At 55.3% G+C, this 134,219-nt stretch overlaps 9 protein-coding genes across 24 annotated transcripts; 3 read left to right on the top strand and 6 right to left on the bottom strand.

Moving 5' to 3' along the window:
* Positions 1-16,785: 16,785 nt before the first annotated feature.
* LOC137447888 (small ribosomal subunit protein eS4) lies at positions 16,786-22,333 on the bottom strand. The gene is made up of 7 exons (XM_068151848.1): positions 22,022-22,333; positions 21,720-21,797; positions 21,321-21,501; positions 20,792-20,889; positions 19,522-19,693; positions 17,549-17,706; positions 16,786-16,943 (listed from the first exon to the last, which is right to left on the bottom strand). The coding sequence occupies exons 1-7, from the start codon at positions 22,022-22,024 to the stop codon at positions 16,842-16,844; spliced, it is 792 nt and encodes a 263-aa protein (XP_068007949.1). The 5' UTR covers positions 22,025-22,333; the 3' UTR covers positions 16,786-16,841.
* Positions 22,334-23,185: 852 nt separating this feature from the next.
* On the bottom strand, positions 23,186-41,751 carry HDAC8 (histone deacetylase 8). 2 transcript variants are annotated; one of them, XM_068151847.1, is made up of 11 exons: positions 41,716-41,751; positions 37,771-37,823; positions 36,507-36,637; positions 34,670-34,811; positions 31,237-31,349; positions 30,145-30,222; positions 29,615-29,723; positions 27,812-27,984; positions 26,591-26,685; positions 23,995-24,100; positions 23,186-23,708 (listed from the first exon to the last, which is right to left on the bottom strand). In XM_068151847.1, exons 1-11 carry the CDS (start codon positions 41,722-41,724, stop codon positions 23,686-23,688), a joined length of 1,032 nt encoding a protein of 343 aa, XP_068007948.1. In that variant the 5' UTR covers positions 41,725-41,751; the 3' UTR covers positions 23,186-23,685. The 2 variants fall into 2 exon arrangements, with proteins under 2 accessions (XP_068007948.1, XP_068007947.1); XM_068151846.1 differs by lacking the exon at positions 41,716-41,751 and adding an exon at positions 38,407-38,490.
* PHKA1 (phosphorylase kinase regulatory subunit alpha 1) lies at positions 37,789-60,752 on the bottom strand. Of its 4 annotated transcripts, XM_068151842.1 has the most exons (34): positions 60,489-60,752; positions 60,172-60,330; positions 59,598-59,645; positions 58,912-59,080; positions 58,464-58,546; positions 58,186-58,266; positions 57,716-57,814; positions 57,458-57,604; positions 57,103-57,156; positions 55,511-55,633; positions 55,331-55,426; positions 54,561-54,668; positions 54,277-54,355; positions 53,752-53,886; positions 52,572-52,681; positions 51,812-51,956; positions 50,754-50,832; positions 50,137-50,312; positions 48,122-48,295; positions 47,637-47,731; positions 47,293-47,432; positions 47,005-47,161; positions 46,764-46,843; positions 46,505-46,583; positions 46,290-46,419; positions 45,804-45,905; positions 45,276-45,391; positions 44,940-44,969; positions 43,864-43,908; positions 43,473-43,625; positions 42,944-42,997; positions 42,609-42,809; positions 41,716-41,929; positions 37,789-37,823 (listed from the first exon to the last, which is right to left on the bottom strand). In XM_068151842.1, the coding sequence occupies exons 1-33, from the start codon at positions 60,564-60,566 to the stop codon at positions 41,756-41,758; spliced, it is 3,699 nt and encodes a 1,232-aa protein (XP_068007943.1). In that variant the 5' UTR covers positions 60,567-60,752; the 3' UTR covers positions 37,789-37,823; positions 41,716-41,755. The 4 variants fall into 4 exon arrangements, with proteins under 4 accessions (XP_068007943.1, XP_068007945.1, XP_068007942.1 ...); XM_068151844.1 differs by lacking the exon at positions 37,789-37,823 and having other exon boundaries at positions 38,685-41,929; positions 50,233-50,312; XM_068151841.1 differs by lacking the exon at positions 37,789-37,823 and having other exon boundaries at positions 38,685-41,929.
* Positions 60,753-64,498: 3,746 nt separating this feature from the next.
* On the bottom strand, positions 64,499-68,574 carry BMP15 (bone morphogenetic protein 15). Its single transcript, XM_068152216.1, has 2 exons — positions 66,577-68,574; positions 64,499-66,053 (listed from the first exon to the last, which is right to left on the bottom strand). The coding sequence occupies exons 1-2, from the start codon at positions 66,893-66,895 to the stop codon at positions 65,278-65,280; spliced, it is 1,095 nt and encodes a 364-aa protein (XP_068008317.1). The 5' UTR covers positions 66,896-68,574; the 3' UTR covers positions 64,499-65,277.
* A 1,483-nt stretch (positions 68,575-70,057) lies between these two features.
* SHROOM4 (shroom family member 4) lies at positions 70,058-81,941 on the top strand. Of its 6 annotated transcripts, none has more exons than XM_068151849.1 (10): positions 70,058-70,224; positions 73,250-73,401; positions 74,577-74,708; positions 75,236-77,210; positions 77,380-77,441; positions 77,819-78,412; positions 78,677-79,081; positions 79,164-79,353; positions 79,910-80,182; positions 80,261-81,941. In XM_068151849.1, the coding sequence occupies exons 1-10, from the start codon at positions 70,099-70,101 to the stop codon at positions 80,528-80,530; spliced, it is 4,179 nt and encodes a 1,392-aa protein (XP_068007950.1). In that variant the 5' UTR covers positions 70,058-70,098; the 3' UTR covers positions 80,531-81,941. The 6 variants fall into 6 exon arrangements, with proteins under 6 accessions (XP_068007950.1, XP_068007951.1, XP_068007953.1 ...); XM_068151850.1 differs by having other exon boundaries at positions 75,278-77,210; XM_068151852.1 differs by lacking the exon at positions 78,677-79,081 and having other exon boundaries at positions 77,819-78,416; positions 79,168-79,353.
* A 3,002-nt stretch (positions 81,942-84,943) lies between these two features.
* On the top strand, positions 84,944-106,504 carry DGKK (diacylglycerol kinase kappa). 5 transcript variants are annotated; one of them, XM_068151857.1, is made up of 30 exons: positions 84,944-85,019; positions 85,974-86,256; positions 94,959-95,069; positions 95,181-95,261; positions 95,471-95,575; positions 95,788-95,920; positions 96,117-96,223; positions 96,669-96,794; positions 97,166-97,268; positions 99,089-99,251; positions 99,348-99,456; positions 99,628-99,767; positions 99,911-99,992; positions 100,464-100,555; positions 100,799-100,898; positions 101,191-101,431; positions 101,672-101,773; positions 101,876-101,975; positions 102,346-102,453; positions 102,968-103,064; positions 103,145-103,252; positions 103,427-103,540; positions 103,730-103,864; positions 103,959-104,125; positions 104,237-104,354; positions 104,441-104,527; positions 104,639-104,755; positions 104,828-104,951; positions 105,501-105,631; positions 106,061-106,504. In XM_068151857.1, exons 2-30 carry the CDS (start codon positions 86,059-86,061, stop codon positions 106,133-106,135), a joined length of 3,474 nt encoding a protein of 1,157 aa, XP_068007958.1. In that variant the 5' UTR covers positions 84,944-85,019; positions 85,974-86,058; the 3' UTR covers positions 106,136-106,504. The 5 variants fall into 5 exon arrangements, with proteins under 5 accessions (XP_068007958.1, XP_068007959.1, XP_068007956.1 ...); XM_068151858.1 differs by having other exon boundaries at positions 104,843-104,951; XM_068151855.1 differs by having other exon boundaries at positions 104,441-104,755; positions 104,843-104,951.
* Positions 106,505-106,793: 289 nt separating this feature from the next.
* CCNB3 (cyclin B3) lies at positions 106,794-111,563 on the bottom strand. Of its 2 annotated transcripts, none has more exons than XM_068152218.1 (12): positions 111,473-111,563; positions 110,596-110,714; positions 110,429-110,512; positions 110,146-110,264; positions 109,557-109,638; positions 109,116-109,214; positions 108,847-108,939; positions 108,451-108,588; positions 107,842-107,997; positions 107,425-107,574; positions 107,136-107,266; positions 106,794-106,971 (listed from the first exon to the last, which is right to left on the bottom strand). In XM_068152218.1, the coding sequence occupies exons 2-12, from the start codon at positions 110,686-110,688 to the stop codon at positions 106,899-106,901; spliced, it is 1,218 nt and encodes a 405-aa protein (XP_068008319.1). In that variant the 5' UTR covers positions 110,689-110,714; positions 111,473-111,563; the 3' UTR covers positions 106,794-106,898. The 2 variants fall into 2 exon arrangements, with proteins under 2 accessions (XP_068008319.1, XP_068008318.1); XM_068152217.1 differs by having other exon boundaries at positions 109,116-109,217.
* A 2,741-nt stretch (positions 111,564-114,304) lies between these two features.
* On the bottom strand, positions 114,305-121,585 carry LOC137448064 (protein eva-1 homolog C-like). 2 transcript variants are annotated; one of them, XM_068152219.1, is made up of 8 exons: positions 121,063-121,585; positions 119,586-119,785; positions 117,552-117,675; positions 117,200-117,352; positions 116,878-117,021; positions 116,647-116,718; positions 116,215-116,304; positions 114,305-115,527 (listed from the first exon to the last, which is right to left on the bottom strand). In XM_068152219.1, exons 1-8 carry the CDS (start codon positions 121,529-121,531, stop codon positions 115,142-115,144), a joined length of 1,638 nt encoding a protein of 545 aa, XP_068008320.1. In that variant the 5' UTR covers positions 121,532-121,585; the 3' UTR covers positions 114,305-115,141. The 2 variants fall into 2 exon arrangements, with proteins under 2 accessions (XP_068008320.1, XP_068008321.1); XM_068152220.1 differs by lacking the exon at positions 116,215-116,304 and having other exon boundaries at positions 114,306-115,527.
* Positions 121,586-122,798: 1,213 nt separating this feature from the next.
* LOC137447892 (chloride intracellular channel protein 2-like) lies at positions 122,799-132,186 on the top strand. Its single transcript, XM_068151862.1, has 7 exons — positions 122,799-123,035; positions 123,228-123,663; positions 128,063-128,172; positions 128,606-128,731; positions 129,698-129,804; positions 130,226-130,407; positions 130,585-132,186. Exons 2-7 carry the CDS (start codon positions 123,610-123,612, stop codon positions 130,744-130,746), a joined length of 741 nt encoding a protein of 246 aa, XP_068007963.1. The 5' UTR covers positions 122,799-123,035; positions 123,228-123,609; the 3' UTR covers positions 130,747-132,186.
* Positions 132,187-134,219: the final 2,033 nt, after the last annotated feature.

Raw genomic sequence — 134,219 nt, forward strand, 5'->3', positions numbered from 1 at the left:
TTTGTTTTTCCATTGGTTGGTTGGATAATTCTTCTAAATAAATTTGTTCTAAGGCAGGCAGTAAATTGTAAGCCTACAGAGAATAACAAGTGATATTGCTAACCCCAAAGGGGCAGTATGCAATACACAGCCTTGAGCTATTTAGCTATTGGAATCATACCACATCACCCTCAAAGCAACAGATTTGAAACAAGCTGCTGCTGAGTTTTACAGGAGATTCCCTTAAGATTGGCACATTCTCCCTACTTTTGCAGTGCCAAAATTGGAATATTTTTTAACTTGACTTCATTGCAAACAGTGTTGAGAAATAATAATGAGATTTACCTGCTTAGACAGTCTATTTGCTCATATTTCACCTAATGGTAATGAAAAATGAGTGCTATTTTCCTTACTTGTCAAACCCAAGTTATTTAACCCTGATGAATGGGGAGTATGATAATGCAGGTAATATTTTTACAGCTGATGATACAGACTTGTAGAAACTCTTAATTTACTGTGCAACTCCAGGACACAAATACGGCAAGGGACACCTTTTCTTTAAAAGAAAAATTCTCTTTCACTCTGCAAGAGCAACTTAGTTTGACATCTGTATGTAAATCCTGAAGCTATTAAGTTAGCATGAGTTTTGAAACTCAGTTGAAGGTGTGGTTTGACCCTGCTCATAGACAGTACAACAAATCCTCTTTTGTTGTAGAACTGAGCTCCTATTTCATGGGAGCCAGCTGTAAATGAGCAGTGCCTGCCATGCTGTGGGTTGTCTGTTTGAGCTCAGCGGCTGTTCTCAGATGGCCAGCTTTAAGACCTAGTCACAACTACTTGCATGGACTTATTTTCAACCAAAGACATGTTTATGCATTGTTTTCCTAATGGTACTGCCATGTAATATGAAGGTGCAAGCTATGTTAGTGAGTTAGTGTAGATGTAATCCATGACTTCTGTAGTCTTTTATTCTTGGTCTCTTCTCTCTAGCAACCAGCACCAGAACAAGAGGACACAGTCTCAAGCTGCACCAGGGGAAGTTTAGGCTTGAGGTGAGGAGAAAGTTCTTCACTCTGAGAGTCATTTGTCATTGAAATGTGCTGCCCAGGGAGGTGGTGGAGTCACTGTCCCTGGAAGTGTCCAAGAGGGGACTGGACGTGGCACTTGGTGCCATGGTCTAGTCATGAGGTCTGTGATGATGGGTTGGACTCAATAATCTTTGAGGTCTCTTCCAACCTTGGTGATACTGTGATACTGTGAAATGAATCTGCCTTCAAGCTTTCTGCACCTACTGAAAATATCCTCATGCTATTTGCACAGTTTCCAAATAAATGTGATGAAATCTGTCACAACTGGCAAACCTCCTAAGGATGGATGATGATGATAGTCATGATATTTAGGTATATAAGTAGCCCTAGATGCACAACTTACTTGATGTCCTTCTCTAGCTAGGTTGTTTTGTTGGCTTTGTGTTGGAGTTTATTTTGAACTACCAGCCAGGGTTAAACTTTACAAATGCAGACTGCTGATTTGTTAATATAGAATTATGAGCTGCTTGGGCAGTTTTAATAAGGGACATTTTGAGGGAGACTGTAATGATTCTGTTGAGAGAACACCAAAACTTTTCTCTAAGCAAGTTTTCTATTTAGTGAATTCCTGGAAAACCTGAAGGAGAAAAAGATGAGAGAAGCCTACCTCCAGTGCAAATCTCTGGCAGATACAGAGGGGGGGAAAAAAAGGAATTAAATATAAGAAAGATTAAAACTGCAAATGACTTTTAAAAATATCTGAAGTAATAATGCAGATTTAGGAATAAAAGTGGTACAAAATTACAAGAAAGGGCAATTGAAGAACAATAAAATCAGTGGAAACTGACAGGGGAAGGAAAAAGGCTGCAAGGAAAGAGAAAACCTGGGAATAAAGATGCACTAAATTGAGGAGGAAAAGGATGTCCAAGATCCATTCACAAATAAAAGCACCAGGGCTGAAAGAGATACTTGTGGATGTGATGTTGTTTTCATAAGCAATTAGTTTTGCGTCTTGCATAGTATTTAAGTTTTCTTTGCCTATTAAATAAAAGTAGCCCTAAGGAAAGTATACTCCCATTTTTGTGGCAATCAAAATTGGCAGCCTAGTAGGCACTGAAGTGATGATAATTGAAGCTTGATGTGTGCCCCCTCGGTCACAATCCATATTAGATGAATCAAACTGAGCCCATGTTGTCTGTTACTGTTGTATGGCTTCCCTGGGCAAAAAAAAAGTTTCACAAAACATGAGATGAAGCAGTCTGGCTACAGCTTGTTTTCATGGATGTTATTAATATCCAGCTCCTTCTAGGTAAATATTTCTCAGCTGGCAAGTATAATAATAAATATCTGCCTGGATGTAAACATTATCCTTGTTGTCTCTCCTCCTGGTGGTGCTGCTGGTAGTAATAGTAGTGGTATGGCCAGGCTCTGGAACTAGAATCACAGAATGTTAGGGGCCAGAAGGGAACTCGAAAGATCATCCAGTCCAACCCTCCTGCCAGAGCAGGGTCACCTCTACCAGATCATACAGGAACACATCCAGGCAGGTCTTGAATATCTCCAGGGAGGGAGACTCCACAACCCCCTGGGCATCCTGTTCCAGTGTTCTGTCACCCTCACTGTGAAAACAAATTTTCTCATGTTTCTGTGGAACTTTTTATGCCTCAGCTCCCACCATTGCCCCTTGTGCTGTCATTGGGCATCACCCAGCAGAGCTTGGCTCCAGCCTCTGGGCACTCACCCTGCACATATTTATAAACATGAATGAGATCACCCTCAGGAGCCTCTTCTCCAAGCTAAAGAGACCTCAGCTCCCTCAGTCTCTCCTCCACTCTCTTTATCGTTTTTGTAACTCCACTGGGCTCTTTCAAGTGGTTCCCTGAGGTCCTTCCTGAAATGAGTGGCCCAGAAATGGACACAATATTTGCAATGCAAGCCTGACCAGGGCAGAGTAGAGGAGGAGGAGAACCTCTCTCAACCTATAAGGTCAAGAAGGTCCTTTCCAACTGAAGTATTCTACTGAACATCCCTGCACAGAGTAGATGAGTTACGGTCAGGACCTCTAAAATCTCCCCCGCCTTCTGTTCTTCCCCCCTCTTGCTGCTGTTTCTGATACTTTCCTGTTCTTGGTCACCTTATATCTGCCTTATATCTGGTTTGTGAATCTTGCTGCACCTGTTTTAATTAACCTGATTGTTTTTATAATGGCAGGACATTAATTAATCTCTTGATTTTTTTCCTAGGTGTTGGGGGGGGGGGGGCGGGATTTATATAGGGCATCTTATCTAATTAATTGTTAAGGATTTTGTGAGGATTAGTTATGTGTAGCTACATGCCTGTTAGTTTTTAATTAAAATAGCGTAGCACTGATGTGTTACCGTGAGGTAATAAAACATCAACAGGTAGCAAGATGGATAACGTGGTTCTGCAGTTTACCAACGCGCAGTACAAAGCTGCTGCTCTTTGGAGCTGCTGGGTAAGTAACCATGAATGTCAGGTTTCAGCCAGCCGGGAGGCAGTGGCCTTGCGTTTGTTTACAGCGGAAGGCACGTATCTGCCAAATGGAAGAACCCCTACCATGCACAGCGGGTGGGTTTTGACTGAACAAATTGATGTCCTTTCAGCCGCCGGCACCACTTAAAAAAAAAAAGTGTTATAGCTGCTGAAGAATGACAAAGAAAACGAAAAAAGGAAGCTGCAGTAGCTTAGTGTTCCAGGCAATTAAGTGTTCTCTGAGATGCTTTAGTCATGGCCGTAGCATACATTTGTTTACACTTGTGCTGGGCTTTGATCAGAGATGCTGGCAAGATTAATGAGTTTCTGAGTACTCAGTAATGTCACAACTGTGGCTTGTAATGGTGAAAGGTTTTTAATATGCTGTTAAGTTCTTTTAAATTGATTTCTCTTTAGAACTAACTATGCCCATTTAAGTTGTCTCGGCGTCGAAGTATTGTGACTTTGAGCTTATCAAGATGGTAGGAGTCTTTTCTACTGGCTGTTATGTTGCACAGGCTCAGAATTCTGACCTTTAAGTGTTTCCAGAGCATATTTGCATGATGCTGGTGATAATGTCAGGACAGTAAAAGCTACACAAAGCTATTTAAAACTTCACATATATATAACTGATCAGGGAACTCACAGGGGAGGCTGTGGTTTCATTAATGTGGCTTTTAAGAAGACGACAGCAACCTTATTAGGAGCATCAGGAATCTTGTGTTACTATAAAAAAAAAGCATTAATAGTTTGCTATTTTCCACACCCATTCAAAATATTGTCCAAACTGGAATGCAATTAGAAATAAGTGTGGAGAGAAAAGCCTAGGAAGATTGAGATTGTGTTGTTCAGAGTGAGCTATTACCAAAAGAGGACCAAAAAAAATCATGTATAGGTAACAGAAGTTCAGCTTGCACATGAAAATGGCAACAATCAGAGAACTGTGAGATTTTGCTCTGTGCTCATAAAGATGCTAACTGAAATAAATGGCTCGGTGTGTATCCATGAGGAAGCAATTGCTGGATGGAAATGGCTCTTGGTTACAATAGACCTGAGTACATGAACCAAACAATTGGCTCCTTACAGTAGCGGCTATCATTGGCATGCAATACAGCCATCATCAGGAGTGGGGCAAAGCTTCTGGTGATCTGCAGGCTTTTTAAGAGACTCTTGAACAGTTAAGAAAACCTTCTGAAAGATGTTGACTTGTTGGAACGTGTCCAGAGAAGGGCAACAAAGCTGGTGAGGGCTTTGGAGCACAAGCCCTATGAGGAACAGCTGGGGGAGCTGGAGTTGCTTAGCCTGGAGAAGAGGAGGCTCAGGGGAGACCTTCTTGTGGCCTACAACTACCTGAAGGGAGGTTGTAGCCAGGTGGGGTTTGGTCTCTTCTGCCAGGCAACCAGAACAAGAGGACATAGTCTCAAGCCACACCAGGGGAGGTTTAGGTTGGATGTTAGGAAGAAGTTCTTCATAGAAAAAGAGATTGGCCATTGGAATGTGCTGCCCAGGGAGGTGGTGGAGTCACCATCACTGGAGGTGTTTAGGAAGAGGCTGGATGGGGTGCTTGGTGCCATGGTTTAGTTGATTAGATGGTGTTGGATGATAGGTTGGACTGGATGATCGCAAAGGTGTTTTCCAACCTGGTCTGGTCTGGTCTATTCTATTCTATTCTCACTTCATACAAACCTCGAATCAGTTACTCACAGCTCACACCAGCAGCTGAAGCATGTATTGCATGTGGTTTTGGTTGTTTTGCTTTTTTCTTCAATAGGTAGAATGAGCTCCAAGTCCTAACTTCTAGTAAGAGTTTTCTCTAAACAAGCATTTCAGACATTTTTAAGATGCCTCTTCCATCATGCTGCTGTTGCTTTACCTGTTTGCTGCGTTTATTTTCCATATTGTGTTTGTTAACATGCAGTTTTTTCCCCCATTTGCTCTTTGTTCTGCTTGTGGTGGTTACCTTTTGCATTAATTGCCCTTTGCTCCATCTATTCTTTATTGGACTCATGCTTACAAAACTAGGATCTTGTGGAGAGGGACATGACAGTTACCAAAAGGCACTCATGATTCTCCTCTTCTTCACTTCTAGCTGCAAAAAAACTCTCAGTATCCTGGCTTCTACTCAAGCTCCTTTGTCTGTGGACAGTTGCTTCTCCAGAGGGTGTGCACATTCCAAGTTCTCCATCTCTTTCTGGCAGATTATTTGAATGGTCTCTGCAAAGTGGGGAGGGCATTGCCTATACAAACTCTACGTGGCTAAGTAATTTTGTTGTTTGGTTGGGGTTGGTTTGTTTGTGTTTTCTCCATTTCACACACACTTGCATGTGAGTGTATGCACAAGATCTTTATTTCATTAGGTTATGTGTCATGGTAGAAATAATGGGGATCTGGATTTCTGACCATGACTCAGAGAAGCAGATGTGGGATAATCTCTCTGGCCTGGTGCAGAAAAGCTGATTGTGGCAGTTGCTCTGGAAGATTAAAACACCACAGAAAGGGGCGTTCTTCTGAGCTGTTAGCTCATGGCACAGGATGTGTCCCAAGTGATCTAGCAGCCTCAAAGAAGTTCAAGCACATAGCTTAATTACCTGATTTCTGTGACTGAATTGCTAAGAGAGAAAAGCTTCATATTATTATTACTTTGTACCTTTTGTGAAAGAAAACCAAGATGAAACACATTTTCAGCAAGCAAAATACCTTGGAAGAAGAAACTGGGGACTTAAAGCAAGAGAAATGGTTGGAATCCTGGGAAGTAATCTCATGGGTGGCTCTGTAAGAGCTGTGTCACTGCTGTCATGGTGGATTGGCACTACAATATTTTTCTCTCTCTCCACACAATCACTTAGGAAGTCAGTTCAGAGAAAATTATTCCTAATTACACAGACAGAGATATAAAATTTTGGAGTGGGGCACTGGGATTTAGCCATGTGACACCCATTAATGTTAATGGAACTCATGCAGCTAAATCACTCTTCACTTTTATGAAAAAGGTGTCCTAGAGAGCTTGACATAAAGGCAGAGTTGTCTGTCACACAGCTGGACCATAAATCATTGCTACTATGTGTACAAGTAACATAGCAGGAGAGATGAACAATTTTGCATAGTGACTTCTCTTTTTTTCCCCCCAATTTTGGTGGAAAGCCACATTTTATGTACTTGAAGGCTGTAATTTTTCTAATGGTTTTTGGTAATTAGCAATTTGAGTATATTATTCATTTGGAGTAGTCCTGCTGTTGTTCCTCATGATGGCAGTGTATGTACTCATTCAGCATCTCTGTAGTAGTTGTGATTCTAAGGTAAACTGTAAGGTTAAACAGGATTCTGCTTGATACAGAGACTTTCAGCTCCTTGCCTAACATGATTCCCCTGTTCACATTACTTGCCTTAGTGGCTTGGTGGAGAGTTTAAAGCTCAGTAGCTGCTGCAGCGTAAAGTAGGGTAGATCTCAGATACCCCATATCACAGTACTTAGAAATATCTTAACTTGTGAGTGCATAGTGCAAATATTAGCTCAGTGCCTCAGAAAATGTCTCAAAATGAGTTGCTGGGTTTTGTCAGCTTGCTGTGTTTCCAACTGGCTAAAGCATTAGGTTTTAGAAAGCTTTGCTAAGTAAATTACTGCTGCATTAAAGCACATCTGGAGAGTGAAGGGGCTAATTCCAACAGAAAATGTGATTAGAAGATCAGTCATCTGCCTCTGAGGTACTCCTGTTGTGCAGAGTTGTGCAAGGAAATGCTCAGACCATGAGTCTGTGGTCTGTGAGCTTAGTCATGTTCTTTGTCAAAGAATACCTATTGTGTCACATGTATCTACTGTGTCTTCCAACTTCCTGGCCCATTTATTTCATAAATTCCAAGAGATCCATTTGTTGGATGGCCAAAGCTTCCTCAGTGATAAGTTGCAGGTATACACACTGTCTAGAGTGAAGCATAGCTCCATGCAGCTTCAACAAGAATTGGGTCAGGCTTTGTACAACTGCTACGCAGAGTGCAGAACAACTGCCAACTGGAGAGCACCAGAACAAGAGGACACAGTCTCAAGCTGTGCCAGGATAGGTTTAGGTTGGATGTTAGGAAGAAATTCTTCATAGAGAGAGTGATTGCCCATTGGAATGGGCTGCCTGGGGAGGTGGTGGAGTCACCATCACTGGAGGTGTTTAGGAAGAGGCTGGATGGGGTGCTTGGTGCCATGGTTTAGTTGATTAGATGGTGTTGGATGATAGGTTGGCCACAATGATCTCAAAGGTCTTTCCCAGCCTGGTCTGGTCTATTCCATTCTATGACCACATAATCAGCTGCTGCTCTCTCTTGAAGGAAGCTTTCCAAAAGAAACTTCTGCTGGACAAGTTTTGGGGGGTTGTCCTCATACTCTTTGTGAAAAAGAAAAGTAACTGAAAATCTAGGAAAAACACAACCAGCTCTGGATAGCAACTCCTGAATAATGGATAAAGTTTACACTTTGGTGTGTCTGCCTGCAAACACAAAAAACCACGCTCACACACAAAAAAATCAACCCCCCAGAGAAACCAAACCACTAGAAGAGCCTTAACCCAGATGAGAGTTCATATCTTTTGGGACTCATTGGGTGCCAGTAGCTTAAAACTGTTAGCCTAAGTATGAAGACTTCTGAGTGGTTTTCTGGTGTGCTGTTTGCAAGAGTTAGGAGGATAGTACCATTAATCACATCCTCTGGTGGGTGTAAAAACAGCAATTTACATCATGTGATTTCATCTTTGTGAAAACAAGACTTAACAGAGCTTCACAGGAATTCATTTAACAGAAATAATACTGATAGCATATTAGCTCTGCTGGCTTTAAGGGATATAAAGTCAGCAAGGATTTGTCATCTGGTGATTTGGTAAGCCCTAAGCCTTTTCCAGTCTGTGTATAGTATGCTGTAAGCCTTAGTTCTGCTATATGCTATGGTGAGGCACTGGAGTGCACTGGAAGTGTTTGCATTCCACTTGAAATCTTTAACTACTGTGTATTTCTATTATTCAGTGTACTGCAGCATATGTGCTTGGGAATGAGACCCTCCACTGCACAGGATTATTCTGTCAATGCTTTGTTGAGAAGTGTTTTCCTTTTCCGGACTCTAATGTCTACTTAAATGTATTATAAATACTGTTTAAAGTTACTTTCACAATTGGTGTCAAAGTAGATTTCACACTGAAAGTACTACTCTTGCCTCACCTGTTTAGCAAGCTGACAACTCACTGGTAGGTGGGGTTTATTATCCCAGTTCCATTCTTCTCTTCAGATTTTTCACAGAATGTTAGGAGCTGGAAGGAATTTCGAGAAATCATCCACTCCAACCCCCCTGCCAGAGCAGGATCACCTATACCAGATCACACTGGAACTCATCCAGACAGGTCTTGAATATCTCCAGAGAAGGAGAGTCCACAACCCACTCTTGTAGGTTTGGGGTTGTTTGGTTGTTTCATAGATTCATAGAATGGTTTGGGTTGTAAGGGACCTTAAAGATCATCTAATTTCAACCCCCACCCCAACATGAGCAGGGACACCTTCCACTAGACCAGGTTTCTCAAGGCTTCACCCCCAACCTGGCCTTGAGCACCTCCAGGGAGAGAGCATCCACAGCCTCCCTGGCCAATTGGTTTGTTGGTGTTTTTAATTGTTAGTATTACTTAAATATATATCTTGTCATTAGACTGAAAACATTGTGGAAGTGAATTATGTAGCTCCTGGAAGTGAAGGGGAATTAAACAGAAGTGTTGAATTTTTCACTTCACAACCAGCATCCATCACTGACTCTTACTGAACACTCTCAGGTGTCCAAGAGGGGATTGGAGGTGTCCAAGAGGGGAGTGGAGGTGTTCAAGAGGGGATTGGACGTGGCACTTGGTGCCATGGTTTGGTCATGAGGTCTGTGGTGACAGCTTGGACTTGATGATCTTTGAGGTCTCTTCCAAGCTCGGTGATTCTGTGATACTGCAGCAGATCACACAAACAACCCCAAAGTTCATTTCATGTATGACATGCAGCAGACTTAAACTGCTAAGTACTTCTTTAGTCTAAGAGGAGATTAAAAATATAAATATCAATAGAACAAAACCTCTTTCTTCAGGAGAGAATTCATTGCACAAAGCAGATGAAAGTAGTGCTTTAACATCTCATTAGAATTCTCCCTGTTCATGTTAAGTCTGAGTACCTAAAATCATTATTTTTAATGCCTTTTGCTTTTTATTCCTTTCTCTTTTACTGTTACTTTATTGCTGCCATGTTATTACTATTATTCCTTTTTCCTTGTTTTATTATTTATAATTACAGAGGAGCAGTTTCCTGATTTATTTATTTTTTTAAAAAGGAAGTCAGATTTTTCTTTTGCTCTCTGACTACAGCCAGCCAGATACAGAAAATCAGAGGGGGGGGTGAAGAAATAGGCGATTAAAGCAATATATAAACTCTACAGGCTGCTTTTTTTTTTCCCCCACCTTGGATCAAAGCCAAGATGCCAGTGGTTGTATTCATCCTTGACTGAGCAAGCTGCAAGAGGAGAGCCCATGCTGAGAACAGTGGTGTACACAGAACAAGCAATACTGCAGAAACACAGCTAATTAGAATTCCTGCAGGCTTGATCAACAGGTCTGCAAAATACAATAATTAAGAGTTGACTGTGAAAACATGTCACTTTGATGTGTTTGAGATGAGACAAAGTAGCTTCAAATTGCCCAGCTGAATGTGATCACTTAAGATCTTCTCCTTTTTTTTTTGTCCTGCAGTTGTATCCATAATGCATCTGCTGCTACAGTGGGGTGGCTTTTTTTGCAGTTACTGCCAAGCTAGCACTAATTTAATTTCTCAGTAAATTGTACAATAGATGCATTCCTGCAGGCCAGTACTAAAATAGAGCCAGTTTGGTAGGGGGGGGGGGGAAAATACTTTATCTTGGTAGAGCAAAAATGTGTATTTACCTGGAGGTATGTTCCGAGGCAGGGAAACGGTTGTGTGCAGTAGATTTGCATAAAGCCTGCTTGATATTTGTCTGGCAAATGTTCTGGGAGGCTGTAGTTAATTGAGTCAGCTATTTTGAAATGAAGTTGGTAGTGATGGGCAAAGCCTAATAACAGCTGAAGATTTCAGGGTTGGAGGGAGGAAATGGATGGTTAAGCTTGACAATTCCACCTGTAAATTATCGTGTTGAGAAGAAAGATATGGGGGGGGGGGGGGGGGGGGGGAATGCACCAGCTGACAGGTTGATGTATCAGGGCCTGTATTAAAATCTTGCTTTACAGGTAAGAAGGGGGATCTGCTCGAAAACCTGCAAAGCATTTGTAAAAAGTTCTGCCACCTTTTAAATGTTTGCAGCAAAAGGAAGCAGGGAGGCTCTCGTCTGATGATTTTGCAGCTGGGGTTGATGGAACATGCCTACGTCGTCAGGGGCGGTCATATTAGTCTCCTGATTGAGGAAAAATAAGGCAGCTGAATTTGTTAATAAAGTAAATGAAAAAGGGTTTCAAAAGGTTACCTTATCTCCAGGCTCTTACAGAAAGACCTGCACGTGATTAGGTTTAGGGATGTGAGCGCAGGCATGGAGAAAAGCAAGTCACTTTGAAGGAATACTTCTTGCAACACAGCGTGTTTTCATCTGGTCTGCGTGAGAACCCTCTGGATTGTTTTATTACTTCTGGTAATTTTTGCTGTACTTTAGATGAAGCAGGCCTAATTAGAAAAGATATTGAGAAAAGCCTCCTCTCTGGGAATCTTTCCGTCTTCAGACTATTCTATCAGTCTTTCAGGAGGCATTATTATGCTCTCGCCCTGATAGCTTAAGGAAGGAAGCAGCTGTACGGCTCCCGCCCTGCTCTGGAGCCGCAGTGCCATCTGCTGGGGCCAGCCCAGGAGAACGCTCCCGTGCCGGCTGCTCCGCTCCTGCTTTAACAGAACCTTGCGAAAATCAACAATTATTTTTGCAGTGGGGTGTTTCGCAGTGCATGTGTAAACTGTTTCTCCGTACAGCTTATCTACAGAAAGAATATCAATGCCACCATCAGGAGATAAGTAAATAAACACACCACCTCCAGACCTTCATCTATACTTGCATTGTTCTCCCTAGGGTAAAATTCAGCTCTACCTTAGAATGGTTTTTATATTTAGTCATAAACTAGAGCACAATGAATTATTACATCGCACTTCTCCCTGTTGTGTTGTTTTGTTTTTTTCCCCGTGATATAAAACTCACCCCAAATTTTAGGACAAAATTATCTTGAGCTAAAGGGAATTGAATCCCAACATGACTCTATATTTAAAGTCGAGTTTGAGGTGCATCTAGCAGCTTATCTTTAAATGATGGCTTTGTCCATGTGCACTGGAAGCAGCAGGTGTTCGGAGCAGCTTCTGTATGGACTTCTGTGGAAGCTGGCCTGAAAATTTGGGGGGGGGAATAATCTCCAGTGTTGCAGCCCTTATCAGTGAAGAAAAATGAACTGCAGAAACAAATGACCTTTTCTGTGTTGGTGCATATTTTGTTTCTGTTGCTCTGCTGATACATTAGTGTTTGGGGGTAGGGAATAGGGGAGGGGACAGTCATTCATCTTTGGTCTCTTAATTTTATAAAGGTGTAGTTCCAAGGAAAGTTTAACTTAATAGCTGCATGTCATGTTTCAGGCAAACATGACTGATGGGTTTCACCTGCAAGTAAATGGCAAAACATCAGTTAACTTCCTCTGCACAAGTGCATGTTAAAAAAAACAAGAGAGAGATGAGGTAGACTTCTTGGAATTGATGCTCCTGTATAATTTCCTGCTGCATTCTTTTCCCTAGGCACTTACATAAAATCAAGAGGAACGGCGTGGAATAAATATGTGCGTATGTTGTGGGGTGGGGTGTGAGGGAGCTATTAACTCTCACATCCACCATCAGGTAATGAAGCAAGCTGCCAGCTGCTTCTTGGATCCTTCAATGCTACCTCTACAAAAGGATGAAGTGAAATCATAGTATTGACAGGGTTGCAGACTCTTCAGGTTAGAAGCTTTGGTGTCTAGTTCAGTCACCCCCTCAATGCAACATCATGACTGAATTGAAACTGGGGAGTAGGCTTTGGGCTTCTCAGTGTGAACTGAGGAACTCTGTTTCCTGTATCTAGACAGCCTTTTCTGTGTGCCTTTTAGGAAGAAGAGAAGGTTGGAGCTGGAGTATGGGGAGGGTTATGTTGTTGTGATTTGTTTTGTTTGGGTTTGTTGGTTGGGTGGGGAGGGTGGTTGGGTGTTTTTGTGGGGTGGGTTGCTTTTTCGTTGGTTGGGGTTTTGAGTAATTTGGCTGTAACTGGATTTCTACACACTGTGCATTAAGTTCTTCAACACCTTATGTTCAGGATACTGAACTGATAGTTTGGGGGATCTGTTGGGGGGTGGTTTGGTTTTGAGGGGTTTTTTTTTGGTGGTGTCTTTTGTTGTTTGGTTTGGGTTGGTTGAGTTTGTTTTTTGCAGTGGAATTCTTTTGTTGTTTGGAAGGTTTCATTGGGTTGGTTTTTTTTTGGTAGTGGTTGGTTGCTTTGTTTGGGGGGGGATTTTTTGGTGTTTGTTTTTTTTTCAATTCACCCTGTTTGGATTTTAGTTTTGAACAACCCAAGGTTGATCTGTTTTGAGGCGTGCTGCTGGCCAGCGATATTGCCGTGCGCAGTCTAGACCATTTCCCCTTCGTAAAACTTCCTTTTTCAGCAGCCTAATTTGAAACATCAGAATTGACCTTAATCAGTTCCAAACTGTGAGTTTAAGTGGAACACAGTAAATACTGGGCTTTTAAGTCAGTTGAAAAGCTCTTCCTGAAACCATTAGTTTTTACTTTTCCTCACCAAGAATCTGATCATAGAATCAATAAGGTTGGAAAAGACCTCAGAGATCTCCAAGTCCAACCTACCACCCAACACCTCCTGACTAACTAAACCATGGCTCCAAGTGCCACATCCACTCCCCTCTTGAACACCTCTAGGGACGGTGACTCCACCACCTCCCTGGGCAACACATTCAAATCTGTCAAAGAAAGCCCAAGCCCACAGCCAGCCAAAGCAGGGTGAGTGCATCAGGATAGCAGAGCCTAGAATCACCCTTTTTAAAATAAAAAAAATGTTTGAAAGGCTGCTAAAACCCCCCAACATCCTCAGCAAGAAGTCAGAAATCTTAGTGTGTAAAGCCACATCTGCTCAGAAAGACTTCAGATACAATGTTTAAGCATTCTAAGCTCCCACCGGTATAACCTATTTATTGAGACTAGAAAGTAGGGAGGGTGGGAATTGATCTGACGCACCACAGCTCTCTGAGCAGTCTCAGTCCAAGAAAATTCTCAGATTCTATAAAACAGGGCGCAGCCATGCACGGAGCTGCAGTACCAACAGGTAACCAGCGGGTGGCAGAACTGAGCCCGGAAGACACGGCGCAACTGCACTGCTCCATGGCTACGAGCTGCGCTACGGCGCATGCGCTGCTCCCCAGGCACGGCCGCAGGCTGCCCACCTCCAGAACGGACCCTGCACCACACTACTTACCACTCAGCGTGCCAAGCCGTCACAGATGGCACAGGGACAAAGCAACACGCTGGTAGCGTATTCCGGCTCCTCAGCAGCTGACCACAGAGCCCCGGAAGCGTCCTCCTCGCTATGCAGCAGTACCGCTGTACTCCTGGCCACCAGCAGCACCTGGTAGGCTGGATGGGACGCTGCCATGCTGTGGGGTGAGCAGCTCAGCTCCTTTGGCTGCTGCATTCAATTCTTTAATCACTTCTTTCACACTCAGTCATTTATTTCACACTCGCTTATTTCTCCCCCTCTGAAGATCTCCTGGCCTCCAGTCCAACTTCAGCTAGCAACACAGCATAACTACAGTGCTGGTAAAAATTCACTTGTCAGCCTTGCTCTGGTGTCAAAGGTTTCTGCAAATTGAACGCCCAGCTGTTTTGGCCACTATCCAGACCACAAGGCAACAGCTACACCAGGACCCGAGCAATCACGACACCAGGCAAATCGCTGTGCCTGGTGCTACACAACTGCCTGTGACCAAGACCAGCACCTGCTGAAAGGGGAGAACAGTTCCCTTGTGAAGAAGCACTGGCAGCGCAGCAAGGACCTCAGCTTTCCCTGAGGTGGGTCCTCAGAGCACACTGCAGTGCCAGGCTTTATTGGTTAATCCAAGCCTTCAGGGCTAGTCCAGAGCAGGTGTTTCCACTGCAGAAACATTTCCCCATCTGGCTCCAGTGCAAGAGTCCATCCTGCAGGAACAATCAGTGGCCTTTCCAGGGCACTGAGATCTGCTACACTGCCATTGTTTCAGAAAATTCCAGTTTGACGTTAATCTAAGAGCAACATACACTCACAAAGCAAAGCTGATACTGTGGACCCAGGATACTCAGCAAGAACTTAACCTTGCCTGTTTTGTAGCCAGAGAGCACTTGTGTGACCTTGGTTGGAAGACCTTCTACTCTAATAAAGTTTAATGGTAACGAATCTGGGAAAATAAATTATCTTTTATCACCCAATTTCCATGAGAAGGGAAAAAAATCCAAACTAACTGAAAGGCTTCAGGCAGCAGAAGCATAGTATGAATCAGGGAATGCATCTTACCTCTGGAAGAGCTCATGCTCTTCAGAGACTTCCTGCTATATAATGCAGCAGGTTATCTTTATGTTCTATGAAACAAGTGAAACCTAAGCTCTATCCCTGGAGGTGTTGTACTAAGTGAGGATGGTTTAGCACTAGACTTGGGAGTTAGGTAGTGGTTGGATTTGATGATATGAATAATCCACAGCAGTTAACTCACCTGGAGTGAGTCAATGCTCCTCAAACTCCCAGCATTTCACCACACCTTGGGGTTTTTGCTTTTCCGTAATACCTTTTCCCAGGGTATTTTCATTGTTCTGTCCACACCCCTGACCCACTGCACCCACAGCCTTTCACCTGCCCCAACGTGGCTCTCACTACTGCATGTTCCAGAGCAGAACACCACTCAGCATCTGGACACAGCCATACTTCATACAGCGATGGGGAGCAGCACAGAGGATCAGAGAAAGAAAAAGAAACACAAGGGAGAAGACTGAGGAGCAGAGTGAGAAATAAAAGGTCAGAGAAGTCAAGAGCAGGGATGAGGGGGAAAAAAAATAACTAGCAAGGGGCTAGAGGACAGAGAGCAAAAAGGCCAGGGAGCAGAACAGAGGAGGGAAAGGGAAAAAGGGAGATCTGCTTGGACAGGTAGGTATAGCAAAAAGCAGCAGCAAGACAGAGAAAGAGACACAAAAAATGGGGAGAGAAAGGACATAGGGACAGTGAGAGGACAAATGGAGCAGGGCAGAGGTGGAGAAAGAAGCATTGGGAGAGAAGGGGAGAAAGAGAGACAAAACAGGAAAAGGGATGTGGAACAGGTGAATGAGAAGGACAAAACCAGGATATATTGTGAGAGAAAGACATGGCCAGGGAGAAATACAATGACAGGAAAAAGGGACAGGAAGGGAGGACAAAGTGAAAGATGGAAGGAAAAGCAGACAGGGAGTACAACATACAGAAGGGAAAATCCTAGGCTGGACAGCAGGAGAAAGAGGTGGAGAAGGATCCAAAGAAAAAGGCACTGGGCTGCAGGACAGAGACACTGAGAACAAATGAAAAAAAATGAGGTGGAAGGCAAGGACAGAGATGGAGCAAGAAAGGAAAGGACACGAGGCAGAGAATAAAGGGGACAATGACAGTAGGCAGGACAAAGGGATAAAAGAGGTAAAAAGATAGAAGAGGACGCAGGAATTCCAGACACAGACACCATGGGAAAAAAGGGAGAGTATGAGCCAGCACTGGAGGAAAAAACACCAACAGTGATGGGCAGTGGGAGAGAGAGAGGATTAAAAAAAATGTATTAAGGAAGAGAATGAAAGAGCAGCAGCACGAGGGAGATCCCCAGTAAGCAGCCACCACAGCTGGGCTCAAATGCCACCCCCTCTCCACCATCCACCCCTGCCACTTGTCACAGAGCCTCCCCCGCTCAGTCCCACAGCTGGGGAACATCCCAGAGAGCCTCAGGCCTGTCTGACAGCACCGTCCCCAGGGAGAGCACAGCTGGCTCCTCCCAGTCCCCTACTTCTCCAGCATGACCCTGGGATGCCAACAGCTTCCTGGGGACACATCAGCCTGGAGGTTCTCCCAGCACTCCATTCCTCCCAGCCTTTCTGGAAGGTGGCTCAGGTTACCAGGAGTCTCCCCAGATCAGCAGAACCTACCCGAGAGCAGAGCATGACTTCACAGTGCAGCTCACCCCAGCCCTGGGACGTTCCCCAGCCACTCACACAGCCATTTGGTAAACAGTTTAATTAACACACTGCCAGGAGCACTGCCAGCCTGAGCTGGAGTTAGCCACTGCTCTGCTTGGCTGCCAGTCTCTTGTCTCTCTCCTCGGCGATCGTCAGGCGGATGCCCTTTCCACGGGGCAGGGAGATCCATGGCTTGTTGCCCTGCAGCAAAGAAAAAGCCATTTCACATCAGGAAACCCAGACAGGGCCAGAGCTCTCCTTCTCAGAAAGGGCAAAGCAGCACAAGCCAGCCTCTGCCCGTGACAGGTTATGCACACATGGCTGTGGCATTGGCCCAGCGGCAGTCCCTCACCAAAGGGCCAGGTCCACATCTGCCTTTTTCAGTCATGTCCATGAAAAATGCACTTCAGCCAGAGCTGACCTACCACCCCTATCCAACCTGGGCAGAAGACTGCCTTGGGGAATGGCAACACAGCAGAGGCACTGCAGGGGAAGGCATGCTCAAAGCAGCTGCCCAGGTCCCAGCAAATTCTGAGCACTCTCACATTATAAAACCAAGCATGGGGCTGCTCCTTGACAACATCCCTGTACCTTCATTTAGGGATGCTTCCCCTTCCCAGAACCATCAGCTCAGAGTGGGCAGAATCATAGGGAGAAGAGTCAGAACTAGTGTAAGCACTGGAGCTTCACTGGGTGGGCAGGCAGGTGACTACAAGAGACACCAACACCTCTCTGCTTCAGCCAGCAGCCCCCAACAACAGGGGAGAACCCACCCACCTCATGCCCATCCATCCCTGCTTGCTTACTTTGCCAATAACAAAGATGTTGGAGAGCCTGGTGGCAAAGCTGTTGCCATTGGCATCCTTCACGTGAACCACATCAAAGGACCCAGGGTGTCTCTCCCGGTTGGTGATCACACCAATACGGCCCAAGTTGGCACCGCCTGTCACCATGCACAGGTTTCCTGGGGGTGAAGGAAGATGGTTGTGAAAAACACTGGTACCACATGCCATGGTGAAGCCCTTCCACTTTGAGTCTTGGAGGAGCACTGCTGCAGAAAGGCACAGGCAGAGCCACACTGGCCCAAGGAAGCAACCACCAGAGCACCTAGAGCCACATCCCGCAGCAACCCTGGCACACACAGAATCACAGGTTGGAGAAGGACCCTCAAAGGTCACCTTGTCCAACTCCTCTGTACGCAGCAGGGACTCCCCAACTGCATCAGGCTGCTCAGGGCCTCATCAAGCTTGACCCTGAATGTCTCCAGGGATGGAGTCTCAACCACATCCCTGGGCAATCTGTTCCAATATTTCACCACCCTCATTGTAAAAAACTTCCCCCTTATGCCCTAAATCTACTCTGCTCCAGTTTCAAACCACTGCCCCTCATCCTATCACCACAGACCCCTCTAAGCAGTCCCTCCTCAGCCTGCCTGTAGGCCAGGCCAGCCCCCTTCAGATACTGGAAGGCTGCTCTGAGGTCTCCCTGGAGCTGTCTCTTCTCCAGGCTGAACAGCCCCAAGTCTCTCAGCCTGTCCTTGTATGAGAAGTGCTCTAGCCCTCTGATCATCTTCATGGCCCTCCTCTTGACCTGCTCCAACAGGTCCATGTCGTTCTTGTGCTGTGGGCCCAAGATGGGCGGTGAGGTTTCACCAGAGCAGAGCACAGTGGCAGAATCACCTCTCAACATGCTAACCATTGGCCCCCTGGGCTGCAAGCACATATTGCTGGCTCATGTCCAACTTCTTATCCACCAGCAGCACAAAGGATGACATCCTGTCCTTCAGTCTTGATCAATCACACCACCCAGCTTGGTATCATCTGCAAACTTGCTGAAGGTATACTTATCTTGCTATCTGTAGCACTGATGAAGATACTGAACTGCACTGGTCCCAGTACAGACCCTGAAGGGACACCACTCATCACCTGTCTCCATCTGGACATTAAGACATTGACCACTGCCGTTTGTATGCAATCATCCAACCAATTCCTTATCCACTGAACAGTCCACCCACCAAATTCACCTCTCTCCAGTTTATAGAGAAGGATGTTTTTGAGGACTGTTGTCAAAGGCTTTACAGAAGTCCAGATAGATGACACCTGTTAGTCCTCCCTTGTCCACTGAGGTAGCCACACCATTGTAGAAAGCAAATAGTAGTTGGTCAGGCAGGACTTGCCCTTAGTGAAACCATGCTGGCTTCCTCGAATCACTTCCCTGTCTTCCATGAATCACCTCCCTGTCTTCCATGTCCTTTAGCAGAGATTCTAGGAGCTCTCTTCCATGATCTTCCCAGGCACAGAGGCAAGGCCAAAGGAGCCAAACAGCTCTCTGGTCACAAGGCTCAGACCAAGCGTTCCCTGCCACCTGCTCAGCTGCATCAGCACCAAGGAAGCATTCCCATGGCATTTGTCATTGTATGCTTGCCTCTGCAACTGCAAACTTTCTCCCGTAGTGAAGAGCACCTCCCTGTGGCTGCCCAGAGCTTTCTGCTCACAGCTCCACAAGAGCCAGACTCAAGCAACCTCTCCACTAGTTCACTGCTTCTATCTAGTGCCCTCATTGCTCTCAGAGTCCTCAGACTCCTTATGCCAAATGTCTCCTAATGCCAGCAGACAAATCTCTGCTCCAGCTCCAGTCAGAGATGCCCCAAGGAAACAACTCCTTTCCCAAGGCTGCCACCACTGCCTCTCTAAAGCAAAGACATCTGGCATTTGTATCTAACCTCCACACAGCTCTCCAGTGGGCAAAAGCAGTGTTTTAGATGGGAAGCATGACCCACCTGTGTCAAACTTAATGAAATCTGTGATCTTGCCCGTCTCCAGGTCAATCTGGACTGTATCGTTCACCTTGATGAGGGGATCTGGATAGCGGATGGTGCGGGCATCATGGGTGACCAGATGAGGGATTCCTTTGGTGCCCACGAAGATCTTCCTCACCTTGCACAGCTTGTACTGCAAACAAACCCCAATACATCTGAAACAGCAAGCAGCACCATGTACCAGGCTACTCTTGTTCCCCTGAGCTGCCAGCCACAGCAGGCCCCAGACCCCAAATGAAACATGCAGACGTTCCAGGGCTTGCAACAGGAGCCCAGGCAGTGACCTCCTAGCCTACTGCCCCAGCAACCCCTCTCGTAGGGCTGCCATGCACCTATGCTACAGCCCCACTGGAACACACCTGTGCTTGCAAAACAGCTGCCCACCCAGGGCTTCAGCCTCCCCATAAACACTAGCTGAACCTTCCCAGGAAAGCCAATGCCAGGGCAGTTTCCTCACTTTGCTCCAAAGCCCATAGTCACACAGCAGAGCCAGCAGCATCTGACCCAAGACAGAGCTGTATCCCTCCTTTAACAAACCTTGGTTTCCTCTCCTTTCAGCCTTGATTCCTTCACAGCCACTTTGGGACTCATGGGTCAAATTAAGGGGTAGACAGAGGTAAAAGCTGAGAAGCCCCCCAGGCACACCACATCCAGCCACAACACAGCCAGCAATTCCTTCAGCATCCCCGTGTGCCTGCACAGCCTGTCCTCAGGAAGGACATGCAAAAGAGGGTGCAGACTTGCAGTTTAAGCACACCAACATGCCTGGGTTAAGGAAACACATGCAAGAGCTGCTTCCTAACACCAAGAGCCAGAGTGCAGTTCTGTAAAACACTACCACAACAAACCCAGGAAGGAGTTCAAGGCTTTTACACCACAGGTAGTACCATGTTTCTGACCACAGCCCTATGCCAAGGCTCACCACATACAGCAGGGTCATTGCTCTCCCTAAACTCCCTGTTAAGATAACCCAATCCATGCCAACATGGCCAACACAACCACCAGACAATGCACCTTCAGTAATCTAGAAGCTGCTCTCACAGCACCAAAAGATTGCCCCCCTGCCAAACATTTCATACCCCAACCCCAAAGGCCCTGATCTTCTCAAGGGTGGCACAGACTTAGCTTTCAAGGCAGAGACATAACAGCTCCCATTCAGGAGTTGCCAAAGAAATGCTGCCCCAACCAAACCCAGCTGGGCCTAAGCTTACCCCAGGCTGAAGCCCCTCACCTTGGCCTCCTCAGCTGTGATGCGGTGAACGGCAAAGCGGCCCTTGGTATCGTACACCAAGCGGAAATGCTCGCCTGTCTTCTCGATGCTGATGACATCTGAGTTCAGAGGGGGAAGGAACACAGCAGCTGTTATCAGCTACACTAACCCAACACTAATTCAACACAAAGCTCAAGTTTAAAAAGAACTAGGGATTGCTGAACAACACTTCAGGTGTGAATGATGAGGTACCGCCCCTTGACCACAGGCTCCCACCTTCACCTGTGACACAGTGCAAGGGGCAAAACCTGCTGAAGCTTGAAGCCTGCACAGCACTTTAGAAATATGCAAGCAGGCAATTACAGGTTGCAAACATCTGGCTTTAGGATTCATAGCAATGCACAACTCACACTAAGCAACGTGTACTTATCTTTTCTCCAGCTCCAACAGGAAAACATCTTTTCCCCCAAATCAAGCTAGCCTCACAAAATATCCCTCCAGCACTGCAGCAGAACTGCCTGAGGAACCCGCACCAGCCCTCCTCACTCACCCATGAAGCCCGCGGGGTAGGTGATGTCTGTGCGGACTTTGCCATCTATCTTGATGAATCTCTGCATGCAGATCTTCTTGACCTCATCTCCTGTCAGGGCATACTTCAGCCTGTTTCGCAGGAAGATGATGAGTGGAAGGCACTCCCTCAGCTTGTGAGGGCCTGTCGACGGACGGGGTGCCTGCAACAGAAGCTTTCTGAAGTATGCTCAAGACCAGGAGCTCTATCAGCTGTGCCCAGGGGAAGAATGTTACACCGCCGAACACTCCACCGGGCCCGAATAGCCGCTCGTGAGGCTGCGAAGCCGCCTGGGCCTGCAGAGCGGGAAAGGCTGCTGCTCCGGGCAGCCCAGGCCCAGGCTCATCCCCATCCCCACCTCCGTCCCCGTCCCGCACTCACAAAGACGCCGGTCAGCTTGTCCAGCATCCAGTGCTTGGGCGCAGCCACGCGCTTCAGGTGCTTCTTGGGGCCGCGAGCCTACGGAGCGGGAAGGGGATATGTTAGGAGCCGCCGCCAGGCCCGGCCCGGCCCGGCCCGGCCCCCCAGCCGGCCCTCCTCGGCCCCCTCCAGCTCCCCGTTCCCCTCGGCCCTGGCAAAGGGCTCCCTCCTGCGGCCCTCGATGCAGCGGGAGCGGCCGCAGACGGCGGCGGGTGGTGGATGGCCGCGGATGGAGGAGGTGAGCGGCCACACCACGTACTCACCATGGCTGCGCTCTGCCAGGAAAAGACCGCAGCTTCCGGGCCGCCCGGGATATCCGCGAGCGAGGCGGCCGCGCCGTGGCGCGCCCCCTGCCGGTCCGGAGGTCCAGCGCCGCCCGGTGCCAAGGCAAGGAAGCGTGCGTGTGCCCGTCCCAGCCGCGGTACCCCGCTGACGTGCTGCCCACGGGATGGAGTGGGTGCGTGTGCGTCGGTCTGGGCAGCTTCCACCAGCAAGGTGGGGTGCCCCGGCCCCTCCTGCCGCAAGAGGCCTCGCCTGTAGCACCCCACTTCCAGCAACTGCGTCCGTTTGGCAATTCGGGGGTGTTCCTATTGTTTGTTTTCCAAGCTGTGTCCCTGAAGCAGCTCCACAGGGATAACATCTTCTGTGGGCACCAAGAAAGCCTTCGCTGTGCTGGTGGCAGTGCCAGGCTCCTTCCAGCAGCCATCGAACAAGGTCAATCTCACCCTGTCCTACTACAGCACAAGCCAGAGGGACATGGGGTGAAACAGGAAGGGGCTCAGGAATCACTTTAGGGGCCATGGGAGCCAGGGGACACAGACATGAGTCCTGCCGAACTCCTTCCACACTGGATTTCCTGTTGTTTAGATCAGTTGTGGAAAACGAGATCAAACTAAAGCCAGGCCAGGCTGGGTGTCCCTTCATCTTGTTATTTATTCCAGTGTAATCTAATTAAAGCAACAGGAAATACTCTTTCCCACAGTCACTGGCAATCTTTAAAAAGAAACAGCACAGATAAAAGCGCTGCAGGCCAGCCAAAGGAAGGGACGAGGGCAGCAGAGCCCAAGCTCCACAGCCCACGGCACCAGGAGGGATCTGCCCCGGGTTCCCTTGCTGAAAGGCCTCACTGGGATGCTGAGTGGCAGCTCTCATGGGGTGCTGGGGCCTCCAGAGGTTCCTCTCCTCGGACAGGGGCTGTGACCCTGCCCCTTGACACGGCCAGAGAGCATCCCCAGGGTCTGGGCCCTCCACAAAGGATTTCAGGAGCCCACCTTGGGAGCTGCTTTATGGGACGGAGCTGGAAGCGACGCTTACAAACACAAATGCAGATCTTTCCGGCACTAGATCTCCACTGCACATGTGAAGTGCTGAGGAAAAAGATCCCTGGCAAGGCAGGGTGGGTGCAGGAAGAAAGGAAAGGGCTGGAAGAGTATTTCAAATATTTTATTTTAGAAAAATCCCAGTTAAAAACCCAATGGCTGTGCCTTGCCCTGGGAAGGAGGCACAGCCCATGCCCCAGGACACAGCTGGCTTTTTGGCATTGTTCTCCAGATGGGCAGCTCAGAAGCCATGCTCCTGCCAAGAGGGCCAATGTGGTGGTGGGCTCCAGCTGGGGAGGGTTCACAGCTTTGAGCAGCCTCTCTCTTAAAAAAGCATTGAAAACCAGTCGTGAGAATAAACTGTGTGATGTTAAAAAAGGAAAGAGAAAGGAGCAAGGAAGGCTCTGCCAGCCCTGGAAGGCTGCGGCTGGAGGGTTCACATTCCTGCCTGGGAAGGGCCACAGTGCTCATGGTGCACAGCAGCTTTTAAAGAGAAAAAGAACAACCAACCAACAATAATGTCCTCCAAATCTCCCCTGCAGCTCACACAAGCACGCCATCTTTCACGCAGGAAATGCTCTTGTGGAAACCTGAGCCTTTCTTCTCTGCTAAACAACATGTTTCAGATTCCCTGCAAATAAAAGGAAGCAAAAAATGGTATTTCCACTGATACTTCAACCTGACAGAATGGCCTAGCCAGGGGCAACTTTTGCTAAGAAGCCCACAGTTCTGAGCTGATGTGCTACCAACACCAAGAATCCCATGTAAAGCAGGAGACAGGTGATGTTGTACATGATGGGCAGTCAAGTGAATGGGGTTGGTCTTTCCAGGCAGTGAGAAAGACTTTAATGAGCTTTCCTGAAGTCCTTTCTATAAGGACTTGTAAGCCTGAAGTACTGCTGGCTTGGACAACTCACCTTTGATACAGTTAAGGATTTCTTGAATTCTCTGTGGCTCATTGCGGTCTGGTCTGCAACTGGGTGTGATCTCCAGCACATAATCAGGACCATACTCTGTGAAGAACTGCAGGAAAGGGAAGGAGAAAGTCAACAGAGAGGTCTCTGGCTGGCTGAGCTGGAGGGAGGGCTGCCCATGGGTCCCTGTCTGTAAAAAGGCAAAAACATATTCTTCATCTGAGCTGCTTCTGCAGTGCCTGTGCCCACCTGAAGTTTGCCACCACTAGCAACTCAAGGGTTTGGGAAGCAGGGCTCAATGGTGCACCCAACATCTGTCCCCGTGCTTTCTTTGGGAAAGCTGTTGGCACTCATTTTACACACACTTACCTGAAAACCTCATTTTTCAAAGGAAGAAAATCTTGGCATAAAACCAAGCACTGAACAGTCAGAGCTGCCCCCAGGACCAGTTTAAACATGTGAAGACCATAATAATACTGAATGCTCTCACAAAGGGAGGCTTACATGCTACCAGTGGGACAAATCCTGAGACAGCAAGATACTTCTTGGGCACACATCACAGAAAACTTGGCAATACCCAGAGAAACTCTGTGCTTGCACTGCTGCTGACATTTGCTCCTCAGAATCTGATGTTGATTACTGCAGCACAGAGGAGAGGAAATAAGCAGACTGACAGCTTCCTGGACAATACTGCTCACTTAACGTGGCAAAGGAGGCACCATCCTCCAGACTGCACATTCCCATGCTGTTTAAGGCCATCACAACAAACCAAGCCAAGTCCCGTGTCCAGGCCAAGGGAGAAAGAGAAACACTTGCAGTGGACACCACAACAACTGTTTCTTGCCATACAAGGGGCAAAAAAATAAACCTTTGAGAGGCATGGTTTGGGAAGAAAGCTCTTGTGGGCTGGAAAGGGGAAATGGCTGTTTGCTACAGAGGACTCCACTTCCCAGTTCTCTGCAGCTCTGTGGAATAGCTGTTACAGGCCAGACACTCAGCTCATCACCAGCTGAGTAGCCTGCAGATGCTGGCACCTGCCTCAGCACTTAGGCAAAAGACAACAGAAGGGCTTCACCTACAATCAGGCTTTGTGGCAGTTTCCCCAGCTCCCCTTCTAAAGATAAGTTGTCCCATTTCCTGCCACAAGCCCCTCAAAAGGCCTGACCTGGCCTCCTGTCTGCCCATGTTTGGGAGCAGTGGCAACAGCTGGTGAAGTGGGGAGTGGGGCAGAAGTTGTTTAGCAGGTACAAAGTGCTTTTTATTCCCTCAGCAAGGCCTCTTCTCCTGCTTCTAACAGTCCCAGGGTCCCTGGAAGAAGGGGCAGGGGGTTTTATATGCCTGCCATAAAAATTCTCCTATGGGTGTCCCAAGTGGCAACAGCAGCACTTGGTGACTGCAGCAGCCCACATTTCCCTTCCCTCCAGTTCCTCCCTCTTCAAGTGCTACATCACAGCTCCAAGAAGCAGGCTGGGCTGTTACCTGGGAACTTGTTTCTCTAGGGTGAATCCTGAGCAGCTCATCTTATCTCCAAAAACAAAATCACCAGCACCATTTTGCTGCAAGGGTAACCCAAACAGGCTGGCCAGCAACAGCACCACAACTCAGCCAGCTGAGCTCTGCAGGCCAAGTGCTAGTCAGCTCTGGAAGGGATACAAATTCCTTTGAGAAGGAGCAGCCAGACTACATAGGACCCTACTGTGCCCAGTGACATCCTGCAATCAACTCATTCCCACGCTGTTCTTCTCTTTCAGGGCACTCAGTGCAGGAATCAATAACACAGCAAAAAAAACAAACATCCAGAGCAAAACTGAGCAGTAAAAACCTTCAGCACTTAACTCCTACAAAGGAACCCTTTCTTTTCACTTCCCATATATACAAAGGATTCAGTCCCATTTAAAAACTATTTCTGCACTATTTAAGCACAGCTTCTCTCCAAAAGTTATCTTGCATGTGTAATCACCAGTTTCTAATATGCCAAATTTCCAGTTTCAATCCACACAAGGCCTCACTTCCTCATTCAAACTGTTCCATGAGATCCTCAGAGAGGCAAAACTGTAATTGTGCTCTGCAGGCTTGGACTGCTCTGCACGTGCAGGTTTGTTTCCATAGGGTCAGTAACACCGACCTATGGCTTGAGATCTATTATGAACCTAAAGTTATGCCACCCAAATTCAGCCTGGATTGTGCCCCTCCAACCAGCTGTCCAGCCTGGCTTAAGACTTTAAAACCACCAGCACTGGAACTGTGATAACTGAGACACCTCATACATGATCACCATCAGCTCCTGGCCTCACGGCCCACTGCCAGGCTGTTGATCAGAAAAGGCTCAGAGTAGCACCCAGCACTTTCTATAAGTAATGAAAGCAGGAGGACTGAAATGTAAAGCCTTGGAAAAGGCCTGGCTCTTTCCTGCCAAAAGTACAGGAAGGTTCTAAAGAGCTGTTTGAGCAAAGAGGTGATTCCCCAACCTCTCCCCTCCATAGTTATCTGCTACAGGAGTGTCTCAACAAAACAGGATTGAGCAGTGAGGGTGAGTTCAGATCAGGTAGAACAGCTCAGTTCTGGCTCAAGGAGAAGGGAGAGTTTGTCAAAGCTTTACCTCATGATCAGGGATCTCAGAGGACAGAGTTCTCCCAAGGATGACCCCAGTCAAGTATGTCCAGCAGCGAGCTGTGTTGGCAAGATTGTAGCCTCCTGGCTCCAGCAAGAATTGTTGATTTGATTTTGGAGGGGGAAGAGTGGGGAAAGGGAAGAGAGAGAGAGAGAGATTTTAGTGGAAGGACAAATTGCAGGGGCAACACACACAGTTTACATGAATTCAGTTTATCTCACCCACTCAAGCTGTGTCCAAAACCATCATTTGATACCTACTGGCTATTGGGTGCCAGGTCCAAATGACATTGTATGCAAGGACAGACCTCCCAAACTGAACCACACAGCACAGACCAGGCTCCTTCAGCCCCCAGCATGAGCCCCCAGACCCACACACTGGGCTCTCTTCTGGCAACAAGGAGAGGTGTTCAAAGGCAATAGGGAGAGAAGTGCAAGGGCAGTAGTGGAGCCAGGGGAATTCTACTTTTTAATGCCAGCCTTTGACCCACAAAGTGTAATACACAGGCCCAGACATTCACTGGTGAGCTCTTCAGCACTCATTAGTACAACTTGTGAGTACTGCACAAGTAAATGAAGTTTCACAGTCACCATGGTAATGGTCACCTCTGTGGTAATGGCAAATGAGCCCAAAAGAAGAATCCTTAGCTGAAAACAATCCTGCAAAAGACTCAGAATGGGTTTTTTTTTCCAGCAAAGTTGACTAAAATAATGAGAGGAAAAAAATCACTTTGAAAAGAGGAGACGACCACATTTTCCAGTTTTGGTTTGGGACTTTCTTTTGTTGCAAGTCTTAACTCCTCTCTCAATCTTCACTTCACATGCCTATGTAATCTGCAGTGGTGGGACACCCCTTTGGTATTTTCATCAATGACAAATAGTTGTCCCTCATTTTTTGAGAGCTTTGGGGTTGTTTTTTTGCCTCAAAGGTGCATCCCCAGCATAATGGAAGACATACCACAGCCAAGACCGAGCACCTGTACCATGCAGGTAGCCAAAGTCCTTTTCCAGAGGAGACAAGGAGCCTTTAGCTCAAGATCTAAAGGTCTGTGTGAAAACAATACTGCATCACAAAGTGCCCTTCTGAGGCTCCCCAGCAGTCACCCTGCTAAACTCCAGTCAGTGCCCAGCCCAAGGACACACACTCAACGATGAGTGACAGGAGGACAAACCTCTTCCCTTGTGAACAGCAGGATGTGCCTGCACTCACCTCCTCCCAGGATGAGAGTTGCTAGCTGCCACTGCAGGACATACTTGAGGCATCTGCCCACTCCCTCAGGTGTCATGTTGAAAGAACACATGGGATCTCCAGCCATGGTGTCAGCCCCCAGCTGCAGCACAACTGCCTCGGGGTTGAAAGCACTGTACACCTCTTTCAGCACCCTGTGGGGAGGAGAAATGGTTACCACAAGCACAGCTCAGAGGGGTGCTGAATGCATGGCCCTGGTTCCTCAGATCTACCAATGCCTCTCGAGCTGTCTGCATTCTCTGCTCCCAGCCCCCTCACAACAGTTAGGCTCCCTCTCCTCCCAGTTAGTTAGTTAGTTACTCTCCTGCAGTAAGTTTAGCTCTCAAATCACTCATCAGAAGGCTGATGGAAGGCAAAAACATCACTGAGAACACAGAAGAGAGGGATGTAGTCCTGATTAGCTTAGAAGCATCAAACCAAATGTTTACATTGGCTGCCCTGAGCAGAAGGGCTGCAAGCCAAATCCAGGGGCTTTGCTCTCCTGTAAAAGTCACAGTGAAGCACAGGGTCTGGTGAAACAACAAGCCTAAACTCTGACTCCTCTCATCCAGGACAGGACAAACAGAGGAAGGCTTAGACCAACTTCTTGCCCTCCTCTTTCCTGCATGGTTCTTGAGGAAGAAACACAATTGCTCCAGCTCCAGCAGATGCCAGGGTACAGCAGGGCCAGTGTTGTGGATACAGTTTATTAGAAGAGTTTTCCTTTGTAGAAGGCCATTAGGCATGTCAAACATTTGGCTGTGCACCACTTTTAGTATTATGATCACCACAAAGGGAATAATGCTGTTCAGCCTTTCTCTCTTCCAGCACAGCCAGAAGATGCTTGGAAAATACTTATTGCTCAGTCCCAAATATATCTCCCACAGATGGTCAGAGTTCTGAGCATTTATTTGAAGAAAAATCACCTAGGCCTAAATTCACAGCTAAAAAGTACTCATCCCTCTCAAGGTCTTTCAAACACACAAGGCTGACCCATGGCAAAGAGACTCCAGTCACCCACAAATGCCTCTCAATATTCAGTTTGCCTAAGGATTCAGCAACACCTCTGAGACCTATCGAAATCCACGTTCATTGTGCTCAAAAACTGTGACAAGGGAAGGGACAAGGCTGAAGGAAGGACTGCAATTAAAGAAAGTAAAAAATTAAAAAGAGAGGTTCTCCTCCCTTTCTAGTCTGCCCTGGTGAGGCCACATCTGGAATATTGTGTCCAGTTCTGGGCCACTCAGTTCAAGAAGGACCTCAGGGAACTGCTCGAAATAGTCCAGCGCAGAGCCACAAAAATTATGAAGGGAGTAGAACATCCTCCTTATGAGGAGAGCCTGAGGGAGCTGAGGCCTCTTTAGCTTGGAGGAGACTGAGAGGTGATCTCATTAATGTTTATAAATATGTAAAGGGTGAGTGCCCAGAGGATGGAGCCAGGCTCTGCTGGGTGATGCCCAATGACAGCACAAGGGGCAATGGGTATAAGCCGAGGCATGGGAAGTTCCATGGAAACAGGAGGAAAATTCTTCCTCACAGTGAGGGTGACAGAACACTGGAGCAGGCTACCCAGGGGGGTTGTGGAGTCTCCTTCTCTGGAGATATTCAAAACCCACCTGGATGTGTTCCTGTGTAATCTGGTATAGGTGACCCTGCTCTGACAGGGGGGGTTAGACTGGATGATCTTTTGAGGTCCCTTCCAGCCCCTCTGATGCTGTGAAATGAAATCTGTGCAGTTTCTGCTCTCTAAACCCAAGTAAGCTGCATCAGAGCAAGGGGGCTTACGTTTCACAGATCTGGTAATACTTCTCATCTTGAATGCCATCCTGAATAGGTACATTCACGCTGTAGTAACGACCTTTCCCCAGGCCAACATCTGTCACATCACCAGTGCCTGCAAAACAGAAACATCTCGTGGTTGATGACACGGGAAAGGGGATCAGCAGCAAGAGAAACGTGTGGGATGCCTCAGATGAAAGTAGAGGCAGGACCTTCAGGATGCTTATGGGGAAGTCCATTTGCCACCTCCAGCAAAGGAGAGGTTGGATGCACCTGGTTCTCACCCTCTGCCCAGTTCTGTCACGCAGCCTTTAAGGGCTGCAGGTGGCTGCCCAGCAGTGTCTCTGTGCAGACCCTATTCACAACCAGAATGGGGAAAATACCAAACCTAGTTTCTCCCTCTTTCCTTCTCCTGGGTCAACAGGAGAGGCAATGAGACACTTCTGCTGGACAGAGGGGATGAGTGTTGCCTTTGCTGGGACCTCATCAGTGCTATGTGAACCAAATTAGCAAAAGCCTCATTGAGTTCAACTTGCCTGGGAAAAATCCTGGTGAAAACTTGTGCAGAGAAACAGTCATGACTTTTGAGGTGAAACTAAAGGCATCTTCAACTCCTATGAGAAAATGGAAGAGAAAAAAAACATTTCATGCATCTTTTCTATAAACAAGAGTCTAAACAGAACAATGAGCCATGCAGTAAGCAGGGCAGGGACAAAATGAGCAAAGTAGAAAACCAGATCTGCCTCAATAAATCCATCCTTCATCAACAGAGACACAAATTCAACAGCACCAAAGGTCACAACTGAAATTGTTTTGGTGGGTGCTGTGCTAATCTGTGCTGAATGGATCTCAGTACCTCAGGTCAGTGTCCACACTAGCAGCACTCACTTGCACCGCTTGGCCTGCAAGGCTCGGGGAGGGAGTTGAGCAGAGATGCCTTGGCTAGAGCTTGGCTCTGATTAAAAGCAGAGCTACCGAGCTCTCTTGCTTTCTCTCAGGGCTGCAGCAGTTCAAAATGCCTTTTTCTTAAAGACATACTAAAATAGTAGCGGGGGGGGACAAGAAGTAACAGGAAATTTAACAGAAACCAAATGTGGGAGGGAAACAGAGCAAAATGAATCACATCATAAAATTTAGGAGAGCAGGAAATGTTAAATGGTGTTGAAATAAGGTACCTGAAGGAGAGAGCAATTTCAGCAAGGCCAGCTCTGGCTTTAGCTTTGTAACATCAAGCCTTCTTTTAAAAGCATCATCTACTACTGACTGCTTCCCTCTTGCAGAGGTGGCATTAAACAACTAAACACTGTCAACAGCTGTTCTGCTGGGAGACAGGGGACGTGGGAGAAGTCCTTGCTAGAAAGCCACTAGCAGAGGGAATTACTGGAATGGGAATATGTTATTTGTTGTTTTAGGTACAAGACCACTCCTCAGACCCTGAAGAGAGGTCTGATCAGCAGCACAGGGCAAATCCATAGAATAAGACAAGGCGGAAATGGATGGAGAGAATCTGACTGTACTGAAAGGAGCCAAAGCCATGACTATTGCAGCAAGCAAAGCCTTGCTGCCCCAACAGGCCTTGATTTCTCCCATTCTTCAAGCTGAGTTGGTGCTGCTGTGCTGGGCCTTACCATCCCCGTGATGCAAATCCAAATCTATGTAAAGGACGCGGTCAAACTTCTGGCGCAGTCGCAGGATCCCCAGCACAGCATCGTTCAGGTAACAGAAGCCAGAAGCTTCATCTCTGTGAAAACAATGTCCATGAGGTTGAACATCACCAATGCAATTGCCACTCACCTTGGTATTGTTACTCCTACTTTGCAAGTCTCCTTTCACCTCACAGGGACATAGAGGACAATGGAGAGCAGCAACCAAGGGATGGGTCAGGGACAGCTAGCCTGGCTAAGAAGCACAGACAGCATGTCTGCTTGTGCCAGTTCAACCCCAGCCTTGAAGGCATCTGGCAAAGCATAAGCTGGCCCTGTTGCCTCTTCCTGACCATGGGGGGCTTCACAGGTTACCTCTGCCCATTTCACTGTTGCACAAATGAAGTATTAGCTTCCTGCACTTCTAAAGAAGTTCAACACCACTTGACTCAAATGCACTCCACTGTACCTCCTCTCCCTCTGCAGCAAGAGGACAGGCCCCTGAACAGCCCTACTTGGCCACATTCCTGTGAGTACTGAACAGACAGGCAGACTCCATCCATGCTGTCTGGGTCACAGGTCCCAGGAAGATCCTGGCAGTGAAAAAGGTCCAAGCCAGTGGCAATACTCTGCTGCTCTGTTCCAGACTCTTGGGGTATGAAGGCTAAGCCTCTTCCCATAGCAACACTCTCCCTTTCTGCCCAGAAAAACAGGATCACATGCAGTCCCTCACAATACAGCTCCTGAGCTTGGCCAGAAGAGAGCCCCAGCAGCTAAACAGAGGACTGATGTTGTGTGGAAAGATTTCTCTCTGACATATATCAAGGGACAGCTTCCATATTCTTGACATCAAAGGAAGAATAAAGTTTCTTAACCCCTGCTCCAGACTTGCTTCAAGGTCAAGTCCATGTCACCACTTGGTGCTAGCTCCTAGATCAGTCCTGGATACCTGATTTAAACCAAAACTCTATACTTTGCAGTAAGAGTGCCCAAACCCCTCTTCCCCAACAACCTTTGCCTAAGTAACAGTAATTAAATATTAACAGTAATTTAATATTGAAGTCTCAATATGCTAATGAGGAAAACCAAGTACATGCTAAACAGAAGCTTGAGGAGGGTAGATTTAGACTGGATATTAGGGAGATACTGGAACAGGGTGCTCAGGGAGATCATGGATGTCCCCTTCCTAGAGGTGTTCAAGGCCAGGTTGGATGAGGCCTTGAGCAACCTGAGTAAGTGGGAGGTGTCCCGGCCCATGGCAGGGGAGTTGGAACTGAATGATCTTTAAAGGTCTCTTCCAACCCACACCATTCTATGAATCTGTGAATAAATGACTGTGTTACTCAATCTTCCTCCCAAACCATGCTAAACATTCCCTAGAAGGTAGGGACAGCCTGGGCTGGGGTATAAAACCAGTGAGAGGAATGTTTCAGGGTGTACTGCCTCTGGCACCAGGGAGCATGTGTGCTGCTGGCACTGGTACCAGAGTCAGTGAGGTGGGGCGCAGCGTGGGCCAGCACAAGCACCAGCTGTAGCAGCAGCTGGATTGGGGGTGAAAGCAGAAACAAGGCCAGTGGCCATGTGCTCCTCTTTCTCCATCCCAGACAGGGACACCTTTCTGGGTGAGAACTGTGCTTGCAAGCCATGGCTGAACAGTCAGAGACACCGCACAGGTTTCCTCCTTCAAGAGTGTTGACAGATACACTGGATTTGCTAATTGGAACAGAACAGAACAGAACAGAATAGACCAGGCCAGGTTGGAAGAGACCTTCAAGATCATCGTGTCCAACCTATCATCCAACACCACCTAATCAACTAACCCATGCAACCAAACACCCTGTCAAGTCTCCTCCTGAACACCTCCAGTGATGGTGACTCCACCACCTCCCTGGGCAGCACATTCCAATGGGCAATCACTCTCTCTGTGTAAAACTTCCTCCTGACCTCCAGCCTGAACTTCCCCTGGCGCAGCCTGAGACTGTGTCCTCTTGTTCTGGCACTGGCTGCCTGGGAGAAGAGACCAACCTCTGCCTGTCTACAACCCCCCTTCAGGTAGCTGTAGAGAGCAATAAGGTCACCCCTGAGTCTCCTCTTCTCCAGGCTAAGCAGCCCCAGCTCCCTCAGCCTCTCCTCACAAGGCTTGTGTTCCAAGCCCCTCACCAAGTTTGTTGCCCTTTCTGAGATCACCTTGCAGTCAGTGCATTTATCACTGGCAAACCCCAATCTGTTATATCTGTCACTTCAAAAAGAATTAAACCATTTGATTGCTTTGCCTTCTGAGCTGTGTCAGAGCAAGTCCCTACTGAGGCACTGAAAAGTGAAGGCAAAAGTTAATTTTGCCAAATAGTTCCAGCAAGAGTGCTGGACTCTGAGACAGGTGGGACACTGGGATCCCTGATCTGGATGTGACAGCCATCTCTCCTGCAAAGAGCAAGAGGGCTTAGTTCAGACAAGCTAAACTCTCTACTGTCCCAGCAAGCCATAGCTGAACCCATGATCAGCAAAGTGCTGATCAGGAAAAGGGTCCTGATGAGACACTGCCATTGCTGGCATTTGCATAGCACTGTTACACCTCCAGAGTTTCCCTGCCAGGTTAGAAAAGTCCCTGGAGCAAGGAGAAAAGTCATGTACAAATTGTTAGGGTTAGACACACGGTTCTTGCTAATTACTGGGGCTCCCCATGGAAGCAGAATGGCACTGCAGATCAGCTAGCTGGAGACAAGGATGGCTGCCCTCATCTGCATTTGCAGACAGGCCTCATGTTTTGGGAGATGGGGGACACAAAATAAAACATACACCCATGGAGAACAGTGAAGGCATGGAAAGAAATTATTTTACCACTACAGAATCAAAGGAGGCAGGGATGAAATTTTTACTTCCTCTCTAGCTGCTCTTGGAAGATCATTACAGACATCATAGCTCAGAGCAAACAGCCACCACTGAGCACAGGGAAACACAGGGGTCAGTCCTGCCCTGTTTAAAATCTCTTATTAAGATATCAAAAAAAGCCACACAAACCAGTTTGGACACCATGTTAACACATTCCCATTCTCCTGGGTTGAGAGTGACACCAATTGATTGCTTCTCCATGGACTTTGCAAAATCAGTTCTCACCTGAACTCCCAGAGATAACCAAGTATCAGTGGAAGCTGGGATGCCTCTGAAAATATCTGCCCCAAACCTGCACTGCAGTCCATGACAGCACCAGGACTGGACAGTAACCAGCCTGCTCACCATGCCACTGCCATACACTCTGCTTCTTTCCTATCTGCCTCCTGCTTTCCCTCACCCCTCTCACTCCTCGCTGTCCCTCCCAGCCGAATCGCTGCACACTGAGGGTTGGCAGGGAAGCTGGGAGTTAGGAGGTGGGGTTGAGACACCAGGTGAGAAAACACAAGGGAAGAGATTGTTTTCTTACTTCTTTGCATGATGCCACCCTCCAGGCCAGTTTATTGCTACCTTGCACATGCCGTCCAGCAGGCACTGGGCTGCAGTGATGGTCGCTCCTCCCACGGCTGCCGCGTACTCAAAGATCCCTTCGGTAGCCGGACAGTCGTAACCTGTGAGCAAGAATCCACGTGTCAGACACAACAGGCCTCTTCCTCTGGGGTGAAGCACATTCTCTTTGTGTTGAGCTCTCTGTCTTTAGCCACTGCTCTAACATTTTGTTCCAGACACAATGAAAAAGCCACGGCACAAACCCCTCCCAACAGGTATCAGATTCAGACTCGCACAGCAGATTTAGTGGGTGCAAAGACAAAAGAAACTGTGCTGGGTTTGCATGGAAATGTTTTGGTAGGGAAGGAGGGCTGCAGGGGTGTCTTCTGTGAGGAGACACCAGGAGTTGCACCCATGCTCGACAGAGATGGCTTCATGATAGATTGACTGCTGGCTAAGGCCCCATCAGCAATGCTGGTGGTGCTTCTGTGATACTACACCAAAGAACAAGTGAAAAATGCTGCACAACAGCTAGGAGGGAGGAGTGGGAATATGGGAGAGGAACAACTATGCAGGCACCATGGTCAGTGAAGGAGGGGAAGGGATGCTCCAAGTATCATAGCAGAGATTCCTCTGCAGCCTGCACAGCCCATGGAGATCCACAGTGGAGCAGACATGCAGTTACAGCCCATGGAGGATGCCACACCAGAGAATAAACAGTTTTCACTGCACTGCTCAGGCTGTATTAAGTCCAGGCAGGCAAGAGTCCTTCAGTCAAGATATAAGCTAAATCATTAGGCAAACAGCAGCTGCCCTGGTCCCTGGCTGTAGCTTCAGGCCTGTTCACCCAAGTCCTCCACCACAGCAGGCTTGCAGCAGCCAGTCTCAGCTCTCTTCCAGGGGCAGCAAGTGGGGTCTTTGTCCTGCCTGAGATCTCCAAAGCAGCAGCAGTGGCACTGGCTCTCAGTATGCAAGACAAGGAGCAGCTGACAGTTCCCTGTCACCTTAAACCTGTCCTATTACCTTAAGCTCACCTTGCAAAGACCAGGCCTGAGGCCTCCCTGCATTTCAAAAGAGCAATACTAAGCAGGGCTTCAGGTTTTTTCTTTCTTTCCTCTATTTTTCAGAGAACCCTGAGTTTCTCACTAGGCAGCTAGTTTCTCAGGGCTTGCTCTTTTGGAATATACTGTTTCTGTCACCAGACAGATTGCTTTTGTCATGAGTTGTTTCCAAATTGTGTTCTTCCCTTCCTAAACAACATAGAGAGTTCAAGTATACAAACTAAACACAGATAAGAGAGTTTATGGTACAAATTAATTATCAGGAACTAAAGGCAGTGAGAGAGTGTCCTTGGTGCCATAAAAGGTGATCTGAGGAAGGGGTTTGGGAGACCCCAGACCACAAATATTTTGCTGAATCCTGCTCCATGAATAGGTAGTAGGTAGAAGGAATAATTGTACTAGGACAGTGTGACTAAAGGCTCATGTGTAAATAGATGAAAGAACTTTTCACCAGGGCTCAAGGGCTGTAGAGCAATCCCCCATGAAGCCCAGCACTGAACAGGGAAATGCTGTTGCTTATGCACAGCGGTGTCTAAGATTTTGACTGCAGCATCACCCCTGCTGGCAACAGTGGAAACATCAGCCTGACAGGTGACCACCGGCTCACAGGGTTCAGCAACACCCCCCCAAAGAGAGTTTCCCTTCACAAACAGCCCAGCAGCCCACCTGAGCTCACCTCTGTCTAACCTCAGCTCCAGCAAAAAGCATGCTGGACCTAATATTAAGTCATCCCTCACTGAAGACGCACATCCTTACCCAGTCCATACTCCACAGACTCCGGATGATCATCATCTCCCTCCTCACTGACCTTCTGCAGGTGCTGCAAGTAAGCATCTGTGTGGAAGCTTGCCATCTCCTCCATGGAGGCCACTTTTGGCTTGATTATCCTAGACAGAGAGGAAGAAGAGAGTACATCAGGACAAGAGGCTCCAGGATTCCAGCACTAACCTCCTCTGACTAGGAGCCTTCTTTTGGCAGTAAGTGATGAAAAAACAAAACAACTCCCTCCTCTTCCCAGTGGATTGTTGCTTTGAGTGAGAAGGCCACTCAGCTTAGCTGGAGTAGGCCTTCTCCCCTGCTGTGCTCACCCCAACACTTGCAAGTGCTGCCTGCATTAACCTTTCCACTTTGTTTCAAGTTTTTTTTCCCCCTTTTCTGCATTGTTCACCCTGTTTGAGCAATCCTCAGCAGATCCAATGTTCTGATTACAAAGAGAACAAACAACAAGAGTGAAAACATCCACTGCCCAGTGCTATGGAAGGACACCAGTCCGCTGGGTCAAGAGTTTAGCAGTGCCTTTATATGCTCTTAACTTCACCTGCACTCAAAGCAGACACCGTCTCTGTCCTCAGCAACTCATCCATCACCCTTCCCAGCTTTGGGCACTTTGGACAATCCTCCTAAATAAATCTTGTAACATTGTGAAGCCCTCTCCAAACCACAGACTCTGGGGCTGCATGCAGGCAATGCATCACAGCTCCATTGTTACTGGAAGGATGCAAGAAGCTTCCAGCTTACCCATGGGATTTTTCAAAGATTTTATGAGATGTTACACAACAGAGGCTGAACTAAGTCTTTTTCACCCCTTCACATCTCCCAGTGTCAAGAGACTAACGAGGTAGGAGAGCTCTCACTCTTTCACCTCAGACTTCATCATCTCTCCTGAACAGTACCAAGACCTCATAAAAAGTCTCCCAAATCAATCATAACAGACCAAAACAACATGGTCCTTCTCAGCATCAGCACTGGCCAGTGGACACAGAGCAGTGCCAGCAACTTCTGCTCAGAGCCACATGCACAGAGAACGACAGTGGGCTGTAAGGGGAAAGCACAACGAAATTTGTACTCCACTGGACCAGGAAGAGTGGCCACAAATTACACCTTCCACAATTACCACAGTGCTGTCCATTTAGCAAAACAGATTTCCCTTAGATCCTACAAGATCATGCTGCCAGCAAGGGCAGTAAACTCAAACCTTAGCAAAGGAAACAGCCTCTTCACAGAAAAGGGGAGCACTTACTTCATCTGGTCAAGCAAGGAATATGCTTCAATCAGTGAATGTACCATACTGGCCTGAAAAAAAAGAGAGTAAGACCATGAGGGCAGCTCCAACGTAGGATTCAGACAGACAGCAGCTAGGGGCTAAGTAACTCGCAGAGGTGTGACTGTGAACTCTCCCAGCAGCACAGCTGAACTGGCACCAGCCTGAGCTGGGTCCCGGGGCAGGGTCTCCCCCGCAGAGGGTACGCAGTAGGGGAGGAGATGTGGGGGGGTGTCCCCTCCCGGTGTGTCAGCGAAAGGCACCGCAGCACACAGCAGCTGGAGGCCGGGGCACCCGGGCAGCGTCCCTTGCGCGTTCCCGCCCTGCCAGAGGCAGCCTGAAGGCACGGTCCGGCTCTTCCTCTCTCCTCACACGCCTGACTAGGGCCGGGACGCCCCCGCACTGCTTCCCCCAAGCTCCTCTCGCCCTTCCTCTGTCCCCGACAGCGCCTACCTCCCCAAAGCCCCCGGACTGCCGGCAGCCTCCCGGAACACCCCCGACTTCGGGCCTCACCGCTGCGCCCCCAACATCCCCGCGCCGGGGTCCCGCCGGGCCCGGACCCGCCCCCTCCCCCCCTCCCCCCTCCCGGCCCGCAGCCCCGGGCGCGGCGCTGACCCGCTTGGGCACTTTGCAGAGGGAGTCGCAGAGGGCCATGTACTCCGGGCTGTACACGTACACCGGCGGCGCCGCCGCCATCAGCGCCGCACGCCCGGGGCACGCCGGGAGCAGCCGCTCCGGCCCGGGGCACGCCGGGAGCCGTAGTCTCCCCCTCCCCGAGGGGGCCCACAGCACTTGGGCGCTCGGGCTCGGACCCGCGGCGCCGGGGACCTTCCCTCCCGGGGATTCTCCCTCCCCCGCCGAGCACAGCCAGCGAGAACAGGTCGCACAGGCGTGTTAGAGATGTTTTATTGAGACTCGCTCCCCCCAGCACGGCGTGGAGCTTTTTCTTTACAAACTAACAACTATCATTTAAAAATGCCCGAGGCTGGCATGTACCCGCCAGACGGCTGCGACCCAAAAGGCGCCCAGTACTTTCCACCACGGCTCCCCATGCTCAGTCAGGGCCCCACCAATTCCCAAATCCAGGACACAGTCTCAAGCTGCACCAGGGGAAGTTTAGGCTTGATGTGAGGAAGTTCTTCCCAGAGAGAGTTGTTAGCCATTGGGATGTGCTGCCCAGGGAGGTGGTGGAGTCACCATCCCTGGAGGTGTTCAAGAGGGGACTGGACGTGGCACTTGGTGCCATGGTTTAGTAGTCATGAGGTCTTAGGTGACAGGTTGGACTTGATGGTCTCTGAGGTCTTTTCCAACCTTACTGACTCTATGATTCTCTGAAATGCAGCTTCCCTCTCGCTTGGGACAGAGAAGTCGAGCTGGGGCTGGCTGTTAAAGCCTTCTCTTCCTGGAGCCAGGTTGGAACTATCCCTGTGTAGCTATTACACAACAGCTGGTACTCCAAGCAGCAGCCCTGACAACCCTTAACTATTGTCAAGCCCAACCTGAAAGCCAAGCAGTGCTGGAGATAAGAGACACAGGCAAACATCAGTGCTGAAGGGAGATGCCCCGGCGTGAGCTGAGCTGCAGCCTTGAAAATGGGGTTGGAAAGCAAGAGCAGCAGGTGGCAGCACTGCCCCTAGAGCAGGCAGAGCGGGAGCAGCAATGTAAGTGGAACGTTGCCTGCACCCGGCCAGCTCAAGAGGCAAGTTCAGGTTGTGGTCATCACCCTATCAGAAGGAGCTTAGCTATAGTCTCCACCCACCAGAAAGCCAGGTCCTCTGTACTCATCAGAATGGATGCGGCAATTCAGAGCGAGCTCCCATGAACAAAATGCAGCCACCCAAGTCTCAGGCTGCAGGATGTGCCACAGCCTTTTGCCACAAACAGCCGACAGTAGTGTTCAGAGCAGAAGACAATCTGCTCAGCCTACTGGCACAGCCACAGGAAGAAGTGGAAAGGTACAGGAGTGGCAGGGAGTCAGAAAGACCCAGACAGGTGGAGCCAAGCTCTTCCATCTCTAAGACAGAAACAGCCACGAGAAAAAAAGGCAAGTCCAGTGGCAAATGGCATCCCTCAGGGGTCTATATTATGACCAGTACTATTTAATATCTTCATCAATGACAAAGTGGGACCAGGTACCCTCAGCAAGTTTGCAGATGACACCAAGCTGAGTGACACACCTGAGGGATGCGATGCCATCCAGAGGGACCTGGATATCCTTGAGAAATGGGCCTGCATGAACCTCATGAGGTTCAACAAGGCCAAGTGCAAGGTCCTGCACCTGGGTCAGGGCAACCCCCAGTACCAATCCAGACTGGGGGACAAAGGGATTGAGAGCAGCCCTGTGAAGAAGGAATTGGAGGTACTGGTGGATGAAAAGCTGGACGCTAGCCAGCAATGCGCAATTGCAGCCCACAAAGCCAACTGTATCCTGGGCTGTATCACCAGCCATGTGGGAAGCAGGTAAAAGGAGATTCTGCCCCTCTGCTCCAGTCTGGTGATACTGCTCTGGAGTAGTGCATCCAACTCTGTGGAGTCCTTGGCACAAAAATAGTTCAAGAGCTAGACCCCTCTGCTAGAAAGAAAGGCTGAGTGACTTGGGGTTCAGACTGGAGAAGCAAAGGTTCTGGAAAACTTTAGTTTGGCTCTTCAGTACTTAATGTGGCTTATAAAGAAGATAGGGACACATTTTTTAGTAGGGCCTGTTGTGACAGAACAAGGGATGATGGTTTAAACTAAAAAGGGGAGATTTAGACTAGACAAAAGGAAGAAATGTTTGACATTGAGACACTGACCCAGGTTGCCCAGAGGAGTAGAAGCCTCATCCCTAGAACCATTCCAGGTCCAGTTGTTTGGGGCTCTGAGCAGCCTGCTCTAGTTGCAATGTCCCTGCTATCAGCAGGGAGGTTGGACTAGATGACTTTTCAAAGTCCCTTCCAACCCAAACCATCCCATGATTCTATAAGCTCACCCCCTCAACCACTTTGTGGTGTAAGTACCTGATCTCCATCAATCCAGCCACACTATCTTACATGGGGTCTGACTTGTAGCATGGAACAGAGCTGAGGCTCACTCTACAGGCACCACCTCTCTCCTGTGGGAGCTGGAGCAGAAGCCAGAGCTGAGCATTAAGAGCACACTGGTGATGACACAGCTAATGCCAAGCCAAGCAGCCAGCTCAGAGCTGCTTCACAGGGCATGTATGAACTGGGCAGATGGCATGGAGGGGCTGCTGCTGGCACCCCCCCAGCCAGGCAGCAGCATTGCCCTCACAGCTTGGTGGTAACAGGCACCACCCTGGGACGTTGCTGGCTCAAATAGCCTCCCAACCTTACCACACAGGACTCCTGAGGGAGGCACAATGGGCTGCCTACTTCTAATATGTGGCTAGTTTGGACTGTTTTAATTTTAGGTGTGCTAGGAGGGAAGCTCAGGCAGCATTCCCTATTCTTCTAACAATTTTTTTCCATCAGGAACAGGAAGAGCAAGAGCTCCAGCATACACTAATATAAACCCTGCACATTTGTAATAAAAAGCAGAAGAGAACAGGTTCAAACTTCAGATCTGCTGGAGGCAGGGAGAGCTGAGCTAGCCAGGGAGCACTGCCCTGCTGAGCACACGTACCTGCTGAGGGGGGCTCTTTCCACCTCCCTCAAACACAGGCCCCTGTAGGGGTGATGGCCCAGGAGGAGCCACACAGGCAGGCATTTTTAACACAAGCCCAGTCTTTCCCTGCCAGCCCTTACTTCACAGGCCACACAGACCCAAAGTCAGCTTAGCACACGTGCCTCCTGCAGAACTCCTCAGGAGAGCCACTCACCCACCAAGAGGCCAGGAGTGGGCGAGGTTGGGGGGGGCGTGGCCACACAGGCTGCTTGCAAACTAGCCTAATGCCCATCTTTCAAAAGCCATATGAAAAGAACCCACCCATGGCATCTGCACAGCCTGGGGAGACGAGCTGCGAGAGCTACTGCATGGGGCAGCTGTCGGCGGGCAGGAAGTCGTACACGTACATGGCCACCGACTTGGACAGGTAGGTCAGGGTGCCGAAGCGGCCGCTGGGCGCGCTGTCGTACAGCAGGCAGCAGATCCCCGTGGCGGGATCCCTCTCCAGCATGTGGTCATCAGCACCCAGGGCTTTCTGGATTTCAGAGAAGGAATAAAAAAGGCAGCATTAGGACTAAGGGCAGCTTCCATGCCAAGCATCTTCTGTTGGGCTTGCAGTGTGACACGCCGATGGTGAGCAGCAGGAGAAGGACACTACATGTTTGCCGTGCCCCACGAACACAATGCAGACAGCAGAATCACAGAAACATTCAGGTTGGAAAAGACCCTCAGGATCACCAAGTCCAACCCATAATCCTACTCTGCAAAGTTCACCCCTAAACCATATCCCCAAGCAAGACATCCAAATAGCCTTTAAACACATCCAAGTAGTAACTCAATCACCTCCCTGGGCAGCACATTCCAATGCCTGACCACTCTTACTGTGAAATGTTTTTTCCTAATGTCCAGTCTAAACCTACCCAGACATAGCTGGAGGCTGTTCCCTCTTGTTCTATCACTAATTACCTGTGAGAAGAGACCAGCACCAGCCTCTCTACAATGTCCTTTCATGTAGTTGTACAGAACAATGACATCTCTCCTAAGCCTCCTCTTTTCCAAACTAACCATTCCCAGCTCCCTCAGTCATTCCTCATAAGATTTATTCTCCAGGCCCTTCACCAGCTTTGTTGCCCTCCTCTGCACTCAATCCAGCAGGCAGGACCCTCCCGGTGGCTGCGGCAGGCTGTGGCCCCTTGCATGAAGCCATACCTTACCTGCTCCTCATAGAAGAGGTTGTTGGCCATATGCAGGATCTTCTCAACAGCTATGATGCTGCCAATGGTGTGCATCTCCACATCCACCAGCATGGTGAGCACTAAGATAGCCTCCACCAGCAGCTGCCTGTACTCTGGCTGGGGTACACGGTTGAGGACAGACTCCACATGCACAGCAAACTTTATTTCCCCTGGGGTCATCTGTGAGGAGGGATAAACAAATGCACCTAGAGCACCAAATTGCCAGCACAAATCCCAAGGTCTGCTGTGCACTCACCTAGGGCAATCCAGCACCACACATCTGCCCCCATTTCCCCTTTACATAAACCTCCTACCTCTCTGGTTGTTGATGAGGGGAGAACAAAGCCCTCCACGGAGAGGCCATGGCACTGCAGAACAAGAAGGCTATGGTTATGCCCTGGAGAAGCAATGTGCTAAGACACACAGGTCCAGCCCACCAACACTCTCACACTTCAGTATTGGAGTGTGCTGCTCACACAGCACAGCTCCACCTCCTGACACTTTGCACAGCATCACGCCTTTCCCACCACCTCAGCATCAGCCAGAGCCCTCTCGCACAGAGCACCAGGCTCTGCTCCCTGGTCTACACCAAGGGCAAGCCATGCCCAGAGCTGCTTCAGCTGCAGCTCCAGCCCTGAACTCTTTGCAAGGTTCAGCACAGTAAGAGACAGGTCCTGCATGCTACAAGGCAGCTCCAGTTCTTCCTCAGCTTTTCAAGGCCAGGTGCAGGCCTTGTCCATGAAGCAAGTATCTACACAACATCAGGGACCATCCTGACAAGGCTGATGCCTGGGACCATAGGCTCATATGCATGGAGATAAGCCAGACAGATGTGCAGCTCACCTTCTGCAGGACCTTCCAGACCTTCTGGTAGAAGCCTACAGGGACACGGTTGAGGGCCCCATCCAGCCGCCGTCTCCGCTGCCACTGGCCCTGGCGGCTGTCCTTACCGCGCTGCTCTTCCAGTACGCTCAGCATCTCCAAGTGTCCAGCAGACTGGGCAGACAAAACAAGGACCACAGAGACTGATGAAAAGTTAGATACCTCACAAGAATGCAGCCTGCTGAGTTTGGGCTGACCCAGCCCAGTTCCCAGGGCAGAGCTGCTACCTCCTGCCCCCAGCAAAGCCCACCCTGCAGCACTAGCTCCCTGCTGCACCCCCCAGAGCACAGCTCCTTTCTGCAGGCACAAACAGGACAAACCCCCATGTGAACAGCCAATAAACACAGGTTACCAGAGAGGATTTCAACTCAGTGTCCGTAGACTGAAAACTGAGGGGCTGAAGGAGAAGGAGAGAGACAAAAATTAGTCTGCAGCCAGCAAACAGAGCAGCAGCAGCATGGAGCAAGCTCAGGTCACAGGCAGTTGTCCCAGGGGCCACAGTTATCTGGGGATTGAGAAGCAGTTTAAAAAGCTGAGCTGCAGAAAGCCAGGTTAGCATCAGAAAGGGAAGCAGAGCACTGAGTGGCTATGGGGGCCTCCACATGCCAGTGCTGTGGCAGGCAGCAGGCTTATGCCAGCCAGCACATAGAAGCAGGGCTGCTATTGCTCTGTTGGCTGCTGGCATGGATTTAGTCTCAAGCAGACTGGAGGGCCAGTAGCAAGGTCACTGCCCATGGACAACTCTCCTCACAACTTAATGGTCCCTCTGTGGCAGGTTTCACACTGCAGCAGGTTGGTTATAAACCTTTTGCATCAGCCTGCTCCCTGTAGGCCCTATCCCTTTGAGGATGGGACCCCGCCTACAGCCCAGGAGTCCTCCTAGACACATACCAGGTACCAGAGGAGGTCCTTCTCACTTACAGCTGGGCAGAAGCCTCATCCTCCAGAGAAGACATAGTCAAGAGGCTACAGGCAGCATCCAGCAGTCATCAGTGTCCATCAGAGCCATGGATGCTCATGGCACTGGAAACATCATGACATCCTGCTCAGCAGGCGTTTTAGGGCAAAATGGAATCTATTCTGCCATAGCAGCTATGGACCTCAGCTCCTACATGGATATAATATCAATACACCCACAGCTTGGAGAAGCCTTCCTCCCTGCAGTCCAAACATGGCAGGTCCCACTCAAAGGGGAGCTCCTCAAAATTTGTTGGGCAGTAGGCCGCCACAGCCATGCTGACCTCCTCCTTTACCGGTCCTGAACCTGAGTCTGCAGAGAGGGAAAGGCAGTGCATCACTGCAGCAGCTCACTCAATGAGGTTGCTTAGGAAAGCTCAACTCATGCATGCTCAGAAACAGCCCTGGTGTGTGGCATGGGGGATAAAAGCTGAAACTGCAGAAAGTCCAGGGTGGTTTCACTTTACTCACATTCAGAGACTGCCTACGTTTATCCAATTGCTGCAAGAGAAGGACATGAAGTTTCTGCTCCTGGAAGAGGCCCACCAGGACACCAGCCATGCCTGGGACACTGCGTGGTCCTCCCCAACCCTGCATCTTTTCAAGCAGCCCTGTACTGCACTGCCAGAGAAACCCCCACCCCTGCTAACAGATTTACCCCAATTCTTTCCCCAGGGCACAGCTAGAGCCAAAAGTAGCTCCTGGAAGGAGTTATAAGTTTTCTGAAGCCCAGAAGAAACTCCCTCCTGCACTCCCCTACATCACCCAGAAAATCTGTCAGGAGCAGCTTGCACCACCTGCCCTCACCTGTTTGATCTCACTTTTCAGCCGGACGAGGCCAGAACGCTCAGGCTTGGTGGCCCCAGCAGCCTCCACCTCACGGATGGAGACAGCAGTGGTGACCGACGAGTCGACCGACCGCACTGGACAGGAAGAGAGGTCTACAGTGGGTACTGTGGCTCAGGGCATGGATGCCCCTTGTCACTGCTCAGGCACTGGTGCCTCTGCACACCCTTGCCCACTTGCCCAACCACCACTGGAGATCCACAAGTACAGCACAGAACTGCTTTCAACTCAGGTCTGACCAGGCCAACTGCTGAACTAAGCAAAGCCCCAATGGCCACAGAACTCAGGCCTGATCTCCAGAAATTGGCTCAGCACCGCCCTGCTGAAGAGCACTTCTTCCTGGACCACTGCACAGCAGAAGCAACTGTACTGAACATGCAGGAGGACAGGTACATCCCACATAGTTGGGAACACCTGGAGATGGCCCAACTCCACACCAGGAACCAACGTTGCCCAGAAATGTTCTCACAACCCTCCTGAGAGACTCACCACTCTTTTCCACCCCAAACTCCTTGCCAGAGAGGATGTGGTAGAGAAGACTCTTCATGTCTGATGGGCTGAGATTCATCAGGTGCTCAGTGGCTTCTCTAGCTGGAGAGAACAGTGAGAATGTTGTACCCTGCTTCACAGCCCTTCTGGGACGTTTCTACCCTGCATCCTATTCTGTTAGCAGAGGATGCATTGGTACAGGAGCTCATCCTCCAAGTGCAGAGCACTAACTCCAGGTGTGGCCTACAACAAGGACTCTTCCCCACGACAGCCCAACACACATGCCTGAAGGGAAACCACAGTGACACCATCTGCCTGTGCTGCTCAAGAACAGCTCCAGCTGCTGACCCACCCCAGTGCTTTCATGCAGGGTCCAGTCCTGGCACGAAGATGCCTGTTTCTAACAGCACTTCTCCCTCCTGGCTGACAGGACCCCAAGCACTGCAGCACCCAGCCCAGCCAGCATGCCATGCCTACTGCACTTACCCGAGCAGTGCAAGGAGTGTGCCAGCTCCGTTGCCATCACCTGGATGATGAGGCCAATGCGGATGCGGAACATCTCGGCAAAGAGTGCAGGCTGGGTGCGCATGTACATGGCCAAGTACACCATGATCTCCTGGAGGGGAAGAGGCAGATCACCAACTGCGGATCACCAGGGCAGACACCCAGCTGTGGAGTTCCCTGCTACTCTGGCCCCTCACCTGGGTGAGGATAGAAACACTGAGGTTCTTCTCGCTGGCTTCATCAATGAGGCGAACAAGCTCCTCATAGGGGATTGGGCTGGGGAGGGAACGAATGGCAGAGCATGTGAGAGGCAGCAGAGCTAGAGCGATGTCCTGGTCTGTACAGCCCAGAGAGCAGAGAGACAGCCACCCAGAGCCACTCCTGCCCACAGACTCCAGAGCAGTGGGTTCACATCTGGCCTGGCCCAGTACCTGTAGGGGGGGAGAAGCTACTCACGTGGAGATAGTTTTTTCACGTGGCTCTGGGGGCAGCCCCACCGTCAAGTGCTTCTGGTGAGACAGGAGGTCAGTGCAGGCCTAGGGACAGAAAGGGTCACCCCAAGTGTCACCAGCAACTCAGGGCTTGGGGCCTCAGTACAAGGCAGAGAGACAGAGCTTGTGTGGCCACATGCCTACCCACTCTGCTGCCCCCTCCCCAATGGACATGAGCCTGTTAGGGGGTGCTGCACAGCTCTTACCTCATCCAGAGCTTCCACCTTCTTCTTGAGGATGCCAGAGATGTAGCGGATCAGGGCCCACTGGCGCGTGTTCCCCACCCGCACATACAGCTCAGTGAGGAGCTCCTTGACGGTGGGGCCAGGGTCACCATCAAGCCCTGTGTACCACTCAGGCCCCCTGCAGCACAGGAGATGCCAGGTTACCGTCAGCAATCTGCCCTGCAGCAGCCCCAGGGACTGAGGGTTGGGACACATGCATGGCTGCACCAGCTCTCTCTGCTCAGCAGCAGGTCTTGGAGCTCATCATACTTGATCATGTGGAGTATGTAGAGGATGTCTGCTTGTTCCTGCAGCGTGGGGCAGAGGCGCAGCTGGTTCACCAGTGCCTTGCAGTCCACATTGCCATCCTCATCACGGGGCAGGTTCACCTCCTCATAGGGTGTGTGGCTCTGGGGAAAGGGAGGCCATGCTCCTGTTGGACATTGCCAGCACTCCACACCAAGTGCTCTCTGGTTACAGAGCCAAGGCCACTCACCCACACCTATTCCCCCTTGCCAAACACCAAGCCTTCCCCAAGCAGCCCCCACAAGGACCCTCTAACTTCAGCTGAAAGGACAGCACTGTTCAGCCAGTCTGGGAGAGATTGAGCTCACCTTGCCATCTGCGTCATGCTGGTCAGGAGAACTCAGCAACCTGACTGACTGCTGGGATGCCTGGAAGATCTTGCTGGGGACGTACATCCCAACATCTAAAAGAAAGCCAAGATTCATGCAGACACTTCTCCACCCCAACCACCACTGCTGGGCCTCAAACCACCTCACATCTGACACTCTGCTCCCCCAGCACCCCCTCCAGAGAAGTCAGCTGTGGGAGAAGCAGAGTCTGCCCGCCTGGTTAGAGGAACACCACAGGAAGCTGCCATCCCTTATCATTCAACTGTTTCCACAAGAACTGCACAGGCACCAACTCTAAGACACTTCATGGCCAGGACTAATGTGATGGACATAGTGTGCCTTTGCCCAGGGTTGCCCTGCAGCCCATGGGGCCCTCAGCATCATGCAGCTGGGAAAGCTCCCAAAATATGTCAGCCTCAACCTCAGGCTTGAGCAAAGCTGCTGAGGGTGCTGCAATCACTCACTCTGGACATGAAGGTCCTTGGCCTTGGACACCAGGGACATGAGGTCACGGGTGGAGTGGACGGCAGCCCGGAAGCGGCCCAGCCCTCCCTGCTGGGCAGTGGGAGGGAGGTTTGAATGGGGAACTGTGCGCTGCAGCAGATGGTCCAAGTACTGAGCAACCTCGTCATACGTGTCTGCAGGAACAGGAGGCAGAAGAGGAAAAGTTCAGCTTTGCACAGGGGCATCTCCAGATCCTAGAGACTTCCCAGCTGTGCCTCAGCAAGGGCAAAGCTTTGCCTGCTGCATGAAGCAACAGTGTGGGGCTAGTGACAGACATGACATCAGCTGAGCTCTCAGCAGCTGCAGCACCCCTGTCACAACACTACTTCACTGGCTGCCAGCTGGGGCCAAACTGGGGCTCCCTCTGTGCTGGGCTGGAAATTGCCCCCCAAAAGTAAAACTACCACACCCAGAGGAAGCGATGGGGCTACAGTATGTGTCTGGACCAAGCCTGCACAAGGACAGCAGAGTCTGCTCAAAGCCTGTGGTGAAATCCTCACTCTTCCCTTCCAGGGAAGAAGGCAGGTACATACAATGGCTGACTGTCCAAGCAGAGACCACTTAGGAGCACTCCAACACAGCAAAGGCCTCAACCAAGCAGGACTCACACACAGGAGCAAGGCAGGATGGATTTTACAACAGGTATTCCTGATTAGCAACTAGCAGTTATTTCTTATTAGGAGTTAGAGGAAGAGTTACAGCTCCTGCATGGCTCCTTGCCCAGACTTCCATGGCTTCATTTGCTCCACCACCACATCGAGAGTGCCAGAGCCCTGACTTGCTAACTGCAACAAGGAGGGTGCTCAAGAGCCCACATCTCTGCTCAGCCAGAAACTGCCCAGCAGGAAGGGGGAAACCCTGAGGGGCAAATGGCAGGGCAATGCAGTACAACAACAGAGCTGTTGATGCACTTCCAGCCCACCCACAGGATAAAGCCTCGTGGCTCTTCAGCTGGCAGACAAGATCTGATGATCTTGTGTCTGCCCCAAGAGGTGAGCTGCAGATTGCATCTTACACTGACTGCACTGCATCTCCTTTCCACACCTGGTGGGGATGCCTCATGCCAGCACCTGACAGATCAGATGGAGGAGTACCCCAGACATCAGGCTTGAGAACATCATCCTGCCTGGCTCCAGCATCTCACCACAGGGAAAACTTTAAATTGAGGTTCTTCTAGCTGATGTAGAGAGGCCAAGTAGGCCCTGTTTCCCATGGGGGCTGGGAGGAAGCAGACACCTTGGAGAAACCCAAATGTTGCCTGCAAGTAGACCACAAGCAAAGGAAGAGGGCAAAAGAAATAAAAGTATCCAGAGTCACAGCAGTGCAAACACTGGCTACAGGAACAGCAGAGGCAGAGCAGAATGATGGGAAGGAAGACCTGTTTGCAAGGGCAAGGTGGGTCCATCACACTGTGATGGCCTAAGGCCCTCTTGGGCACCCTATCCACAGCAGCAAGGCCTCAATTTGGCACCCACTGGAGCAGCACTGCCCAGGGAGGGTCAAAGGCTGTGGGGAAAACATTCAGTAGTTGCTTGGAGACGTGATGGCTCTCCTCCACCATCTCAGGTGCTATACCATCACCTTCGCCACCAAAGATCCTCAGCTTAAATCTCCTGAGCAAAGTCAACAGCCTTCCATCTCTTCTCCACACAACAGCCTATGAAGCTCAGAGCAGCTTTTCCAGAGCACTCTCCATGCTCTCCATGTCTGCCAGCCTCAGCCCTGTCTAGCTGGGAAACCCCTCTGGCGAAGGGGCTACAAAAGCTGCATCAAATCACCCAGCCCCATTCCAGTGGTGTCACCATGAGAGTCACCCAGAGAAGGTTAATTGATGAAGGGTCAGATTGGCACAGTAGCACGGTGAAAACTCAAGTGTATGAATAACATGGTGGCAGATGCTGGCAGGGTGTTACAGGTTTACAGGTGAGTTTGGCATTTGCCATGCCACAGCAGCAGCTGGCCTGTTCCCCCTTACCATCCTCTGCTATCTGCAAGCCATGCAGCCACTCCTCGGCGTCTAGCTCCTGAAAGCTGTCAATGCTGAGCTTGTAACTCTCGGCAAAGACCTTACCCTCTGGCCCAGGGTCCATAAAGCTGAGGTGCGTTCGGCATGACGTTGTCAGGAACTCCGACAACTTACCCGTCTGGATCCTGGGCGAGAGGAAGGGAGGTCACACAGAGAGGAAGAGGGAGGCAATACCTTTGGCTTTGCCTCCTGGATCCAGAGAAGGCCCTTCAGCAAGGAGCGACACTCACCCAGAACATGCACGTGCCCCAGAGCCTGCTTGAGCTGCCTGCAACTCTGCCAGCCACAGGTGGGCATGGAAGAGCTGCCCAAGAGCTGTAAGAGGGATCCTGCAGCCATGGGTTTGATGGCATAAAGAGGTATGTCCCCTTTTGTACCTTCTCTGGTAGATACGTAGTGCTGGGGTGCACGTACAGCCTAGCACACCCCAGTGTATCCTCGACAGCTTGCTCCCCAATAGCCCAGTAGGTACCCTCCTAACCAGGCTCTCAGTAGGTACCCTCCTAACCAGGCTCTCAGAAGACACCAGCCCTATCCCCTCCTGCACCCCAGGAAGCTGCACTCACCTTGCACCACCAAAATACCCATCCTGCAGCTTCCTCAGTGTTGCCAGCACCGTGGGGTGCACACTGCTGCCACTTTCATCTGTCGGCAAGAGACACAGGCAGTCAGGCTCTTCCACTCAAACAGGTTCCCAGAAGGTAACACAGGACCAGGCTCGCATCCAGATGCACGAAGCACTGCGGCATCAGCCAGAGCTGGGATGCACAGCCAAACTATGGCACCAAAAGCAACACCCAAAAAAGGAAATTCACAACTGTCTGGTCTGGATTCCAAGAAAGCCAGGCCAAGATGCACTCCAGGCTCCTGGGGTTCACCTTGGGCTGAGGCTGATAGTACCAGACAGCAGCACCTGAGCAGTCCCCTGCTCTGCCCCCGGCATTCAAACAAGGCAGCAGAGGGGGTGCTGCTGTCATGGCCAGAAGACACCACAGCAAATAGCACCTCAAGGCACTAAGGGGATTTCAAGTACACAAGGAGAACAAAAAAGGCCTGAAAGCAGAGTCCCTTGCCTACATCTGTGAGCTGCTCCAGAAAAGCCACTGCACCACTGCATAGCTACTTGCTCCCTCTTGTTCACTGTTTTATAGCATCATAGAATTGTTTTGGTTGGAAAAGGCCTGTAAGATCATCAAGTTCTCTAAGATCATCCAGGTTTTCCCCTTCCTGTTGTCTAGCAAAGCCTTTAGCAGGTAGTCTTAGTTAAGCTGCAGGAAGAGCCCCATGAACACTTTTACAGGGGGACTTTTTCTCTGGCCTTGCTCCCAAAAGGCCTCCCAACAAGCCTAGCTGCTTTGAGACTGAATACCTCTGTGCCAGCAAATGCCCACTGAGTTGCAGGCACCAGTGCTTGGTAGGCAGGTGCCAAGCTGCCAGGACAGCTGCCAACTCAGAGTGGCTCCTTTGAGTGGTAAGCTTCTTACAGGATGCTGCTGGCCATTCTAGTCCCAGCGTGTTCCCCATGACTGAGATAGTCCCACATCCACCCACCCCCTTCCTCCTGCAGAAGCTGCTTTCCAGGGCTGCTCCAGCCAAAGGCCTCATAAAGCCAGAGGATCTGTACCAAGCATGGTGTGGGAGATGGGGAAGGTGATGGTTGGTCTCCCAGTCATCCTCCAGCGGCTGCAGAGGTACGAGAGGTCTGTCCTCAGCATCTCTACGATCATGTTGTTGTCTAGAGCCAGGTAGAACTGCTGCTGGTCTATGAACTGTGAAGACAGGAGATGTCAGCTGCTCTTCTCACAGCCACCAGGTCCCTTTGGTGGTACCCACAACTTCCAACAAGCACTCAGCCAGGCCAGCCACACAGTGCAGCCAGGAGAAACGCTCTTTTGCACCAACAACTCATCCCACCTAGCAAAGGACTGTCAACCCCCAGGGCAGCTACTGGTCACTAGTAACTATGAGAAGGTAACACCACAGCTCAGCAGCATCAGCATCACCCCAACGCCACAGCGTATTCCAAGTGAACATGCACTGCCCACAGTGCCAGGCTTGCAACCCTGCCCATCCCCAAATCTTGCTAGGCACAGGAGACAGAAGCATTCCTGTCCTGTCATCAGCCTTCTCCTAGTGTCCTTATCAGGGTGAGAGGAGAAATTTTCACACAATACTGATCATCAGAAACCACCTGAAACCATCTCCTCACAACACATACACACACCCAGGACTATCAGCTGCACTGCTTCATGTCATAGAGCTGGGGCTGCTCCCAACACTCAGACCACCCCGAGAACAACTTGAGTATTTGCTCAGTGCAGAAACCTCCTGCCCAGCTCCAGGTTGCATAACAGCTAGGAATGATCCCGTGCAATGCCACCCACCTGTGGGGTAAAGGTAAAGATGTTCTTCCTGATATCATAGAGCTTGGAGGTCCCAAGGACACCCATGTGCCGGTAGGGCCGTCCCGTCAGGCTCATCTGGTTGTTGCGGCCTAGAGGGGCAGGGAAGGAGTTTTTAGTGCAAGCCTCCTCACAAAACGGGTACAGCAGCAAAGAGAGACAGGCCTGTGTGACAGCAGCCAACAGGAGAAGGATGATTTGTGACTGAGGTTCCCCAGGACACTGTTTTGAGCTGGCACAGCTATAAGGGACAGTGATAATCTGTCCCCTAGCCATGACCAGGGAGCCAGAGAAACCCAGGCCCTCCCCAGAAACTCTTGCTGAAACAGGGACATGCAGCCTGTCCTGACCTCTGCAACAAGCACACCACCATGTCTCTGAGGATATCAGAAGCTGTGGCAGGGCCAGGTGTTTCTCTTTGCACAGGGCCAGCTCCCAAAGCTGACAGCTCCATCAGCTCCTACATTAGTCTCAGAGCCTGGGATAGTGCAGCAGCAGCATCGCCCCTTGGTCATGTCATTCTAGAAGTGCCAGGCTGCTGTCCTTCCCCTCTTTGTCCATGTCACTCTTGGCCTTTTCATGGCTTAAATTAGCCAGCTCATGTAGCCTACAGTGGATCAGGTTTCTCCTCTAGCCCAGGCTGGTTCTCCAGCTCCCATACAAGCCCCATGCCTGAGGGATTTCAGTGTGAGGGAATACAGAACTCTTGAACACATCCTCCCCTCACACTCAGCCCTGGCAATCCTCCAGCATGAGCCATCCTGTTTGTGCTACAGGCTCTCTTAGCTATGGACTACCAGGGGACCCTGCTATGGTGTCTGGCTTGCCTCCCTCACTGAGATCTTGAGTATAAGAACAAAAATGGGCTCCAGCCCACACCAGGTCCATCCTATATGGACCAGAGCCTCTTCCTGTCCCTAAGGTGACTGTCCAACTGCAATGCCAAAGTCTTACCCCTTTCAGAATCTCCCTGAACAGCGCTACCTGCCACCCCAGCTTTCCTTGGGCAGAAGTAGCTTTACCAGGCCCAGGAACAGGTAGCAGAGCCCTTATCAGCCAGGCAGAGAGCTGTGGGACAGGACATCAGCATCTCTGAGAAGTAGTGCCAGGAGATGGGACAGACCCCCCTGCAGAAGCAGGGAGTGCAGGGAGTCCAGCTTACCCAGCCGGGCATAGATGTGGCTGAGGATGCTGGCTGGCTGCACTCTGATGGGGTAGACATCTGCCACAGTCTCCACATCGATGTCCTCCTTCAGCAGGATAGCCTTGATCTCCTCTGTCTCTGCCAGGATGCACACTGCAGAGGGAGGAAGACAGAGGCACAATGATGCAACAGGACTGCCTCTGGCCTTTGGGGACACATGCAACATATTGTGTCATGCAGAGGCAGCTCTCAGGGGTCCCTCTGGGAACCAGTTAGCACTGCACAGGACTGCCTTGCTCTTCCCAATACTACACCCAAGCCTTCCTCAGTGATTGGCAGGAGGACAGCTTTCATCCCTTCTGCAGAGGAGTCTGTAGCAAGTGGTATCTCCCTGCAGCCCACCTTAAACCCACCTTGCCAGAGCTGAGACCTAGCTGCAGTGGCAGCCAGCCAGTAAGCAGAGCCACCCCCAATGAATTCCTCGTGAGCAGAGCCCTCGGGCATGCTAAGCACAGGGGTCAAGAGCTGGTCCCTTCCCCTCACCTTGGACCACCACGTCAGGCTTGGGGACAGTCGCAAACCGTCGGTTGAGCGGATCTATTTCACCAGGAGCCAGAAACCCCTGAGGAAAGAGAAGTACAAGATGAACAATTCATGTGTGGGGTAGAGCAGGTGATGCCTACAGACAATCCACCTTTAAGAGGTCCTGAGGGGAAAGAGGTGACAATTTCCCCACAGTAGGTGGTTCAGGGTGGTAGCATTTGCCCTTTCAGTGATCAAAGCCTGGCCCCACAACCCTCCCCAGCACGCACCAAGGGTGATCATACCTCAGCCAGAAGGCAGCCCAGGATGTAGAGGGACTGCCCCCACATGAGTGGCAGCTTGCCCACGGGTATTCTATCCACAGTGTGGGGGTTCCTGTACTCCTCATCCACCTGGAAGGCAAGCCAGGAGGTCAGGGAGAAATCCATACACTGGATGCTAAAAGAAGCATCATCACTGCATTTTGATGTACAGTAGTTTAAGGCTTAAAATAAGAGACTATAAAAGCAAACCAGAGGGTGCAAACCATCCTGGCCACATTCCTCCCCTCTTTTCCTGATTGCCCCAGGCCCCATCACACAACAGATCAGCTGCTCCCACCATGGGCCATCCCACAGGAACGACTGACATGCCCCAGAAGTACCAGGCAATTCTCTCAGATGCAAAGAAGGAGAGCACCTCTTCTGTACTATCTGGGCACCAGGAGGCTGCTGCCCTCAGCCCAGGCCCACACAAACACCCTCACCACTGATCGGAAGCTCAGCACAGCCTCGTCAGTCAGCCCAGGTCTGCATGCCCTGAGCTCTCAGAGGAATCTGACTCTAGGACAGCAGACTGTCAGGAAAGCACTCCTGTGTTCAGGGGCAAGAAACACTGAGGAAAAAAAGCAGTTTCTTTATTCAGTACAGGTTTATGGCAGATCCAAGCCACACCTTTTTCACATGGGGTTTCTATGCACTACATGTGTTGCTTTACTAATGACTTGAGTTAATAAGCACTTAAAATGTAATTATCTGGTAATGAGATATTCCCACTGCAGCTCAAGACCACTCACCTTATCTGGTGGGACACTGTACAGCTCTGGCATCAGGCACACCCCGTTCTTCCCCTTGATGAGAATCCCCTCAAGGGCTTCCCGGTACTCCTGCACCTAAAGAGAGAGAGAGAGGATCTCCCCCTAGTCATGGTTCCCTGCATCCTTCCCTCATACCTCCCTTGCCAAGGCCTCTCGTACCTGCTCCATGTTTCCACTGAAAATTCCATCAATGATCAAGTATGCCCAGAAGAGAGGCCACTCACACTCGATGTTCTCAAACAGCTTAAGCTCAGCAGGTTCATAGTACGAGCGGTTGGGGTCCTACAGGGAAGGTGTGACAGCAAAGCAGGTGGTGGGTGGCAGGATCCACTCAATCTGACAGTGCTGCTAGTCCCCTCAAGACCCCAGCCTCAAATGGCCTTCCAATTCTCTGTGGGTGATGGCTGAGACAAAGATGAAAAGCAGCTTCACCTCCAGGCTATATCCTTTCCTCCAGACGTGCCCTCACGAGCCGCCTGCACTGATGCCAAAGGGATCCTTCACCTTTCCTGGGCAAAGGGAGCCAGCACAGCACTTCCCTCACTGCACTTGGGATGCCTGCATCTCCCTTGCCTTGCCTGCTCTACCCCAGCCCCTGAACAGCTCCTCTAGCATCACGAGGCTGGCCCAGTTGGGTGCAAGGGCTTGGACTGGATCCCTCCTAACAGGAGGTGCAATCTAAGAGCCTTACACAAAGGAAGCAATTGGGAGCTGGTGTAGTGCCCCAGAGGATTTGTGCTTGACTTTCCCTGCCAACTGCTTTAACTCTTTGCTATAGAGAAGGGAGAGAGCTGGCCTTAGCAGAGAAGACAAATGGGACAGCAGAAGCAAATATTTTCTACACATCAGCCACAAGCTCTCAAACTCCTGTTTGACTCCAGCCAGCTACTGTGCCTCAGCAGGCAACATTGCCCTTCCTGTGCCTCGTAGCTCCCCTCAAGTAACCCATGGCTTTTCACACTGGCAAAGCTCCTGAGTGCTGGGACAGTCAGCCTGGAGATGCTGCTGCTTTTCACAGGCTCTGCAAACACAGCCATACATGCTGCCTATTATGGTCAGGTCTGAAGAGGAGCAGCAGAGAAGCCTTTAGAGGCACTGATTCCAAAAGGAGCCCCACGAGGTTATAGGCTCAACTCAACAGCTGGTGATTATTTGAAAGCCTCCAAGTGTAATTTCCTGACTCTGTACTTATCAAATATGATTGTTGCTTATGAAATTTTCCTGGTTTCCCCTCCCCAAAGCAGCAGAATAAAGCCTCCATTTGTTCCATTTAGAGACAAGTGTGGCAGTACTCACACTGCCTGCTGTCCCAGGAGAGGCAGGAGCAGCTTTGTGACCTCCAGGGCTGCCAGAGCTGAGGCCATCCTGCAGCACTGCATGGTCACCCCTACAGGCCTCCAACCCTCACCTGGGGCTTGTGCAGCCCTGTGAGACCTGGGGAAAAGAGCCTACCTCAGCAGGGCAGTGGTCCCATCTTCTCACAGCCCGAGAGATACACAACACTACCAGGTCCCAAGGGCCAACCTCTGCCAATCTACTATGGGACTGGGTGGGATGTACTACCTTTGCCATGTGCTTTGGCATTTTGGGAAGCCTAGCTCCGAGCCATGATGCTGCCTGGGGCTACTCAGGGGTCTCATCTTCCCAGTGCTCCTCACCACAGCCTTTGCACTGCACCCAGCAAATGCAACCCAGGGCAGCTGCTGCTTGGCACTAAAGTTCTGGCAGGAGGCAGGGCTGGGGACACTTACCTCTTTAGGGGTCCTGTATCCATCCCTGAGGAAGCGGCAGCAGCCATAGCGCCCCTAGAAGGGAGAGAAAAATGTTGCTGAGCCGGGGGTACAGTATGAGGTACCTTGAGTGCAGTCACATAGGGGTGGTTTCCTCCAAATACATCCTTCCTCGCTCACCTAGGCACCACCATCACAGCCTAGGGGCACAGCACACAGGACAGTTTATTTGAACACCCCTGACACAGTTCTGAGACACTGGTAAAGGCTCCCACACCCCTCTTCCTGACCTCTCCTTTTAGGAGACAGCAGGGCAACAACAGTTTAGACTGCAGCTGTCTCCCATGAAGGGCAAGACAAGGGCAGAGCTGCTCACCTGTAGTTTTGTGATGATCTCTTGCTTGGTGATTTCCACCAGCTCACTGTCCTCCACAGCAAACGCTGGGTAGGAGATGACAGAGAGCACACTGGCATCCACCTCCTTGGATGTGGAGGCCCTGGGCAACATCGAGTGGAGGATGGACTGGGCAAAAGGGAAGAGGCATGGTTAGGTTGCCAGGCTGGGCACTGTTCACACCCCAACCTCAGCAGATCACAGTTCATTCTGCAATCATGAAGTCCTTGCGGATCTCACCTGGCAGTGTTGGACCTCATCTGACAGCACCCGTATCACTGACTGTGGGCCTCCCTTTGCCCCAAAGAGATCCAGCTCATCCAGCGCCTCCAGGGCAGCCTGCAAGCAGAGCAAGACCCAAAAGATCAGGTTCTCGGCAACACTGCTCATCTGTGAGAGCTTTCTCCCTGTCCTGCCCAAATTTAAGTCCCACTGTGGCTGCACAGCACCCCTGGTCAGAATGTGACCATATCTCCAAAGCCACAGGTAGCCAGGCCCTGGACATTTCTGCCACATACCTCAATTAATTTTTCACTCCCAGTTCAGGCTAAATTCAGGCAAGAGTGGCACAGTTTTATAACAGCACACAAGAAAAAGGGCACTGCTGGGGAGGAAAACTACTGTTCAACATGCCCAGCCTGCCCTGTAAAAAAGCAGCATGGGGCCCCTGGTGCTCCCCAGCAGCCACCCAGCACCTCTTCCCAGCTCACCTTGGCCATGCCAATAGAGCTGGCATTCAACTCGGTGATGCCCTGGTTCGTCTTGTCCCCACGCTCCCATATTCCAAAGTCCTGCAAGGAAGCAGCAGCACATTGGAGCAGGCAGCATACCCAGAAAGCCTTCAAATCCCGCCCATCAGTAGTGTTCCCAGCAGGAAACATGGGACTTTGCCCACCATGGCTCAAGAGGGACCCATAGCTGCCCCTGGACACCAGCCCACCACCTGCACCCCAGGACACACTCCCCTTGCCCAGCACAGGCTACCCACCGCAGTTTTGTAAGCTGCTTCAATGTAAAACACGAGGTTCTGGATAAAGTCGACTTCATCTAGGCTGTGAATTATGTGGAGGCCTGAAGCAGAGGAAAGAATTCACATCTGTTGCTTTGAGACCATGGGCATCCCTACGAAAGAGTTACAGTAACCCAGGCTAGACCCTTCCTCCTCATTGCATGTCTGCCCCACAGGAGTCATGTGCTGTGATTGACTCCCACCCCCACTCCCACTCCCTGCAACAGCTCTGGTGCTTCAGGCAAGCTGGAACTTAAGAGATGGACATCAAGGGGCCCAAGTCCACCTTAGATGCTAAGAAAACAGTGAGGTCAGGGAGGCCATCACAGCAGCCTGTTCCTCAGGAAGCTGCACCCAAACTGAGAATGTGGAGAGCCCTGGAGATCAGCACACTCAAAGCTATAATGGCATCCCCCAACAGTGTCACCTGAGGCTGTCATTTGTGCCAGCATGAGTAGATAGAGGGAGGTGGCATCCAACTGTAGGTGACCCCACTCATTATCTCCCACCACAGTGGCACAGGTGTGGGTGTTGTACTTGGCATGCAGGCAGTCCCTGGTGCTCTGGCTGTACTTGAATGCCTCCACCTTGTCCACCTTGAGAAGAACAATGAGATACAGAGGTTAATCAAATCCTGTCTCCAGAGAGGTCTGCCATTCCCAGAGCCAAGGGCTGTCCCATGTGGAACAGTTCCTGGCAGGCCAGAAATCCTGCACACCCCAGGCTGAGCCCATCCATGCACCAAGGCAGTGAATGCAGTCTCATGGGTCACCGTAGCTCAAGGCTGCAGCCATGAAGGAGCCACAGCTGCACCATGTGGAAAGAAAAGGGTCACTTAAAATGCACTCCGGGGAAGAGCTGCAGAATCCCAGCACCAGTGAGGCCACAAGACAGGGAGCAGCTGGCAAAGGCTCCAATGGCCACCAGCCCAGACCACTGGCAGCTCCATCACACCAAGTTAAAGCTTATTTCAAGACTTGCTGGAAGAGCTCCTTCCCTATACTCTTCAGAGAAGGCTGGGGAGAGCTGGCACAGATGGGACCAAGAGTCTTTGTGGGAGAGATGGACTTTGAGAAGACCACTTAACTCTCAGAGGTGCTCGCCAGCCCATACCTGTCTCATCATGCACTGGAGCAACCCCCGCATCAGTTTCACCACACTCTGCAGGAACAAGGAAAACAGCCGTGTTAATCCCCACACAGCCAGAAGCCCTGACTCAGGATCAGCTGGGTGCTGACCTTTGCAGGGCTCCTGTGTCTATAATCAGAGCCCCTGCTCACATTTCCACAGGCCCTGCTCCCTAGCTGATAGCAGAGCGAAACAAGATTTCTTGGCATGCCAACAAGGCCGAGCTGCTGTGCGGGGAAAGGACGGACACGGCTGCAGAATGCAGCTGCCCAGCCCTTGGGAGAAGGGCTGTGTCCCCAGATCACCCCAGAGCCTGGACTGTCCAGCTGGGCATTAGCATACTGAGAGGAGCAAGCTCTGGCATCCCTTCCTGTTGGACCCCTCACATGGGGATAAGCCCTGTCCCCGTCCTCACTGCACGGCCACCCTCGGCTTTTCAGCGCCGGAGCTGGGCCGTGCCAAAAGCATATCAGCCGGGAGCTGACGGCCGGTTCCCGGGTAGCGCCAGCCTAGCTGCAGCGGCCACCACAGGTCCTCCTTCCTGCCAGCTCCCTCCTACCTGCTCCAGCTCGTACGCCTTGGCCTTATCCTCGTCGCGGTCGGCATTCTTGCGGTAGGCCAGCCCCAGCCCCCAGACGGCCAGGATGCTGTAGACATTGTCCCGGACCCAGGCATCCCGGTGGTCGGCGCTGGCGGGGAGCAGACCGGTCACTGCGTCCTGCGGAGGGGACACATTGGGGCCGCGGCCCCGTTTCCCAGTTAACTCCCCCTGACTCGACCTGCAGGGCCAGGCGGCGGCTCCCCTTGGCCGGCGAGGCGCCCCGCGACCCGCGGCGAGGCGGGTTCCGAACCCTTTCCCCCGGCCGTGCCCCGCACCTGATGCTGGAGGATGGTCTGCTGCACCAAGCGCGCGTAGCCGTCCAGCCGCACACCCGAGTTGCTCCGGCTGCGCATGTCGGCGGCAGCGGGACACGGCCGCGGCAGCAGGGAGAGCGGACTGCTCCGCCCCGGCTCCCGCTAACGAACCCGCCCCTCAGCGCGGCGCCACCCGCTCGCTGCTGTCCGCAGCGCTGTCCCGAGCACCGCTCCACCAGCGCAGCGGCCTCTCCGCCCGCGCCTCCCCGAACTCCCCGACGGCGGCGGTGGGGCCGGCCTGCAGGGGGATGACTAGCTAGCGGGCAGGACCAACCGCCATGGCGTGCCCTGCAGCGCCCCCTTGCGGTCGGAGGTCTCACAGCGCTGCGGGCGGACAGACATTACGGGCGAGCACCCACGGACGGACCCGCAGACACAAGTCACAGTGCGGGGCTGTGCAGATAGACTCCTGTACCGGTGTGTGTATACGCCTGTACACCCAGACATAGGCAGAGACAGGAGGACATGGGCTCACGTGTGTATGTCCACACATGCACAGACACACGCACAGAGCTATTCACACATAGCTGTACAGACACAGCTGTTCACGCACACACGCTTCCTGTGCACGCAAATAATCACACACATGCACACAGGCGCAATCGTATGTATCCTGACACGTACAGGTGCAGACAGACGTGTGCATATACACAGGCTCACGTGCACACCAGCAGCACCCCTCACCCAGGGGACCTGTTTGGGCAGATGGGGGCTAAGCAGGTTCGGTGGTGGACTCAGCACCTATGAGGAAAGAGGCAGGCACCTGCGGGTGCTGTGTGCCATTCTGGGTGCACGTGGCTCTGGTACCTGTGAGGCTTGTCTTTTGCAGAGGCAAAGCAGGGGCAGGAAGCAGCCAGACACAAGCAGGGGTCAGTGGGTTTATTGCCTGTGGGGAGCACTGAAAGGGGCTGAGCCCTGGCATTGCCCCGGGGGGTTTGGGGGTGCAGCCCTTCCCCAGCCCAGCCCTGTCTGCAGTTCTGCCTCAGTGGTGGATGTGTGGCGCTCCCCAGTCTCCCGTGGTCTCTCTGCACAGTTGGCTTTCCTAGGGTGGCCCATGGCTGTCAGCACTTGTACTGTGGCGGGGCACATTGCCCAGCCCTGTAGGACAGAGCAGGTGTGAGTGCTGTGCCAGGGGCATCCTGGACAGGGGATGCCCCTGGACTAGGGAAACCCCAGGGTGGGGTGCAAAGCTGGGCTCTGCTGGGTCTCAGCCACAGGATGGGATCACTGGGACTGGGGAACACCAGAACTGGTGTGCACAGGAGGTATCTGGGCTAAGGGAAGCAGGGAGGGACATAGGGGTGAAGGATCCCAGGGTGGAGAACTCCCAAAACTAAGGAGGCTGATAAAGTTGGGGTACTTGTGGGGGCCCCATGGCTGGAGACATTGGGATACATGGAGGGTCCCAGAGCTGCAGATATTGTGGAGATGGAGATGCAGGGGCCCAGGGACACAGGTTAGGCTGGGCAGGGGGTGATGCAGGGGACAGGCAGGGGTCCCCACTTACCTGCAGGCCCTGGTGACACACTCAAATCTATGGCGGCAGTGGGCACCCAGAGGTCTGCTCCCCACCATCCTCCAGAAGGGCGTCATGGGGGGCAGCATGTCTGCCTGCCCCCTGGGGCTCCTGCAGCACCCAGAGGGGCAGATGGGGTGGGGAAGAGGGTGCTGAGACCCCTGGCACCTGGTGCCCCCCCTCCTGTGTCCAGACCCACCTGGAGGGAGACAGAGAGAAAGAGGAAGGAGAGGAGCAGCGCCAGGCTGGTGGTGGTGCACAGCAGGAACAGAAGCCCCCAGCTGGCCCTGCAACCTCAGCCTGCACCTGGTACAACAGAGACTGAGGCTGCCATGGTGCTGCCGACTCCAGTCATCCAGTGCCTCTGCTGGGCTTCTCCTGGGTCATGGCCCTGCACAAATATTTGAGCAGCCCCACGCAGCCAGACAGCCCCTTACCCCCCTCCACCCCAGCTGCCAGCACCTCTGTGGGGTATCCATAGGGCATCCGTGGGGTACCTAGTGCCTGGGCATCACCATCTGCCTCCAGCTACAGCCCCCAGCAGAATGCCCAGGGGACAGCTGTGCTTCACAGCTGGTGAGCTCCATATCTGCTGTCTCAGTGCTGCTAGGACATGTGGGGCAGTTAACCCCCGCCCTGCTCCATGTCACCTCAGAGGATGGAGTGTGCAAGGTAGTGGCAGTGCCCACTAGGGATGAGCAGCCAGAAGGGGAATGAATTGGGATCTGGCAGAGCCAGAGCAAAGCCTCAGGGTGGATTTTGAGTAGATAGGAAAAGGGACTGGGAGCAGAGCAAAAGGGAGCAGGGATGCACTGGCTGGCCTCCCTGAGGGAGAGAGAGGAGGAGAGCAGGGGGCCACTGCAGCCCCCAGTGCAGGCAACACTCCCACAGGCAAGAGCTCTGCCACAGAGTGTTGGTTGAGGGCATGTCCCCAAAGCCAGGGCTCTTGGTGCTCCCCATAGGGCTGGCAACAATGGGGTGCCAGGCTGTGCAACAGGGATGAGCGCAGCTCTAGGACCTTCACAAAGAGCCACCCTCCAAGACGTATTAGGGCACCAAGCTGGGGACCCTGCACTCTTCACCTAACTCTGCTCTGGCAGCCCCAGAGCTGACGCAGGCACCGCGCCAGGGTCAGACAAGGACAACAGTTGTTTCCCTGAACTGCTGTTCTTCTGTCTTTGGCAGGGCCTGCCCCACCACCAGCACAGAGTTCACACTGCTAGGGCAGGCTCCTGGCACACAAGGGTACCCCAGGAAGGTGTCCAGCCCAATAAGTACAAGAGCCCACCAACACAGTGTGTATGAGGGCATGGGGGTGGTACAGACACACCCCAGTGCCCATCAACCTCTGGACAACCAGCAGCTTCAAAGGGTCCTTGCCAGGGGCAGCACCAAGCACTAGCTTGCAGTGGTGCCCAGGCCTGGAAGCATGCCCAGTTCTCATGCCTTTCATCCTCACTTGCCTGAAGAGTCAATACCACATGCTTAATGATTGACAAGGGAAAAAAGAATAGATGTTCTCCTTGACACAGCCTCCTGGCTTGAGGTAGCCCAATGTGGCAAACTGGGGACAAGGGGCAGGGGAGGAACTTGGGGTTCTATAGCTCCTCACTCTGTCAGGATGGAGACAGCTTTGGGGCTGGCAAGTAGGGGAAGGATGGGGACTGGTAGCACCCTGCCCCACAACAAGCATGTACAGGAGGGAATGAGTGTTAAAACATCCCCACACCACCAATAACAGATGAGGCTGGAGGCCAAGCAAGAGATCAGATCCTGGCAAGACTCATACACTGGGGATGCAGAAGCAGTACCCAGTTGGCAGGTGGCAGTGCTGCCAAGCACTGTGGACAAGAATTACTGCCACTACCCATGCCTCACTGTTCAGTGAAGGGGAGCTTTGCCCCAGCTTTGTAAATACAGGGCATGGTGCCCAGCAAAGGTAGGCTTGCCTGTAGACACCTTCCTAGAATAACCATGGCAGCCGTATGACTTGGCCATGGTGACAGACAGCCCAAGGAGACTCATCTTATTGGCCCACTATAGCCCTCTAGGAGCTGTCCTATATAGAAAGATGTAGGGCACCTCTCATCCCCAGCATCACCAAGGCAGCTGCCTGCAACCACATCTGGTCCTTCCTGTCTCAGGCCAGGCCTGTGCTCCAGGGGAACCTCTTCAGTGATCTCCCAAGGCACCTTCCCACCCCTAACATCCTGTGATTCTCCCAGCTTCTGCTTGAATGAGCTGGGACTTATACCCCCACATGCAGCAGGGAGCAGCACCCACCCCCTCCAGTGCAAGCACAAAGGTAGCTGCACGGTGACACAATCTACGCCACCCTGTCCCAGGGCATGAGTTACACCCTAAGGACAGAGCAAGAACAGTCAAGATGGTCTTTAGCAAAATCCACTCATTTATTTACTTAGTCAGCAATAAATAGAGACAAGACAAGCAGCAGGGGTGCTGGAGTAGGACTGACCCCTCTAGCAATCGGGCAGGCCAGGACTCCAGCAGAGTTTGTGTCCCATGGGACAATAAGAGTGCAAAAAGGAAGAGTGGCACTGTGACAGGGGTCCAACCCCTGGGATAGGGTGAGACCCAAGCCCTGATAGAGAGCAAGCCAAGGAAGTGAAGGACAGGGGTGGCAGAGGAAGCAGTAGGCAGAGCACTGCACAAGCAACTGCCTTGCCACCACCACTTGGAGCAGGGCTGGCAGCTTGAGTCCCTCCAATTTTCACAGCTCCCCCCAGAGCAGAACTGCAGGAGAGGAGGGGCTTTCACCCCACAGCTCAATTCCCAGCCTGGTGAGATGTCACCACAGCTGGGACTAGACAGAACAGAGTGCATATGAGCTGGGAAGGAATCTCACAAGCAGGATTGCTCATCCTCCCTGCCCTGGCTCCACCAGGAGACTCCTTACCACCTCTGAAGGACTTTGTGTCCCAGTCCAGGGATCCAGCTTTTCTCTGGGACCATCAGGCCAAGCCTCCCCAGAAAACAGGCAGCAGCTGTGGGGCTGCAGGAAGGACAGATGCCATGGGGCAGCTGCCCCAGCATAGGCTCCTGCCTTTAAAAACCTACAACTTACATAAAACTGCCATTGTAAAACCTTCCGACAGAGCAGTGCTGCACAGGGAGAGGGGATGAACCCACCCCAGGCAGAGCAAGACAAACCCCAAAGTCTGCGTCCGGCAGGAACAGGCACAGCCTGGGGGCAGCATGCTGGGGCAGCAGGCGTTACCGGCAGGTACAGGACTCTGCGATCATGTTCTCATACTCCTTGTAAAGGATGCCGCCGTCGCGCTCGATCATGAGGACACTGATGGGGCTGTAACGGTAGGGAACGCAGGACGGCCGAGGCACGTTGGCATCCACCAGCTGGTGGACGAAGCTCTGCACTACAGCGTGATTGGGTGCGTGGTAGTCATAGCGGAGCAGGCGGGGACAAGCACCCTTGCAGTAGCGCGGATTGTAGCGGTGGGGAGCAATGATCCAGTGGTCCCAGCCCAGCTGGGCGAAGCTGACGGGGAAGGGGCGCAGGGAGCAGTCACTCTTCTCCCCTCCCTTCTCCCGTAGGTAGCCAGGCAGATCGTGAGCCAGTGTCCCCGTGTCACGCCGGTGTCTCTGGGGCTCTGCTGCTGGAGGTGCCAACCCAGCCCGGGTGTCGTTGAGGTAGAGGAGGAGGAATGGGTGGCTGGGAGCCGCTGGGGTATCATGACGCCCCGCCCGTCCGGCTCGCACACAGACGTGCCGTAGCTCCAGGCTCTCTGTGCCGCCGTTTCCTGGCACCAGGTAAGGGGTGACTTCTGCTTCTGCCCAGCTGTGGCGCGAGTGGACAGCAGGACTGAGCAGCAGCCCAGATGCCTCACCGGTGGCCGCCAGCTCCAGGGCACAAAGGAGGCGACCGCTGGCCAGCGGCAGGCTGGGCAGGTAGACCACCGTGGCTCGGAGCAGGTGCTCTGCCTTGGACTGGCCCTCCAGGCGGTAGGTGAGGGGCTGCACATACCAGCGACCTGCGGGGAAGCAGTGGTCAGTGCTCCCCAAGTACTGTGCAGAAGGCACCACACTAATACAGCTTTCCCCCGGGGTGCCACAGCTACACACCACAGTGGATCCCATGAAATCACCACCCTCAAAGCCCATGACAGCCAGTTGCCCCAGCATGAGGCAGAAGCCTCCAACAGCAGCCACATGCTGCACCTCACTGGAAGGATGAGGGGCAAAGAATGGCTGGGACAATTCTCATCCTTTGCACCAACACCATTAGCCTGGCACTGCATCAGGCAGGATGGGAAGGGGAGAGGAGCACATAGGGCCAGCAATGCACTTGCTCATCTCACCCCTGGGGCAGGCATCCTAGCCATCCTGCAAAGGGGAACTCCATAGCCAGGGGCAGTCCCAGAGGGCACATGACATGCCAGCCCTGACTGAGACATTCTAAAGAGGGCAGGAGGCAGGCAGAGACCAGGGCTCAAAGCCCTCCTTACTGACTCCACTAAGGCCCTCTACTGCCCTTGGTGCCCACCTGCTCCTTACCTGCCCAGGGTAGACCACCGTGGGAACTGGCCTGGACCAGACGGACAGTGTTGGTGCCCAGGCTGCGGCCATGGCGCGGTCGCCCTTCGCGGTCAGCAGCACGTCGATAGAGGTCCAGCATGTAGCGCAGGGGCTGTCTGCTTGCTGGCCCCAGTTGCCAGCCCCGGCTGCCTGGTGCCTGCCCTTGCAGGGCCTGCAGGAGGGGTAGGGGAGGAACAGCAGGCAGGGAGCCACGGAGCAGCAGGGACTGGTTTGTAGGCCCAGAGAAGGGCACAGCAAGGAGGAGGAGGAGGCTGGTGAAGGGATGGAGCAAAGCCATGATAGGTGGGGGGTGGGGGGACAGTGAGCCCAGTAAGGTGGGGCTGGCCAGCAGCAGGATTAGGGGAAGGCTACAGTCATGCTTCTTCCCCCTGGAGAAGCAGAGTTGGTCACAGGCACCAGCAGAAGGGGACCTCAGAGTGCTGCAAGCTGCTATCAAGCCAGGAAAACCATGCCAGCTGCTTCAGTTTCACAGAAGACCAAAAAGGTGTAGGGGGGGGGCTCTGTATGCCAAAAAGGGTGCAAATTCCAGACTAAAACCCAGACCAGGGGCAAAGCCAGCCTGATAGGAGCCTGGCTACAGGGGCTATAAAAGTACCAGGTCAAGGGAGTTGGGTGAAAGTGGAGGCTGGGGTGAGGTAGGGGTGTGTGGGGAGGACCAGCTCGCTCAGCCCACCTGCTCCTGGTCAGCCTCCTCCTGCAGAGTGAAATGTCCTGGCCCCTGGGGCCCATTTTAAAGGCATGGCCCCAATCAGGGTTTAAAGGGCCAGGAGCTCCTGGCTCCCAGGAGAAGAGATGGGTTTTGAAGTGTGGTGGTGTGCTGTGGTGAGCCACTCCAGCTCGCCCCTGCCCTGTGCCAGTCTTTGGCAGCAAGCTTGGCACCTTCATGCCCGTTGATGCAAGATGATATATGCTGCCCAGAGTAAGAACAGAGCCTGGAGGGCTGCTTCCAGACTAGCCTCAAGGCACAGCCAAACTGCCCAGTGCCTCACTTGCCCCAGCTAAGAGATGGGCATCAGGCTCGGGGACCACAGCACTGAGGTATAGCGACGGGCAAAGCAACCCAGAGCCCAGTGACATTCAGCCTGGGCAGGTCAACTGCTGGTACCAACCCTGCAGGCATCACCATGCATTGCCATACATCTGCACCCCAGGTTTGGCTGTCTGAGCTCCAAGGTCTTTCTGCCTGCACCTGCACAAGGCCAGGGGTTTATGATGGTGATTCCCACCCTCTTGCTGGCATAGGTCATTTGAGGCATTGCCTTTACATGTGACATTTCTTCCCAGCCCTGATGCCTCTCTGTGGCCATTGCCTGAGGCAAGTTCCATGGGTGCACCATGGAGTGAGGTGTGGGCAGCAATGGCCCATGCTCCCAGCAGAGCACCTGGCATGGTGCCCAGGCCCATAGGACACTGTTACTCTCATGTCAGGATGGAAGGTGCTGAAGGGCTGGGCACTCTGGTTGAGAAACACTGAGGTGTGTTGGTGCCTGCCTTACCCTGGGTACTTCCAAGTGCCAGCCAAGCAGAGCAGTAAAGGCTAGGAGGGCCATGTGGGGGGTGCTGAGGCAGGGTGGGGATGTGGTGCTTAATGGGGTGTGAGGCCATGTGACAAGCCAGGGTGCAGAGCCCTCACGCCTGGCTGGGCAGCCCTGGTTACTCATTTGAGAAAGGGCACAGGGGCAGCTGAGCCCATTGGAGGCTGGGAAAAGTCCAGACATGGCAGGAGCTGACCATGAGAGGTTGGCACGGAAGGGGGTGAGAGCAGAAGAATCAGGTCAGGTGGCCATGCATTGCTGCTGGGTGGGCTCCAGTGCAGGGCATGGGTCCTGGGCTGCTTCCAACTTGGCATGACTGGGCAAAGGTTTAAGGCAGGTGTTGATGGATGAGAACTGCCAAACAAACCTCGAGGGGTCCTTCCCTCCAGCAATCCCTGGGGTAGCTCACCAGCCTGGCACACCAAGCCCACCCCCCAGGCTGTGGCTCAGCATCCGCCCAGGCTGCAGGCAGCTGGGCCATGGGCAGTGCTGGCAGGGCAGAGCTTTCCGGGCCGGCTGGGCTGTCTGGAAGGAGATGAGTAAGAGTCGGGGCCCCAGGCGGGAAGGGGCGGAGCAGGACTCCCGAGCTTCCCGGCGAACCAGCGTGGATCTGCTCCCACCGCTCTCAGCTGCCACCCGCCACCTCCTTGCCTGCCTCAGTTTCCTCAAGGGGGCTCGACAGCCCCTCCCGGGCTTGGGGGGGGATGGCAGAGGTGAAGCACTGCCACACACACCTCAGAGTGCCTGGCAGAACTGGGCGGGGGCCAGAGTGGGTAAGCCAGACAGGAGGCGACAGTGCATGCTCGCCTGTGGCCAGCAGGGCCCAGGGTGTCAGGGCGGGGCGCCACAGGGAGCCTTCTAACTCATCACCCCATCGCCACCCCTCACACCCATGTGAGCACTGCCAAGCTACCGGCTGCACCTTGTCACCAGCCTGGGCTGAGCTGTGCCCGTCTGAGCTGTGCTGTACCAGACTGAGCTGTGCTGAGCTGGCCCTAATGGTGCTGGTCCCCAGCAGCACCATACTGTGCTGGGGCAAAACTGGGTTGTGTTGTGATGAATTGCACCAGGCCAAGCTAAACCAGGCCAGGCCATGCTGTGATGAGCTGAACCCTGCCTGCCCTGCCTGCCCACATCAACTCAAGCTGAACTGCACTGAGAAAATACAGTGCAGGCCAGTTGGGGCCAAACCAGGTCAGGTCCCTGGCCATGCCACGCTGAGTTGAGCCAGGCCATAACATGCCAATCCAGCTGAGCTACATTGAAATATGCCAGGCTGAGCTATGCGGGGCCAGCCAACCCATGCTGGCTCCCTTGCCATCCTAAGCTGAGCTGAGCCAAATTGTGCCATGTTGTGCTGTGCTGTGCCATGCTGAATTCTGCCAGCCCTCCACGTCATGCCATGCTGGGCTCAGCTAGACATAGTCAATCCATGATGGCTGGGCCATGCCAAGCTGAGCCAAGCAGCTCAGTGCAGGTCCCTGGGCCAAGCTGTGCTGTGCCAGGTCAGGCTGAGCTGAGTAGCATGCTGTTGGGCTGTGCTATAGTGTGCTAAGCAATGCCATGAGCTGAGCTGTGCCAAGCTGTGCCATGAGCTGAGATGTGCCGTGCTGTGCCTAGCTGTCCTGGCCTGAGCCAAGCTGTGCCACACTGTGCTGAGCTGTGCCATTCTGCACCTAGTTGAGCCAAGCCAAGCCATGACAAACTGAGCTGTGCCATGCCATGCCGAGCTGTGCCATGCCGTGCCTAAGCCGAGCTGTAGGGTCCGGATTCGACCGCCGCCATCCCCCTGCGCCTCATTGGCGGCGGCGGAGGAGCCCCGGTGCGGACCGGCCCCGCCCCGCTGCTCGGCCCCGCGCCGCTCAGCCCGGCCAGGCGGGTGTCACTTCCTCCGCGGTGCGGGGCCGGGCCGGGCCGGGCCGGGCGGGATGGGACAGTAGTGGCCATGGAGCGCGGCGGGGGCCGGCCCGGCGCCCCCCAGTACGTGCATGTGCAGCTGCAGGGGGGCGCGCCCTGGGGCTTCACGCTGCGCGGCGGGCTGGAACACGGAGAGCCCCTCATCGTCTCCAAGGTAGGCGCTGCCTGGCGCGGTCTCGCGTGGGCCCCGCGGCGTCTTCCCGCAAGGGGCCTCTGTCCCGTGGCGGGGCGCGGGAGGGGGGACGAGGACACTCGGGGCGCGGCGGCGCGGGGAGTGGGGTCTCCTGTACCGGCGCGGCGCGACGGGGCGGAGCCGTGGCCGTCACCGCACCCACGGCCCCCCGCGACCCACTACCCCGAGCCGCGGGGATGAGTGGGAGCGGGGGCCGTGGGGGCCGAAGGGGCGGAGGTACAGCCCAGGCTCGGCGGCAGGAAGAAATTCCTCTGGCACATCCGTTGGGCTGGCGGCGGGGGAGGGTGCCGTGTCTCCCCCCGCGTTGCTCCCGTCTAGTCCCGCGGGGCACAGCCCGAGGTGGCTAGACGTCCCCTCCTCCCCTTCGCGTACCCATTCCTGGGTACCACCGGGGCCTGCCTCTGCGGGGACGTTAGGGGCCACGGTCGGGGGACCGGAGTCCGCCCCGTCCCACGGGGATGGTGTTGGGGTGCGGTGGCGGGTGGGGCGGCTGCAGGGCCCGGAATCCGTGTCCCTCCGGCAGCCGGGAGCGGAGAGGGTGCGGCCCCACTGCCGCGACGTCCCGCCACGCAGTGGGTCACCGATTCCCGTGGCCCGGCCGAGGCATCGCCCTCCCGGGAAACCCGCTAGGAGCCGTGCAGCAGCCGGGGATGCCCCGGCACTCCGTGTTCTCGCGGAACCCGGCCGAGCCCCTGTCACCGGGCGGCTTGGCTGCCTGCCCGCCCAGTGCCACCGTCCCGCCGGGGCTGGGGAGCTGGCGGGCCGGGCTGTGTTGCGGCCCCGGGCTGCGTCCCTGCCCCAAGCCGGGCTGGCTGCCCCCCGGGGCCTCCACGCCCTGCGCCGGGGCGCGGGCAGCGTGGTCTGGCTGGGGGAGCTGGAAAAGTGGCTCTGAACCCTGCCCTGCATCCCGGGAGTGCCACCGCCGGCGGGAGGGAGCCGGGGCCCCGCCGTGGGCCGGGGGGACTGCTCCTCGCCCCCTGCCTCGCTGCCGGGACTCGGAGCGGTGGGTCCCGGTGCGTCCGCCGACTTGCTGGAGGGAGCAGGGGATGTTCCCTACCGCTGCTGAGAATGGGGAGGGGGTCTCCTTGTGGGCCGGGGGTGCCGGGCCCCGCGCTCCCCGGCCGGGCGGCCGCCGCGTGTGCTCGGCAGACAAAGGGGGCTTGTTCAACGCTCTGTGCATTCAGGGGAGGGTCCCCCGGGGCGTCCGCTCCGCCGCCGCGGCCAGCGAGGTGTGTGCATGCCCGTCCGTGCGGGGAGGGGGCAGCCCCGCTTGCGGTGCGGAGGGGCCCTGGCCGGAAAGAGGAGGGGGGTCCTTTTGCTCGAAGAGACAGTTTGGCCTCTGAGCCCCCTCCGGGTGGGATCTCTTCCTGTGGCAGAGTCCTATGTTTGGGGGCTGTTGTGGGCGCGAAGTCCTCCATGGAACTGCTGAGCGCACCCTGACACAAGACCCCTGTGCCTGTGCAGGGCAAGAAGAGAGGTTTGCAGGAGGTGGGGCAGGATGGGCACAGTTTGGATACTTTGTAAGACAAATCTCTCTGAAGGCAGGCAAATACTCCTGAGGTGGCTGGTGCCCACCATTAGGACCCAGAGTTAACACCACGGGTAGTGTTGGGGAAGTGCTCAGGGCTGGCCAGTTCAGGCAGGGCAGCAGGGCTGCCAGTGCTGAGTTCATTGGTGGTGAAGGCAGAACAAGGGACTGTTTGTGCCAGATTTAGCTCCTGGTGAGCAATGCCAGGGCTGAGCCATGTCCATCCTGGAGCATGTGGTGGTGCAGACATGGGTGCAGCCCTGGCTGTGTCCTGTACTGGGGGAAAGTGGTACACTGACTCAGTCCCTTGGCTGTGGCAGGCAGGACATGGTGGGGCACATGGCGGGGCGGAGGACTAGGATGAAGGTGCAGCCTGCCCTGCCTGCTCTGTGAAAGCTGCCCGGTGGTGAGCAGCAGCAGCATGGCAGGGGTTAAACCTGGGCGCTGTAGCAAGTGCACTATGGGACTGGGAGCCCTCGAAGGCAGCTGGGGCCCCATTCGAGGAAGGCAGCCCCGTGGCCAACTCCTGGGCAGCTGTGCCCAGCCTGGGCATGGCATTGCAATGCCCAGGTTCCTGGAAAAATGAGAGAACTGTGGGACACAGCACAGCCACACCAGCAGAACCATATGGCAGTGCTGGGCTGGGAAGGAGACCTGGCTATTCATGCCTGGCTTCCCAGGTGCCATGTTGCCTATGGGCAGCAGAATGCCCCTTGAGCCCTGCCCAGCAACAGTGCTAGGAAGGGGTGTGCAGGGGCACATTGATGGTGGCCAGCCTGCTGAGGAGCCAGGGATGCTCTCCTGCATTGTGAGGAGCTGGTCATGGCAATCCCCAGTCATTTGGAGCAGCAGGATGGACAGAAATCAGTGCCAGCACTGGGTACTCTGCCTGCCCTGGCTGGGCACTACTCATCCCAAGGCTGCCCGCGCTGCACCTACCTGCTGGGGCAGAGGGGACAGACTGGGGCTTCTCCATGGTGTCCTCCAAGCCATGCTGGTGCCAGGTACCAGGCTCATTTTGGCCGTGGGTGGCAGGATGGCGTAGGCATGTGCCAGGGTCAGGCACAGCTTGCCACTTCCACTGCTGTTCCTCTGGTGCAGATGGTGTGATGGCATCCTTTGGGCATCAAAATAACCGTGGGTGTCTGGGCAGGGCCGATGTGAGGCTGGGAGCAGTGGCAGGGGGCTGGCATCCACGCCAGACAAAGAACCCTTGTGTTGCCTGCGCCCGCAGGGGAATCTGCTGGGATGGGACATTTTTCTTCTCCCCCCTCCCCAATGCCCTTTCTTTGCTCAGAAATTCATGTGACCAAGGCAGAGTGGGGAGCCCAGTGCCACAGATCCCTCTGCAGTGCCTGGGGCACAGGCACCCCCTCTCCAAAGACTCTTTCTGCCTGGCACACTCCCTGGAGTGTTCTGGGGAGCAATTTACTCGTGACGCCCCTCTCTGTTGCCCAGGTGGAGGACGGGGGCAAGGCTGCGCTGTCCCGGCGGCTGCAGCCCGGCGATGAGCTGGTGAACATCAGTGGGACACCACTCTATGGGTCCCGCCAGGAGGCCCTGGTCCTCATCAAGGGCTCCTACCGCACCCTGAAGATGATCGTCCGCAGGTTGGCATCACTGCAGATGGGGGGAAGCAGGAGGGGTAGTGGCAGCAAGACTGGGGCGCATCACCTGCCCAGGTCCTGGTGGGAGCCTGGTGCTGCCGCTGTTTCCAGCTTGGAGGTGCCCCATGCTGGGACTGGGAAGGGGGAAGCCCCACCATGGCTGCTAGTAGCCCATGGTGGGTGGGGATTCCCCAGCGCAGTGTGCTGCCTGCAGAGCCGGGGCAGTGCAGTGGGCTCACCACCCCCTTGCTGGGCGGTATTCTCTAGTGTGGCCGCTCCTCTCCCTTCCTGCCTGCTGCTTGCCTGCCTGCTTGCTGCCTGCCTGGGGAAGGAAGGAGAGGCAGGGCCAGGCTCTGTAGTCGTGTCCCCCTTCCTGACCTGCATCCACTCCCTGGCTGCAACCCGACTGGACTCCAGCTCCAGCAACACCTAGGGGCTGGGGCAGTGCAGGACATTGTGTACAGGGCAAGGGGTGCCACGGGGCAGTGCTGGGGCACAGCATCATCCATGGTGAGTTTGGGGCTCTGGGTGGGGAGGGGTGCCTGTGCTGACCGCACAGCTTATCTCTGTCAACCTGACAGATGCTGGGGCAGCACTGGGTACTTGGGGGTTACAAGAGGTGATATTTGCCACCCCTTGCAGTGTTTGTGCTGTGGCACTGAACATCACTGCCTGCATGCGCTTGGGGGGTGGGACTGGAGACCCCCACAGCTGCGCTGAACAGGGGCTAGGATAGGGTCTGATACCATACCTCTTTGGTGCTTGCCGTGGATGCTAAAGGACCAAAGAACAAGAAAGAAATAATTAGGCTTAGAGTGGGGACACAGATGTGCCCCCAGGGTTCTTTGGCATGCCTGCAGAGCCTGTGTAGTCCTGGCAGGGTCCCTCACCCTGCTGGGACATTGCCCATCATTTGCTCTAAGACCACATCTCTCATGTCCTATTGATGCTTGCGGTTACGACATTACAGGCAGGGGAGCCTCAGCAGCGAGGGGGAACTGTGGGATCCCCCTGCCCAGTGCTGGGGGTGGTAGGACTGGCCTCTCCTTGCTGCCATGCCCCTTGAGCAGGCACTGGCCTAAGGGGGACAGGAAGCCCCGAAGGAAGTGACTTCAGCCCCGGTTCCTTGGCCTGGCTTCCTCCCCATTCTTGTCCTCTCCCGCTGTTGCTCTTGGCAGGAGGAGTGTGCCCGTCCTCCGGCCCCATTCCTGGCACATGGCCAAGCTTGCCGAAAGCCGCCCCGACGCCCCCACCATGCACTGCCCCACTGATGCCTTCAGCCTTTCCTGGCCCTCGGGGTGTGATGTCAGGTGAGACCCCCCAACCTACCCCTGGGACTGTGCAAGGGGAGGGGCAGACTGGGCACCTTCCTGGATTGGGGCAAGGGGTTGTGGAGTGGGTGGTCTCTTGCTTGCCCCACACCACTGTCAGGCATCCCCCCACGTCCTGCTGCTGCGCTGCCCTTTCCCCTGCCTGTTTACTCCCAGCTCCCGGCAGGAAGGGGCGGTGGCTCCAGTGCAGCTGGCCAGGAGCTGCTGAGTCCCAGTGCCCCCCCCCGCTTTGGAGCAGGCAGGGCCCGGGTGGCTGGAGCCACACACACACCCTGTGTCCTTGTGCCCACTCTCCCTGCCAGCACTAGGGCAGCCGTGGTGCTGCCCCCAAACCTGGGGGGGAAGGGCAGTTGGAGCTCTGGTGCCCTATGTCCCTCTATCCTGGGGGAACCATATTTGGTGCAGAGGTGTTGGCTCTGGGATCTTGTGTCCATGAGGGGGGCTGGCAGGGAGCTCGGGGTGGGGCAGCAGGCACCCCTGACACTGGTGTGGGGGCCACGTGGCAGCGAGCTGTCCCTGCAGTGGAACCTGCTGTCCCGGCACTGCAGCACCGACCGGAGCAGCTCCATCGGGAGCATGGAGAGCCTGGACCAGCCCAGCCAGGCCTACTATGAAGGGGACCCCTCACCCATTGACCAGGGCATGTACCACAGCAAGCGCGACTCAGCCTACAGCTCCTTCTCTGCCAGCTCCATTGCTTCTGACTGCGCCCTCCCCCTCCGCCCTGAGGAGGCCACTTCCGTCGATTCCAGCCTCCAAGGCCCCTGCAAGCCCCCTGATGGGCGCTACCTGACCACAGGAGCTGAGCTACCTGCCAGCCGGCACCCCGAGGCCTGGCGGGCACCTGTTCCCCCCCAGCCCCCTATCAGGAGGGATAGTCTGCGGGCAGCCCCAGCTGGTGGAAGGGACAGGCGTCGGGCATCAGTGTCAATGGACATGCTGCATGCTAAGGGCCGGTGGATCTCTGATACCTTCCTCTGCCAGCGGGACAGGGAGGGAGAGGCAACGGGTGGGAGGACACTGGCACAGTACCCCATGAAGGACCATCTCTCTGCTGACCAGTATTACATGATGAGTTCTCACTCAGAAAGGTGCTTGGCTGAGCCTCTCCTGGTGGAGAGCGCAGAGCATGGCAACCAGCTGCACCCGGATAGCAGTGTGCAGAGAGTACCAGATGCTGCAGCAGTAGGGGACAACCCGCTGCTGGCCTCCCTCAAGGGCCATACACCACACCGGCACAGTGCTCCTGAGCAGCTGCTGGCCTCTCAGCTCCGCTCCCTCCACGTGGGCACCAGCAGTGGGAGAGCCTCACCAACCCCTGATGGGCACCACTGGACCCTCTCCCCACTGCACCCTGAGGGCAGCCGGCCAGGGGCTGCAGCGGCCACCCAAGATGCCCCACTTTGCCCAGAGCCATGCTGCCGCTGCTGCCCTGAGCCACAGCGAGCCTGTGGGCAGGACAGCCGGGTGGCCAGCCCAGCACAGGGCACTGAGGGTCCAGCGGAGGAGGAGAGCCGGGCAGGGGGCCGCCGGGCTGGTGGTCCGCCCCACCGCTCCGCTCAGATGCGCCGCCGCAGTGACCGCTTTGCCACCAGCCTGCGCAATGAGATCCAGCGGCGCAAGGCTCAGCTGCAGAAGAGCCGGGGCCCCGGCGCCCCACCACCGGGTGAGGAGCCAGTGGAGGAGGCCGAAGAGCCCCCTGAAAGCAGTGTGCCGGTGGAGGGTCCCCCTGCCCCGACTGAGCGTCTCAGCCCCGTGGCGAGCGAGGCTGGCAGGAGCGTCGGCCGCTCTGGAGATCGGGGCATCCCCACTCCTGACCCGCTGCCGGCCCCCAAACGGTCTCCCTCCCCCGAGCAGGCGGTGCCCACGGGCCGGGGCCGCTGGCGCTGGTCCCCGGAGCGCAAGCTGCAGCCGCAGCGCTCGCCCAGCCCCAGCGAGCTGGGGGGCTACGGACAGGGTCCTGCGGCCCGCACCTCCCCGCCGCGGGGCAGTGATGAGGCCGTGCTCCTGCCCTTCGCCGACCGCCGTCGGTTCTTCGAGGAAAGCAGCCGGCCAGCGCCGCCCCGGCACGGCAAGCCCCCGGCGAGTGATGCCGCTGCTTTCCAGGCCTCCAGCTCCGAGCGCCGGGACTCCCGCCGCCTCTCCGTGGACCAGCCCTACGGCCCCAACTCACCCAGCCGTCCTGGCTCTGCCGGCCCCTACGCTGAGTGCTGCCGGGAGCAGCCCCCCTGCTACAAGCCGCTGGGAAGGCCAGGGGAGCTGGAGTACCTGCGAGGCTTCTCCTATCCCTATGGGGTTCCCCTGCGCCCTGAATCCTGCCACTACTGTGGGGGGGACACATGCCCCCCACCGCTGCCCCGTGGCCATGCCTGCCGGTGCTACCCCCAGCCCTGGGCACGCTGCCCTGAATGCTGCTGTCCAGCCCCTCGCCCAGGGCGGGAGGAGAGTGATGCCTGGCCTTCCCGGAGAACATTCGCCTCGGTGAGTGAGACCACTGGCGCTACCCCACACCTCTGGAGCATAAAACTGGTCTGGGGCATAGGGTACTGACCCCCTGCATGCCTACTGTTCCTGGACAGGGATGGGTTGGGGGGTGTGGGGAAAGGAATGCTGACCTCACTTTCACACTCCCTTTCCTTCCTTCACGCAGGAATTTCCTCTGGATGAGTGGGAACCACCAGCAATAACCAGGAAAGCCAGTCAGTCGGTCAGGTGAGCCTACACTGGGTGTCAGGATGTGCATGCCAGTTGGCAGGGTCCTCTACCATGAAGTGAGGTGTGATCATGCTGTGATTTTGGTTGTCAACGTACAAAGTGCCTTCCTTAATGCCACAGCTGCACCAGGCCCTGTAAAGTGAAGGCACATACCAGCTTGGGCAAACAGGGCCTGGGAGTGCAAGGAGGTGTCCATGGTGGGGGATGGGAGGGGCATTTCTAGTGGGCTCTGCCCAGTGTGGGGGTACCAGGACAGCCTGGGCTCCCCCAACCAGGGGAACTGGGTGACTCCAACTGGAGAAACTGAGGCTGGGGTGGGTATGAGCTACTGGGAATGACTGTCTTGGGGGACGGGTGCCCCCTTCTCTCCTCAGTGAGCTCTCCCACTACCAGATGGGCTTCCCAAGGCTTGGCCCTTTCCACCCCTGCTTTGAGAGTGCTGAGACAGAGTGGCCACCTTGCTACCGGGCCACATCGACACATGACCTGTCATGGGATGGTGACCGTGTGGTCCGCTCCCCCGAAAGCCCCCTGGAGCCCTTGAACCGCCCGCTGCGGGGCAGAGCCTTTTCTGAGAGCCACCTCAACCTGGAGCCTGCCAGCCCCAGGGGCCGCAGCCGAAGGGATCTTATACATGGCAAGCTGGACCCTCCTGGCATCCCTAAAAAGAAAGGCCCCCCACCTCCCCGCCCACCTCCTCCAAACTGGGAGAAGTACAGGCAGCGCCGGATGTCCCAGCGCCTGCCAGATGGGAATGTCTCTGCCTTCACTGCTGCACCGGTGCCATCCCGCGGCATCGCTGAGGCCGTGCGTGAGCGGTCGCAGAGCCTCACCGGGGAGCAGGGAGGCTGGTCCCGGGGGCATGCTGCTCGCCCCCACGCTCCACCAGGTGCCTGGCCCCGACCTGAGCCCCCTGGATCACTCCGCAGAACACCTGAGCCTGATGCTGGCAGCGCTGAGATTTTCAGGCAAGTGCTGTCATGGCATGGGAATGGGAGTGGGGCTGTGGGCACAGTCGGGGCACAGGATGACTTTAGGGGCAATGTGGCCCTTTGAACTCTACATCAGAGCATCCTAATCCACCCCTTTGGGTGGCAAGCTGTGGGGTTTTCTTGGGGTGGGGGGGGATGTCATTTGCCTCTTTACGTGGGGTGGATATGGCCATGTGTCCCCCCATCCTCCACAGGCAGGCTAGGGAGCTGACCTGGGTCCCCCTGGGTGGGTGTTTACAGGGCGATGGGGGCTGGGGAGGAGCGGACGAAGGTGAAGCACCCCTGGGAGACAGAGGAGCCGCCCCAAAGGCTCATCCGGAACCAGGAGAAGGGCTGGGCCAGTCCCCGCAGGGTGGGTGAGTGCTCCCTGCCCCTGCGTGGTGGCCCTGGGCCCACTACCCCAGAGGCACCGAAGCCCAGCCTGGGTGCAGCCACGGGGTTGAGCTGCCAGGGTGGCCGGTCCCAGCCTCGACGTGTGGACTCAGAGGAGCTGCTGTGGGATGTGGTGGGCAGGGACCAGTCCCTGACTGGCATCTTGGCTCCCTCAACCTCCCTTGGCCCCACCACTGAGGTGATGGGTGAGCGGCAGGCCTGGCGGGAGTGCTTCCAGCAGGACTGGCGCCTGGAGAACCTGGCACAGGACAGGTAGGGCTGATGCAGTATCGGGCACTGTGATGAGGCCAGGCTGCACCCTTCTGTCCCCAGCACTGAGCCCCTATTCCCACAGGCAGGGTTTCGAGCCCATCTCGCCACCCACCACAAGCACTGCCAGCTCCACCTCCTACCCAGCCTATTACAGCACAGCAGCAGGCAAGGCCGAGACACTTGGCAAGGTGAAGGAGCTACCGGAGGTGGTGGAGAGGAGCTCAGAGGATGAGGAGGAGGAAGAGGCAGACCATGAGCTGGTGGAAAAGAAGGTAAAGTGGGCACTGCTGGGAATGATGCCCTCAGGGTTCCTCACTGTCATCACCAGGTGCCCATGTGACCAGGAGCACTGACAGATGATCATGGGGACCAGGGCATCATTGGTTGCTTGTGGAAACCAGAGGCATTGCTCAGTGCTCACTGGGACCAGGGACGTTACTGGGTGCTCACAGGGTCTAGGAAATTGACAGGTGCCTGCAAGGACCAGGGGCATTGTGAGGTGCTTGCCTGAGGTAGGAGTGTGACCAGATGTTCACAGTGATCAGGGGCATTGGTCAGTGCTTGCAGGGACTGGGATGTTCCTGCATGCTCACAGGTACTGAGGTCATCACTGTTCACTGGAATGGGATGCTGCTGTATGCTCACTGGGTCAGAGATGCCACCAGATGCTTGCAGGGACCAGGGGCATTGCTAGTTGTTCATGGGAGCTAGGGACAGCACCAGATGCTTGTGGGGCCCAGTGCATTGTGGCATCCCTGCACCCATGTTCGAGTCCCCTGTTCTTAACAGTGAGTGGTCCCAGTCACCCTGACCCTCTCCCCCTGCCAGCTGCAGCTGATTGAGAGCCTCAGCCGGAAGCTGGCGGTGCTGCAGGAGGCACAGCGGGGGCTGCAGGAGGACATCACTGCCAACGGGGCACTGGGCGAGGATGTGGCTGCCCGTCTGCAAGCTCTCTGCACCCCAGGGGAGTTCGACAAGTACCGCCTCTTTGTTGGTGACCTGGACAAGGTGGTCAACCTCCTGCTCTCCCTCTCGGGACGCCTGGCCCGGGTGGAGACTGCCCTGAGCAGCCTGGGGCCACATGCCCCTGCCGAGGACAAGGTAGGCACAGGGTAGAGGGACATTTGTGGACCATTGAGGTGCAAGACCTCCCATTAACACTGCCCATCTTGCCTACAGATGGCCCTGCAGGAGAAACAGCAGCTGCTGGTGGCACAGCTGGAGGACGCCAAAGAACTGAAGGAGCATGTGGGGCGGCGGGAGGAGGCAGTGGGTGCCATGGTGGCGCGGTACCTGCCTGCTGAGCACCTGCAGGACTACAGGCACTTCATCAAGATGAAGTCAGCCCTCATCACTGAGCAGCGGGAGCTGGAGGAGAAGATCAAGCTCGGCCAGGAGCAGCTCCGCTGCCTGCGTGAGAGCCTCGGCCAGGTCCCTAAGGGTTGCTAGCCCCCTGCCCAGCCTCTCCCGGGACCCTGGCCATGACCCCAGCTTGCTGCCAAAGCAGATGTGGCCTCTCAGGGACTCTCCCTGTGTCTGTCCGTCTGTCCTGCCTTTTATTTATTTTCCAGTTTACCAAGCAGAGGAGAAGGTGTGCCTAGTCCAGGGACTGGCACAAGGGGTCATGCCATGGAGCTGTCTTGGGTTCTACAACTACCCAGCACCCTGTGGTGCAGTGGGACCAGATGGATGGATCCTGCCACCCCCAGCCCTCTCCCTGATCTTTCTGTGCCTACAGGGGTCCCAGCACATTTTCCTGGACACCAGTGCCTGTCCCACAGCTGGTGCTGCACCATGTGCCTTAAACATCCCTCCGGCTGTCCTGGGGCAACTCCACACAGCGCGTGGAAGGGTTAAACCATCCTCATCCTCTGTCAAGTCTGTTTGTCCAGCTCTGTCCATCTGTCCGACGGGAGCTGGAGGAATTTCAGCCCATGGGAGCTAGAGGAATTTCAACCCTCTGCATCCTCTTCCTCTCCATTGTGTCCAAAACAATGGCCCTGGGCAGCGGGTCCTTAACCCACTCCCTGCTGGCTTGAGGCTTCATGGGGGGCCAAGGTGGGTGCTGTACACTCCTGGGGACGTTGTGATGGATGCCCCTGGAATGGTGCCCTGCCAAATGATGTGTTGTGATCAGTAGACTGGGAGCTGTGGGCACCCCCTGCCACTAGTGCTGTGGGCATGGGGACCACCTGGCTTCATCCAACTCTTGCCCCTACCCCGTCACAAGGAGAGATTAAGAGAGGAAAAAGCACACTAAGCCTGAAATGGGGTACCTGACCCCCTCCTCTGTGCTGCAGCAGCCCCAAGTAGCACTTAGGCTTCCCCTTGGGTCAGCCTCCCTGCTCTGCCTCTGTGTGTCTGACATGGAATACGCAGGTGCCTTGTTATTGATTTTGCACAGGGGTTTCATGCAACCTGTAGTAGCCTGGGGTGGTGTGGGTGAGCATTCTGGGAAGGTGGAGTGGGCCCCAAACACTTTGGACGTGGCCACAGCTGGGCAGCCCAGCCCCAGGGTGCAGACAGCACTCATACCTGCTTCCTCAGCAGTGCAGCACTCTCCCCAGTGTGGCTGCTCACCCCGTGTGCCACCCTCAGCCTGTTGAACACTACACTCCACACCTTCCCATCCCTACCCTGCAGTGGTGGCCTGGCAGGAGCAGGGTGTTGTGTATGATCTCAGCTGCCACCAGGCCCCTGCTGCACAGGGATACTCTAGGACCAAACACTGCACCCACTGTGAGCTGACTGGCAGCCCTCAGCCTGCCACTGTGCTGGGCCAGTTTGTCATGCCTGTACCCGTGCCTTGCCATTGTGCCTTTCACACTAAAGGAGCAGCAGTGGCTGCAGAATTGTCCAAGCTGTGTCTTGCGTGGTTTGTCCGTGTGCCCTCATCCAGTGGCACGAGGGCTGGTAGGTGCGTGCCATGGGGATGGGGGGGAGGGGGGGAGATGCCAAAGCCCTGACAAGCTCTTAGGACCTAATTCCCCTATGGCACTGCAGGCACCTGAGGTATATCCGTGGCAAGAGGGAAGTTTCCATATCCAGCACAACCAGGCTGGGTAGGTACAGGGGGCAGTGCTTGGACCCCTCCCCAGGGCCACAGCTCCTGGGTGATGGTTGTAGCATTGTCCCTGTCAGTCACAGCCACCGCATCGCTGCCCCGCACCGAGGAGAGGTTGGCCCCGTGGGTGGTGGCAGGGCCCAGAGGAGCAGTGTGGTGATGCTGCTGTTGAGTCCTATCCAGGGTGTCTTGGTTCACGGCAAAGGGGCGCGGATGTACACGGCCCCCATCCCCTTGCTGTCACATGCTTTCCCCAGAGCTTCTACGTGCCGCCGGGCACCACGGAGCGCGGTCTGCTTCTTGTCCCTGTGACATCGCAGCGCTCCCCAGCACCCCGTACCCCCCCAAGACCGGACGACCGGTCGGGTCAGGGGAGTCGCTGCAGGGACAGCACCAACCGGTGGGTGGCGCCAGAGTGCGCGTGAGAGCCAGGGGCGGGGGGGGGGGGTGGAGGGGCGGGGGGGGGGTACGCGCGTGCACACATGTGAGCGCGCGTGCAGGTGTGTGCGGGTATGAGCACAGGGACACGGGCGGCTGCTGCCGTGTGTGCTGCACACGGGTGCGGGCACGGCCGTGCACTGGCGCTGCATGCGGACGCGTTGGAGTGTGTGCGCACACATGTTGGCATAGAAACAGCAGCGAAGGATGATATGAGCCCGTGCACGCGGGGGTGAGCACGTGTGCACGGAGGGGTGTGTGACCGCCAGTGAGCGCTCGCCGGGGACAGCCTGTGTGCACCTGTGGGAGCGCTCAAGTGCAGGCGGCCGAGTGTGAGCACATGGATGCATGGGGGACTGCAAGCACATGCACCTTGGTGCACACAGGTGACTGCGTGCAAACGTTTGTGTGCGCGTATAGGTGAGCAGATGCACGTAAGTGAGCAGATGCACAGCGAAGTAAGTGGATGGGTTCACGTGTGGGTGAATGTGTGTGCATGTATGAGGGCAGGACCACTAGTGCAAAGCCACGTGTATGGGTAACTGCGAGCAGATATGGAGGGGCATGTGTATACACACGTCTGAGTTCCATGGCCTGTTTGAGACCCCTCCATGCAGCTTCCATTGCTGCCAGGCAGGACGGTGAACCCAGGGCATGGGTGGGCCACTGGGTACCAGGGCCCCTAGCACCTAAGTTGGATGTGGCCATGGGGTGGGAAGCCTGGGGATCCCTGTGTGGGACCCTAGGGGGGCTGCAGGCCAGCTGGGTCATCATAGCATGAGAGCTTCTGGGCCTCCCAGAGATACAAAGCAGGACCCAAATATACTGAGGGAGCTCCTGGCACTGCTGTCTGACTCCCCATCACTGTAGTCTCTCCATTTTACAGACTCCTGATCTATCCCCCTGTACTCCACACCTCTGGTCCTGGGGGACCAGGAGCTGGGGGAGGATGGCGATGTGGAAAGTAGTAATACTCCAGTGACATCTAGCTTCACTGGGCAGCCTGCTCCAGTGTCTCACCACCCTCATAAAGAATTTCCTCTTTATGTCCAACTAAATCTATCCTCTTCCAGTTTAAAACCGTTGCCCCTTGGCCTGTAGCTATAGACCCTGGTAAAAAGTCTCTCTGTCTTCCTATATTGAAAAGCTTTCTATTTGAATAAGGTCTCCCCAGAGGCTTCTCTTCTCCAGGCTGAACCACCCCAACTCTCTCAGTCTGGCCTCCCCCACCAGAGGACTTCCAGCCCTCCCATCATTGCTGTGGCTTCTGGCCCTGCTCCAGCAGGTCTGTGTCTCCCCTGTGCTGAGGACTCCAGAGCTGGCCCCAGCACTGCAGGTGGGGTCTCAGCAGAGAGGAGCAGAGGGGCAGTATCCCTTCCCTCCACCTGCTGCCCATGCTGCTGAGGTGTTTGGCTTCTGCGCTGTGAGTGCCTATTGCCAACTCATGTGGTCTGTGTGTGTGTGTAGGTGTCTGTGTGTGAGATTGCCCATGCCTGTGCGTACCCATACACGTGTGACCATATGCACATACAGTTCACATACAGTTGCATGGAGGTGCTGCATGTGCTTGCTCATCCCTAGAGTGTTTATGCTTGTGCCTGTGTGGGCATGTGCACACAAACACGCATGGCAAGAGTGCATGTGCTCACCCATGCCTGTTCATATGCATGCATGTGCCTGCACGGGGGTGGGAACGTGCATGTGCATGGCAGCAGTGCATCTGCTCTCTCATGCCCAAGCTGATGCATGGGTGGGTGTGTGCACACATACACACATGACTATGATGTGTGGCTGCCCACACCACCCACATGCATGCCCTTGCCAGTGTGGGTGGCACACATATTAGTTCACAGTGGTGGTGCATGTGTTCACGCACACTTGTGTACAGATGTGGTGTGTGTGCTTTCCTTTGCTTAGGATGTGCACCTTTGTGCATATGTGCCTGTTTTCACACACACGGGCACAGCAGCCCACACGAGTGGTGCACAATGATGCCCATGGTGGCAGTGCATGTGCTTGCCCGTGCCTGTGCTGCGCCTGCTCGTGCAGGTGTGGGCGTGTGCACACTTATGTGCATGGCAGCCTTGTGTGTGCTCACGTGTGGGAGTGTGCACACATACGTGCACGGCGGTGGTGCGTGTGTTCTCCCGTGCCCATGCCTGTGTCCGCGGGGGCGGCGCACACGTATGTGCACGGCGGCGGTGCGGATGCCCGCCGTGCCCGCGTGCTCGGGGCCGTGCGTGGGCCGCCGCTGCCGCGGTGCGCAGCAGCCCCGCCGCGCTGAGCAGGCCGGGGCTTGCGGCGCAGGGGCAGGGCCGGTGCTCCTGCAGAGGCACATCCCGGCGGGGCTGCGCTGCGGGCCGGGGAGGGCTGCGGGCGGGGGCCGCAGGAGGAGCGACCTTGCACCGGCGGCGGCGGCGGCTCGGGGCGTGCAAGGTGTGTGCACGGGGGGGCACCCTCCTCCTTCCCGCACCGGCCGTGTGCGGGATGCTCGGCGGAGACCCGGCACCGGGAAGCGTCGAGGTTAGAGGGGGGTGCGAAACCTGCAGCGAGGGGGGAGGTTCCGCCCGGGAGAGGGGGTAGGTAGCCCTTTGGTGCCCACACTTTTCCCGGCTCCCCACCCCTCGCCTCCCGAAACGCTTGTTGCTGTGCGGGGAGACGGCACCGCGTTTGCCGGCAGCTGCGGGGGGTGGGGCGGCGGGGTGGACCGCAGGAGCCTCGTGGGGCCCGGCACGGCGCCCTGGGGTGCCCCTCGCTGTACCCCGGCCCGGGCACGGCAGTCCTGCAGCCGGCCAGGCGCTTTCGCCTAGGTAGGTGCACCCCCACGGCCCGCCCACTGCCCCCGGGCTGCAGGGATGCGTGGGGATATGGCTGCCCCCCCCACACTCCATCCCACCCCCTCCTCCCCCCACCCGCCCTCCGCAGCCATCTGCCCGGACCTGGCGACCCCACGGGTGCGGGTCCGGGGAACGCTCCCAGCCCTTCCCAGCTGCCGGAGCAAGAGGGATGGCAGGAGGCAGCTGCTCCTTTTCCTGGAGACCCCTCTTTCCCGATCCTCCCCGGTCACTGGGGTTATCGGTATCCCCAGCACCCTGGGGATGGGCACTGGAAGGGAAGGCTGGCACAGGCTGCAGCAAGGGAGGTACACCCCAATGCCAGAGCATGGGGTGGCTGCAGTCTCCCACAGCAGAGTGAGGGATAGTGTTGGGGTACCAAGCAGGGTGAGGGTGAGTAGGGACACTGAAAAAGGCAAGGAAGGCAAACTTTGCCTGCACAAGAAGCCACCCTGAGCAGCCTTCCTGGTGAAGAAAACGCCGTCTCCCCTGATTTCCAGGATTTCACCTCCCAGCTGGCTGAGCCATAGAGGGTAAGGTGTGCATCCCCTTTCAGGGCTCTTCCTCCACTCCTCCGTGTCCTTGCCCTCCCAGGGCTGTCACGGGAAGCGGTGACAACCTGAGACAAGCCTAGTGAGAAGATGGCTGAGAAACTGGTGCCTGGGGACCTGTTCCTGAGGAAGACCCGGGAATCGGTGTCATCCCTGGACTCAGACAAGCTGGCACCCATCTCGCCTGAGGCGGGTGGCGAGGAGTCGTCCGACAGCGAGGGCGAGCAGGAGGACAGTTCCCACAAGCTCATCCGGAAGGTGTCCACCTCTGGGCAGATGAGGAGCAAGGTCAGGGGCATGGGGGCCTGGGGCAAGGGGCTGGCTGGTGCGTGAGGGCCCTGCTGAGAACTCAATGGTGGGGATTGCCCACTCTGGGTGTAAGTCAGTGCCAGGTGCTTGCTGCTTGCAGACCCAACTGAGTCAGCACCTAAGAAAGTGCCAGGAGGGGTCTGGTACCCTGTGCCCTGTGGAAGGGCACATGGAAAAGCTGAGTACCTACAAGTGGCAGTCAGCATTTGTCCTGTGGGGCTATGGAACGTGGATTTTACCCCCCAGTCAGAATCAGGGTGTCTTTCATACCCAGACTGCCCCTCCCAATTGCTTTCATCCATGTTTCTATTCCCTGGGTTCCCCTCTCCTGCTCCTAGGGAAAGGGAGCTCTTCTCTGAAGGCTCTGCACCACGGCTGCTCTAGGGGTGAGATTTAGGGTCATCGTGGTGCTGTATGCTCTGAGGAGCTCCTGTTCTGCTGCAGGCACCATGCATGCAGGGCCTGGTGGGTGGTAAAATGGAGCTGGCATCTTTCCTGATGCCCCAGATTAATTTGGCTGTGCCAGATCCCCCATGGGCCCTGTTCCCACAGCCTTCCCTAGATCCAGTCTGCCACAGTGATTTGCTGGGTGGATGGGGACACCTTTAAGGTCAGATGTGACACTCTTCTGCCTCCCCAGTGCTGGCATGAGGGCAGCTTGTGTGTGCTTGCTCAGAGGAAGCTATTTTGATAGGACCTACAAAAATAGGGGGTGCAGTGCCTTCTGGCCAAATGGGACTGTGTGGGGTTGGTGTCCTCAGTGGAGATGGTGAAATGAACAGGCATCTCCTGCCTAAAGCATGGGGAGAAATAAACTGGGCTGAATGGCAAGGTGGGAAGCAGAAGAGGAGGAGACTTGGGGAGGTTTTGGGGAGGGGGGATGTGGGCACGATGTGGGGAGGATGCTCTGGGAGACATGCTGAGTGAGTGGCCCCTTTGCATCCACCTCCTGGCTGCAGGAAGAAAGTGGTGGTGTGGTGTGAGTCAAGGCAGTGCCTGCAGTGCATGCGGGGGCTGCTGTGCTGTGGAGGGGGGGACCCTTGCCTTGAGGCCATGCCAGAAATTCCCCTGCAGCTTTCTCCCAGCTCCAGCCACCCTTTGGTGGGAATTTGGTGTCCATGTCACCCTGGGGAGTTGGTACAGCTGAGAAAACACCGTAGGGGAACGCAGTTGCAGAGCAGGGGTGTGCCCCTGGGCTGTGATGTTGGGTGCTGTGGGCACTGAGAGAAACAGTGGGAATGGGGTGGTGTGCAGGATCTGGTGGCAGCTCAGGACGCCTTGGGGCTGGGACAAGCTCCTTTCCCACTGGCCCAGGCCTGGCTGTTGTGCCAAGTCTGGCACAGTGGCATGTGGAGGGCAAAGTGCATTTGCCCAGGGGTGTGGAAGTCGGGGAAGTTGCATGCTCCCAGCTCAGCACCATGGGGTTTTCCTACTTGGCAGGAGACATTTCTGGGGCAGTGCTTGGCGGGGGTGGGGTGGGGGCGCTTTTTCTGAGTGTTTCTGGCTGCTGTAGTTAGGAAAGAATGTACCTCAGTTTCCCCTTCTTTGGACTAGACTAGCACCTCCTCTGATCTGGTGTGCCAGGTGATTGGGGATGCTTAGTGCTGAGCAGCCTCCTGGAGGGGCAGCAGCAGCAACTGGAGTTTTGCCATGTGGCATTTGCTGTGCTAGAGGGGTTTGCTGTGCTGTGGAGCACGGGGGATATTGCAGGGAGTCGACAGTGCCAGGAAACTCGAGAGCCAAGGGCGAGTGGCTGCGCTATGCTCACGCCCTGCAGCAGCACAGGGACACAAGCGTGCCCTGAGCCCCCAGCCTGGGCATCAAAGCCCCTCCGTTCCATGAGCTAGTCTGGCCCCGAGGGCTGACAGGCTGTGTCTGGGGCAAGGCTGAGCTGCCTGCTTCCTGCCTGCGGTGCCTGCTGGCCGCGTCCTGCCCGCTGCCGGCAATTAGCCATGCAGGAGGCGATGCCGCGCAGTGTGCCGGGCAGGCAGGCAGTGTGATAAATGGGCAGGCAGAAAGGACACGGCTGGGTTAATGGCCCGCGGAGCTGGCACAGGAGGAGCGAGGCATGAGAGCTAGGCAAGGCTGGTGCTGGAGGGGGCTATGCGTTCATCGTCCCCACCTCCATTGAAGTGTTTTCAGTATCAGGGTTCAGGGTTTTCCCTGAGGATCCCTTTGCTTTGGTCTGGATGGGCAGGGCCGTGTTTGCCAGCGTGGTTCCTTGCCGGATGGACTCCTTCCTTCCCTCTGGAGATGAGGATTTCGGGATGTGATCATTGATGCCACCCAGGTCGGGCTGTCCCTGGCTCCCAGCCGTGCCGCGGCAAGCACGTGTGCTGCCTGTCCCTCTGGCTGCAGCCACAGCCACGGCAGGCACCTTTCTGAGCCACTGTGAAACCCCTGTGCACCCCATGTGGGGTTGGGAACCATTGCCTGAATCCCGGAGACTGGGGCATGTACATAATTAGCACAGAGCTAATGAGGGAGGGAGAGTCTTGTGCCAGGGCTGCAGCTCCCAAGAGATAACCAGGTTAGCAGCGGGGAGAGGGGCATGCTTGCTTTTTTTTTTGCCTACTTGTGGTGATCACAGTGCTAGAAGGGGGCTGTAGGAACTTATGTGAAGGGGTGGGGGGGGGTGTCCCCCACTGCCCACTCACACTGACTGGCAAGACTCTGTTCCCTGGTGATGGGAGTGAGCATCTTCTCCCATGCTAGGGGGCTGTCCAGCCCCACGGTGACAGGAATGGAGTCTGCTGAATCCTTCTGATTGCTGGTTCCCGTTCCCAGTGCCTCCTCCAGAATGCCTGTTCCCCCATCCCCTCCACAAACCTCCCCATCAATCACATCTCCCCACTCCACACCCCCGGCTTGACTTTCTCTGGCTGTAATTGCGGGGCGCCCTGCGTGGCTCTGCGCTGGCTTTGGCGTGGAGGCGGCGAGGCCATTGTGCTCGGGGACAATGACAGCTGCCAGGAGCGGGGACCCCTGCCGAGCTCAATGGGCCCAGGACGGATGGGGTCTTGCTGCCTCTCCCTCTCCCTCCGCCTCCTCACTTCAGGGGCTGCTGGTTGCCTGCGGCAAGTGGTGGGAGTGCAAGGGCAGAGTGGGAAGAGGATGCTGTCCAGTGCTGGTTCCCTTGGAGGGAAGGGGTGGTGGGGAAGGAGTGGGCACTGGCTCCAGGGCTCACCAAGATATATGGGGTGCTGGCAAACAGGATGGAGGGCACATCATGGGTGCGTGGGCTGGATGCTTGGCTCCTGGCACTGCCTCAGCACAGGCTTCCCCAGCAGCTGAGTGGAGGTGGGGAGCAATCTGGCAGCTCCACCTGGTTCGTCCCAGGCTGCAAGGAGCTGCAGCATGGCCTTGGGGTGCTTACACTGGAGCTGGGGTGCTGTAGGAATCAAGGGGAACATGGGAAGGTGCATACCTGGGATAAGAGCATTGTCCACAGGTGAGCACAGTAAGCAGGAGCATGGTTTGTCTGCTATATAGTAAGTGGGACCGTACTCCCACATTCCTGATGCTGGGTACATCACAGCTGCTTACTGGAATTGGGGGACCTGCTAGCATCCTCCTGGGAGGCTGGGGATGGTCGATGGGGTTATTGGTATCCCAAGGAACAAGTGCTCCTGGTCCTTGCTGGAGGCACTGGGCACCCCGCAGGCTCAGGGTGCAGCAGGGATGGGGTGAACTGTGCTTGTGGTTGTAGGGGTATTGAGGCAGGTGTGTGGGGCTTGGCAGGGCAGTGCTGCAGGGCTATCTGCTGAGAGCTGGATCCTGGCCAAAAGACAAGGAGAGCAAGGTAGGACCCCTGGGGCCAGGCCTGGAAACCTCCTTCCTGCAGTGGAAGGGTGGCATGTGACTCCTGGGCAGTGCATCCTCCTACCTTGACACTGGTGAGCGACTGGAGCATCTCTTATATGGAGAAAGCTGGAATTGTTCAGGGTAGGGAGGCTGGGGCTGTGGCACCCTCAGCGATGTTAATAAATATTTGAATGAGTGCAGTGAAAAGGGAACTGAAGAGCCCCTTCATTACTGTCCTCCAAAGGGGCATTTGGCAGAGATGAAAAATAGGAAATTGCATCAGAACACAAGAAAGCACTGCTGCTGCTGTGAGATTGGTCAAACACTGACACACTGCCCAGCGAGGCTGCGGAGTCTCCATCCATGGAGATACTCAGAACCTGTGGGTTGATTATCTCCATGATCATGGAAAGCTCCAGATGACTCCTGCTTGGGCTCCATCCCCAGAGCTCCCTGCCATCCCCAGTCACACCATGGCCAGCCAGCACCAAAGCCTATTTTAACTCCAGCTGTGCTACTCATTGATCCCAGCCTTGTGGCATGTGGCCTGCTGGGGGTTGGTGAGGGGACCATCTGGTCACTGGGTCACCCGCTGTGGAGGCAACATACCACAGGGCACGGTCACTCCTCCTGCAGCAGGGCAGGGGAGGCTGGGCTTGCTGTTGTTAATCAGGGCTCACCGAGGCGGCGCCTGGGGTGTAAAGATAGCCCCAGTGTCGCCAGCCGGATGTTTGTGAGGTTTTTTCTCAGATGTGCTGTCCCCTCCCCGCTCACATTTTCCATTATGCAAGTGCCACTCTCACCCGCCAGCGGTGGGGCAGGGTGGGAGAGCTGCAGCAGCACCCACCCTGGGCACAGGGGGCAGGGAGAGACCGGCACAGGGCAGGCTGGCATGGGATTCCTGCCAGCAGGATGCTCAGGAGCAGTGTGGCTGTGGATAGGGAGGCAGGAGCTCATCTAAAAAGCAGCCGAGGTCCATGACTGCTGGAGGATGAGGCATAGGAGGGATCACCCTTCTTCTGGGGCTCCTTCTCTCACTGCTCTCCTCCACGTTAATCCTCTGTCCCCTCTTGATGGCCTGACGTTTTGGCATGTCAGGACTGGTGCTGGAACCTCCTTTCGAGGGTCCCCTGCCAGCACTGGAAGGGGGATTCAAGGTCCTGCAACAGCAACAGGTTGCATCCTCAGGGAACAATGTATGCAGTTCAGTCTATGGAGAGGTAGCACCCTCTGGGCACCGAGCCCCCCGGCTGCCCTGTCCCGGAAGAGCTCTGCTGTACCACAAAGCCTGATAAGGTTTCCAACAGACTCCAGCCCACAGCCAGCCCAGCAGATGCCAGTGGCCCCACAGCTGAGCTGTTTGCAGGGCTGCTGGCTGTCCAGACCTGGCACCTGCCAGGTGGGAATGAGCCGTGAGCCATCCAGACCCTGGCACATACCAAGCAGGCTGTGGTGTTTGGAGGAGGGTGGCTGCCCAGGATGTGGTCGGTGCAATGCAGGTCAGTGTGCTGGGTGGCTTCAGTCCCTTCCCCTCCTCCCCCCGGTGAGACATCATGTCACCATGGGGCCAAGCAGATCCCATGAGGAGCAGTGTAGGGCTGCAAGCCAGGAGGGTAGCCAGTGTGGTGGCCACCAGTCATATGCACCAGCACCCCCAAATAACAGCATTCCTGTCTCTTCTCCTGCAGCTCCTTTGCTGTCCAAGCTGATTTCAGCAGGACAGCCCTCCTGCCCCAGCTGTAGTCAAACCTGGCTGTACCTCCCAGGGGTAGTGATGGCAGAGATGGGAGAGGAAGGGGTGGGTTCATAGCAGCATCCCAGGGCTGTGCCTTAGGGCTGAGGGAAGAGCTGGCATTTCAGGGGGCACCCTGGACTGGAAGAAGCCCTGCTGGGGTGTTGTCCTGGAGGGAGGTGAGCTCCCCAGGCTGCATTTGAAGACTTTTTGCCTGTGCCAGGCACACAGCTAACCTGTGGCATGATAGCCCCTGGGAACCAGCCCAGTCCTGGTGGAGAACGTGGCTAGTGCTTGGCCATCCTCCTGGGGCTACTTTTAGCTACATCCTCTCTGAGGCCCTGTGCCATGTGCCCTCCCTGAGCTGTGGCTGAGCCAGAGGTGGCTGTTTCTTTGCAGACCCTGATCAGTTTCACTCTCGCCTTTGCCTTCCCACCCTTTGGGACCTCCCTGGCCCAGTGCTGGGCACATCCCAGATGGTGCTGGGGCCCCTGGGCTGGAGAGGGCATGGAGGATCTCTGAGAGGGCAGGGAAGGGGTGGGGCAGAGCCCTGCAAAGGGGACCTAGCCTTTGGCTGGTGGCTAGGCAGGCCATGGTGCTGCCTTTCTTGTGAGGACAAAGCCAGCGGTGGCTTTCGCTGGGACTCCCTGAAGTTCTGGCCAGGGCTCACTAGCTTGAAAAGCTGCAGTTGTGGTGAGTAGAGGGGATAGGGCTTGTATCAGGGGGCAGGTGGCCAGTACGTAGCAGTCAGTGACTGTCAATGTCCCTGGAAGCTCTCTGGGAGGAAGGGGCAGCCCCTGCCCTGTGCTTCAGGTGCGCGGCTCCTGCTTCTGGCAGCTGCAGGGTACCTAACAGCCACTTGCTACTGGGGATTGTATTGTAGTAAACCTGGAGCCCTGGCTGGGGCTGCAGGGAGCCAGAGTGGCAGGGGTGATGCCATCCTGGCATGTCTTGCCCACTGGCCTTTGCCATCCCCACTTCCTTCCTGTTTGTGAAGGAGAAGTGATGGCCTTGCTCAATGCTGTCTCCTTCAGTGCAGCTTCCCCCTGTGTGGCTAGGTCTGCTGGTGGCCTTTGGCCATCAGGTACCTCCCAGGTCTCTTTCTGACTCTAGTGCCAGAAGCAGGGTTCCAAAACTGCTGAGGCACTGGGGATCTGCTCCTGGAACAGGGCAGCACTGGGTGTCCTGACTGAAATTCATGGACATAAAAATCAGGCTTGGGTGGGTGGCTCACTCCAGAAACAGCCCTTCAGCACCCCAGGCAGAGTGCTGGCAGTTGCAGCATCATCCCCAGAATGGCCAAGGCTGTGACAGGGCTGTTCAATGCCTTGTTGCTGCTGGCTACCAGGAGAAATTGCTGCATCAGCTACAGTGGTGCTGCTGGGGATGTTCCAGCTCCAGTCCCCTCACAGGAAGGGATGCCATGCCACTGGGCAGCTTTCCTGGCTGTATCATGTCACCCACCTGGAGCCAGGCAGAGCTGGGCACCCATGCCCATGCTGTGACAACTCCAGCCCACCATCATGAACCTGCCTCTTCTTCCTTCTTGTCATCATGTTCTCCTGCTCCACACCATGGGCTCCCCCATGCCAGTTACTGCCTTAGCATACCATGACTGCAGCAAACTCAGAGCTTGAGCTTACATTCACCACATCCAAACATGTAGTGGAAGTGGTGCTTGTGGTTGGACCCCCTCGACCACAGCAGGACCCTGTCCCGTCCTATCCTCATGTGGGGCAGGGTCTGCTAGGGTGCATGGTTTGTGTCTGGATTCAGGGGGGTCACAGCTGGAGCCCTGCAAATGGCAGCACTCGCCTTGCCAGCTGTGTTGCATCCTGCGCTCAGGACAGCTCTGGGCTCACTGTGTCCTCTGTGTGCTCTCACAGCTGAGAGGTCAGGCAAGGGATATGGTGGGTCCCTGGATGCTGGCATTGTGGATGCCACAGCTATTTGAATCTGCACCAACACTTGCAGGCCCCCATCTGCAGACAGACCCTGCACCGGTTTCAGCAGGGAAAAGTGTTGACAGGGAGCCATAAAAGCTTAAAACATCCCTCTCTGAACCTGAGACCGTGAGATGAAGGAGAGCTGTGGGCATCCAGATGCGTGCCCTGGGGAGGGGCCCTTGGGGGTGGGTTAGACACTTGTGGGAGATGAGGCTCAGGGAGCACCTCGGGAGGGCTTTTAGCTTCTTTGTCACCCTGCAGGCTCCTGCTACTCCTGGTACTCTGGCCGTCTTGTTTGGAGTGGGGCAGTAGGTTTAATGCGCAGGCCAGAGGACAATGTGCTGCAGGCTGGCGGGTGTCTGGGTGCTGTAGCTCTCTCTCGATGCCCTCAGTGTCGAGCGCTAACGTGCTGTCAGCTGCGCCTGGCCGCGGCGTGCCGGGATCTGATAGAGCGCCGCGGCGGCTAATTGCGGAGGAGCAGCTGAATGGGGCTGCCGGCGGTGTTTAAAGAAGATACAATCAAAGATTAGGCAGTGCTAGAGCATCTCTGCCACCCCGCTCAGCACAGGCTTGTAGCCGCGTTGCAAACACTAATTAATTGAGCCTTGTAAACACCGCTGCGAGGAGGGTAAATATTGGCAGGTGCTGTGGATCGGGGAGAGCAGAGGACAGGCGGACAGGCTGCAGGGATGGGCTGCCAAGGGATGCTCTGCCTGCTACTGGCTGCCCTCGGCCCCAGGTTGTCCCTGTTGGGGGCTGTGGAGGACAGCATGGCTGGCTGCGTCCTGGCCATCTGCTTTCCAAGCCAGCAAAGAGGATGGGGCTGCAGTGCCTGAGTAATGCCATCTCCAGGATTCAGCCCTTCAAGGGAGCTCCTCTGGCTTCAGCTCTTCCCTTGGTTGCCTGGGAGGTGCAGCAGGTTGAGGGTCTCCAGGACACTGCTCTGGGGGTGGGAAGGGAGAGATGGCACCTGTGGCTCGTCCAGCAGCACCTTTCCAAGTTGTATAGTACCTGATGCCTAGGGTATGCTGGGAGATGGACATGATTTACTCTGCCACATCCAACACAGTGTGAACCCCAGAGTGTCTCCTCTGCTACTTAACTCCTGGGGTCCCAGAAAGTAGTGTCACTGAAGGCACGGGGGGTGTCTTTGGGGGTCCTGTGGGTTGTAGGAGCTCATGAACCTGTGGTCTCTGCAGAAAAGTGTGAAGGAGGGGCTGCTGCTGAAGCAGACAAGCTCCTTCCAGAGGTGGAAGAGGCGATACTTCAAGCTGCGGGGCAGGACGCTCTATTACGCCAAGGATGCCAAGGTAGGCTGGGGAGCTTCCAGCACACTCAGCCAGGGGATCTTGAGCCTGCAAACCTGGCAGGAGCCCAAATTCCCTGCCTGATGGGCTGGGGCTCCCATTTCTGCCCTGCAGTCCCTGATCTTTGATGAGGTGGACCTTTCTGATGCCAGCGTGGCTGAGACCAGCACTAAGAACATCAACAACAGTTTCACGGTGAGGGAAGTGCCAGGCTACCCTTCATGCCCCTGCCCCTCAGCGAGGAGGCACTGCAGACCCCCAATCTTCCCACAAAGCCATGGCCTCCTGCTCCTGGAGGTGGCATCAATGGCAGTGTGCTGGGGTTTGGTGGGGGCTGTTATCATGGGGACTGGCTGGCTGCAGGGTGGCCTTGCAAGGGGACACAGAGGTGGTGGCTGTTGCAGGTGATCACACCATTCCGGAAGCTCATCCTATGTGCAGAGAACCGGAAGGAGATGGAGGACTGGATCAGTGCCCTGAAATCTGTCCAGAAGTGGGAGATCCATGAGGTGACTCGGGTGGGAGGCTGTGGAGGTGCTCATCTGTGAGTGGGTATTCCGCAGCCTTTGGCCGATGGACAGGAGCTGCTGCCCTTGGCACAACCCTGTGGGGAGGACAGGAGCTGGGAGTGGGGCTGGAGGTTCCCAGAGGGGCTAAGAGGGAGGGAGAGCCAGCTGGGGGTCCTGAGAGACTCACAGGGCAGGACTGTGCCCCCCATCAGGCCACCCAGTTCAACATGGAGCACTTCTCGGGCATGCACAACTGGTACGCCTGCTCCCACGCCCGCCCCACTTTCTGCAATGTGTGCCGGGAAGCCCTCCCAGGGGTCACCTCCCATGGCCTCTCCTGTGAAGGTCAGTGCTGGGGTCCTGCTGGGTGGTGGGCTAGGGCTGGGAAGAGGGTGGGATACCCTCTCTGAGGCTGGCCTGGAGCAGGACGGGTGCAATGTGATGCCCCCGGCTGCTGTCACTAGCTGCAGAGGGGTTGGGGACCAGGGCTGTGCATGCTGTGGAAACTGTCCCCACACCTCACCTGCTCCCTCATCTGCAGTGTGCAAATTCAAGGCTCACAAGCGCTGTGCTGTGAGAGCCACCAACAACTGCAAATGGACAACCCTGGCCTCCATTGGCACTGAAATCATCGAGGATGAGGATGGGGTAAGCAGAGTAGTCCCCATGGGGGACCCTGGTAGGACAGAGTGACCAGCAGAACCGGCCTGGCTGTGCTCAAATCAGGAACAGGGGGGGACCCTGTCACCTAGCTGTCCCCTGCACTGTGTGGCCTCTGGACTTGGCCCTGCAGGGACATGGTCTGGGGACACATCCTCTGACACATCTGATCATGGCATCAGGATCTCTTATAAATAGTGCCACAAGTGGAGCCACTCCAAAATGTTTGCTGAGGACATCCCTGCCCTGCCCAACATGCTCATGGCTGCAAGGGGCCAGGCACTCAAGGGCAAGAGGGCAGGGGAGGGGTCCTGGGGATCCCTTGCCTTGCTGTGGGGCATCATCTGTTACCAACCTCTTCCACTATGCCTGAGGAAGGGGGTGGCAGGGGTGGCAGGGGTGGTATGCCATTGGTGACTGCCCCTCTCTGCAGGTGACCATGCCCCATCAGTGGCTAGAGGGGAACCTGCCCGTCAGCGCCCGCTGCGCCGTCTGCGACCGCGCCTGTGGCAGTGTCCGGAGGCTGCAGGATTGGCGATGTCTCTGGTGCAAGGCCATTGTAAGGATGATGGGTAGATTCAGATTGGATGTTTGGAAGAAATTCTTCCCCATGAGGGTGGTGAGACACTGGAACAGGTTGCCCAGGGAGGTGGTTGAAGCCTTATCACTGGAGCTTTTTATGGCCAGGCTGGATGTGGCTCTGAGCAACCTGCTGTAGTGTGAGGTGTCCCTGCTCATGGCAGGGGGGTTGGAACTAGAAGATCTTTGAGGCCTTTCCAGCCCTAACCATTCTATGATTCTATGTGCCTGTCCCTGTCCCCCTGACACAGCACAGACCGTGCCCCTGCCGGCTGCATGGTGGGGAGCCTGGCTGGGCTGTCACTGTCTCTCTGGTGCAGTGTTTTGCTAATGCACGTCCTGTGTCCCCAGGTTCACAGTGCCTGCAAGGAGCTATTCGGCAAGAGGTGTCCCCTGGGCCAGTACAAAGTGTCCATCATCCCACCAACTGCCTTGAACAGCATCGATTCAGATGGTGAGTCCCAGAGGGGACAGGGCTGGGCTGTGGGTGGGGAGGGACAAGCTGCCTGGGACAGGGCTTTGAGCTTCTCTGCAGGCTTTGGCTTGTGGCGGTGTGCCCACTTTTCTGTGAGGTACTGGGAACACCACCATGAATAGGTTCCAGAGTCAGTGCCCCTCTCTGCCACACCCTCAGCTGAAGGCTCTTTGTTGCCCTGTGCTCTGCCCCAGGGCTGCAACAGTCCTGTGCTTTGGGGTGGCACTGCTTCCCCAGGTGTGACTTCAGCTGCTCTTGCCGGGCTGCCTCTTGTGGTAACCCTAGTCATGGCTCCTCTCTGCTGGTGGCTCAGTGGAACCAGCCTTGAGGCCCTGACACCCCGGTGGTTCAGGGCAGGATGAGGCCCTTGCTTGGATTATTTCTCAGTGTCTGAACTGCAGCCGTTTTTTCATAGGGCAGAGCACAGCTTGCCCTGGCACAGGTAGCTGCAGGGTGCTGCTGAGAGAAGCAATGCCTTCCCCCATCTCCCTTGCCCTCTCTGGAGGGGCCCAGCTGGCCTTTGCTGAGCAAAATCTGTTCTTCTCCACCGGATATTTCTTTCCTCCTTCTTTAATGATTTTCACTGCTCGGCTCAGCCGGTGGCTCATCTGCTCCTCGTTACTCATCAGGATGCTGTCAGGGCAACCATCACGCAGCTTCAGAGCCACGACAGCTTGTGATGTCCCTGCCCCTGTACCTCTCATGGTGGCCTGGTCAGTCAAGGCCGGCATGGCTGTGGGGTCAGCAGCTGTGGCTGCTGCTGAGCCCAGCAGGGCTCTGCTGCTGCAGGGAGCAACTCGACAAGGCCTCCAGCCCCTCCTCTGGCTGAGCTGTACCCCCCTAGTGTGTAGGTACCACTGGCAGCAGGCTCAGCTCCTCACTGGCAGCCCACGCTCTGACTCAGCAGCCCCCGGTGCTTTCCTTTGCAGATCTGCTCCACTTGCTGGGCTGGCAGCCGAGATCCAGTGATGCCTTAGCTGGGTGGTGGTGGGGGCCAGGATGCTGCTCCCTCTACCCTGTACGGGGCAGGCACCAGAGCTCCCAGTTGCGGCCTCCGGGTGTGGTGGCCATGGGGGTTGTGGCAGCAGCAGCAAAGGGTGGTGCTTTCCCTGCCGCAGCATCAGCAGGTCTGCCAAGGGAAGGAGCCAGCAGGCACTGGCCCATGGCCGGGGGAGCAGGATGGCCAGGATGTGCCTGAGGCAGATGCAGGCTGCAGGCCAGCGATCGATCCTCTCCTGCCTCGGGCATATTTCATTCCTGTCCCGTTTCTTTAAAGGCGTGGTGCTGACTGCTGAGCCTCCCGAGGCTTCTGCGTCATTTGCACCCACCCCTGGCAGAAACAGGTGGCAGAGCTGGGGGTGACAGCTGGGACTGGTCATACCAACTTTGAGTGCCACTCCCAGAAGCACCCCCAGATGGGAGTGTGCCCTAGTCCTGTGTGGTTTTCCAGCATCAGTCCCAGCTGCACTCACTGTTGGCTCAGTTATGAGCTGACCCTCCTGGGCACCCAGTGATGGAGCTGCCACCTAACCTGGATCAACCCCACCTAGTGCTAGCCTTCCCCATCCCTATCCCCACCCCACCTCATTCTCTTTCACATCCTCACTGTCATCTCTTACACTTCCTCCCACGCCTCACCATCCCCTGGGCACCCTGATTACTGTCCCTGCTGCCTGGCTTTAGCACCCTGTGGGTCTGCACAAAGTGTCCATAAAACCTCTGCTCTCCTAAAGTATCTCCACCAGTGTCATGGGGTGGAAGCCAGGGCTGGGTACCTCACTTGCTGGGGCTTGCTGCAGGTTTCTGGAAGGCCACCTGCCCCTCGACCTGCTCCAGCCCTCTCCTGGCCTTTGTCAACTCCAAGAGCGGGGACAACCAGGGCGTCAAGTTTCTGCGCAAGTTCAAGCAGTTCCTCAACCCGGCCCAAGTCTTTGACCTCATGAATGGGGGCCCACACCTAGGGTGAGCACTGGCCTGGGTGCCGCAGGGTGGCTTCAGCAGCGTCCTGGCAGGTGCCTGGCACAACCCCCAGCCCCTCTCTCCTGTTCCCCCACCCAGGCTGCGCCTTTTCCAGAAGTTCTCCACCTTCCGGATCCTGGTGTGCGGTGGGGACGGCAGCGTGGGCTGGGTGCTGTCCGAGATTGATGCCCTTGGCCTCCACAAGCAAGTGAGCAGGAGTGCCTGACATCCCTGGCAGAGGCTGGCACTGTGCCCAGTGGAGCTGGGGGCTCCACTGTGTGCCCTGGCATGCTGCACGTGGCAGGAACAGCAGCACTGGGGGTGTTGTGGTTGCCCTCATGAGCTGCTCTGAGCCCCCCACCCCATCCCTCTCCCACAGTGCCAGCTGGGTGTCCTGCCCCTGGGGACTGGCAATGACCTGGCACGGGTGCTGGGCTGGGGCAGCCTGTGTGATGATGACACTCAGCTGCTGCAGATCCTGGAGAAGCTGGAAAGGGCCACCACCAAGATGCTGGACCGGTAAGCATGGTGTGGGGCACATGCCTCTCATCTTCCCTCCAATCATCTCTCACCTCTCAGGCAGCCTGTCCTCATCCCTTGCCCCTGTGTCCCCATGCCTGAGCGCCAGGAGGTGGCAGGCAGCCATGGTGTCTGCTTGGCAGGTGGAGTGTGCTGACCTATGAGGTCCCCAAGCAGTCCCCTCCAGCCCTGAAGGAGGAGGAGAATGGGGACTCCAACATCCAGGTGGGCACTGCTGAGCATTGAGAGGGAGGGTGGGGGTCAGATTCCCATTCATCTCATCAGCTGGTTCAGGGCCATGCAGAATGGGATTGCACAGGGAAAGGTTGTGCTGGGGCCCTGGGGATTGTGGCTGTACCAAGGCTGGCAGCCAGTTGCATGTAGTGAAGTGAGTCTGGCAGGTCTCAGCTGGGCACCTGCACCTGGGAGCAGGCAGCATGGTGAGGTGGAGGAGCTACCAGCAGACTATTTTTGAATCCTAGTGTGCTCCTGCTGAACCTCTTGCCTCAGTTTCCTGCTGTGGCTGAGCATCCTCTCTACCCAGTGACATGGGCCCAGCTGCCCTTGGGGCTATGGGAGCAGGCTGAGGAGAGCAGCTCATCCTCGTTCCAGGACTGGCCAGGCAAAGCTTCATCCTGGAATGAGGTGCCCAGTAGGGCGCCATGGCTGCATCTGTCTTTCTGTGTCTTCCTCCAGGCCCAGATCTCACACTATGCTGACTCTGTTGCCTTCCACTTGGCCAAGATCCTGGAGTCAGACAAGCACTCAGTGGTGATCTCCTCTGCAAAGTAAGGAGGAGGCTGGTGACAGGGGTCCCAGAGCTCCCCTCTGGGCTGGGGACATGTCTGCCAGGCCAGGTTGTCCTCTGTCTGGCCACCAGTGGCTGCCAGCTGTGCTGGTGCCTGACAGATAACCCCAGCACTGTCCCTCTGGTGCATGGGCACATTATCCTGGCAGCCCCCTGGGCTGTCTTCTCTGCCCAGCTGTCTGTGCCATGCCCCTCTTCACACAGCTGCTGCTTCCCTCGGCAGGTTCCTCTGCGGCACCGTCAATGACTTTGTGGCTGAAGTTGGCCGGGCTTACAAGAGGGCAACGGAAAACAAGCAGGAGGCTGAGCTGATGGCACGGAAAGTGGGTTGGAGGGGACCTGGAGAGCTGGGGTGTGCTGGGTGGCACAGCCCCTGTTCAGTGGAGGGGCTGGCAGGGTCTGCTCTGGTGGTCTGTGTTCTTGCGCTAGCATGTGTTGCATGCATGGTACTCAGGCATGCAGGATGCTCTAGCAAACATGGGGTACCCAGGCACTCAGGGTCTCTAGTCAATCGTGGAGTGCCCAGGCAAACACAGAGTGCCCAGGGAACCACCCAGCACTGGTGAGGGGTCAGCAGCTTATGCCAGGGTGCTGAGTGCAGCGGGCATCCCACAGTGTGCCATGCTGAACGAGAAGCTGGACTCGCTGGTGCGAGAGCTGAATGAGGAGGCTCAGGCCATCGTGGGCCCTGAGGGAATGGCACAGGCTACCCCTGATGACACCAAGGACCCAGAGAAAGGTGGCAGCTTCAACCCCAGCCCAGTGCCTCGTATCTTCAAATCCAAGGAGCAGCTCATGCTGCGGGCAAATAGCCTGAAGAAAGCCCTGCGGCAAATCATCGAGCAGGCAGAGAAAGGTGAGAGAGTGGCAGGGGCTGGCAGCTCACATGGTACTGCAGTAGCCTGGCACAGGCTAGCACTGGACCCATGCCTTGGTTTCCCTCTCTGAATCCTTGGGGTGGCAGCGGTGAGGTTGCCAGTGTGGGGCAGAGGTGCCATCCTTGGCCCTGCCTGGCACAAGACCACAGTGCTGACCCAGGGAGGGGGCACAGGGCCATGGAGCTGCCAAAGACTACCATGTTCCTCTTTACATCCAGCTGTGGATGAGCAGAACAAGCAAACCCAAGCATACCGAGGCAGTGTGGGGCCCAGCAGGAAGGACAGCACGGAGGAGCTCAACAAGGAGGAGGAGAAGCTCAGTAAGAAGCCAGTGTGACACATGGCTGGCCGCAGGGTGAGTCATGGGATGGACTCAGGGCAAGAGCCAGTTCAGCAGCTGCCTCCTCTCCCTCCCCGGCCAGGCTCCCGGCAGGAGACAGCGACCTCTGCATCCTCCCCCATCATCCTGGACCGGCCCGACACCTTTGGCAGCTTGCAGTTCCCTGAAGATCCCAGTGCTCTGTGAGTCTGAGCTCCTGCCCACCCCAGGAACCCTGTCCCACCTTTGCTGTCCATCTTGGAGCAGGAGCAGGGCTGGGACCATGCTGCTGCCTCTTGGCAATGGCTGCTGGGGCATCCTTTACCCAGCAGTGTGGCACCTCATGCTGGGAGCTTAGAGCCCCACCCCCCTACCAGGTGCAGGCAGGCCCTGCATGGGACTGAGGGGGCTCCACCCATCCCTGTTGGTTTTAGCCAGCCTGTCCAGAGCTAACCCCTCTGTGAGCTCACACTGCAGCTCTGGCAGGTTTTATATCCCATCTGCTGGTGCCAGCCAAGCCCTTGCCCACGTGCAGCTGCCTCCCACCCCATCCACCCTGTCTGCTGCTTTCAGCCACTTCTCAGAGAAATGTGTCATGAATAACTACTTTGGCATCGGCCTGGATGCAAAGATCTCCTTGGAGTTCAACAACAAAAGGGATGAGCACCCCAAGAAATGCAGGTTGGCTGAAACCATCCCCCCCCACACCTTCCCCTGGGGAAACCACATATACCCTGGGATCACTGATGCCCACAGTGGGAGGGTCTGCTAGCATGCTAGGAGCCATGGGATCAGCTTGGGGCTGACATGCCAGGGTGGGAACCTTTTGCTGCAGTAGGTTTTCCACTTGTGCCTAGTGCCAAGGTGCTGGGTGGATAGCAGATTGCAAACACCCCTGGGAAGGGGGTGAGCTTCTGCTGCCCCCAAGGTGTGTGAACAGGTATGGGAGAGCATGGTAGGATTCACCTGTTCCACACCTGGCCAGGGAAGCTGTGCCAGCACAGAAGGGTGGGTGTCTGCATGCCATATGCTGCAGCCTGCATGTCCCAGGAGACAGTGGGCAGATCCCTGTCCCAGAGACAGGTGCAGGGCTAGTGGTTGTGGTTGGCTGGTTCAGCTCAGTGCCCCAGGGAGGGGACAGAGCCTGCAGTGGGCAGCCTGCAGCCCCTCTCACCTGTTCTGCTTCCCCTTGCAGCAGCCGCACCAAGAACATGATGTGGTACGGGGTGCTGGGCACCAAGGAGCTCCTGCAGCGCACATACAAAAACCTGGAGCAGCGAGTGCAGCTGGAGGTACAGGGCCAGGGGCAACAGGGACTTGGGGTAGGGGGGCAGCCATGTAGCAGCCCCTCAGGCTCAGCCCTCTCTTGCAGTGTGACGGGGTGCCCATCTCGCTGCCCAGCCTGCAGGGCATTGCTGTCCTCAACATCCCCAGCTATGCTGGGGGCATCAACTTCTGGGGAGGCACCAAAGAGGATAATGTGAGTGCCAGAGTCTGAGGAGGGGGGCACAAAGTCCTTCCTGCAGGCCCAGGGAATGTGGGAGCCCTCAGGCAGGGGCCTGGAGCATCCCTGCTTTGGGCACAGACAAAGGAAAATGCTGAGCCCCAGAAACTAGTCCCATTTGGACATCTCACTTGTACTGATCCTGTACAGAACTTTGGTGCTCCATCCTTCGATGACAAGAAGCTGGAGGTAGTGGCTGTGTTTGGCAGCATCCAGATGGCTGTGTCACGAGTCATCAACCTCCAGCACCATCGCATCGCACAGGTACGGGCAAGAGACCTTCTGGGACCCTGACTGGTGCCAGAAAGCTTTTGGGGCAGCAGCAGAGCCTGAGGCAGCGTAGCTCAACTGAACTCCTAGCTGGCACTGGAGGCTTTTCAGCCCCAGCGTGGCAGCAGAAGCCAGGGGCACAGCATCAGCCATCATGCCAAACCCAGGCTGTCCACCCCACAGTGCCGTGTGGTGAAGATCACCATCCGGGGGGACGAGGGCGTCCCTGTGCAGGTGGATGGAGAAGCCTGGATCCAGCCGCCTGGCGTCATCAAGATCCAGCACAAGAACCGAGCCCAGATGCTGACGAGGGACCGGGTGAGCTCAGGCTGGTGCAGCCTCCGCAGCAGGGCTGTGCTAGGGCACTGGGAGGTGTGACAGGCTGAGGGGGACCATCTTTGTCCCCCCACAGGCGTTTGAAAGCACCCTCAAGTCCTGGGAGGACAAACAGAAGGGCGAGAGCTACCGAGCAGCTGCCCGGCCACGGCTCAGCTCGCAGCAGTCCATGGAGTACCTGACAGAGGAGGAGAGCAACCTGCTGCAGCAGGTCTCACGGGTTGCTGAGACCCTCATTGCCAGGTCAGGCTGCAGAAGAGGCATGGGGAGGGCAGGGGAAGCTTTGCTGTAGCTGCCCAGAGCTATAGGGATAGCCTAGGGGAGCCCCAGTAGCTTCAGCCCCTCTTGCCACAGGATCCATGAAGCAGCCAAGGCTCACAAAGCTGTGGAGCAGGAACTGGCACATGCTGTCAACACCAGCTCCCTGGCACTGAGTGAAGCCCTCTCCAACAAAGCTGCTGGCACATCAGAGGTGAGCTAGGGCTGGGGCACAAGGCAAACTTCATCCAACCACCCCAGGGCCCCGCTGCTCAAGGAATTACCCCTCTGTGCCTCCAGTTTCTCAGCAGGAATGCAGCTGTGGAGGTAGTGCTGAGCATCAAGGAGCTGTATACTGAGACCAGGGCATTCCTGGAAGGGAAGGCGGTAAGTGGAGGGCCAGAGAGCACCCTGAGCCCTGCAATGGAGGGACCTATGTCCTCAGCTGGCACCTCTAGGGGTGGCAGCATGGCTGGGGATGGTCCCTGTCCTGCACAGCTGGACTCGCCTCAGGAGGAGGAGGCACTGCATGGCCCTCTGAGTGTGCTGGGCCAGGAGCTGCAGAGGCTGCTGGACATCCACTGGCTGGGGCCCATTGCCCACCTGGCTGAGGAGGTGGGTGCTCCCCCAGGTCCCTGAGCATAGTCCACTGGGTGGCCCCAGGTGGGACTGTAGAACCCTTCTCAGCCTGGCTTCTCACAGGAAAGTGCTGGCAGTGCCAAGGGCAGCTTCAAGCTTCGCCTCAACATCCCCAAGCCCAAGAAGGACAAAGACAAGTTCCAAAAGCAGAAGAGCAACAGCACACTCCCAGGTAAAGCGAACAGTGTGCCAGGGAGAGAGGGAGGCAGGCACAGAGCACACTGGTGGAGTTCCCCACATGCTGACCTTTCCATTGGCCTCCTGTAATGGGCACACTGTAGCAGGACCCTCTCAGGGGTGAAGGGAGCATGTCTTGGCTGCCTGGAGATGTCACTTTGTCACCAACAGCCCCTTAGAGCTTAATTTTTCTGCTAACGGACACAGGGAGTCCCTCAGCCCTGTAACTCCACTACCACCACTGCCAGGGGGAGAAGGGGGCTATGGTACAGCTCAGCCCTTTGGGTAAGTCCCTGCCCCAGGGCTGGGTGTCTTGGTGAGGGGGAGAAGCTCAGATGTTTCATAAGCAAGCCAAGGAGAGGGGAGAAAATAAATCTCTCCCACCTGAGCTTTCTGCATCCTCTGGCCCTGCCAGAGCTGGTGGTGTGGGGGGATGCTGGCTGCAGCCTGCTGCCTCCACTGCCCTTGGCTGCCTGCCCTGCTGTGTCCTGCTGCATCCCTGGGGACCCTGCCCACCCACCTCTGTGATTTTCCTCCCTGCTAGCGGACAAGTGGGGCTCCGAGGAGGTGGCAGCTTGGCTGGAAGCGCTTGGTTTAGGGGAATACAAAGAGATTTTTGTGCGGCATGACATCCAGGGCTCTGAGTTGATCCTGCTGGAGAGGAGAGACCTGAAGGTACAACCCCCACCTCGTGCACCCTGAGAGCCCCACCAGCCCTGGGGTGCACAGTGTCCTTCATTCCTCCTCTCTCCCCACCCCTTGTGGAGGGGGAAGAGGTGCAGACCCTGCACCTGGCCCCACGGGGCTGAGCTTGCACTGCTTGCAGACAGGGGCTGGAAGGGAGGGGGTTGGCTCTGGGCTCCCAGCTTGCCAAGGCTCCATACACCTGCCCAAAGCAGGATCAACAGCACCATGCCCTCTCCTGCATCCAGGCACAGGAACTTGTTTGCACGAGAGCCAGGGGCCTCCTAGCAAGGACCATGCTCTGACAGGGAGAGCATGGAAGGCTGGGCCTTGCTGTCTCATCCTCTGCCTTGCAGCTGCCCTGCCACTGACAGCTAGCCCCCCAACCAGTATGACAGCTCCCCTCTCTCCTTCCTGCAGGACCTGGGGATCACCAAAGTGGGCCACATGAAGAGAATCCTCCAAGCCATTAAGGAACTCAGCAACCCACCATAGACCAGCAGCAGGGCAGCACTCAGACTCTGTGCTGGGTCCTGCCCCTAGGGACCAGGGGTCAGGCAGAAGAGCTCCAGGTCCTCACTGCACCCCATCTGTCTGGATCCCCCTTGCTTTGCCTTGCTTTGTCTGTTTGCCCCCCAGTATCCCTGGAGCCACTGCTTCTCCCCAAGCCTGTGAGGCTGGAAACACTAAATCAGAGGTCTAGCCTCGAGGCAATGTGGCATGATGCCCCCAGTCCAGCCCCTGGCATGGTCATCACTACAAGAGCCTGGGCTGCCATGTGTGTGCCCAAGCTGGGGGGCAAATCAAAAATTGCCCCTTCCCCTCATGGGTATTTAAGCTATGTAAATATTTGGAGAAAAGATACTCATTGCTGCTGCTTGTGTAGTGTCATTGCCTGGAAATGAGGGGTGCAGGGAGGGTACTGGGGACCTTGCCCCCTCAGCTTCGTGCCCTCAATCCTTCCTGTTACCCATCATGCAACAACTCCTGCCCCTCCCCAAAACCTCTGCCCCAATCCAGCAAAAGGAACCGCAGCCAGGGGCTGAGCACAATCTCTTCTACCACCTCCTACCCCTGTCCCAGCAGCCACCAGCAGCACCTAAGACAAACAGCATTTTATTGACAGGTCCACATGACTTTTTTTCCCCCCCCCACTCCCCCCTTTCCTTTCAGTTAAAATTGCCTTTTTTTTTTATGTACAGGGTGCTCCCCTGCCAGAGAGCACCTGGCTATTTACAGGCTATTTACAGAGACAGGGCTAGCAGCTCTTCAGTTTCTCCTCCAGTTTGAGCATGTCCATAGGGGGGATCTTGGCAACCTCGAAGAAGACCCTGGAAGGAACCACACTGGCTTAGAGCTCAGCTACAGCCCTGACACCCATCCACCAGCACACACACACACCCCCCCCAGCTCTCTGAGGTACCCAGGGTGCATTGCTGGTAGTGTCACCCTTGGTGGAGAGGGCAGGCATGAGGCAGAGCCCAGTGACACTCACCTGTGAGAGTACTTGGTGCGCACAGCCTTCAGCTTGTCGCGGGGCTGATACGTGAGCAGGAAGTTCAGCCTCTTCACCAGGGAGTGCAGGTCCTGGGAGCGGTACCCACTGTAGTACTCCAACGTAGGGGTCTGCACAGGGACATGGGGTCCTCTCAGTAATGGCACAGCCACCATCTTTCTTCTCCAGCCCTCCACCTCTGAGCATAGCCCCAGAGCATATAAGCCACCCACTCCTTGCACCCTGTGGTGCCTCAGAGAGGGATGAGCAGCTTGGGGAAGGTGCTTACCCAGCCACCAAGGTTCTTCATGGTGAGAGCCAGCAGCAAGCAGCTGGCAGCCAGCTTGGAGGGGCTCTCTCGGGCATAGTCATACTCCTGCAGAGTCATCTCACAGAGGAAGCGAGCCAGGGTCAGCGTCTCCATGGAGGCACGGGCACACTGCAACCGGGCAGGCAAGGAAGGGCTTAGCCCTTTGGGCAGCTGTGCTCTCCACCCAACCTCTTCAGCAGCTAGAGTGATGCCCCTGGGGCACAGGATCTCATGCACCCAGCCTACCACAGATTGGCACCCTGACCCAACTCTGTAGGCAGGAGCTGCACAAGCCCTCTTTGCTGCCAGTTGGGAGCCACAGTCCCAGGGATGCACATCACCACCCCAGAGTGCTGGGGGTCACCTCACAGCAGCCCACCCTCCTGCTGCACCCACCTTGGCAAAGCGTCGCAGGAAGCGGTAGGGGATGGGGATGTTGATGTCGAACTTGAGGGTGCTGAGGATGCTTATCTCCATGGCAATGAGCTCCTCTCGCTTGTAGGCATCATCACAGATGTAGAGGAAGTCATCCACACACGGTGGGCATCGCTCCTGCCAGGGGCACAGCGGCTCAGCACCCTAACAGTGCCTTATCCTGGCACACCCAGGAAATCTTCCCCGTCTGCAGTGCCCACAATGGCTCATGCCCTGCCAGCCCCTGTGAAATGACTGTGATAACTTCCAGGAGGGCAAGTGTCCTGTCTGTGCTACCCCCACCCTTGGCTTTAACTCCAAGCCTTGCTTGCATGAGATGCACTCAGGTGTCCCGGGGGTGTCTGCAGAGCAGAGGGGAATCAGGTTTCTAGGGATACCAGAATGCAGAATCCAGCCCCCAAGACTGCATTCACAGCCCTTGAGATAGGAAGGGGTAACACAAGGACAGACATGCCAGCTCAGCAGGTCTCAGGACAGTGGCCTGGCACTGCAGGGTCCTGGCCTTCTCCTGGAGACCACACAGGCACAGCCCTCTTCCCTAGCACCCCAAGACAGCACACAAGGGGTCACCTCAAATTTGGAGGCGATGAGGATGGCAGTAGAGCCGATGAGCTGCAGCTTGTCCCTCATGCTCACCACCTCCACCAGGTAGTGGTCCACCAGCTTCACAGCCAGGTACAGCGTCTCGTGGTTCAGCTCAAAGTTCTCCTGCAAGGACAGAGACAGGGTATCAAGCAGAAGCTAGCTTGACTGGCCCTGCCACAACCACTCAGAGGCCAGAGGTGCCCACAGGGCCAGGCTCAGAGGGCAGAATGCAGGCTTAGCCCCAGCCTAGGGAGGGGAAAGATGAGCTTTGCATTAGGAACACTTGCAGGAGTGTCTGCTGGCATACTGGTGTCCCACATGCCAAAGGCAGGGTGGAAGCTGCTCTGTGGAAGGCCATGGCCCTTCCCCATGCCCACATACCTGTACCTCCACCATCCAGTCCACCAGGATGGCACGCATGTCCCCGCTGATGTCTGGCTGCTTCTCCATGAAGTCAGGCAGTAAGAATTTCTCCTGCCAAGGCACCAGCTGTCAGACTCTCCCTGGACACCACTGCCCTCAAACAAGCCTCCTCATAACCCATGCAGGCCCCTACCACATGCTCAGAGCCTCTGGGCAGTGGATGGCCCTGGCCACATGGTCACTATTTTCCCAGATGTGCTGCCACCCCTGTGCCAGACATCACCTACCTCTCTGCTCCGCATGTATTCGAAGATGTCCTTGGCATACTCTGCATTAGCATAGGGGTCACCCAACTGCTCCTTGTCTATGTCCTCCACTGACTGTACCTGCTGGGATGGAGGAGACAGCTTTAAAGGGAATACTCTGGAGGTGATGGTCACCCCTTCAGGGCAAGGCTACTGCACCTCTGCACCCCCTTCCCCGCCTGCACCCATCACTCTGTAGTCCCCATCTCACTTTCCCACAGGTGATCTTTTGGAGGTAGAAGGATGGGGTTTATCCTCCTCCCTGACTTCCCATCACACTGGCCAGAGTACTCTCCAAGGTCCAAAGCACTGCCTGATCCTCCAGTATCACCACTAGGTGCCACAGATCAGCCCCATCAGGATGGGACTGGGGGCCAGGCTGCAGCCCAGGGTCCCTGCCCTCTTGTCAGAAGGCTTTGATACCTTCACAGGCTCTGGCTTCTCTGATACAGGATCCTCCTTGGGCTGTGCAGGAGCCTCTGTGGGGGGACTTTTCTTCATTGACCTGTGCAGGACAAGAATGCATGTCATTGCTGGGAGGAAGCCATTCCTCACAGATGAAAGTGGTTCTCCAGAGCCCCTTGCTGCTTCAGGAAGGGGCTAAAACCCTCCCCAAAATATCCCATAGAGACTCTTAGAACCATTTAGGGTGGAAAAAAGAAAATCTTTACTGTTGAGTCAAAAATTCCAATCACTAAGTCACAGCCCCAAGTGCCACATCTACACACCTTTTAAATACCTCCAGGAATGGTGACTTCACCACTTCCCTGGGCAGCCTATTCCAGGGCTTGACAACCTAGTGAAGAAATTTTTCCTAATATCCAACCTAAACCTCCCCTGGTGCAAATGGAGACCATTTTTATCTACTATGTGCCCTCCCTATCTGGTTGATGGCCTCCATTAACTAAATGAAGCCTCCACCACTGCTTGTTCTTCCCCATAGGAGAAGTTTGCAAGTGCTGGCCCTGCAGCATCCTCCCCAGTCCCTGTCCCCATCTTTCCAATTACTCACTTTTTCAAGTTGATCTCATTGTTCTTGGCCACCCCCAGGGCAGCATGGGCTCTCTGGACCTTCTGTGGTGCCGCTTTCACAGCCTCTTTCTTCCCTGCCACGACCTGGTTCTTGTGAGCCTGTTTGGGTCAGAAAGGGGTACATAGAGAGGTGCACAGAACTCTCCTCCTGCTGACAGAGTGTGAAACACTCCCAGTTCTGCATGCTGGAGGTGATACCCAACCCCACTGCCAAGGTGAGGGCACATAGGAGGCACCTAAGTGCCCACCCACAAAGAACTCACATTGGTGATGTCCCCAAATGCCGACCTCTTCTTGGGCCCACCCTGGGGTGAGGATGGAGACCTCTTAGCCTGACAACTCTCCTCCTGTAATAGAGACCATTAGAAAGATGAGTGGGCCAGCTTTCCCACAGAAAACCCTCTCACCCCTTGCCCAGCTCAGAACTTACCTTCTCTGGGTTGACATTCTCTGTAGCAGGGACCATCTTGCCAGCTCGGGGCTGCTTGGTGCTTAGCATCTTGGCGTTGCGTGGCAATGGCATCTTGTCCCTTGGCCTCTACCAGCAAGCTGGGAGCAGAAAGGGCTTGATGTGGGCAGTTGCCTGCCCCAAGGACATGCTCAAGGACTGAGGACAGAGCCATGGGACACTTGACCCTCCTTGGTAGGGGGGTGTAACGCAACAGGGACAGGCCCCAGCCCGCTCTCTAAGCATAACAAGTGGAGAATGCCCCGAGGCAATCCAAGGAAGAGTGCAGATCTAGCTAGGAGCTCATGGAAAGGCTGGCATGCTCCTCCCAGGGAAAGAGAGACATGGAGCCCCACAGCCCCCAGCAAGAGCACCCTGTTGAGAGCAGGGAGGTGGCTGGAACAGTTTCCAGCTTCCTGCATGCCAGAGAATAATGTAAGGGCTCTCACTCCCCTATCATCATCAACACCAGGTGGAAAGTACCCCAAGTGGTACCTCTGCACCCCAAGAGAGAAGAAGCCCCTGGGCAGTAGTTCCCAAGCTTGGCCTCCCCCAGAGCAGGCCTATAGCATGGGAAACCAAGCCTAAGGGGGGGGGAGGGGAGGGAAGGGGCTAAAACCTCAGGAAGCACCCACTCAGAGCCCACTCCACTGCACTCATCGAGGTCCCCCCGCGGTCCCACTCCCCTGCACCCCTCGGGGCCCCTATAGCCTCATTTCCCCAGCCCAGGATGGTTCAGGGGCCTAGCGCTTGCTAAGAGCTCCACGGCTCTACTCCCTCCCACACCCTTGTACTCCCGGTGGCCGCGCTCCCCTAATTCGGGGTTCTCCGAAAACACCCCAGTCCCAACCACACTTACCCACACCACCGCCGCCCCGCAGCCGGCTCCGGCGCTTTTGAAAGTAGCAGCTCGCTAGCGGCCAGCCAGCACTGGCCAACCGTTGTCCAATAAGAGCGCGGGGAGGGAGCCAAACGGCGGCCAATCGGCGAGCGGGCTGGGATGCGGTTGCTAGGGGGCAGGGCGGCAGGATTTAAAATTCAGCTCCGGAGACCAATGGAAGGGCGAGCTTGCGGCGGGGGCGGGGCTAGGCTGCTGGCTGCTGCGGGCAGTGATTGGTGGGCCGGGCTGCCGTTTAACTCCGGCCCGCGGGGCTGGTGGGATGGTGCCATGGCGGCCGGCAGGTCGGGCTCGCTGCAGGTGGGAGGGCAGCCTTGTCCTCCTGCCGTGTTCTGGCGGGACACGGGCTCCGGGGGAGCAGCCACGGCTCTTCCGCCCGCCCTGGGAGCTGAAGCTGGATTTCCAAAGGTTTCCGGGTCCGGCTGCCCCGCAGGGTCCGCGACCCCGGCTTGCGGCTCGCTTCCTCTTCCCGCCCCCTCTGCCGTCAGCACCGGGGCTGCCCCTTCTCTGGGCTCTGGTTTGAAGAGCAGGCTGTGCCCTGAACTAGCCATGCAGCTCCAGTGACCCGCGGTGGTGAATCAGTGAGAACGCAGTCGGAGATGTCATCGAGGGTGGTTTTAGCGGGATGTAAAAGTGCGATTTGCCCAAGTTGCACGGCCGGGCTCAAGCTGTGAGCGCTGCGACAACGTCCGGGCAGGGATTCAAAAGTACCAGGGCAGAGTGAAATTTACCAAGGCAAAATCCAAGTTGACAAGGCACAAAACAGACTTACGCCTGACATCGGTAGCTTACCGAGGGTCTGCCAGTGGTGAAAGGTCCCAGGCTCAAGGGAAGGTCAATGCCTGCAGCCACACTGCCGGGCAGAGGGAGCTCGGAGAACAGCTCAGGCTGCCCTAGTCATGGAATAAAATGTTTGGCTCACTGTCAAATCACGTGTGACGAGAGGAGTAGGCATGAGACTCCTTGTGCCCACTACTTTTCTTTGTTCCTTGATAAATGAGTTTTGGAAAAGCCATGCACTATTCATGTGTTAATCACATAATCGGTGTTCCAAACTCCTGTATGCTGATGAGCACTGTGCCACTGGGGGGGGGGGGTGTGGGTCAGAAAACAGACTGAACTGCCCGAGTTCTTGGCTCGGTTGTGGCTCAGGCCTTTACTTCCTTTCAAGCCTGAACTAATCTACCAGAAGCATGGTTAAGGAGCTGAAAGCATCTATCACACCTGGCTGGGCACGGGCAGCACCAGTAGCCATCCCTGGTGGTTGAGCTTACAACCCCACTGCTGCAGATGCCGCCTCAAACAGGGCGTGCTGTTTAATATGCTAGCCGGGGAGAAAGCCTCTTGCCCCAGACAGCCCTTGCAGCGTGGCTGGGAGGAAGGGTCTGATCCTCTTGTGTCCTCCCCTGTTCTCTGCTCCTGTCTGCTGGGCTCTGGGGACCTAGGAGGGTCCATCTTGGGCTCTTCCACCAGTTCACTTGCTCGCAGAGGGTTGCAACCACTTCTCATACCAAGACCTGAAAGAGGGAGGGATTGACCTCTGCAGGGAGGAATTCCCCTCTGCCCAGTGTCTCATTTTCTGGAAGGAGAATGGAAGTGTTGAGTATCAGTCATGTCACAGCTGGCCATGACAAGTACCTGGGGGAGTAGCAGTGGCAGCAGCTGCCGGGGGCAGGGGTAACCACTGCCTGCAGCCCCAGGGCGGGAGACACTCTCTTCATGCCCATCACCTGAGCTCAACTGAGGGAAGCTGAACTGAGCTGTTACCTCCGAGGGTGGGTGTTGCCCTGCTTGTGTAGGATGGTGGTTGCTGGGGCTTTTCCCAGTAAATTAAATGCAGCCCCTGAGCCACACTCACATCATTTGAGCTGCTCCTGTGGTCCTACAGATTTGGGAATGCTCTGACATGATCGATGTTCCCTTGGGAACTGGGATGGCAGGTGGTACATATGCCACCAATTGTGCAGATGTGTCTTCCCCTTTCCAGCTCCTGGGAGTTTTTAGCACTGCACCGAGCTTCAGGCTCAAAGGACCACCCCCCCCAGCTGAAGTGTGCTCAGCAGAGCTCAGTGATCTGTGTGCTTGCCTCTCTTTGTGCATGTTGGGGCAGCACAAACTCCAGCCAAAAATATGAGCTGGGTACATATTCTCCAGGCAGAGCTGGGACACATCCCACCACTGGTGGGTAAGATCCTCAACCAAAACCCCCCCATCCAAGTCTGCCTGAGGCTCTGCGGGGGCTTGGGCAAGCTGCCTGTTTTGGGATGGGTCCACACCCGCCCATCCTGCCCAGGCTTGGCAAGCAGGAGCTGGCTTTTCCAGTCCCTGCTGCACTGCCATGTTGGTGCTCCTCAAGAGACTCTCTGGAAGCCCAGCCCTACTGCAGAGGCTGCAGCTTGCTCCACACCTGGATGGAAAACCACACCATGCTCTGTGCAGCTCAAGAGCATTGGTACCCTGAGTATCCATACTGTGAGAAGAGCTAGGTCACTGCTTCTATCCAGTTCTTACCACAATACTGAAGACCCTGCACTGCTTTATGGAGCTGGAACAGCCCCCAGGCCCAGCCTCACTCCCTGGCACTGTGGGTCTCCAGTAAGCCCCTCTTCATGGCATCTGGGCATGTTTGCTTCAGGGTTGCTTACCAGACAGAGGGCCTCAGGCTCAAAAGGATGAGCAAGGGCAGGGAAGTGTTGTTCTTGGGATCCCCACAAACTGCTTTCCCCCCCTTTCCCTTCCCCAGGCTAAAACCTTATCCTTTCCCATGCTCAAACAGGTCCAACTTGTTACTCCCTGTGGCCCAGTGCCAGAAAATTGGGTGGGAGACAAGGAGCTGATCCGTGCAGAGAGGGCTGAGCTTTGCTGCTTCCTTTTTCCTACCTTTTCAGTACTAATGGCAGAGGTCAGGGAGGATGTGGAGACAATGAGCTGCTGCATTTATTTACTGGGAAAAGCCCCCAGCAAGTTAACCCCAGGGCTCTCCCCACAGGCGGGGAAGCATGAAGGAAAACAGAGCAATGCAAAGGTGGCAGAGCTCCCGAATGCCCGTGGGGAAGTGAAAGGCAGTGCCATGCCAAGACGCTGGTTGTCCCAGTCCCCAGGGGTACCAGGGCTGTGCTGGGCAATGCTCCTGATGCTGTCCCACACATTCCGCCCTCTTCCTCCCTCTATCGGGACCATTTCTGCATCTCTGCTGCATGCTGCCTGAGTGCTAGGGGGATTTGCAGCACCAGCAGTGGCAGCAAGCACTCAAGAAGAACCAAGAGCAAACAGCGGGGAAGGTTGAGGGTGGGCTTGGTGTGGCTGAGCAAGGTTAGGCACTAGAGCCAGCCGATGCAAGCCGAGAGCGGGGAGGTTAGTTTAGGGTTAGCAGCACGCTTGCAGCAAAGGAGCCAGCAGCTCCACAAGCCATCTCCCAGCTCCTCGTGACACACAGGGACTGCATCTTTCCCCCAGGTTAAAGGTTTCTTTAGGCTGGTGGAGCAGCAGGTTGATGGCCACACTGGGGCTGCTGTCACCTGGCTGCCACTCAGGATGCCCCCCACCCCAAGGAGCCCCAACTCTTGTGTCCATGTTGGATCCCACTTAGCCCCTGCCTCCCACTGCTCTCCAGCCATTTTCTTCCAGTTCTTATTTGGTGGCTGATTTGATCTTGTGAATGGCATAGGGACTTGACTCCTTGGGCATCCAGATCTCCTCCCCCCCGCGGCCATGGTGCTCCACCGCTCCCTCCATGGCTGCTGTCAGCTCAGGGCTGAAGATGCTGTCTGTGGCCCGGTAAGTGCGGGTGAGGTGGCGGAAGGAGGAGTCTGAGGAGCTGTCGTCAGGAAGGTCTTCGTCCTGCTCGTCTCGCAGCTTGGTCCTACTAAGCTCTGAGCTGCTCCCCAGCTCTGTGTCTTTGAGAGCCTCTCCCACCTCCTGGAGGAAGGTTGTTTTAGGGCTGATGATGCACAGCAGGAGCATGAGGCCTCCCGAGACCCCGCAAAGAAAGTAGAGGCCAACTTTTTCTGGGACACCTGGAAGGGGTGAAGAGCAAAGAGAAACACCAGGGTGTTTCTGTGCCTCCTGTGTGGTACCAGTGCCAGGAAAAGCACCTCTGCCAGGCACATAGGAAGAAGAAGAGGGGAGCAGGGATTCCCTCAACATCTGAGCTGGGGGCAGGACAGACTTTGCCCCAGCAACTGTGGGAGCATCACCCAGAGTTTCATTTGCATCCAAGTGTCGCCATAGGAAACCCCCATTGGGATGCAGGGTAGGCAGCACAGGGGAAGGAATCACCTCAACAGGGTGTAAAATGAGTAATTTTCCCTGGTAAGGGAAATTTCTGCCTGCAGAGAGGTGCTCTCTGTCAATGCCCGTGCAAGACAGAGCAGGAAAGAAGCAGACCCATTGGGTAATCCAGGCCATTGGAGAAGGAAGGTCTGCAGGCAGGACCACAGTGCAGTGCAGCTGACAGTGCTGTGGGACCTGGGGGCTTGTTGAACCTTCAAGCTCCCACCCAATGTGAGTCCCCCAAACCCAGCATGAGTGCTTGGTGGCCTTCTCCCTTGTGTGCCTGCTGACACTGCTGACCTTGCCAGAGGGGTCTGGCTGCCTCTGAGCTGAGCTCCAAGCTGAGCAGAGTCCATTATGGGACCTAAGCCACCCTCCCAAATCTGTCCCACTCCCCCGGGTGCTGGATAAGAGCTGGGGAGGGCACGTACCCCAGAGGTGGGCAAAAGCTGCCAGAGAGCTAGTAAAAATCATCTGGTCTTCCCGGAGCCTGGAGAACCTGGGCCCTTTGTACCAGCCACCTGCAGCAAACAAGGGGACGTGGGCTGAGACATGAGATGCTGCCCAGTGCCCTGCTGCCTGTCTGCCTGCCCCTGTCTGCCACGCTCCTTCCTTCCTGCACAGGGAAACTCCCCTGTGGATATTCCTCTGCCCTGCTCCCAGCAGACTACATCTCTCCAGCCCCTCAAACACGGGGAAGGACTGATGGGTGGCTTCAGCCACAGTACAGTGATGCTGGGATGGAGCTGCAGGGCTTCTGCCAGCACTGGGCACCATGGATGCAGAGGCCATAGAAGGGGTGGTTCACCTGGGACATAATGCTGCACCACTTTTGCCATAGCCTCCCCCCGCTCCCTGGTTACCATGCATGTAGTCCGAGAGCAGGAAGGGGTCCGAAGAGTCAGAGCCCACCTCCTCCAGCAGCTGCTTGGGCACTGCAAGGAGAGCGCACACTGAGCATCATCACCCTGCTTGTCCCCAGCAGCCCCCTCCCATCTCAGGGACTCCCATGCCCCTGTCTGCATGGCACAGGGTGGGTGTAGCAGGGACTCAGACAGTGGGCCACATGCCCCAGCCCTGTGGGTGGCTCTCACCGCAGGTGTAGGAGACTCGCAGCTGTTTCTTTGTGCCAGGGAGGCACGGGTCCCCAAAGGTGGCCTGGTCAGCAGCCACTGTGCAGTTCACTTTACGGTGGCACTTCTTGGAGACCCTCCGGAGGGCATCTGGAGCCAAGCACTCTGCAAAGATATGGGTAATGGACCTGTGGGCAGACCTGAGGGCAGACCTGCCTGCCCCTGCCTGCTGGGCACCAGCCAGTTGGGATCAATGGGCAGAGTTGTGGCCCCATGACATACTTGTCCCATGCTCTCTGCATGGCTCCTGGCCCCATTTCTGGCATGAACTGTTCTAACATACCTATATGGGGTCCCCTGGTGTTCAGGGCATCACATTCTAGTTTGCCCCGCAGGAATCGTCCATAATTTGCAGAATAAATGGCCAGGACAGACTTTGGTCGGCACTGCAGCTTCAGCTTGTCATTCTCACACACGGTCTTGACCCGATGGTTCCCTAGGGGGTGATATCAGTGTCCTAATGCATCCTGAAGCACCTGCAGCCTCCTTCTGCCTTAGCCCAGCTGAGGAGTTGAGCGCAGCAGGGGCAGGGCTGGAGGAGGAGTGCGAGATGGAGGAGCAGCTTGGCTACTTCCCGAGCCGCTGAGACTGGGGAAGCGTCCACACAGCGTTGCCCAGACCCCGCTGCACCTCACCTGGCCGGCACTTGTAGGAGGTGATGAGGTACTTGTGTGTCCCCGGGCACGGGTCTGGCCCAAAGACTTGGCTATGCACTGAGAATTGGCACCACTGCTGGTCCTGGCATTCAGCCAGCAGCTTCTGGAGAGCGAAACAGGACAGAGTGAGGATGGGTGAGGAGTCCTGAAGCTGTGCTCACCTCCTGTCCCTTGGTGCCATCACTAGGCGCCGGGAGAGGGCCTCTCACCTCTCACAGTTATGGCTGCTTAAGGCCCCTGCTGCTTAAGGCTTCCTCCTGCCCCACACAGAACAGATGTGCACCGAACACGCGTGCAGACGTGCAACACTGATGCCGATTGGCAACACCGTGCGGCTGACGCGCAGCGGTTCGGCGCAGCCCCGGCCCCGCCTGGCGCAGTTCACGGTCCCGCCGCACGGGGGCCCCAGACCGGTGCCGCCGCTGCTCCGGCCGCCTCCCTCCGGGACAGGGGTGGCCTCGCTGTTGTCCTCGTATGCCCCGGCGGCCCCAGGCAGGGCGCTGGCAGGGACGCTCCGGCCAGCCGGGGCTTGGGTTGGCTCCGGGGCTGCGGGCAGCATATCCTCCGCGGTGCCAGGCGCGTCGCAGGCCCCAGCAGCAGCGAAGCCGAAGCCCGAGCAGAGGCCGCCGGCGAGACGGGAGCCGCGGCTCATGCAACCCCAGGCTGCTGACCCTCTGGGAAACTGCCCCATCGCTTGGGCCCTGGGATCCCACCACCTGAGGCAGCTGGGACCCCTTCTTCTCCCTCTCTCCTCTGCACCTGAGCCTCCTGTCGTTTCTCAGCAGCTGCCAGAGGTGCAGTTTGAGGAGCAAATACAATTAATCTCTGCTCAGGTTTTGCCTTAGCAGAACCTTGCCAGGCTTGGCACCCCCTATACTCTCTGCTCTCCAGATGCCCCTTCTCCTCCAACAGCACCCTCTGGGCTGCAGGAACCCAGCCCTAGGCACCCACAGTCTGTGGCAGGAGCAGCTCCATGCCTCTGCAAGCCTGAGCAGCACAGATCCAGGTCACAGATCTGCCCTTCAGTCTTTAGATGTCTTTGCCTCCATCCTATGCTTGTCATGCAAGCTCTGGTAACTCTGACCTGTGTTTGCAGGGTGCTTTGTGGGGCCAGCTCAGTGCCACACCAGCATAGTCCAGAGCAGTGCTTGCAGAGCTCCTGAGATGTGTAGCCAGCAGGAGCAGGGAAGTCATTCTGCCCCTGTACTCAGCACTGGTTAGACCACATCTTGAGTACTGTGGCCACTTCTGGGCCCCTCAATTTAAGAAGGACATTGAGACTCTTGAACATGTCCAGAGAAGGGCAACGAGGCTGGGGAGAGGTCTCTAGTGCAAGCCCTATGAGGAGAGGCTGAGGGAGCTGGGGGTGTTTAGCCCGGAGAAGAGGCGGCTTGGGGGAGACCTTATTGCTCTCTACAACTACCTGAAAGGAGGTTGTGGACAGGGGGGTGTTGGTCTCTTCTCCCAGGCAACCAGCACCAGAACAAGTGGACACAGTCTCAAGCTGCGCCAGGGGAAGTTTAGGCTGGAGGTGAAGAGAAAGTTCTTCCTAGGAAGAGTAATTGGCCATTGGAATGTGCTGCCCAGGGAGGTGGTGGAGTCAGTGTCCCTGGAGGTGTTCAGAAAAGGATTGGATGTGGCACTTGAAGCCATGGTTTAGTTAGTCATGAGGTGTTGGGTGATAGATTGGACTTGATGATCTCTGAGGTCTTTTCCAACCTTATTGATTCTATGATTCTATGTGAGATGCCAGGAGATTTGCAGCTGGAGCAAGACCAGGCAGCAAAGCCTTGTGAGCTCTCAAAGCTGGCCTTTCAGTTCTTGTTCCTCTTTAGCTCCATGTTCCCCTTGCCCATCAGCAGCAGCATGCTTCTGGGTTTGTTGTCTGAAGAGAAGGGGTTTTGCTGCAGCCCTAGCAAGGGGCATAGGGAGGCTGTGCTGCCACACCGGCAGCCCAGTGGCGTGGGGAAGGAGGAGGGTGCAACCCTGTCCCATGGAACACTCTGCACTTACCAGGTGGGCAGTAGTAGACGAGCACTCGATGTTCTCCTGGGAGGCATTGCCAGGGCTGGGGCAGAGGTTGGGGCTGGGCACACGACGCCCATAGAAGGCACCGAGGATGCTGATGGTGGTCTTGCGAGGGCAGATGATGAGGAGCTGCTCCCCATCGCAGGTGTGAGCAGTGTGATTCCTCAGCACCTTGCGCAGGTACCCTGGAAGGGGAGAGCACAGGGAGTTGACTGGAGCTGTCAAACCCCCCCCAAAACGACACAAGAAGTGGGGAGTGGTGGCTCCAGCACTGTGCTTCACTCTCTGTCCTTCTGCAAACCAGTGCCAGGCTCAGCTGTACAAAGAGCCCTTTCACCTTCCCTGATGGCACTAATCCTTTGGTATCTGTGGCCAGCATCCCAAATCCTGGGGATGTTTGGGGTCATGGGGGAGGAATAGGGAGAGCAATGAGTTTTCCCACATCCAGCTGCCTTACAGCAGGTACACTCCCTTGCTGCCATGCTGGCTGGCAGTGCTGGTAGTTTGTGTTTTATGCCAAGGCTCAAACCAGTGCCACAGGGACTCTCCATCACACCATTTTGGGGCAGTAAGCAATTGTGAAGATGAGGGCTGTTTGGGGTGAAACCACTGCCAGGAGGCATCAGGTAGGTACCGTGACTGATTCTGGCTGCCTGCCGGTGCCGCTGACTCAGTCCCTGGTGGTGTGGTTGTGCAGTTAGCTCTGCCCAGATGAAACCACATCCTCTTGGCCACAGCCCGCCCTGCTGCGCATTGAAGGTGTGTGTGGCTGTTTCTAGAAGATCCCTCAGAGGAATGGCAGCCTCCAGGCACCCAGCCTGCCCATGCCCATCTTGATTGTCCCAAGCACCGTGGCACAAGGGACCCCACATTTCTGCCTTAGTTACATCTATGAAGGTCACTGGTTCTGCCCTCAGGGAGAGGACCTGGCTCTTGCCATGGCTGGTGGCTGTGCACTCTGCAGCTCCCCTACTCATGGGTGGCTCTGGCTGGGGACCCCAGCCACTGGCTCTTGCCAGAGAACAGCTAGAGCTTCAGTTCTTCTCTTCCCTTACTTTCTCAGAGCATCAAAGGCTTGCAGGAGAGCCTTCAACCACACACACAGACTGACACTGAGGCCATGAACATAACAGCCAGGAGAGTCTCAGGAAAGCTCAGGGACTGCCTTAAGATCTGTATTTTTTGCTTTTCTGCCTACAAACTCTCTAAGGCAGTGCAGCAGCAGTGAGGCAAATTGCTCCCTTGCTTGCACTGGGGCTGTGGGATGTACACAGGGTGATTTCATGTTCCAGCCCTGCCGTGAGGATAAAAAGAGACTTTTTTTTGGTGTGAACTCCCTCTGGCCTGCACCGGTTTGTGCCTTGCTTGTCCCTACCCCACCAGCCCGGCTGCTGCTTTGCCCTCCCCTCACACCAGCACAGTCCCCAGCATCTCTCATTACCCTGCCTGTGCCCCCACTCACCAGAGAGCTCCGGGCTGGCCTCCAGCCCCATGGCCAGGCTGAGGAGGACCATAGCTGCTGCTGGCCCCACTGGCCTGGCCATGGCACGACCACTGCTGGCTCTGCTGCGTCCCATCGGGCAGTCTGTGCTGCTCTGGACCTCGGTGGCGGCAGGCGCTGGGACAGGCAGCGCGCAGGGACAATAGCTCACTTCTCTGCCTTGCCAAGGAGCTGGGGCCAGGCGGGTGCCTGTGTACCCGGTCTTTGTCTGCTGCCCAGGGCAAGGGGCTGCTCTGGACAGCTGGGACACTCTCAGCACATGGACACCTCCCACAGGGAGGGAGGGACATGTTTTCAAAGGCACTTGGTGGTGGGTGAGTGGGAGTCGTGCCTTGGCATCACCATCGCTGGCAGCGAAACCGGCAGCCCCTTGCCTCCCACCTCTGTTCTCCCCGGGCAGGGGGACAGGGCTTGGGGAAGTTTCCAACATGCCCCCTGCTTCTCACAGACACAGTGAGAAATCCGGATGCTTGTGCTGTAATCTCCGCCTCGGCAAATGTCCGGCCATTCACCGTTTGGGGAGGAAGGGAAGGGCTGCCTGTGCTGCCTCCCAAGACGGCTGTTCCTCCAGAAAAGGCAAACGCCCTCATCAAACACCATGGGCAGGGAGCACCTCACTGCCACCCTTCTGCCTCGACAGCCGCTGCAGGGCCAGATATTGGGCGCTCTGACATCTCGGTACAGGGAGGGCATGATGCCATCTCTGTGCCCTCTGCTCTGCAGGAGTTAAATCCTGCTTCAGCTGGCAGCTCAGAGGGAAATGCAATGGGTAGGAGCAGCTCGCCGTGCCCAGGCTGAGGTCAGCAGTGAAGGCAGTAGCCGGCAGTGCCAGGAGCCGGCGGGCTCTCTGCAGGCTCAGCATCTCTTGGGCAGGGACAGTAAGGGGAAGCTGGAGCGGCAGCAGGGACCGGCACCCATCACCTGGGGGTCTGCGGCAGGAGCTGGGAGAGGGGAGCAAGACGGTGCCGAGTTTGTGCTGAGGGCGCTGCCATGGCCCTACGGGGCACTCACAACGCCATTAATTCATTTCTCTTGCTTATGAGAACGTCAGGCAGTGCTTCCTGTCCCACTGGGTGGAGTTTCAAGTTCTGCAAAAGTTTCAATGGGGTGAAAACAAGAATACCCCCAGCCCCTCCCGCGCAGCTGCCAGCATACGCACCACCCTGGGCTGTGCAGCAGCACCCAGGAGAAACATCCCCTTGGGCACAACACCTCCGGGAGCCTGAAAAATCGTTTCCTAATTGCCATGAAGTGGATACTTTCTTATCTGGGTTTAGGAAAGTCTGAGCTACCCGAGCTGGGAAACGACCGATTCAAGCAATCAGGATCCCCATTTTAATGCAAAGCTCAGTACGAGCTATGGGGTCTTGGGGTGTGGGACAGGACTCGCCCATGAGAGGAGCTAACCCTCTGGGTGCTGGGAAGCCGTCTCCACTGGGACAGCAGCCAGGACAGTCTGACGGAGAGCGCTTCCCTCCCATCCTGAGGAGGAAGGCGAGCAGGTCATCCTTCCGGAGAAACAGCCCCGGTTCCAGGAACGGGGCCCCGCCGGGGGTCAGCTCTGGAGTCATTCCTTCCCATCACCCCACCACGTGCCTGGACTGCTGCCAGCAGCACTCTGGGGTTCCCTACTACACCCTGATATGCTCCAACCTCTTTGCTTTCGCTCCTTGGTTGTTTTGCAATTCTTCCTGTGCAAGGTCCGCACCCTGGCAGCACCTAGCTGGCTTCAAAGAGCCAGTGGCAGGCGGCCAGGCTGCCCCGCTTGGCTTCCCTGAGCCCTCACCCCACTCCTGGCAGCGAGGGGTGCTCAGAGGAGCCTACCCTAGGGGATCCTGTGCGTAGCGCTGAGGCAGAGGGGCTGTATCCTCTCTCCTGGCAGCAGCAGGAGGGACAAAGACAACGGGAAGGTCACCTTGCTTCACCTCAAAGAGGTAAGCCCTGGGCAACCGGTGTCTGGGCACAAGGGTGGGAGGACGGAGAAGGGACAAGATCAGAGAAACTTCCTGTGGCTCTGAACAGCCTGATCTAGTGTGAGGGGTCCCTGCCTATGGCAGGGGGTTTGGAACTAGATGATCCTTGAGGTCCCTTCCAACCCTAACAATTCTGTTTCCATGACTGCCCAGCCAAACTCGCCGCTCCCAGCTGGGAGGTGACGCAGCGGTGCCGGGGCCGCCTGGGCAGCCGGCCCAGTGCTGGGAGCCACCGGAGCAGTGCCTGGACGGCTGCGATAGACTGGAGTGGCCCCGTGAACACGTCCCGATAGACCCGTGCTGAGTCACGGCTGGGAGGCCCCACAGCTTCCCCCTCCCCGGCGGCAGATCCCGGCCCTCGCCCCATCGCTCCTCCCCGCTTGAAAAAGGAAGGAAAGGGCGAGCCCCAGCCCTCCCCGGGGTGTGAGCGCAGTTGAGTTGCCCGAGCCACCCAAAGCCTCCTGCCGGAGCTCTGCAGAGCACGGACGGACTCACCACAGTTCCACATCCCGCAGTTCCTCCCTGTGCTGCCAGGATGGACGGTCGACAGGACAACACCAAGGAGCCCGAGATCGAGCTGTTTGTGAAGGTGGGTCTCAGGGGCAGAAAGCTGCTTTTCGGAAGATCCCCACAGGCTCATCCCCACCAGGCTCCAGCTGGGTGGAGGTGGTGGAAGTCTGGGTGTCTTCACATTTTGGGAGGCTGGAGGTGGGTACCGAGTGTGGGATCACTCGCCATGAAGGCCGGCTAAGCAGGTGCCCAGAGGAGGGGACCAGGCACACGATGGCGTGGGTACTGGTACAGTGTCATGCCCAGCATCCTAGAAGATGCCCTGGTCTTGTGGTGGTTGTGTACCCCAGGAGAAGAGTGCTGCTGGCAGCTGGGGTAGGGAGGGAGCGGGCACACATGAGTCTCTCGAAACCCAGATAAGACAAGCCCCAGCTTGGCATCAGCAAGCGGAAGGGCTGAGAGCAGCCACCCCAACATCTGAAAGCCAGAGTTGCGAAACATAGTGCAGGCGTCCCGAGGAGCCGACCTGGGTGCTCACCACGTGTGGGTGGGACGGAGTGGCTTTGCAGAGCAGCCCCAGGGGGTTATCTGCTGGAAATGATGCTCCCCCTACCACCCTCCATGTTAGGCAATTTTTCAAAGCACTGCCCCTAGAATATTTTAACACTTGTGTTCAAAATACCTGCAGCAGACATGTAGGGTGTAGACACTGAGGAGCGAGAGCTGGCAGCTCCTCACCACATGTGCCAGCAGTGGTGCCAGCAGTGCCCTGGGACATGCTGTCAGTGACAGTGGCTGGAGAGTGGTTTCCCTATAGCCACTCAGCCCCACATGCTTTGCTCCTCTCCTCCCAAGGCAGCTGAATACTGAAAAGGACCATGGTACCTAGCCAGAGGCACCAGCTTTCCTGGCACAGGCACCTGGCAGTGTTGGGCACTGTGCAACACCTTGCTCATGTTATAGCTAGAAGGGCTTATGTGAGCCTTCACAGGATGGATTGCCCCTTCTGCTTGCCAAAACCATGGACACAGCAGTGCTTGCCAGACACCCAGCTTGGCTGAGCCAGATCCAGACATATATTTTATCTATAAAAGTAGTTCAGGTCTTGAATTCCCTTCTTAACACCACCTTTTCCTTGGGAAAAGGAAAAGAAGAGGAAAATGATACATGAGGTGACCACGATGGTGGCAGCACACTCAAGGGGATTTTCAGAGGGGAGGAAAACAGAAAGCAAAGCAGCAGCAGCAGGACTTCCCCTGTGCCTTAATTTAGCACAAAAAAAAACCCTTCTGGCTTGTCTGCTAACAGACAAATTGATGCTGTGCCTCCTCCTTCCATTCAGGACCCAGTTTTACCAAAGTCACAGCAGTTCTGCCCTGCAGATGGGCACCTTTCACCTCTCCTGGACTGGGGTCTGCCCTGAGACGGTGCTGCTGGTGCAAGCCTTGATAGCTAGAAATCATGGGGCAAGGCATTGCTCCCACAAGTGCTTGCTAGCAAATGCTGAAGTCTGCTTGGCAAGGACGGGATGAGGAAGTGGTCCCCAGGGTCTCACCCAGCTGTGGTCTCAGTGAGATCATTGTCTCAATGGCTGGGGAGCTCTTCCTGCCTGGGAGAAACTCTGCCTCAGCCCCACAAGACATTGAGCCATCTGCAAAGCTCCTCCCTAGCTTTTGGGGTGGCTGCAGGAACCATGAGCAGGTCCCAGTGGGTGCTGGGCATTTAGCAGTGCCCCAAGCACACAGAGCTGCTGGTCTCCTCCCACCCCATTTCAGGCTGTTTCACCCAGGAGGAAACCACAGAAACTACCTCATTACTTTGGGTTTTAATGCCTCATGTGGTCTTGTGAGGCCTCAGAATTGGGGCAAAAAGCCTGCAACTCCTTGGAGATGCTGTCCTGGCCCACACTGACTTTATCAATCTTCTGGAGGAGAAAAGAGTGAGGAAAGTCAGTCTGGGGGAGCCGCAGACTTTTCACCCCCACCTCAGTCCCTGCTGCAGCTCGGGGAGAGCAGGGGAAGAGGCTCTTTCCGGAGTAGGAAGTGAGGAGTGATGACTACCCTGCCATGCTGTGTGGCTGGGGAGGGAGGGGTTGTAGCTATGAGCCTCTGCAGACCTCCTTCCCCTGAGCCATCCTGGCTGCTGGGGATCTCCTCATGGCCATGGGGCTGACTGTAGGGCTATGCCAGAGCCCGGTACCCCCTGGCAGAATCCAAGTGCTGGTGGAGCTGCCCTCCACTTCCTCCAGATAAAGATTTGGCTCTGAGCATCCTGGGACAAGCCTGGCTTAATATTTTTTTCCCTGCAGAAGCTATCCTGATTTTCCTTTCGCTTTGGTCCAAAATTCCCCACCTCTTATTTTTGAAAGGCAAGGGGAAAACCAGCTCAGAGGCTGGAGCTGCAAGGCAAGTGCGGAGAAGCCTGAAGCAGGCAAACTCAGCCTGAGCCCAGAGCAGCTCCAGCAAGAGACATCCCATCCCACCCCCCACCCCCAGTGTCCCCTACCTCACCGCTGTTGCCCTTTGTGTAACTTCACCAGAGCCTCCTGCTGCCTTGGCTCCAAGCAACAAGATTAGTTGCAGTTCAGCCCTCTCACCTTGTGCTTGAGCAATGAAAGCAAAGGGAACTGCAGCCAGCTGCTTGCCCACTCCTTGGCCACCAGTGTGGGCTGTCTCAAGAGAGCAGGGAGAAAAGGGTGAGTCCTCATACTGGCCAGCCACAGAAGCATCTCCTCAGCTGTTGGTGTTGGAGATGCTCCAAAGGATGGCATCATCTTTGGCTTGTAGGTGTCAGTGATGATGAACAGCCTGGGAACAGAGGTGCCCTGCTCTCAGACCAGTGAACAGCCCTGGAGCTGTTGCTGACTCTCTCAGCTCCCTTCCAGAGCATTTTGTTACCAAATAAGCCTTATTTAGTTATAAGCTAACACAGGAGGTTCCCCAGCAGCAAGCACCCAGCAGCATTTGTCACTTTGGCCTGCAAAAAGCCTCATGTGAGAATTCAACTTCACTTCTGGGTACATCCCAGAGAATCAACACATGTCTCAGGTCTCATTCCCTTCCTCAAAAACATCATTTCATGACAGCTGAGCATAGGAAATACTGGTTAAAAGTGGTTTTCATTCCTCTGGAAGCACTAAAAGGTGTTGGCATAGAGAAAAGGGCCCCACTGACCACTCAGAAATTTGGGGTTTAGGTTTACCATCTTCTTTAGGGTGAGTGTGAGGCTTGTGTGCTCCTCCTGAAGAAGCTGAGCACTCCAGAATCTACAGGTTTCTGAGTACCTGTAGATAGAGACAAGTGATTTACCTCCAGCCCAGGAGAGCCAGGCACAGGTCTCTACCTCTGCTATTGAAGCATCCTCAGCCATCCTGTCTGTGAGGGAGCTGGTGTGAGCTGTGCCACCCCTCCCTGCAGTGGCAGGGCTGCCACATGCGCTGGAGGACCATGGCTGATGTGCAGCTCAGGAACCAGTTAATACTCTTAAAGAAGTTGAATTTCCTGTGAGCCATTTTATCTCTCACACAACAGCACAACTTCCTTCTCTGAGCAGCATCTGTGCTGGTTTTCATGCACTAGGGGAAACTGTCCTGTTCCTCTTGGCCAAGCTCCTCATAAGGAGTTCCAGGACTTTTGGCAAAGGGCATTTTTAGCTGCTACCTAACAAGGAAATGGGCTTCCTCCACCTGCTGCTCCTTTCCCTCAGCAACACTGGATGAGCATCGTTGGGTGAGAGTCTGATGGAACTCCAGCAGGTTGTCCATGCTCCTCACTTTCCCACGTTCCCATCCTGGTCACAGAGCAGCCTGCTGAGTGCTAAGATGATGTGGCTGTGTCCACGTAGAGGGCTGAAAGGAACTATCTGCACATGACTGAAGCTGTAGGAGCTGGCAGGTCCCTCCCCCATTGATGCCAGGTAGGATGCCAGTGTGATTCCACCTCTGCACAGACCTGCCACCCCCCTTCTTCTCCTTGAAGCCAAGGAAGCTGCTTGGGTGGTTCTTGGCCATCACCAGCCTGAGGAAGTCATGCCTGGATTTGTCAAATGTGCAGAAGACCAGAGCAGACACTAACAGCACAGGAAAACCACCCGTTCTGTTCCTGGCAAACATCAGCACCCTTCCCTTCCTGCCGTCCTCTCCTGCCTGGCCTCCCAGCCAAGAGAACCCTCCCTTCCTCCACATCCATCACCCTTCACTGCTTTCCCTGGCCTCCTCCTCCTCTTCCTCCCAGCTTTATCTCATGTTTCTGGGAAGGGTCTGACCCCAGGAACCCCAAGGATACCCTCTAAAGTTTTCCAGTATCAGCAGGGCTCAGAAGTGTTATCCTCCAGCTGAGCCTCTGGTGCTAGGAGGGGCAAACCCTCTGTGTGCTTTCCTTCTGAGAGCAGCTCTGGTGGATTTCTACCTTCAGGCATTCCAGCTGGGCTGGGTGACCCAGCTGATGGACTAAATCCCTGTTTGTCTGCTTTCCTGGCAGGCTGGTCTGGATGGAGAAAACATTGGAAACTGCCCCTTCTGCCAGCGACTCTTCATGGTGCTGTGGCTCAAAGGGGTCAAGTTCAACGTCACCACAGTGGACATGACCAGGTGAGATGGCACCGTGGCCTAGCCCTGTGCTAGCACTGGGGCAAAACACTGTTGGCTCAGCTTCCCCTCTGGCACTTTTCTCCCTCCTGCCCACCATGCCACTGTGAGCAGGACAGGGGTGACAGTCTCTACCTGCATGCTGTGAGGTGCGGAGTGTGGCCAGCATCATCTCTATCCGTGTGCCAACACAGGCATGGCACTGGAACTGTCTGTCCAGCTGGATGTGGTTATGAGTCCAAGGCACCATAGGGCAGATCAAGAGACTAAGGGGCACTTCTCAGCCCTCCAAACCCCTCAGAGTGTGCAAAAGGAGAGGCTTCTGGTCCTGTGCCCCCCTCCCATACACCTACCTCAGCAGTGTCTGTTCATCCTGGGAGGCTGGTGGGCAGATACATGCTGCAGGCTCTGAGCCCACTTGTTTTCTCCCCTGCAGGAAACCTGAAGAGCTGAAAGATTTAGCACCAGGCACCAACCCACCTTTCTTGCTGTTCAACAAAGAGCTGAAAACAGACTTCATTAAGATTGAGGAGTTCCTGGAGCAGACCCTGGGCCCACCCACGTAATTGCAGACTCACTTGTTCCTTTTTGGGGCTTGCTGCAGCACTGCAATGTGCTCAGCAGATTGGGAAACTGAGGCAGGGTGCTTGGAGGTGCCTGAGAGCAGCTCAGGGAGGAGGCTGGCTCCCCACCTTGTACCCTGAGCCATGCCAGGGTTGCAATACTGAGGGGCTGCACTGAGCTGCAGGCTGAGGGATTGGGCTGGGATGGAAAACAAGAGGAGGAAATGCACTGGTGCCAGCAGGCAGGGCTGGGATGAAGAGGGGGAGCATGGGGAGGCCCCTACAGGCACAGAGACCCCTGGATGCAGGTGGGTTTGCAGCTGTCTGTGGCAGTTGGTGTTGAGGTTGGGGGCAGGGAATGTGAAAGCTCCTCTGCCTGCTTGTGCTTAGCAGAGTGAAAGCAAATACTCATACCACTGGGCAAAGGTCTGCTGGGAGGGTCTGGTGCCCCCAGGTTCACACAGGGCACTGCCCACAGCCACCCAGGCCCCACCCCGTGGCCACAAGCTCTCCTAACACTTGCAAAAAGAGGAAGCTTCAAACACATTAATGAGCTGCCTTCTTGGATGTGTTTGCCCTCGCAGCGTGTCCTGGCACACATCAGCAAACAGGAGACAGTTCCTGAGGAAGTCATGGGAGCTTCTGGCATCCCCAGACATCATGACAACATGCACCTCAGGGCTGTGCTGGAGCTGCCTGTGGGCAGAGCTCTGCTCAGGGGTTCTGCTGCTACCAGCATCCCCAGACCATGGGGTTCTCACCATGGTGTTTCTCTGGCAGACACCCAAGTTAACACAGCTCCCAGAGAGGCAGATGCAGTCATTTCAGTCTCCATTCTCCCATAATCAGCTGCATCCCCCAGTACCAGCCCTGGGCACCATGGCCCAGGAGATAACAGCTCAGGACCACACAGCAGAATCTCTGCCTCCATCCTTGCCTGCACTGACACAGGTGTCTCTTTAAAGGTATCCACACCTGAGCCCTAAGTACAAGGAGTCCTTCGACGTGGGCAGTGACATCTTTGCCAAGTTCTCAGCTTACATCAAGAACCCACGCAAGGAAGCCAATATCAGTGAGAACTGGGGGTGGGGGCAGTGGGGCTGGGATCTGCCATGCTGTGGGTGGGGAGATGCTTTGGTCTGCCAGCAAATCCTGCCCTTGGGACAGGGTTCCTGCTGCCCTCTCCACCAGCTTCCCTGGGCAGCAGAAGAGCGGGCAGGAAGGGTGAAGGCTGTCCTGTGCCCTACAGGGCTCCTCCTGTGCAGGCATGGGGAGAGCAAGGGCTGGAGGGGAGCATGGGGCAATACTGCTGGGATCTCCTGGCAACAGAGACACTGGCCAGGGGCCAGCTGTGCACCACTGGCTTTGTGTGGCCCTGACAGCTTTGTCCCTGTGTGCAAAACCTGAGAGGGGCAGCCACCCTGGCACAGCCCTGGGCTGTGCTAGGAGCCCAGGGTGCCAGGCTGACTGCATTTATTTCCCTGGCTGCTCAGCTTTTGAGAAGGCCCTGCTGCGGGAGTTCCAGCGGCTGGATGTCTACCTAAACACTCCTCTGCCCGAGGAGATCGACCAGGACAGCGTGGAGGATATCACTGTCTCCAAGAGGAAGTTCCTGGACGGAGACCACCTGACGCTGGCTGATTGCAACCTGCTACCCAAACTGCATATCATCAAGGTAATGGCATCAGCTCCCAGGGCCATGGTGGTGGGCACCCACTCCAAGAAGGGGGGTGGCAGGGTGAGGTGATGCAGACAGGAAGCTGGAGTTCCCATGCTTGTCCCCTGCTCCAAGCCGGAGAGCAAACTTCCCCAGGGCCGGGAAGTCTCAGCCTTCTCCTCCTCTGCTCTCTAGATCGCAGCCAAGAAGTACCGCGACTTCGAGATCCCGGCAGGCATGACGGGGGTCTGGCGGTACCTCAACAACGCCTACGCCTGCGATGAGTTCAGCCACACGTGTCCTGCCGACGAGGAGATAGAGCACACCTACGCCAGCGTCGCCAGGAAGATGACCTAACCCCAGCGTGCTGGTGGCACCGCCCCGGCCGAGCCCTCCAGCTCTGCGCTCCTGACACAGCTCAGCCCCAGCCAAGGGAGGGACTGGAAGGGGTTTAGGTCATCGCTGCCCCTCGCCTGTCAGAAATATCACCCTGCTTCACAGCCTCCCGCTGCTCTTCCTCCTCCTCCTCCTCCTCCTCTTCTGCTGGCTGCCTGCAGCCCCTGGGTGCCAACATTGCTGACAGCATGTACGGACTGGTCCCTGCGTGGCTGCAGGGGCAGCTGCATCCCTGCTCCCCCAAAAGGGGTCTCGCAGCCTGTGGCCACGTGTCACAGGAAAAGCCAAGCCCTTGCCTTCTGCAGCTGCACTTTGATGGAAGAGATGAGACCCTGCAGATGGCTGGGCCAGCCTGGTCTCACCATCTGCTGCTGCCCTGCCCTGCCAGTCCTGTGCACTCAGGAGGGAGCATCCTAGGGTTCCTGTGTGTCACCTGGGCTGGAGCTGTTCAGATTTACCTGGTCACCTCTCCGCACCCCACAGCTTGTGCTCTCCTCCACCGAGGCATCCAGGCACCATCTGAAGACACTGAAAGGTTCTGCCCTGGTAGTTTGTTGTAGTGACATATTGTTGTTACTGCCAGAGTTGTATTGTGTTTCTGAGTCCCCATGACAGTGTAGGGCAGGAAGATGCTGGGGGTGATCCAGGAGCTGCTGTGGGAGGGAAAGAGGGCTGCAGGGACTCATGAAGGTCTGAGGATCAAGGCATCCTTCCTATGTCTGTCAGCACCCAGGGCAATGTGCTGCTGACTGCAAGCTCCCACCTGGCTCCTGTGAGCCAAAAAGCCTCTCCCTGCCTTGCAGGACACTGCAAGAGATATAGCCATGTGTAATTCCAGCTTCACCACCCTCTCCCTGGTCTCCCCTGGCACTTCAGTTGGAGATGGAGGCATGGGGTAGGGAATTAATTTGATTTCCACATTCCAGTACTGGAGAGCCTATGAGAGCCTGCAGAAGCTGCTTTGCAAAGTGCTGTGCCTGTAGGAGATGTGCAGGCAGGCTTGATGCTCCCTGGCCCAGCGTTGTGCCTGTCCAGTGTTGTGCCCGTCCAGTGTTGCTGTGCAAGAGGAGTCAGAGCTGCTCTGCATGGCCATGGCATCCCTTCCTGCCTAGACGACTCCCCAAGCTCCCCCAGGGGCTTCTGCTAGTGCTCAGCACTGGTGAATCCACCCAGCCCTCCCCAGCCAGCCCTGTGGGCAGACAAATACTGTACAGTGAGTGCAGGGGGGAGACGGTGACGCATCCCCCGGCCCTCACTGCCTCCCCCTCTTTGCACTAAGGTGTGTCCCTGCAAGCCTGCTGCTGACAGCACCAGGCTGTGGGACTGGCTTTGTTATTGGTGGGTTTTGGTTTGTTTGGGTTTTTTAAACTAAGAACAGCAATAAACTCTATTTTAATATGCCTTGGCTGGGCACTATCAGCGTGTGGGCCAAGGCCACCGGGAATGGAGGGTGCTGCAGGGGTTGGAGGGCTTCCCCGTGGTGGAACCTCTTTGACATCTAGCATAGGTGGAGCTGTAGACCCTGGTCTCTGCCATCCTGGATCGTTGGGATGCACGTGACAGCTCCTGCTCTGCCCGCAGGAAAGTTGCCTCCTCCCCAGGGCATGTGCCCTGTGATCTGCCCACACCATTCAAGTGACAGTGGGAGGGTGCAGAACCTTGCACACCGTGGGGATGGAATAACCACAGGATGCTGCTCTGTTGGGAGGGGTTTATTCAGCTCCTGCTGGTAGGCAGCATGTCCCTGCCAGGCCACAGTGGTGGCTCTGCCTCGCTGTAGGTCCCAAAGGTCCACTGTCTTGCACCCCAGATCCTCAAAGGACTCCCCCTATCCCATGGCATGCCTCCTCTGCTGCAGACCTTTCCCCTTCCTTTTGGTACTGGAAACCTTCCAAAGTTCTGTGCAGCTCAGCCCACAGTGAGGTGTGGGGTAACATGGGGAGAAGGCACTGGGTGGGGGCAGCAGGCTCACTGGCAGAGCTTCTCCTGTGCCCATCACTTGGTGACACAGTACTTCCAGAAGCAAGCTGGGAGAAAAAGGAAAAGACACCCATGGAAGGGGCTGCAGCAGACTTTGGCTACAGCTGGAAAGTCGAAAGGAAGAGAGCTGTCCATCTCTTTTCTCAGGGTCTCCTTGGACTTTGAAGTCAGTTCTAGGAGCACATCCTAGGAGTTGAATGATTTAGTCCACACCATGGGCACCTTCCACCCCAATCACAAGTACCCTCCACCCCAAGTAATGAGCATCCTTCACTCACAACCGTGAGCACCCTTCATCCCAAGTCAGGAGGATCCCCCATCCCAAGCCCAGCCCCTGCTTTTTGCAGGTCAACAGTAGGTGAGGCCCAAGACCCACTGGGAGCTGGACACTCACTTCTCTTGCTAGGTTGCTGAGGGGCCTGGTCTGTTTGAGTAAATCCTTGGCTCTGGATCTCACCCACTGCCACCATCTTCCAGAGGAGGGCATCGAGGTCTTCCACCTGCCACAGCACAGCAGACCCATCATAGATGTGTGGTGTCCACCTGCAAAAAACAGCCCCAAAACCTCTTCCCCCCCGCTGCTGACTCAGGGAGGGAAGCACCTGAGCAGGACCTGTGTCAGTCCCCATTTACTGCCCAACAGGGCTGGGATTTGCTGAGATCTCGTGGGCAGCTCATGGGAGTCCCCTGCCCCATGGCATCTCCCTGGGCCACCCTCTGCTGTGCCAGAGAGGCACCTTCACTCACCAAGTTGTTGGGGACATCCTCCTGGAGAGTGCTTTTATTTCCTGAAAAAACAACCAGACAGACAGTGTATGAATTGCCTCAAGCAGCCAGGGGCTGTGGGTCCAGCAAGAAGGGCAGGAGCCAAGGGAGGATACATCAGGAGAGGGATACAGCACCATTGCCTGCTTCTCTTCATGATGCCCTGGGAACAGCTAACCTGCAGCACTGCTTTGTCAGGACACAACCCTTCACCTCTTCAACAGCATCCCAGTGCTTGCCCCCTTCCACATGTGTCTCCACAGCAGCCCCATCCATGGGTCCAGTTCACCTTGAGCTCTGTGACTCACCCTTGCTGCCAGCTGCTTTCTGCTGGTGGCTTGCCCCTTTCCCCAGTGCAGACAGAGCCTGGTTCAGGTTCCTGGGTGGCTGGAGTCCTGCTAGAGGCTTGCTATCAGCCATGAAGTCAGCTGCACCATCAGGCAGGTTAAAATCCATTGGCATAAGGTCTGTGTTGAATGGGGAGACAGTGACAAGGACAAAGAGGCTCCTTTAAAGCATGCTTGTTCCTTGGGCAGTGGGATGGAGAGCCTGAGTATTGTCTACAGACCCCAAGAATGGCAGGCATGTTGTTTGAGGGGGGTGAGGGTTCATCTCCTCAAAATGCTGGTGTGGCACTGCAGGTGTGGCCTCAGCAGTGTTGGACAGAGGAGAAGAGTCATCTCCTTTGA

The sequence above is a fragment of the Melanerpes formicivorus genome, unplaced genomic scaffold, assembly GCF_026170545.1.
Source record: "Melanerpes formicivorus ecotype bairdi unplaced genomic scaffold, bMelFor1.0.p_v2 SCAF_22, whole genome shotgun sequence".
Classification (NCBI taxonomy): domain Eukaryota; kingdom Metazoa; phylum Chordata; class Aves; order Piciformes; family Picidae; genus Melanerpes; species Melanerpes formicivorus.

What these genes read in the sequence shown, in the direction of transcription:
- LOC137447888 (XM_068151848.1), bottom strand. An exon ending in TCACAGCTGAGGAGGCCAAG is followed by an intron (nt 19,694 to 20,791) that starts GTGAGGGGCTTC and finishes GTTTGTTTGCAG; the next exon opens with TACAAGCTGTGCAAGGTGAG. An exon ending in ACATCTTTGTTATTGGCAAA is followed by an intron (nt 16,944 to 17,548) that starts GTAAGCAAGCAG and finishes TCTTTGCTGCAG; the next exon opens with GGCAACAAGCCATGGATCTC.
- HDAC8 (XM_068151846.1), bottom strand. Translation starts at nt 38,487, where the DNA reads ATGGCGGCGGCGCCGCCGGTGTACGTGTACAGCCCGGAGTACATGGCC. An exon ending in GGGTGGCATCATGCAAAGAA is followed by an intron (nt 31,350 to 34,669) that starts GTAAGAAAACAA and finishes TTGTTTTCACAG; the next exon opens with AGATGAAGCTTCTGGCTTCT. An exon ending in TTCACCAGGATTTTTCCCAG is followed by an intron (nt 29,724 to 30,144) that starts GCAAGTTGAACT and finishes TCTGTTTTGCAG; the next exon opens with GCACTGGTGATGTGACAGAT.
- PHKA1 (XM_068151842.1), bottom strand. Translation starts at nt 60,566, where the DNA reads ATGCGCAGCCGGAGCAACTCGGGTGTGCGGCTGGACGGCTACGCGCGC. An exon ending in AGACCATCCTCCAGCATCAG is followed by an intron (nt 60,331 to 60,488) that starts GTGCGGGGCACG and finishes TCCCCTCCGCAG; the next exon opens with GACGCAGTGACCGGTCTGCT. An exon ending in AACGTAGGCAGTCTCTGAAT is followed by an intron (nt 43,909 to 44,939) that starts GTGAGTAAAGTG and finishes CTTCTCCTTCAG; the next exon opens with CCCCTCAGTTTTCAGTCTAC.
- BMP15 (XM_068152216.1), bottom strand. Translation starts at nt 66,895, where the DNA reads ATGGCTTTGCTCCATCCCTTCACCAGCCTCCTCCTCCTCCTTGCTGTG. An exon ending in CGGTGGTCTACCCTGGGCAG is followed by an intron (nt 66,054 to 66,576) that starts GTAAGGAGCAGG and finishes GCTTCCCCGCAG; the next exon opens with GTCGCTGGTATGTGCAGCCC.
- SHROOM4 (XM_068151849.1), top strand. Translation starts at nt 70,099, where the DNA reads ATGGAGCGCGGCGGGGGCCGGCCCGGCGCCCCCCAGTACGTGCATGTG. An exon ending in AGCCCCTCATCGTCTCCAAG is followed by an intron (nt 70,225 to 73,249) that starts GTAGGCGCTGCC and finishes TCTGTTGCCCAG; the next exon opens with GTGGAGGACGGGGGCAAGGC. An exon ending in GGCAGCGCTGAGATTTTCAG is followed by an intron (nt 78,413 to 78,676) that starts GCAAGTGCTGTC and finishes GGGTGTTTACAG; the next exon opens with GGCGATGGGGGCTGGGGAGG.
- DGKK (XM_068151855.1), top strand. Translation starts at nt 86,059, where the DNA reads ATGGCTGAGAAACTGGTGCCTGGGGACCTGTTCCTGAGGAAGACCCGG. An exon ending in ATGGGGACTCCAACATCCAG is followed by an intron (nt 99,993 to 100,463) that starts GTGGGCACTGCT and finishes GTCTTCCTCCAG; the next exon opens with GCCCAGATCTCACACTATGC. An exon ending in AGCAGCGAGTGCAGCTGGAG is followed by an intron (nt 103,065 to 103,144) that starts GTACAGGGCCAG and finishes CCTCTCTTGCAG; the next exon opens with TGTGACGGGGTGCCCATCTC.
- CCNB3 (XM_068152217.1), bottom strand. Translation starts at nt 110,688, where the DNA reads ATGCCATTGCCACGCAACGCCAAGATGCTAAGCACCAAGCAGCCCCGA. An exon ending in TCATCGCCTCCAAATTTGAG is followed by an intron (nt 107,998 to 108,450) that starts GTGACCCCTTGT and finishes TGCCCCTGGCAG; the next exon opens with GAGCGATGCCCACCGTGTGT. An exon ending in TGAAGAACCTTGGTGGCTGG is followed by an intron (nt 107,267 to 107,424) that starts GTAAGCACCTTC and finishes GTCCCTGTGCAG; the next exon opens with ACCCCTACGTTGGAGTACTA.
- LOC137448064 (XM_068152219.1), bottom strand. Translation starts at nt 121,531, where the DNA reads ATGTTGGAAACTTCCCCAAGCCCTGTCCCCCTGCCCGGGGAGAACAGA. An exon ending in CACCAGGGGACCCCATATAG is followed by an intron (nt 117,022 to 117,199) that starts GTATGTTAGAAC and finishes ATATCTTTGCAG; the next exon opens with AGTGCTTGGCTCCAGATGCC. An exon ending in GCGAGTCTCCTACACCTGCG is followed by an intron (nt 116,719 to 116,877) that starts GTGAGAGCCACC and finishes CTCTCCTTGCAG; the next exon opens with TGCCCAAGCAGCTGCTGGAG.
- LOC137447892 (XM_068151862.1), top strand. Translation starts at nt 123,610, where the DNA reads ATGGACGGTCGACAGGACAACACCAAGGAGCCCGAGATCGAGCTGTTT. An exon ending in ACGCAAGGAAGCCAATATCA is followed by an intron (nt 129,805 to 130,225) that starts GTGAGAACTGGG and finishes CTGGCTGCTCAG; the next exon opens with CTTTTGAGAAGGCCCTGCTG. An exon ending in CCAAACTGCATATCATCAAG is followed by an intron (nt 130,408 to 130,584) that starts GTAATGGCATCA and finishes TCTGCTCTCTAG; the next exon opens with ATCGCAGCCAAGAAGTACCG.